At 35.1% G+C, this 144,179-nt stretch overlaps 3 protein-coding genes across 7 annotated transcripts in view; 1 reads left to right on the top strand and 2 right to left on the bottom strand.

Annotated features, from left to right (window-relative positions):
- Positions 1–37,391: 37,391 nt before the first annotated feature.
- On the bottom strand, positions 37,392–97,812 carry LOC113502873 (LIM/homeobox protein Lhx5). 3 transcript variants are annotated; one of them, XM_026884609.1, is made up of 7 exons: positions 95,976–97,812; positions 86,826–87,015; positions 76,663–76,874; positions 57,260–57,417; positions 56,618–56,836; positions 39,302–39,560; positions 37,392–38,500 (listed from the first exon to the last, which is right to left on the bottom strand). In XM_026884609.1, the coding sequence occupies exons 1-7, from the start codon at positions 96,343–96,345 to the stop codon at positions 38,346–38,348; spliced, it is 1,563 nt and encodes a 520-aa protein (XP_026740410.1). In that variant the 5' UTR covers positions 96,346–97,812; the 3' UTR covers positions 37,392–38,345. The 3 variants fall into 3 exon arrangements, with proteins under 3 accessions (XP_026740410.1, XP_026740409.1, XP_026740406.1); XM_026884608.1 differs by having other exon boundaries at positions 37,392–38,488; positions 56,618–56,857; XM_026884605.1 differs by having other exon boundaries at positions 56,618–56,857.
- Positions 97,813–102,094: 4,282 nt separating this feature from the next.
- LOC113502993 (trichoplein keratin filament-binding protein-like) lies at positions 102,095–107,903 on the bottom strand. Of its 3 annotated transcripts, none has more exons than XM_026884772.1 (9): positions 107,692–107,903; positions 106,736–106,965; positions 106,310–106,420; positions 105,968–106,150; positions 105,308–105,452; positions 104,681–104,968; positions 104,174–104,335; positions 103,587–103,778; positions 102,095–103,088 (listed from the first exon to the last, which is right to left on the bottom strand). In XM_026884772.1, the coding sequence occupies exons 2-9, from the start codon at positions 106,951–106,953 to the stop codon at positions 102,897–102,899; spliced, it is 1,491 nt and encodes a 496-aa protein (XP_026740573.1). In that variant the 5' UTR covers positions 106,954–106,965; positions 107,692–107,903; the 3' UTR covers positions 102,095–102,896. The 3 variants fall into 3 exon arrangements, with proteins under 3 accessions (XP_026740573.1, XP_026740572.1, XP_026740575.1); XM_026884771.1 differs by having other exon boundaries at positions 107,688–107,903; XM_026884774.1 differs by lacking the exon at positions 107,692–107,903 and adding an exon at positions 107,567–107,680.
- A 3,048-nt stretch (positions 107,904–110,951) lies between these two features.
- The window catches only part of LOC113502749 (tetratricopeptide repeat protein 28), a 110,469-nt gene continuing 77,241 nt past the window's right edge, over positions 110,952–144,179 (top strand). The window contains exons 1-2 of the mRNA XM_026884406.1: positions 110,952–111,426; positions 121,638–121,692. Coding sequence (XP_026740207.1) covers positions 121,669–121,692 — 24 coding nt within the window. The 5' untranslated portion in view covers positions 110,952–111,426; positions 121,638–121,668. The remainder of the gene's footprint in view (positions 111,427–121,637; positions 121,693–144,179) is intronic.

Raw genomic sequence — 144,179 nt, forward strand, 5'->3', positions numbered from 1 at the left:
AAAAGTGTCTTTACCAAAAATCTTGCCAATATATATGCCAATTCAGCCGAATACTGTAATTTAAAAAGAGCGTCTACCATTGGGCCCGCCACCACTCCTTAAAGTAATTTTGGTTTTGGTTAGTTTTTTATTGTAATTTTGGTTTTCTTTGGCCACTTTCTAGGCTTCTATTTATTCCGTTAATATTATTTAACAAAAAGCTAACAGTTCATAACTTGCGCCATCCTCAAGTCACATCCCAGGGCTGGTGCAGTGCTTCCGGAGGTCGCTACGCATTTGTTTTGCGGACGCAGCACGCCCCCGGTTGCTTGGCCACTCCGGATAATTGAGTTACATCTATTAAACGTAAGTTTGAGGCTTCTTGTTGTTTCTTTTGATGAAATCGGCTGACCTTATATCCTCCTAACTCATTTCTTACTTCTTAACAAACACTCAAATCATATGCACAAAGACTTCCAGACTCAGTTGTCGATCAAACAAACGTTTATCCTACGCGAGCATCGTACTCGCGACACGTCATTGAGTTCGCCAACATACCTACATTCAGTATGAAAATGTATCCCTCGTAAAAATATCTCAATGTAACAAACTCACAATATACAATACCTATAGTAATACACCAACCAAATTTGAAGTAAGCTTACCAAATAGGCTAAATAAATACTAACCACTAGGAGGTACTAGTATCGAATAAGTTCAAATCCATGTTGAAATAAAAATCGTCTTATACCCGTCGTATTTGCAATAAACTTTCAACAACAGATTACGAGCCGATAACTTTCCCAGACAACAAAAAAAGTGTCCGCAACATTTTTTTTAAATTCACACCAAGCAAAGCTGATTTCTAAACAAGATTAGAACATAATCATCATAAAGTACTCAAATACAGATCAATCTCAGCAACTGGGGACAGGGTGGCCGGGTATGATGCCACAGAGAATGTATGAACAGAAGGTTAAGTTGATATAATGATCCAATTTATAAAAGTTGAAAGTCAATGTGAAGGTTTCGTAGTTACATCATTTTTATGTAATGAGCTCTTTGTATTTACAGGTATACCTTTAAAATTAAATGTTTTGAGTTTGAATAAGGGTCAATCATCAAGGGCTTTAACAGTAGTAGAGGACTATTAGACTTATTTGTAAACCGATGATGTGGGCTAAGCCTTTGTCCTGTCTACTACCTACCTTCTTATAATTGAGCGTTTTACTTAACACTAATCATTGACAAAATTTCACTTTTTTTAGAGAAGCAGCGCGTCCAGAAAAATCTATTGAAAAATATTATGAATTACTAGTTTACCTTCTTCACATTTATTTATTGTGTCTCGAGCCACGCGTTGGTCACGTGACCAGCGCCGGCGCAGCTTTCGCGCGTCCGCAGCGAATCGATCAGTAATGCACATAGATTATGAGTAATTAAACATTATGAAGTTGAATGAGAAAAAACTGTATTTTACCTACCTAACTAGTTTACGGTCGAATGTTATTCATAAAACGTTTGATGAATTTAATAATTATGCATGTATGGGTTAAGAATAAATTAACTTGCCTATAAAAATGTTATGTTTTATACCACTCATTTGTAGCTTCTTGTTGGGTCATAAACAATTAGCTTTCGGTTTTATTAAGGCTATTGGTAATTATAGTTTAGATTCGGACTCCCCTCTCCAAAACAAAGGTGTCAACTACAGCTTGTCTATCTTTCTGTGAGATTTATTGGTTGGCAATTGTCATTAGCCAAAAGTGAAAAAATGTGTCACCAATTTTCGTGAGGTGGATGCATAATTTTTTAAGAACGATTTACTTTAGGACTTTCGCTTATTTATATGGATCGCCCAACTAGTTTTTACCAAATCGGAGTCCTTAATCATGAGCTAACGACAGTGGCAGTGGTATACGAAGGTGGTATAGGGCTATATAAAGATAAGATTGAGGACGTTTCCAATTTTTTGTTGATATTCTAATTATCATGTGAGACTGATTGGGCAAAAGTCAGATTATTTTTATCGCAATAGACTTGACTTGACTTAAAAAAATCGAACAAGTCAGTCAAGTACATTTCTAAAAATTCCTTTCATTAAATCATTACAACAAATTCAAAGATAAAACGCATTTTTTCGATATTTTTCAGGCTCGAAAGACTATACTTAATGTTTTTCCTCAAATGAAGTCGGTTAAATTGACGGAATTGGCAAATCTAATTAACCTGGCTATCAACGACTTCATCATAACTTTAATGCTTGCAGAAATACAAATTTAACCACCACTATGCGAAGTCCAAATAAAATCACAACTTAAACAACAAAATACCAGCTAAAACAAATTCTCTGCATTGCACATCCCTCTTTTTACTCCAATTTCACGTGTTACATTAGAGGCGGACAATCAAACCGTTGGCTCGAGTTAATGTCGGCAGTACTGCTCTGCTGCACGTGCTAGAGACTCCTATGGTTGATTCAGACTTAGGGTCTTGGTTCGAAGGGGAAATAGTCTTGACGTAACATTATTTGAAGAAAAATGAAGCTATGTTAAAAGAAATATTTTCTGTCAATTTCCAAGTTCGATGGAATCTTTGTTTAATTTTACGTTCTAAAGTTTTACATCAATTGCGGTGTAAAACTTTAGACAACAAGAGGTTTTTGTTTAGTTTAGCCTTTAGAGTATTCACGAAACCCACGTATGGATGTCTGTTCCTCTTTCACGCAAAAACCACTGAAACGAAAGAAAGTTTTTATGTTTTAACTTCATTAAGGCACTGGCCACTTGTAAATATAACTTATTTAACAAATATTGGTTTAGTTACGTAGCTTTTCTTCATGCATTTATACCTTACTAGCTTTTCGCCCGCGGCTTCACCCGCGTCGAGGTCGGTTATATCGCGTTTCCAAGAGAACTCTTCAAAAGTCCTGGATAAAAACTATCCTATGTTCTTTCTCAAGGTCAACTCTATCTCTGTACCAAATATCATTAAAATCAGATCAGTGGTTTAGACGTGAACGCGTAACAGACAGAGAGACAGCTATTTTCGCATTTATAATATTAGTAGGGATAACCTTTACACCAATTTATTAATTTTACTATAAAACCTGACTAGTCACAACACTACTAAGTAGCTTACAATTTTCTCATATCTTCGCGGAAGCTGTACACTGCAGGCCATATACATTGTAGCACATAAACCCGTAGTAATGGTACACTGGCGGCCACTCGCAGGTACCTCACGTAGGTTACTCCCGCAGTAATCTGTGAACACTATAATTTGCAATATTGGCCGCTCTGCGGTAGCTCCATTAAAAATTGGATAAAATTGGACATGGATAGCACAAAATGAATGCATTTTCTTGGTTGCTGTGGGAAGCGATGACTGGTATTTGGTGCTATATTATCTATAGTAGGTACCTATAGGTACACCTAACTGTTTCTGTTTTAGTATTTTCACTTCAAGTATTATGTATCTACTTAGCATGCATTTGTTGAATCTTTTTTGTTTTATAGTGAACGATGTACGATGTTGTACGATGAGTGTTTTTTCATCAAAATTGTTCAGTTATATGAGCAAATTGCCGTAGATAATGGTTATAGGCAAGTAGGTACATTGTAGGCTGTATAGATTATCGAAAAGGTCGTATGTTAACTGTTATCTTTACGTGTACATCTTTTTTGGTTTTAATTTTACAAGATAAAATAACTTTATAGTGAAGTATTAATTTATTCGTCAAATTAATTGGACATTATATTCACGCGTTATTAAAATGTAAGCTTTAAATTGCGACTTGTTAAAATATCTTTATATTATGGTAATTAATCCAAGCTATCTTTTTAAAATCGATGGAATCTTTTCGATGATAAGCCAGTTTAAACAAAAACAGAACTCATCAAGTAGGTGCATTTAATTAAAAAACAGTGTTTAGGATAAAAGTGTACCTCAATCAGGAATCGAACTTCGACCCGTTAAATACACCTATACGATTCACTATATGGATTGAATTAAGTAATTTTGAAGTGTCCTATTCGGTGCAAAGTTCTTTAAAAAAAAATATAGGTACATCGTGAAGTGCGGAATAAAGTGTCAAATAATTAGCTTCCTCTTTTGGTTACATGATATGCCAGAAATGCTTAATTATATGAAAAACATAAGATTTAGGAAAAACTCCATGGTCCATAATTCATGTTTATCACTGTATGTGAACCCATGTGTTAATAATACTTGGTCGTTTGTTAAATGTTTTGCGAATTAATGTATCGTTAAATTGGCCGGCAGTGTAACACACCACGTGCGCTGTTCAACGATTATGCACGCAAGTGTACCGTTGATGTTTTTGTCACGCACTCGAAAATACTCGAAATACATACGCCTATTAGTTTCAAGTGATTGTTTTAATTATCTTTGTTAAATGTTTCAAATTTCTTGAGTAATTTTAATGAAATCCAATATACACGGTGATTTTTTATTCATCTTACAAAAGTAGCCCAGTTCATGTATCCGACGTAAAATACCCCTAGGCGTGATTTTTTTTTTATCATCAACTAAGATAATAAGTACGAAGAAAAATTAAACAAGAGAAATCTTAAATATACTCTTAAAAATGATAAAAACGCCGCCACCCGCGCCCCTCACCATTGTTACAAGGCTCGGACCGCGCTCGCAACAGAGCTGTGTTTCTAAAAAACTACGAATTGCATCATAATATTGAATAAAAATTGCATCTTAAATTTATTCAAATCTCATAAATACCTATTTTTTTATCTATTTTTATAACTGGTTTTGTAAGACGACGTAACAAATCACGGTGTATAGTCCCTTATTACATTTTCATGAAGTATCTTTTTATTTGAAAATATATTTTCCTACGACAATCATCAATTATTTCAAGCTTAAACACCAATTAAAAACATACCTAAAGTACACCAAGTAAATAAAAAAAATATTACAACGAAATTAACGAAAGATGTTATCACATTGAAATCATGCAACTACTTATTAAGAACAACAATTACATAAAGGATCAATTATCAAAAAGTCAAGGGCTAACGTTATTCAGACAATTAAAAAAAGCAATTAATGTAATCTAGTATATCAAGTACATTACAATCACCTTTTAAAATAAGACGGTGTGAAAGAGATGCCGCTCTACACCGTGTATATCTCTGTCACGCTTACACGTCTACAACAATCTCATTTTATGAAGTGATATAAGGACTATTTGATGTTAATTATAATTTTGTTGATAATAATTCGATTATAAAGCGCTAAATGTAATTGTAATTATTTTGATATTTGGTTTCGACTATTTTTGGATAAGCGCTTTTTTTCGAAGGTATCTTTTTTTCTCTATTAATTTATTAAATGATAATTATTATGATTAATTTAATTTTTAAAGTTATCTTTGATGGTATATTACCATTTTCATGAGGAAATTATGAAAAAAAAATATTAACATGGTTATAACCCAGTGTCTTATTAGTTTAGTATGTTAATCTATGCAAAAATTTAAAAGGAAAAATGCTGGAAAATGTAGATTTTAAAATCTGACTGATTTTTAAAATCAATGATCAGTGGCTCTGTTTTTGAGATGATTTAAAGAATATGTGAGTGTCCTCCAGTAACATTAATCGACCAGAAATATTTTCAAAATAGCTTTAAACAACTATACTGATTAAATCTACTAAACCTATTTACCGAACACAACCACAACACACACGAAGCAAGAAGCTCACATTAGTTCACTTCCCTTCGAGTCCATAGGCTGCGCCTGCGCCGCCCACACCGCATCCTGCGAACAACTTCCGGTTGATACTAATCGCTTAAATTGCTCATATTATGTTATTACTGCCCGCGCATCATTGGGTTTTTGTCCGATTATTCCAATTTATAATAAAAAACTATCGGATAGATAATGTGTATTTATTACGATATAAAACAGTTGTGCTTGTAAAATTGCTTGGTTATTTTTTTTTAGAGTGTCCAGTAGAGTATTTTGTGTTTTATATTTATGTGTGGGAAGGGTCAAGTTTAAAGTGTTGCCTATACCTATTTATTTTAATAATAGATTAATATTGTAAGTTCGTTTTCTTTGAGACTGTTTGAAACAGCATGTTATGCCAGCAAATGGGTTTTCATAAGATTATCCGTGGCTGAAAAAGAGATGTGAATTATAATAATATGTGTGAAGGTAAAGACATTAATAAAATAATTCAGTCATTTAATCAGAGCGTTAACACCTCATCGTGAGTAAGGTACGTTCCGAAAAATAAAAAATTAAGACAAAAATACTTTTTATTAAACAAAACACAATCAAAGAACACACTCATTTTCGGTTCCGTAACGAAATTGTCAAGCACACAACCCATTTTAACTTTAAAATTTGTTGCAGTACAAGAGTGACATGTGTACTTATTGTAAAATCGTCGTGGGGGGTCGATTTAACCCTCAAAGACAACTGTACTCGACGCTAATAACTCCCCGTGGTTCGCGCAAGTGAAAAATGTACAGAAATCGAGTGCTTTCAATAAGGTTGGGGGCTACGAAAACACAAATTTAGGATACATTGCTATTTTCGCTGCAAATCAAGAGATGAATGTCGTCCTACATACTTTGTAATAGTAACTCCCACACTACGCTAGTCGATTCTTGTGTCGGATTTTGCAAAAAATCATGTCACATGCACAAAGACACCCAGACTCAGAACTGAATTACGCGGGGACGTGTGCGTCTTGACTTGACCTATCCTTGCTATCCGATTCATAAAATTATTGTACTTTCGAACATATTTTGAACATTTAAATTCAGTTAACCTGAGGCGGTGTCTGCGTTGCCATGCCAGTCTTACTTTATCATTCTTTTAAATTTAGATGTTCATCTGAAGCAATCAATTAAACGTAGCTATTGTAAAAATGGGAGCGGTTATGTCCTTGAAATGCGACCGCGTTTAGGCAGATGCAGCTTGTAGGTACTCCAATAAGATAGAATGACGATGTTTTAATGGTCGCTAGAAGTCGTTGAATGCGAACAGCCCAGGACTGATCGTCGTGGAGATTTTTGGAGGAAGCCTTTGTATTTCAGGCTGAGATGATGATGATGCTAATCAACTTTAATAAATCTTAGGAATTTTCGGCTGAGGTTAATTTCATCAGGAATAGCTTGATCAATACGAAGATTGATATTAAGAGGTGTTTTAAGAGCAACATTAAAAGATCGAAACCTTATTAATTCAAAGTAAATGTAACATTGTGGTAACAAAAACTATGAAACCGGATGTGACTAGTTACAGTGTCTATGTATCCGATCGATTTTATTGCTCTTTGATCATTTGATATTAAATTTTGAATTCAATAGGTTTTTTTTGGGGCCTGAAATTGAATTTTCTGTTGTGTGCACATTCTTAGTCTTTTTTTATGTAAGATCAAAATGATTTTAGTCATTTATGGCAAAAAAATCATTCTGCCGGTATGTAGTAAAAGATATAGGATATATATGAGAAATATTTGATCTATTAGTAATTAACGATTTATGGAAAATACCGTGTTTACTTAATTGCCCATGTCTGGACGGTTATTTCTATCTTATGTTTAATAAAGCTTCTAGCCTTTTTATTATGCTTGTATGCTATTTCCCCACTTCTTCTCCCGTGGGAATCCTCATAGACACCACCTTGCACCTCAACCACACCAACAAAAATAAGGAAGTGCCTAGTGTTTGAACATGTATCATATGAAATCCGGTTAGACTGGTAGCCGACCCCAACATAGTTGGAAAAGGCTAGGTCAATGATGATGAAATCGATATATAGCGAAACATGGGTTTACATGGATATATCACTTGTAGAGCCTATCTATGTAAGTATATTAAAAATACAATAAGGACCGATTACTGTCTTACAACAAATCCTAACAAAACTTTTTACTAAAATAGTGGTTCATATTCATATTCATATATTTATTTGCATTCCATAATGTTACAAAAGATGTTAAAGAGGCTTAAAGCTAGGTACAATGTTATGGACCCTGTTAGGTTAAGTGCAAGTTTGACATTGAGGTCTCTGTACAAAAAGAGACAAGCTAAAAAATAGCTAAATTGACCACCTATTTTAAATGATTCGTGCCTTATAAACGGATGAATACAATTTAATGTAAAATTAAAAAAAAAATGACTGCATGGATAGCCTAGTGGTGGAGGTCTTCAAGCCGAACCCACAGTGCGCGTCATGTCTCGGGTTTGATCAACACTTAGGACAAGCATTAGTGTTATTCACGAATGCTTGTTCCAAGTCTGGGTGTCTTTGTGCACGTGATTTGTATGTTTGTAAAAACTCCCGCGACACAAGGATCCTTACTGAAGGAGTCATTTTTGTATACATAAAGAAATGAAATATATAAATAAATACTTTCTACAAGTATACATCTGAGTGTAAAATTCTAGCCTCAAAGCACAAACTAAGTTTCCAGTACAAATTGTGGTCAGTGGTTATTTGTCTGGAGCTTGGGAACGAGGTGCCGATGTAATACATATAGCAGGCGAGGCCGCGGTCTCTCGTAAGCGATTACTGCTGACCGCATTACATTAAAAGTGTGGAAGTGATAAAATTGTGTTTAGCGACCATGTGATGTTGGGAAAGTAGAGTTTTGTATGAAGAGATTTGAAAACCAAAAGCACTTTTTTTGCATTTGAATAAGGTTTACGAATCTTTAACAGCGTTTTGAAACTGTTATCTTTTTCTGGTACAATTCTGTTGTATAATTAGAGAGATGTAAATTAATAACTACAGAAACTATAGGTATATTCATTCGTGCTATCTTTGGTAATCCGTCCGTTAGCCTTGGATCAATGTAGGTACCAAAGAATTTTGCTTCAATCGTGTAAATTTAAAGTAAAAATTTGCAAAACAAGTAAAAAAACTTTCACCAAGAAAGCCGTACAATGTAAACTTCTTTTCTCATACTCTCAAGGATATTATTTAGTTAACCCAATCAAACTTAATTTTGTAAAAACTTTGCATGAAAGCTTTGCTAGCATAATCACTGAACCGCAACTAGGGTTGACACGAGTTGTTATTGAGTGAGAGTACAATATTTATAAAGTGCGGTTGTAGCGGGGAGCGGGGAGCACAGCGGGGCGAGGAGCGGGGCGGGAGCGGGCGGTGCGCGCTCAACCCTGAAATGAGTTCGGAGAAAGGCGGGGCGGCAGTGCTAGCAATATTGGAGTTTTCATCTGGTACATTTATTTCAGATGGGTGGCGAAAAATGTAGTAACAAGATCAAAGACGAAAAGCTGCGATAGCTATTACCAACATCTCTTGAAGTAACTATACCTAGTACACTCATATGAGCTGAACATAAAAATGAATAAGTGTAATCATTTTACTATTTGGAATTTATCTTTCATTTGGTTAATTGTGCTATAAGCATTTTAGCACCTTAAATTACGATGAATGAAGTTCTTAAGCTTCCAACCGTTGATTTAGTATAGAAAGCCCATCGTGGACTATACAAATTATCTTCTAACATATCGACTGCTTACACAAAATCCTGCATCCGAAAACCAAACGACATACCCTACTAATTTTGTACTGTCTCCTCGCTGCCACTGCGACCCCACCCGATGGGTATTCGTGACCCAAGCCCCGGGGACGTAAACAGCCCTGTTTAAATTAGGATAGGCTTTGACGTGTCTTTGGAGAGGCCGTGCAATACCTCCAGACAGTTGATAACTAGGCGGTCGTCCCGGCGCGCGTACCAGTTTATGTAATCTATGTTATCAGCTAGGATTGTAGGACTAGCTGTGATTTGCGGTGCTACACGCAGATTTTAGCGTAATCCGAAGTGTGACCTACCTCGAAGCTTATTTTTATGAGGATTGGTCTACTATTGGTCACTTAATAAAAAAAATACTCCCGCAGTAAGAATTTAGTTCTAGTGTCGGTGGAGGTTCACAAAAATCACATGCACAAAGACACTCAGACTCAGGACAAGCATTTTTAGATTACACAAGTGTTTGTCCTACTCGCGGACTGAACCCGCGACAATCCTAAAAACTAAAAAAAAAAATCGAGTCATATGATTACAATAAACTTCAGAACAATAATCCTTGTATATTCTACAATTCCGTTATTCACGCCACTTGTGCTGATCTTCAGCGATTCAGTTCACTTTACATTTTTATTTTACTTGATAGTATGTTTTAAATACTTATATTGTGTTAATAGGTAAACAGTACAGTAACAAAATACCCACTAACATAATGTAACCAAGTTAAGAAGAGTTTCCTTTTGTTTATAAACTGATTACGTTTAAGGTTTAGGTGTGAGCAAATATGTAGTTAATTCTTAATTAGGTGTCCCGTCTCTAGGGAAAAGACGTAAAAGGGAGGGCAGGGACTAAGGAGTGTGCTATGCTTATATTTAAACTTCCGCGTTGTCTATTTAAAACATCGGGCTAATAAAGGTAAAATTCGCGTTATTATCCGTATTCTTTTATGTTGATACTAGCTGTTGCCCGCGACTTCGTCCCCGTGGGTAGAAGATATAATTTATGATTTAGGTATACCTGCCCGGTTTTTTTCATATTTTCCATCGTATCTTAGCTTCTATTAGTCGCTGCATGATGGTTTATAGCCTAAAGCCTTCCTCGATGAATGGTCTATTCAACACAAAAATAATTTTTCAATTTGGACCAGTAGTTCCTGAGATTAGCGCGTTCAAACAAACAAACAAACTCTTCAGCTTTATATATTAGTATAGATATAGATATAGATTAGTATAGATATAGATATAGATTAGTATAGATAAGGAGATTCACATAATATTTTATACCAGTATTAACGTCATTACTTAGTTGATATTTTTAGAAGTTTAGGCGATTCAAATAGCTAAAAGGTATGCTAGTAAAGAGATGGATAGAATCGACATCGTCAAATGTCGAATTTTAATCATTTAGTAGTCAGCTCTATCTAATGTAGTCTATTATATTAAGGTGTACCATTATTTATATACGTCTAAACGTCTGAATTTGTAAAATAGGGGTTGTTGGAGAACTGGATACTTCCTATCACTTTTCGTAAAACAAAATCTCTTATTCATATTTAAATACACAAATTTTCCTTACCCCGATTTTATTAAAGTGATAAATATCCATAGACAACATTACAGTAATACGAAGTTTTGCGGGGAGCAAATTAAAAGTAAGTCAGACGTTATTTACGTATTTTAGTGTTTATCGATATAAATATGCCAAAAAATCAAAATTTTAACCTTTTCCTACAAAGTCGTGTATCGTTTTTCGGCGCCAACGATGTTTTTGCATGTAACTACAAAACAGCAAAAATTATGAACTATTACTAAACATGAATATAACTATAATAGCTAGAAATAAAAATTAAATTCTAGGAGCTAGTCGTTGTAAGTTACTTAGACCACTCACACGCAGGCAGCAGCCAACAAAAAACTCGATACAGACAAAACATGGGATTATTTTATCGATTTTTATCGTTTATCGATTATTTTAATCGGTGCGGCCGGATCGGGTGTCCGTCTGTCCGTAATGGTCGTAATCGGCCGCTAATCGGCGCACAATTTACGAAATTGTCGATCCGTGTCGGCGACCGAGTCGATGATCGTTCGATAAGTCAGTGATGCACCGTATTGTTATCGATAATGTTTTTGTTATTATATTTTAATAGATTTATTAAATTTTATTCAATAAATATTTTTTTATCTGTATTCTATTTATAAAGTTATTTTTGTGAGCGGTGTTTTGAATTTTGTAGTCTGATAAGGTTATTAGTTACAAAAATAGCACAGTATAATGGACATTTTTTAAATGAAAATGTCAGATGTCAATAATAATATACATGATCGATTCATTATGTCATCGTAAACTAATAAATATTAAACTAATGTTCTAGATTACGTTGTTGATTTAATAAATCACGTTTAATTTGTAAATTAGTCGCGATCGTTTTTAACTGTCAACGAAATGTCAAATGAAATTATTCGAAAATACCCCAGTTCTAATGATCCCGTCAGATATTTGTCATGACTTATTGATATTTAATTAAAGCAAGTCTTATTAAAACCTGCAGCAAAGCATTTTCTTCCTGCTAAACAATAGGGATGATGAAATTTTTTTTGCAGTGTCCGTCTAGTAGTTTTTTGTATAATAATGGATACGTATTTTTTAATTTGTGCCGCAAACATAAATTGACCCAATTACAGTGAATGAATCTTACGCGTGACGCCACGGTTGAGTATAAATTATACCATATTGTTACGTCACAAGCCCCCTCTCCTAAACTTTAAAGCAGTTAATCTTTGTCAATTCTAGTTTTTCTGAAAAAGAAAAAAGTACGTGTCTCATACTTTTCAATTATCTAACTGAGGGACTAATGAGATTACTTCTTTTTATACCCAGTCATCATCCCTATTCGTAATTTCGCACTAGTTTTTTTGGAACCCACCAACTCCTACTTAAAGGTGTCATTCTTCCACTTTCGCAATATGTATATATTTCTTACTGTAAGCAGGTGCCTACAGATGATTCCCTGACTTATGCAGTTAATTAGCCTTAACACAGGATTTGGCTAACTTCAGAGGACTAATAAGCGCAATTGTGTAGAAAAGACACATTTCGAAATGGTGACCTACCGTCACAAGTACTAGTAAAGCGAAGGAAAAAAAAATCATCATGTTAAAACAATGAAAAATATTAAAACCTTTTTAAATATTTATCGATGGGACATCACAGCTGCATTGTTTGTTACAAAATTATATAAAAAAGATGTAAAATTGGCAGCGAACCGCCGTCTAACCCCTGTATTGATCACAATAATCGATCGTGTGCCGCGTAATTGCGCCGGATCGAACCCGCGACCCATTATGTCATTATAGTCGATCGACCGAAACAATAGAAAAAACCTAACAACAAAAATTCAACCTTACGCCAACCACGAGAAGATACATTTTTGCTAAGCAAAGGAACATCACATAGTACATTTTTATTTCTGCTGCCAAAAAATGGCACAGCTTATAAAATTATAAGTTTTAAATCCTAAAACAAAAACGGTAGAGTTAATTTCCGTGTGGCCAGTTTTTTGTTCGAGAATAGTAAACGTTCCAATTTCGAAATTGGCAGTGATCGTCTGTCGGGCGCCTGCGCACGCGCAGCTGTGATGTCAGATGACACCGACACCCGGGCTTAGATATGAAAATCGTTTAAACGGTCAGTTACTTGGAACCACAAGTTTTTATGTTCAATTAAGTATTATTTGGGTGAATCTTTATCAATTTTTGAAATACTTTTTATTTTTTGGTTAACATTGTTGTATGTTGAATCAGCTTTTGGTCTTAACGGATTGAGGTGAATACCATATCGAAAAAGGAGTGATAACTGAATTGACTTCCAAACTATATATTAATTGTTTAAAGACTCTCCAAGATAATCTGGGGATAATTATACTATCGATTAACCTGACCTGATATCTTGTTAGAAAAACCAAGCTTATACGTTTTCTTTAATCGAGGACTTTTCTTTAATTCGAACCTGAGACCTAGACCTCATGCATGTTAGTCACACTTTCAACTATCAGATCAACAAGGCAGTATATGCCAAGAACCCATTCATAATAAATTCCTGGGCTAAAAAGTTCCCCGTTGAGACTCAGGAGGAAGAGCAATCAAAATTTTTATTTTCACTTAAAAAGTAACTACTTCTTGAGATCTTAAGTCTGCGTCTAGGCAGAAATCAATTTGAACACCCCGTATTTGGGAGGCAAAATAAATAAATAAGGAAAACCAATCATAGTTTTTGAAAGTGTTAACTTGCTATGGAATTTGATTGTTTTTTTTTCATTTGTACTTTTTAATAATTATTTTCGAAAATCATTTTTTTTCTTTATTTAATTCGTCTGTGAGGATTAATGCTGAAGGAGAATCAACGTAAAATTAAATTAGTGTTGGGTATATAACATAACATAAATTCCTTAGTATGGAAGTCGTTTAAAACAAATGCTAAATATTGTGATTGGTTGTTTCTCTTCGCACCACACAATTTCACAGAGAGATCAAATCGCAATTCAGATAAAAAACCTTTCCAGCCAAAACTCCGAAACCCGAAAACCACAAAAACAAAAGAAAATCGAGGCACCTCATCTGCAAAGAAAACCTCATTTGCTTTCGAACCTTTTTACCAAAAAGAATAAATTCGAAATGTTGTACTATGGCGGTCGCCTCCAACTTTATGGGGTATGAATTTGTCAGAATGTCGGCCTCAGTGATGTGGTATACCGCAGGCTTTGAGCAGACCATCGTGAATATTACGGACAGACAACGTTGACAATAAAATGTAGACCGCAAGCTTACTTTATGATACGTCAAAGCCGAAGATATTTTTAAGGCTGGAGATTGCAGGGCACGTCGCGGTGTGGTGTTGGTTTTATGATTAAAAAAGCATTTTTGAAAAGAGTAGCTGTGATTTGTTGGTCTTGACTTAATTAGTTTGAAACCCCGACTTAAAAGAAGAAAAGAGAGAAAGAAGATTTTAGTTTGACTATGTGTTTCTCTGGTTCTCTGTGTCAATTTAGTTTGTTTCGTATTAAAGGTGAATTATGTGTGATTGTTCTTACACAGCTTTTTAAAAGTTGGTGGCGTGAAATTTTTTACTGGCGGGGTTTTTTAATGGCTTACGCATTTGAGCGATTTGCTAGCATTAGCTTGGGGAAATGTACCTTGTATACAGGCTTAGGTAGTTTTGCGCTGTATGAACGCTTTATATAGGTACATAGCTACACAATTAATTATTATTATATTCAGTAATATCGTCATCATTATATTAATGATGTATCCTGTAGGTTCTGTGTCCTAATTGCGTCTGTTAATGACAGGTTAATGAGACTTAGATGTCATGTACGTGACTTCCAATTAAACTGTGCTAAGTTGCGTAGTATAATTATATGTATACTCGTAGATGATCTTTTAATTAACGATAATTAAGCGGAATTCGGAAAAGAAAAAAATCATACCTAGCTATTTAAAATATGAAAATATAATTTTGAGATCCGTAAAAAAATAGACCGCCCCTAGATGTTCATAATTTTATTTACCTTATAGAATAAAATAAACGGTCAAGTTCACACTGGCAACATTGACGGTTCTCTATAAATTTTAATATCCTCAAGAAAAAAAATCTACACAGTTTTTTGGCACCCAACAAATTTATGATCGCACTAACCGTTGCTTAACCTCTACCTTTATTTTAAGTATTTCTTGTTATAGCGGTTCTTGTAACCGCATTACATCATCAAGAAAAAAATAAACTAGCTAGCTATCACAGTTAATGAAATACAGCCTGGTATGAGCCTTAAAAACTTTCAAATTTTATCACATTTCTCTTGTATATCGGCAGAGCAAAACCATCACTGAAAAATGACTCGCCGCTCTCCTTCAATACAATCAAAAACACATATCTCTCGTTTATTAAAAACAAGATTATCAATCGATATTCCGAATCCCCGAATTACACAACGAAAGCAACATTAATGAACAAATACAACTGTCACAAATCATACATGAGGCAAACACGAACTAATCTTAAATAAAAGATAAAATTAAAACAACGCTAGTCGATTAATCGAAACTAAAACTAATCATCCCTATCTGAAATGGAAATAAAACAACAGGTTAGTTTGAGGCGCTGGTAAAAAACCTGCCAAGTTACAGTCAAACTTAGTGCTTAAGCGTTCCGTATCATCCCTACTAATATTATAAATGCGAAAGTAACTCTGTCTGTTACGCTTTCACGTCTAAACCACTAACCTGATTTTAATGAAATTTGGTACAGAGATAGAGTTGACCTTGAGGGAGAACATAGGATAGTTTTTATCCCGGACTTTTGAAGAGTTCTCTTGGAAACGCGATGTAACCGACTTCGACGCGGGCGAAGCCGCGGGCGAAAAGCTAGTAGTGAATATTTAGTCATTAATTTATTAGTTGCTCTTCTCGTTTCCTAATGGTGTTATTGAAGTAATTTTGGTTATAGTGGTAGAAAGAAATTGGCTTAAATTAAATGAACTTGAAGTTTTCCATTACGAAGTAAGTTTAGAATTTTGTCAAGTTTGCAAGACGCTACCTTTTCATTGGTTTTATATGGTTGTATTAACGTCAACATATATTGTATACAGTTTTTAATAGTTCATGCTCTATGTGATACTTATTTACAGTCATAAGTCATGAAACCAGCTAGAAGTCATTTTATGAGACCCAACTGCAAAAGGAGAGATTTTAAGTTGATGGACCTTATTAGAACTCTTTTTCTGTTGAACCCTAAAAACAAATGAATGGAGGCGGCCCGGCTCGCTCCTCCACATAAATCATGTTCGGACGGGAAGCGATCCCGGCCAAGATTTTAATAAACATAAGAATATATCGAAATACCCATTCATGAAGTTTTTTTGTTGTTTTAATTACGTCCAGGTCGTGTGAAGAGGTTTCGGTCGGCTCCATCCCATCCCTAGGCTTCTGTTTTACTGGTTGTTTTTTAAAGAAAAGTTTTTTAAATTAGTGATGGGGTTCTTAAGTATATAAAGATTCGACTTATGTGTTATCTGATCAATTTTAACATATGAAAGAAGAAGAGAAGATCGTTAAGATACGTCGTGTTAATTGTTTCATGTACATGTTAATGTTTCTTTACGTAAGATCAAAAATATGGTTGGTTGTTTGTGAAAAAAGTAGTTTAGGGCAAGTACACTTCGACAATTTTTAACCAATATTTCCTATTTTATTGTTGCCTATTGTAAAACTGAATGATCAAGTTTTATTTTCAGTACTACGCCAAGTAAAAACAAAACTGCTTTGTGGCCAGTTGTCAAAAAAAAAACAAGCAATATTTATGTTACTAACCAATGTCCACACATTATAAAAAAAGATCCAACTAAATCTAAAATTAAACACAAGAACTGAACAATTTTTCCATACAGGATAATTACAATACAAAATACCTACACGTTTACGAAACGTGCGGTGTGTAATGTAGGAAAAAATTACAATGAGTACAAAAAGCGGCGCGCGCGCAGGGCGGCGCTGGCGTAGGAGCCTTAATTACTGGGTACCAGCGGCTTGCCTTGCCAAGGAAGCCGGATCAGAATGCTGAGCCATTATGTGGCGTGTTGTGAAGCTACTTTATCAATACCACATATGTATAAATACGTTTTTTTATGATATACGACCATTTACATAATACTGACCGGGCCTCGATTGTACTATATACAATGGCCGCTGAATGAATGGCAATCGGATTAAATTGGCACTTTTTGGGTTACATAAGCTATGACACTCAAGTATCTACGGCTTTCTATTAGTAAAAATACAATTCAAAATCAGTTTAATAGGTCCAGAGACATAAACATACGTCATGTGCGGTGCTATAATAAATATTGTAGTCTCAAAATATCATACAGGATCAAGCTTAGAAATTAATTTAATTTAATTGATTATAAAATACATTTTGGCTCGCAAATAGTAACATGCCTTTTTACACATAAAAAATATATTAAAAATAAGTAATTCTTTTTGTCTTAAAAATGTACTTCTTAAAAGAACATGGTTTTCCTTTACGATATTTTTAAGAGTGACAAAGTTCCAAGAGAGTTATTGCAAAGCACTGAGCACACATTATCCTCTGCACCAGACATCTTAGTACGCTAAACTATTTAATCTCTGTTATAAAATCTTATCTTAATCTAGAGAAATAAGCCGTGGCTAGTAATGTGGGTGTTTATAATAATTATACGGTGGATACAGCGTAAAAATATTCAATTTTAGTTGTTCATTCAAAATGCGGAGACGTGAGATGATTCGATATGATACATATGCTGTTATTAATGCGAAAACATTGACTTGTAGATCTTGTCGTTATTTTCAAGTCTAAATACATTTATTTCGTTTATTTTGCTGTAGAGAAGTTACTCATACATTTCTGTTAGCGCTAATATTGACGACTAGCTGTTGCCCGCGACTTCGTCCCCGTGGGTAGAAGATATAAGTTATGATTTAGGTATACCTGCCCTATGCCCTATATCTTAGCTCCTATTAGTCGCAGCGTGATGGTTCATAGCCTAAAGCCTTTCTCGATGAATGGTCTATTCAAAACAAAAAGAATTTTTCAATTTGGACCAGTAGTTCCTGAGATTAGCGCGTTCAAACAAACAAACAAACTCTTCAGCTTTATATATTAGTATAGAAGTATAGATTGGCTAAATAAAATGTATTGAACTGAAAAGTCACGATCACTTAAAATAAGATGTCATTAATAAGATATTCTCTAGGAGCTCGTGGCTAAGCTATAATCGCATAAGTGATTCGATCACAGGTTAAGCTATGCTTGACGCGGTTGGTCCGTAGATGGGTGACCATCTTTGTCATAGCGAGTTCCTCCGTGTTTCGGAAGGCACGTTAAATTGTGGGTCCCGGCTGTTATTCCTTCATCTTTGACAGTCGTTACAAGTAGTCAGAAGCTTGAAAGTCTGACAACCAGTTTAACCAAGGGGTGTCGTGTTGCCCAGTTAACTGGGTTTAGGACGTCAGATAGGCAGTCGCTCCTTCTAAAACACTGGTACTTAGCTGAAACCGGTTGGACTGGTAGCCGACCCCAACATAGTTGGGAATAGGCTAGGCCGATGATAATTAGACATCCTCTACTCAAATGCGATGTAATATTGTCTGGGCGTCAAATATTTAGCTTATAATTCACTTCATTTAATTTTAATCTGAAATATAATGGTAGTTGCTTGGGGACCACGCCATGAGCCTCAGACTAAGGCACTAGGCAGCATGATTTTATCTACTTTCAAGAGAATAGACAATATTTGGAATACCTTGAAATAAATCCTATTTTTTGCAAAAGTCTTATTAGTTTTCAACTATACGATGTCTATTACCTAGAATTTAAGTGCTTCTATTGTCTAGACTAAAAAGTTCGAAAAGCTTTAACCGCGAAGATTATTTTAGTTTTTGGACTGAAACGAATTCCTTAGATTACCTATTTCGCGGGATATTAACTTTATATTGCTTCGATTTTGAGGTTTCAGTATAAATAAGTTTCTAAGGCATATCGGTCACCGATGACCGAAGCACTTTCTTTTCTGCTGTCTCAGATTTAACTGTTTCATTCTTTGTATTCAGTTCTGTTCTTAAACATTTTAAACACAATTTTACAAACTGTCGTCAGGGTCACATCAATTCGGCTTATATGCAGAGATTAATACAGTCGCTGTGTTAAACTTTTCTTTCTCTATTTTTAGAAGGTATTTGCTTTAACAGAATTAAATGGTCCGAAAAAAATCCAACCGTCATGACCGAGAAGGACAATCGAATACTTACTTACTAACTTACTTAGTTACTAACTATACTTACTAAGCAATATATCGTTCCTTTGCATGTCTGTTACTTTCATAATCCACGTAAATATTAACACTCCATTCTATCTAAAACGTCTCGATCTTAGCAATAAACGAATTTAGAGACTATTCGCTACCGATCCATTTCCCAAAAAAACGCCAAATTAATGTTATCTACAATTAAAAAGCAGCCATATACAATATCGTCTATAAATCAAAACAGATCTTGTTCATTTCTTTCGGTACACATAGTCTCATAGCGGTCTCACGGCTTCGGAGGGCGGAGTGGTCGACTGCGGGCTGTAATTAGGAGAGGCGGGTCCAACCGGCCCACGAAGACTCTGCTGCCTCAGTTTCTCACACCATGATATATTAGGAAGTAGTAGCTATCTATTAAAACTTGGGGCTATGAGCTGTCGACTCCGATAGCCACGGTATATGGCCAATGTGAGGTGGTTAGATCACGAATGATTGTTCGATGTCTGAATGATTTGAAGGTTTTTTTGGACTACGACTCCTGCATGACGGGATTTGATCCTTACCGTGGAGGTTTTTCAAACATTCTAGATACTTTGTGGATGTAACTCGCCCAGTCTCAGTACAAGCATTTATGGATTGCACAAATGCTTGTATGTCCTTTGCGCAGTGATCGAACCTGTGACACGTCGCTCGGTTTGGCGGCTACCACTCGGCTATCCGTGCAGTATGTAAATCGTCTTGCGGGTTTCCTTATTCAAAAACACAAGAACTGCTAACTAAACTATTTGCTGATCACATCGATTGGCAGGCGACATAGAAAACTCCTTGGTGGTCTGGACACACTCTCTTAAACTTTATAGACGAGTTATGAAAGTCAATTCGTGTTGTGACCTCAACCGCCGTATTTGACAAACAATGCTGTGATCCTCAATTTTTTTTTAACTTATTAATTTAATTTGATTTTTTATTAAGTGATCAATACGTCACACACACACATCTTTGAGCAGTCATCCTTGACACATAACTCAAACTATTAAAAGCAAAGCATATTTTTTATTGGTCGGCACAACTGGGGATGGGTAATTGATCAAGCGATTGCAACTCTGAGACACCTAGATTGGAAAGTGTTTCAGGAAGTTTCTTACGAAATTCTTATTTGTGGTTATTTTAAATTGGCGGTTTGGCAAAGACTTAATACTTTACGAACTAAGATTGGAGGTGTCGAAATAAAGATCACTTGAAATCAATCTGTGCCTGAGCATAATTAGCTTTCGAAAACGCTACTTCTAAACCTAATATCACAAGTTTTTAGTTTAAATCAAAGTAAACATAAACAAGCGCCACTGAAATATATCAATCGTTTATTTATTTAAATGTCTTTGTATAAAGACACACCAAAATTATTTACCTTTTTATAGTGCCTAAACCAATTGGTTTTTTTTTTGAGAATTTAAAAGTTACAATAAAAAAACCTGCTACCTAATCCGATTAGGTATTGTTTTCAGAATTCAGTAGTTCGAAGTAAAATCTGTCTTACTTCAAACATATTAATCTCATAATGGTATAAACCTATAATAATACGTACACGTTTATCATTGCCCAGGTCGGAAGGTTCAGGGGCGTCAGCTGGTCTCCAGCCTGTTATTATGAGGGGCGGGGCTGATCAAGGATGCTGAGAGTTGAGGGCTCTGGCCAGGGAGATTAGTGCGTCTACGCGTGTGTGGAGTTTGTATGTATAGACAGTAGCTGTGGCTGTAGGCTGCAGAATGTTCAGGCAATCATTTTATGTTAAAATAAGAAGTTAGAATAATCGTGTGAGTTTAACGATAAAGAGCTTAGCAACAAGAGAATATTAAGTAATTTTTGTCCTACTGCTTAATAACGTCCATTTTTTCTAAATAAATGATTACCAGAAACTTTAATTTTATAATTTTGCTTTCCGAAATATTGCTATCTGTATTCAATTTATTTGAAATCTGTATTCCTCACTTAATTGCAGATTAAAATACAACGACCTTAAATTAGGGTTCGAACTTTAAAAAAAAGTTATGACGAAAAATAGGTTCCAATATCTACTGCAAGCAGTAGATGAAGCAAGCAATTCTATTTAACAAAACAATCAAACGCAATACTGGCTGTTTATAAAAACAAAAAAAAAACATCAAAAAAAGTAAATGAGGTTTTTTCGTCGTAGCACTGGCACACACAATCTCTTAACAGGTTTTACATACAGAAGTCTATACTGAACTATTACTAACATAAATAAACGCAGACCAATAAAAAAGTTTCTATTGAAACAGAAGATTAGTCTCTGATTAAATTTTATTTCACATCACATTTAAAAAGAAATGAAAGTGGGTGATGACCAGCGGTTTTGGCCGGCGATGGGAACGATACAAAAACTCCATGTAGGTTAGATGGTAGCTTATGTTCTTTGTATGTACTCGGATTGGGGTTCCATTCTTGTTAAATGGAAATTCGTAGTTATGGTCCAGAATCGGTATGGTAAAATTCTAGGGGAGGAAGTAATAAGAAAGGAAGGAAAAAATGTCTTTATGTGTGTGTGCGTGCGTGTGTAATACCTAAAAACATATTGAAGGGTCCATTTACAACAAATTGGGAGCAACGTTTAGTTAAATAAATAAAAACTGGAACCAATCCAAATATTAAAACGAAAATTCATTAAACCAGAAACTGGCAAACAGGAAAATTAAAACAAATTCAGCCTTTACGTTACATTTTCAATATTTAAACTTCACAATCACAGACCAATTTATAAATACAATTCTTTTAACGAAAACAGAAGTTGTGAGCAAAGGGTGGGGTTCCACTGCCCGCGGCGAGCGACAGCGCTGCGCTCGGAGTAGCGGGGCACGCCCCTATAGCTTACACCCGTAATTATATTTCAAAAAAGGAAAATTAAACATATCAGACGTCGTTTATTGCTCTGAATAAGATAGAGCAATTTCTTATGTTTTTCATCCGTTAAGAAACTCCTCCATTTCGACGTCCATTAAAAGCTGGTCTCAAATACTTACGTATACAAAGCATATTTGTAATTAAATATACCGTTAATTTAATCTCAACAAGATAGGCAGTTTGGCTGTAAATGCAAAAAAACAGCAGCACAACACATAACTCAAAGGTTCAAAATACCTAACATTATTCTGTCAAACCTTTAACAATTTGCATGAAGATTTCCTTCAAATTGCTGGTATTTTTCTGTGGTAGCTACCGAAGGTCGTTTGCTTAACGATGCAGCCTGGGGCTCACACATTATGTTGGAGATACAGCATTAAATGGAAGCCAGCCCGCCCCCGCTTCAGGCCTTACGCCTTCGCACCTGGCCTTATGCCTTTTTGAAGAAATCAATTCTTGCCTTCTTGTGTACTTTGCTTAAGGCAAACCTTCAATTGCGTAATGATTTTAACGATACCTCACGCTTAGCTTGCTTCTGAGTTGGTACACCTGTTTGTGTGTCACGTGTGCCTTACGAACGCAATGCAAGTCCCGTAATTACTTTTTGTAAATAATATTATCTAGGGATTGCTATGTTGTTAGGTTGCAGGTTGGAACCCACGTACGCAGGTTCCAAAATAAAGAAATGTGTTGGATAGTGCTTATTTTTTCTCTATATGGCAAAAAATCTGAGGATAACGACTAGTCTGATGTAGGTTGGTGTTATTCAAAATTATATTTCAGTCACTTCAGATTCAGCTTTAGTTATTTAAGTATATTTGAGGAAAAATATTTTCTCAGGAAAACTGATTTGTAATACGGGGAAAACTGTAACATACTATTATTGATTTTCGTCATGAGGAAAACAACTGAACTGCTGGGAGCCAACACCACCTCTACATGCTGCCATTTCATAAAGTACTCATTCAAAAAGGTTAACATACATACATTTTTGAAAATATTTGAAAGCAGAACATTCCAGGCTTTGGACGCCTCACCCAAATCCGATCACTGGTTCAGTCACAGAACAAGCATCTTAATTCCAATGACAGATTATTCAGTTTAATCATTCCCAACTGATAACTACTAGAACTCTCTCTCAGATTGACACACAGATACCGTTAATGTAGTCAGAACGTTTAAGCACTTGTTTCACAACGAAAGCCGACGATTTTGACAAAAAACCTCATGTAATAATCATTACGAGGCGTCGTGGTGCGACCATCTCATATCATTTGCATATCTTGTTTACGATACGTCTGTCCGTATATGTTAATGACATACGAACAAATATATTTCGCTACCTCGACACGTTACCAACCATTGTTTTTCCACCACCAACCAGGATTTCCAGAACTCTGTTAATTCTGCTGCATGTTTGCAAATAGTTTTGCTACAGAGGTCTGATAAGACTGGAGGCTATTATTTTGTCCCTTTTACATTATAAATCGTGAAGAGGTTTAGTTTTTATTTTGTTATAATTTCGCGAAGTCGCCGCAGGCGAAGCGGCAATATGAATATTAAGAGATTTTTTTATTTCACTGGCGTGAGCGTTTCCATTGATCTTAATCATCCGATAATTTGTTGATTTATTTTAATCTGACTACAATAAACCTATCAAAATTATATTTAATTTAAAGGTAATTTTCATTGTTCCCAAATCTTCTCGGTTCAATAAGTTGAAAGGTTGAGAAGGTAAGAAGTCATTGTAACGTCGCCCTAGCAAACCGGTGAAAAACAAAAACCCCATAATGAATTTGAGCAGTTTGTCAGCATAAACACTTGAATAATCGTTCTTGTCTACAGGCTTTAATCAATTACGACAAAAATTAGGACTCTTTCATTACTTTTAACCACTTATTGAATTTAAGTTCTCTACCGGTATCTCCATTAATTCAGAATGTTCCAAAAACTCATAAAATACATCCTAAACTACTGAACTCACTCCACATTCGTGTAATTATCGTATCGTTCCCAACAACGGCCACACTCACTAACGGTCCACGACGCTCATTTGACTGACAGACAAGTAAAATTTATGACCGCCAGTCGGTGGACCAATTAACTGTACCTATACTTGCCGTAATAACTATCCTACTATTAACTACAGATTAAACTTGACCAATAGTTAAAGATAAGGATCGGTTCCTAACTATATAATCTACATATTAATCTGGGAAACTGTATGGAGGAGGTACTAATTATTTAGTTTAGTACTGCCACTTAAGCCTGTCGAAAAATGAATTTGATGTCGGGTTTAAGGGGATGGTAAATGCGTTGCTTTATGATCATCATCAGTCCATTATCGTCCACTGCTGGACGTTGGGATCCCCAATCGCATCCCATCGAGATCTATCTTCGGCTGTTCGCATCTAGCTCCTGCCAGTAAGTAGCGCAGGCGTCGCCCATCCTGATAGTTGTTATTAGTCGACAGTGATTTTCACTATTTTTGTCTAGGTACTAAAGGGAAAACCAGATGTAGGTTTTTCTGAGGACGAAGAAAACTTGACTTTTTCCCATAGAAGAATATGCATGTGGAAAAAAGGGATTTAAAAAAATATATTTTCTGTTGTTCAATTGTTTCTTTCTTTGATAAAATGGGTTTAAGTTGCTAAAGTTGTGAAGCACAGACAAAATTAATAAAACCAGGGCAGGGAGACAATTGCATATAATCACATTTTTATAATTATTACACATGTATTCCATCTATAATTTTGTAGCTGAAAACTATTTGTAAATATAGTTTGCAAATAGTCGAGTCTTGGACGAGATACACATTTAACATAATTATTTGGACATAGTTACATATTTAATAGAGTCCTGTTACTCCGATTGACACGAAAACCGCTTCAGCAATCAAGGATCCTTTAAAAGGCAATGAAAGTACCGACAATTACTGAACAACTGAACAAGAAACTTTTAAAGAATTAAAAACAAAATAAGACCGCGATTCATTTTCGTTTTTTGCTGAGCATTTTAGACAATGACAGATTAAGCTAAATGCAAATTCAAAACTCAGGACCGTAGGCGTGGCTCTGCGGCTTGACGGCTCGAGAAAACGATATAATGTATCTCGTTCCTTTTTCAAACCGATTCCGAAATACGGATAAGTAAAAATATTTTCGGCCTTAGTTTTATCATTTGGTTTTTTTTTTCGTTTTTGTCGTGCTTGGGAATCTCGTTCTAGGGTTATTGTAATTAAGTAAGTATCCGAAACGTTAATGTTCGCGGATATATTTTCTCATTCATAATCTTTAAAGAAGCTGTACATGTAAACATGTGTGTGATTGTGGTTGTTACAAACACTTACGTGATTTTTTGGAGCAACAATTTCTTGAAACAATTTCTGTCTGACAGCTACTGTATTATTAACAAAAAAAACAAACTCACTAAAAATAGATATTAATAACAGAATCGAACATTAACACAGGAACCCTTTGTTCTCAAAAAAAATATTGAACCGTCTTCAAAAACTCAAGCCCAAAACAACGAGAATGCGAAGACCAAACTCATAATGTTTTTCCATAGAAATATATTAATCACGCGCCGCCACGCCCCCTAGCGGCTAAACACCAAATAATTTCTGCCATAAACATATTTCTGTGGGTAGACAAAAAAACAATAATTAATTTTATTCCTTGGCATTTTTCGAGTATAATTTTTGGACAGGTGAAACTAGGTGTGTACAGAATAAAATATTGCTTTTCGTATTAAAGTTTTGCTCCTTTTTGGGAGCAACTTAATTTCGCTTTTTATTGAAATTTCTTTTGTTTTGTAGACTGAGAGTCTGATAATGAAGCATTCATATATCATTAAGCTTATTCATTAATTTATTTGTCAAAGTATTCTCGCGGCTAATTTACAACTATATAGGTACATAGGTTGATCGATCACAAGTTCAGCTACGCTTGATGCGGTCTCTATAAATGTTTGAAATTACAAACGTTTTCGTGTTTCGGAGACACGTTAAAACTCCTTGTAAACCACTGGGACTTAACTGCATCCTGTTAGACTGTAAGCCGATTCCAACATAGTTGCGAAGAGACTAGGACGATGATTTAAACATGCGATGAAACCAACTAGAGTTAAATATTATCTAAGAGTTAGCTGAAATAAGCTTTCAGCTAAAGATATTAATGACTTAGCTTTTTACATGATGTGTCTTAAATATTAAGATATTATTACCTGAACATAATATGGTATAATAAAGAAAATTGTAGTATGAACAAGTATGACAACTCTACTCTACATTATCCGCATAAAATACAAGATAAGGCTTTAAAATATGATAGTCACGTCCCTACCCCACATACTCGCTATAAACACCCACTTAATTAACAAATACTTAATTAAACAGCACCAATAAAGCAAAACAGTGTGCTACACTATAACCATCAACACTTTACGATAGCCAAAACAAGCTAACACACTCAAAAACCAACTTAATTTCCTTACCTTACGGTTGAATTTGTGATGGCTGGCATGTTAATTATTTTAGCCCTTATTTCAATGTTGTAAGGGAAGCATTAATGCGGTATGTCTGGCATTTATAATTTGATAAAACTTACCCTAATCGCTAATGATGGGCTGACACGGAAATGTCAACTAGATACGTAAGGACACCTGTTCAGTCATGTTCGTTTGTAAAAAAGGTGTTAAAGAATATTCGTCTTAATTACTGCTGCGGTAGGTGATGATTTAGAATTAGGGAAAAGAGAGGTTCACCACGCCGAATCCAGTGAGTGCAACTTGTCGCGGATTCGATTGATTCCAACGTAGGACATGCGTTATGTGATCTATCAAAACAAGTGTAAAATACAGATTTATTATATCACCATCTCTATAGTTTACTACAGCTACTTTCAAAGTTACACTCAGCTAAGTGACGTATAAAGTGTCCATTTGTCCGTAGATTTCACTTGGAAAAAACCTAGACAGCATGACACTTAAAGGTGACATATTGCTCAGTGTAGATGTTGAATACAGGTATACCTTGGATTGTTACAATAGATGAAAGCTTGAGTATGAAGAATTTAAGGATTCCGTACGAAATGGAAAAGCAAGAAGGAACATAGAAACGGAACGCTATTAATAAGGCTCTGCGGCATGCCCCTCAGTCAGTCTGTCGATTTGTCCTTCTGCCCGTATTTCATAACCTGCTGCCAGGCTGCATCTCATTAAGAGTAATAGTTAGACAGTTGATATTTGCTCAAACAGTAGATATGTATTTCAAATTAACAAATAAAAAAATGGAGGGGAAGTAATGGTTAGTACGGTCAAAATGAAAGAAAATACATTTATTTTGCAATTTTCTCTATTCTAATTGTACGGAACCCTCAGTTTCGAGAGCTCGGCTCATACTTGACCAGTTTTTAACATAGATATAAATAGATAAGAAACATACAGAGCAGACCTCCAGGAATGTTATAATTATGAGCTGCTACATGCCTGTTGGCGATTACTTGTTGACAGCTGTTTGCCCGCCATTAGTAAGGTCGTTTCTATGAATTTTTATGATTCGCCGATATTCTTTGGACTGACAAAATAATCGAGCTAGACATGCCAACATTGTTGTTGTCAGCTGATAAGGTTTCATATAAATAGTATTTTTGGCCTGGCCAACTAGAATTTTTGATCGATTGCAAAAGATTTTCCTTTTTAACAAGTGACGTGTCTTTGCGGCGATAGTTCAAAATAAGTGAGCGACTGTTTCTTAATTAGTATTCCGAGTAATGTTAGAAGTCCACAGGCTTTAAAACTATACTTGCTGTTTTCTGAATAGTGAAATAACAAAAAGACAAATGTAGGCTGTTTCAATCATTCCTCTTTATCCTCCGCATCCGGCTTTCTAATAATATCTCAAATCGGGACGCTAAAAGTCGTTGTTACCAATTTAAAAATTAAATTTAGATCAAAGACACTGGTCGGTACGGTCAGATAATAGATAGGTGAACAATATTTCAGCAATTGTTGTATTTCTTGAATCTATTCATACATCCGTCGGAAGAAAACATTTTTTTCCAAAGCTGTTCCTGCCTAGAATGTTGGTACTAAATAAATACAACATTACAAAACAATATTTATAACCAACAAACCCTGGGAACCTTGAAAATCGACCACAAATTATCATTAGAAATGAATCAAATTAAAAAAAAAGATGTATATAGTGTACGGTGACATTTATAGAAAGCGCCGGCAGTCGGTGAGTCGGCGAGATCACAGGGTGAGCGATGGCGTGCGCACACGCAAATGTCAGTGCACGTGTGACGGTGAGATGTAGAGGGGAAACATATCTACTGTATAGTTTGTAGGATAGGAAGGAATTTTAGTTTTGAGTAAACTTTAAAAAAAATTTTTTTTTTTCTCTTTATCACAATAAAGCACAGAGCCACTTGTACGCAATGAAGAGATTTTAGTTTTATTCAAACAACAATTTCAGGAGGCAACGGTATTGCAAATCTCGTAGATTATCACACATTTCTGTTTCACTAAACTTTACATTCATACAAAATAATTTAAAAAATACAACATTATAAATGTACGGTTTATTTCTAAAGAAATATCTACCAGCAGATCCGCGTTAGGAAAAGTGGTTGTTCTTGGCAGTCAATCTTTAATAATCTTTAATCCTGAGATTAAAAGTTTTGGGTATAGTTAATGCTGAAAATAAATGCAGCTATATTAAGAATATATATTTATTTGTTCAGTTACCAAAAGTAACATTTATTGGTCAGGTAAGGGTTGTAAATAACAGCCTTTCAAAAATACTACTAACTTCCCATGCAACTGAACAATAATAATATAAACAACATAAAAATAAACACAACTTCCTAAAATACTATAACATTGAAATGACCTTAACGTACCTCAAAACGATTTATTCGAACTATCTGTAACAATCATCTTTATGACTACAAACAAACAACGAACGGTAGCGAAAACTAATCAAAAAACTTATACTGAGTTGCTTTATTAAGTTTATGGGCGAAATAAATAGTGAACAAGTATAAGAGCTTGTCAAATGTCGCCTTATCTGATAATATATAAAGTATAAGGGGTGTTAAATGCGATGATATTTTGAACAATTCTGTACACGCACTGTTTTGGTTAAGTATTATAAGCAGCTTATATTTGTAGTGACTACTTTCATAACTTAGCATTTTTTTATAAAAGTAATTTAAATCAGGTCAAATGTGAGTCAGAATTGCGATATTGAGGGATCCTGATCTAAAGAAAAATAAGTCTGTTGGGTGACAAGTGAGAGATGGCGGATATCCACGAATTTATTCGCCATGAAATTGTCGTCATAGAGGAAACTGAAATACATTAAATGTCTAGCTACCACGGTGTGGTAGTAGGGGGCTGATGACATACAGACGGACAGAGAGCGAGCCTATCTGAAAAGGTGCCATTTTCACCTTTCCGCTTTAAAGATTTTAATTGCCTATACAAATATTATGAGTTTCCTGTTTGGGTATGGATTAATCAAAATGTAGGAAATAAAAAAATATTTTTCTAGGTAAGTAATTGTAGTAAAAGTGTTCTACTTCACTGGGTTTTACTACTGTCTGTACTGCCGTCGGTATAACTATTAAGCAAGACTATTATATTCGTTAAACTAAGAACATGTTAAAATTATTTAGAAAGATGAAATTGACTTTGGCATCAATACCATTTTATATCAAGGAGGTTTCAAATTTAATACAAGTTGTTTTCCTCTGGTCGCTATTTAATAAAAAAAAATACCTAATTAATAATAATCACTAATATTATAAATGCGAAAGTGTATGTATGTTAAATCTTCAAGCTCAAATAGCAAGATCAATAAATAATTCGGCTTCCTATCTTGCCTCTACGAACAATCTATGTAGATACCTTGGAATACTATGCGTTAGATTTATTATCATCACTGATCAAAATATGGTACTCTACACGGATTTCCTTGTATTTTGGATAGCCTTATAATGTGTAAACTGGACAGTGGTCATTCGCAGACCAACCGCGACGAAAAAATGTAACTAGCTTACAACAAAAGCAATATACAATTGTTCTCTATTACATGAAAACCTATACCAGTCACATTTAGTTTTTTCACAACCAATAAAAAAAGTTTTTACAACGGCGACCTCGAATCAACTTTTTTTTACTACTAGAATTATTAACGCAGATATGTCAATGTGTGGTCTGTCTTGATATTCTGAGCGGTATCGCGTGCACTCTATACATAAAGTAAGGGTCATAGCTACCCCTTACAATTGTGCTAATTAATGGACAGTTACAAGGAGATGTTTGTTGGTTAGGGCGATTAATGGGTTAGGTTGTGGTCATTTATAAACAATGCTTCGTCATGTTGCTCACACGTTTGTGACGTCGACTCCGGAGTAGTGTATCTTGAATAGAACATCAAATTCGACGTATCAAACATCACGTCACAAGTCCGAAATCACTACAGAAGGACGTTTTTTGGTTTGGTTTGAATTCTCATGGACACCCACATCTGTGGGGGAGGAAGCAGCTAGTGTCAGACTCTTATTGACTAAAAATGAACCACCGCGCTTCCCGCAATTGATAAGTGAGTGACAATGCGTAGCAATTTATCATGCACCGTCCCCGGGGATCAGGCTCTACCTCTAAGTCTAGGAGTAAGACTGTTGGCGTTGTAGAATGTTGGCACCGCTCTATGTCAAGTGGTACTTCTTGACGCTGCTACAGTTTAGCTTAATGAGGCCTAAAGAACTTAATAACATATTATAAACAAGATGGTTTGTGAGTATGGATTGACGTTTAAATTGTTACTCTTTCCGAATCCGCTAAAGGGATTTATTTGGTCGAAAGCAGTTCGCAAATAGTTTATAACCTGCATTAGCAATTTTTTGTTGTAATTGCAATTGTTTTATTGACTTTTACTAGCTGTTGTGTTTAAGTTAATGTAAGTCATTGAAAAGTAAAATAAAACCTTTTACACCACAGATCTTCTCATGCCATAAGCAAAGAAATACATTGTAAATAAGAATACTGCCAAATTACTGTAATTTTTCGCATGTCTAACTCTCAATGTCTACTGAAAATACGAGAAATCTACGAGATTTTCAAAAGGATTTTAGATTTTAAATTCTATAGAGACGATTACCAACTAATAACATAGCAATGAACGATATATTTTGAAACTCATTAATCGCAAACGCGAAGAGAAATTCCAGGTTACAGCCACATAAAAACTAGATAAATGAAACTGACGTGTATTTAAACATACTTACTGTATAGGTAGGTGTTCGTGCACTGTTGTCTGTTTGTGTGTGTGAGCTTCACGTAGGCGATTGTCTCTGGCCTGTATTATAGTACTCTACAAATAAAAGTTTGTGATTACTTACTTGAAAACTGATATAATATATTAGCTCTGATAGACGTCAAAAAGGAGAGGTATATTTCTTTGAAACTGATATTCCACAAGCTTTTTCGTTACTTCTGTCTATAATCTTTCTTTTTTTTTCAGTATTATGAATAAATGAAATAGAATTGGCGCTACAGCTAGAAACAAGCTTTTAAGCTCGGGTTTAAAACGACGCAACCTCCTTCGAGTTTGGACTTCTTTCAATTGTAGTGATAAATCGGTAGATATGTACTACGATCAAAGAAAAAAGTTAATTTCGGTCAAGTACAAATCCGTACAAATATTTAGGCTTTTCAGAGTCCTTAAATTTTTGTCTCATTTCGTATACTGTTTTTAGCGTAACATGAAACATCCAAAGGCATTTAAATCGAATCACTCAAATTGTTTCAAAGAATAATTGACATTTAATATCATCGATCCATCGAGTCCAGTCCGTTCATCGGTCCAGCGTATCATAGTACCGGTCACTAGTATTTGTACACAGCGTGCATGTGTGCGTGTTTGTGTGCGGGGCTGGCGATGTCCAATCAATCAGCATTGGTCACAGTCGCCACCGATAGTAACGTGCTACACAACTGAGGGTCCACTGACAATTAACTACACCTCTTCTCACACGAAATACTTCGAACAAAATAAGGAGAAATGCACTTTTCATTTAAGTGTTATTTCTACTTACGAACATAAAATAAAATCGCTTATTTTAAACTGAAAAATGTTGACAACCCCTTTCCTACGATTTTACGATTTTCTCACGATATTCGGAAAGCGAGTTAGGGTTTTTATAAAATATAAAAATATTTTTGTTGTTTTTCGATGTTAATACTCACAAGTCGGCAAGATGGCAATTTTTTTATTGCGTTTTAATAAAATAATAGCTTTAATAGTTTTGCCCAATACGGATTTTATAATATCTTTAGCTACTTATAAATGTGACCATATTGTTGTTCTTTAAGATTTTTATGTTGACCATCTGTATGTACTTAATACTTAAAAATAATATGGAATGCAATAAAAATAGTATTGTTTATTGAAAGTAGCGTTCTATGTGCGTATTTCAATGTGCTATTGTAGGTTCGATCAAATCGCTACCTGTGACCTATGCTACCTTTCAAAAGAAAAAAATCTTAGTAAATCTGAAGGAATATACCGTAAAGAAATCTGGATGACAAATATAGGATTCTGTTATGCTAGGTATTAGGGATTATGTTATGTTAAGCTAGACAATCTTTAGAAGTATGAAAAATAGATAGTAGCCGATTCTCAGACCCTCTAAATCAGACCTATATCTATTAAATTAAATTTGAATGTATGAGTGTCTTTGTATGTTTTTTACTTCTTCTCGCCCTAACGGATGGAGCGATGTCGATGAAATCTGTAGGTGACAACTTTGAATAACTCAAGCTACTTATATCCTAATATTTCTCCAGATACAACTGATATTGGACGACCTCCGTGGTCGAGTGGCGTACGCACTGGTTTCAAGGTGTCGCTAGCTCTGAGGTCCCGGGTTCGATCCCCGGTCGGGTCAATGTAAAAATTCTTATTTCTACATTGTCTCGGGTCTGGGTGTTTGTGGTACCTTCGTTGTATCTGAATTCCATAACACAAGTACTTAAGCAACTTACTTTGGGTTCAGAACAATGTATGTGATGTTGTCCGCATTTATTTATTTTTATTTATATGTAGGTGGGCTAAGCTTTCAGAAACAGATAGTACCTATGCATTTCAATTTCATCAATTTCCTGAGTTGTTTTGAAAGAGTAACAAACATTGTGGCACGAGAATTTTACAGATAAAATATGCCTATGTAATTATATCTTAAAAATAGTAAATATACAAGATTTATTCTACCTTCAGACTTGATTTCAAATCGCATTGAGACATCTCGCATTAAAAACTATTTCACCATTAAAATCATAGCAATTCAAAGGTTTTGCTTTAAAAAGCAAATTAAAATTAAAACACGTTCATTAAATGTACATTAAAACCGATCTATTTTTTATGTTTGTACATCACTGATTGCAATATTTGCAGTTCAATCTCATTTATTTCTTGCTATCTTGTATTTATATTAACGGTTTGCAAATCTTATAAGAAGGTAATTTTCTTGGAGTCTTGCAGTGTGTAGAAATGTCTGTCATTAGTTCTTACTGCTAACAATGTATGTAAATAGTCTAAATAGTTAGCGTAGATGAGAAAACATTACTTTACATGGCGTTTTTATGTTGTAGTTAATTATTTTCTAGATCTAGATACATATTTGAAAAATTGTGTCTGAATTGCTTCATTTCCAAAAAACGTTGACATTTTCAAATGTACTAACTAGTATCCCTGGCTTAATCTAGACCTAGCCTGATCTAATGTGCCCCTGTCACAAAAATCGTGTGAATTTTTCGGCACTAGTAGATAATCACAAATTAGTTAAAGCCATGTATCATTCATTTCAAACCAAATCAATGCACATTCAACCTAATTACATTCTAGAAAATTACTTCCCCGTCGGAAACGCGAATAGCGAATATCAAATTCGAAATCCAGCTAAAATTACATCATGATACGTAAAACGCAATAATTAACATAACCAATCCGAACCCAATTCGGGAAACCTAAAAGCATGCACGTTCCTGTTCAATTCACTGAGATAATAGGCTCGGATGAGAGCAAACAGGGCCCATACCACTAGATCCCAAAGCTACATAATTGCCGTTGTACGAACGAGATGCTGCTCTACAAGATGTAGCGCGCTATCTCGCTTCCACAACTTCTGTAATATTACTTTGGGAGGTAGTAGTAGGTGGTGTTCGGGCCAATTACGAGTCGGTGGCGTCGGCTCTTGGTGGTCGCGGGTTAATTTCGCCGTGTGAACGGGCGCCTGCGTCCCCCGCGCAAATTCCAATTTTCCTTTATGTGGCATTGCGAAATGGGAAGCTGTGAGGGTGCTTACCTTGCCGCGGGTATATTGTAGTGCAGGAGAGCTGCGAAAATGGAATGTTTTCTGTAATGACGCAGATTAGGCTGTAGTGCTGTCTGAGCTTTAGAGGAGTTTTTCTTATAAAGCCAGTTTTGGGTTACCAAAGAACTAAATACATCCGAAAAGCATGAAGTAAGATAATTTGTAGAATAAAGTTTGTTCAACGAAAGAACTTTTGGTTTTTCTGTTTTTGCCCACAATTAATTGTGTATAATAAAGAAGTGCGTTTCCGCTTTCGACGACCTCCGTGGTCGAGTGGCGTACGCACCGGTTTCAAGGTGTCGCTAGCTCTGAGGTCCCGGGTTCGATCCCCGGTCGGGTCAATGTAAAAATTCACATTTCTACATTGTCTCGGGTCTGGGTGTTTGTGGTACCTTCGTGTATCTGAATTCCATAACACAAGTGCTTTATCAACTTACTTTGGGTTCAGAACAATGTATGTGATGTTGTCCGCATTTTTATTTATTTATTTAATTCTGGTCAACCGAAAGTCGGGTTTGCGTCACTGTCAAGGTGTCGTACAACATATGTAAGTATAGGCCAAGAGAAAAGAAATTAATAAAATGGTTCGTGAGAAACTACCTGGTGACTGATGGACGTTCAGATTGACAGACAGTGGAGCCTCAGTATTAGGATTCCATTTTACACTCTAGGAACAGAACCCTAAAACCCTCTAAACTCTTCTTTTTTCTTTGCAAACAACTCATATCTTTCTAATTAAATAAAATCGTTTTCACTTAGCAATGTCAATATGCCACATTAATCATTATAATTAAACTCAATTTGTCATTACAATCGTTATAACAAGACATGATTGATTACAACACCTGTCATTCTGCTTGTATCCTTGAGGAGTTCAATGATAAGCCTCTCATCAGTCAGAACTTATAAAAAGATGCTTATTTAGACTTAGGTATAGTAAAAATGTTGTTCATAAATAAATCTAGTGTTGTAGTTGCATGGGCCCAAATGATCAAATTAAATCTTCTACGTAATATATAAAATTCCCGTGTCACGATGTTAGTTACCGTACTCCTCCGAAACGGTTCGACCGATTTTTATGAAATTTTATATGCGTATTCAGTAGGTCTGAGAATCGACTAACATCTATTTTTCATACCCCTAAATGTTAAGGGTTGCAAAGTAAAAAAAAAATTGATTTTTTTGGACGAAATTGTATGTTTATATTTTTTTTTATAATGTGGCATTAAAAATACATACAACTAGAAATAATTTATTTGGCAAAACAACGTTTGCTGGGTCAGCTAGTTACTTTATAAAAGGTTTGTAAGGATCGCTCTTCGCAACCAGAGCATAGTGTAGCACCATTTAACTTATTATGTTTGACAAATCATCTGAACTAATGGTGTGCAATAAAGAATATAACATCCTATTCTAACATTTTATGAACCCCAAAAAAGCATGTCTTGGTTTTGGCGTGGTGAACTCTACTAACTCTACTCGAACATCCGTAGCAATTTTTATGTGTGTCTATACATTGGCCGGCTGCAGAGTGCATTCATGTGAAGAATTCACTGAATAATTCTGAGTTCATATTTATCCTGCACTGACCAAATTGCAATTACATCTGGATGACATTGACGATGTCAACTCTTGGACCCTGTTTAGTTAAGACTGAAATTTAGGTGTGTGCAATTAGTAATCAACCTATTATCGCTTAAAAAGGCTTCATTCAAATATATTATTATGTCTAGAATGAAGAAAAAACAATGAAAAAAAGATGTTTAAATTCCTTTGCTTTAATTTATCTCTATTTCCATAAAGATGTTTTAGTATGATCGTTGGTTGACCTTAATCTTAAAGGACCTAGAAATAAATAGGGCGGCAGGTAGGTACTTTAAGAAATAAAACGTAACATCTTATTATTTTCGAATAGATTTTATTCTTACAGACAATTCCATTATACTTTTGTTTATGTGCTAAGTACAGATAGACAACAGTATGTACCAAATATTAACACTTACAATACAGTACATACATACTTATAATAGTGATCCGGCCTAAAACAATGTTTCGAGTCACAAAAAACTATAAATTAAAAAAAAATCGCTGAAATTAAAAAGAATAACAGTTCAAATTGTTAGGTTGGTATCTTGTAGATACATTTAAATACGATAAGGTTTGTTTACATCATTTCTTCGACTAAGATTTAAATTTCGAATAACGACTATCTTTTTTGGGTAAAACTTTCATCACGAGCAAAAATGTTCATAATTTTTGAAATGTAAAGATGTCACTTTCGCTTGAAACTTTGTAAGTTTCATCCGCCATTTTAACTTAGTTAACTGAAAACTTTGTTCCTTTAAACCAAAGACGTGACTTCAGCTAATAGAATAAGGTATTCAATATATTTTTAAAACATTTTCTAAAAGATAAAATTATATTCGTGACTCGAAACGTACATTTTGTATTTTTACTAACAACTTCTTAAATGTATGGAAATTCTTTCGAAAAATACTTTGTGAGATTAATTTACAGTGTTACTAAAAGCTAGATCGTGTTAATTGAGGTTTTTAAATTGTGAAGTAACGGTTTTTAAAGAAAGAACTATTTCGGTACGGATGAAAAACATACAAACAAAATGATGTCTTTTATTTAAATATTACACCTTTGAAAAGAAAAATAAAAGATTCCAAATATCTTTTTATAAGAAAGAGTAAGTCACAGAACATTTTACATAATTCCTTTTCCCATTTTTTAATTATTTACAAACATAAAATGAATAAGCACGATTTAGTTGTTAGATGTAAAAAAACAAAACTATAATGGTCGGCTAACGTACAATGATACTTATTCTAATAATAATTAAGTACATATTACCTTAAACGATACATTTATATACACCGATTATTTACAATTATGTCCATCTATCGTTACACTAACAGATTGTACTTAATTAACGAATAAGATATTAATTAATAATAAATATACAAAAAAAATGCTCAAACTGTATCTATCTTAGTATAGGAACCAAAATTACTCTTATATAAGTTATGTTATGTAACCCATTGTAAATAAATTATTCCTTCTATTTAACTTAATAAATTATCTATTACAATAGCTATCTGTACATGTACTTCTAAGTATTCACAATGCCTGGCTTATTCACAATGTAAAACAAAACGATCGATTAAGTAATTTAATGGTTTCAAAAAGTAAACGATGCGAAATCGATTCGAGCTACTTTAAATTGTAAACACTCGTGCATCTGTTAACCGGGATTTGATTTATGTAAAAAGGTTAATGAGTGAGGCCCATCCATTAGAACGAATGTCTATTATCAAGGTCATATCTTAGATCTTTTTTATTTCAACCAAAGAGTTTTAATACCATGGAACACACATTTAAAAAAAGATCGCTCACCACAGATACTCGCAAAACAAACGACGAACAGAAAGCATGGTTCGAAACTTAAAAAATAAAATTGATAGCACCAAATCTACAACAGAAAACCATTGCCAACATAATGACAACAAACCTGAGAAGCTGAAAGCGGGAACTAACCTAACGGAACTAAAATCACATAAACACTGCGTCTTTTGTCGTTCATTGTAATATTCAGTTAATAGCACTGTTAAAGTCCACTTTGTAGCCTGTCGAGCCGCATCAGTCGTGGAAGTCCCGCGGCTCCGGCTTGAGCTACCAGACCAGCCCCTCGGGGTGCAGGGGCGGCGGGCCGTCGCCGAAGGTGAACTCGGGCGAGGAGGGCCGCGGCAGCACCAGGTGGTCAGGTGGAGGGAACTGCTCGGGAAACTCCCCGCCGGGAAGCGTCTCCATACCGCCTGCGAAACGACCTGCTCTCGTTAGATACTGGGATGGCAAAAACTAGACTGTGGTCGGTTAGGTCATATGGGCCTTTTGATGCCTAATTAAATTATGGTAAGACAGACGCTATTATAAAAACTATTGCCAGACGTTATGTTATGGATTTTCGATTCAAAATTCAATTCAACAATATTTCTTAGAAGTAGGCAAGTAGCTTGATAAAGTAGGAATGTTTGTTAAAGTCACAAACTAAACGTTAGGTATTGATACCAGTCACAATCATCATAATTCTTATCGTTCCCACACTATATAATATTATGTGAGGCTATAAAACTTTTATAATAACAGTCGCGCAAGACATGAAAATCTTAATTACTGATATTCACGCTTTCGACCGTCTCATGGCTGGAGCGTGTCGTTCGTACAAACCATTACGATTACGACTGAACTTGGCCCTGATTTGCAAATTGCGGACAGAGATACGTGCACAGTCATTACAAATAGGTAACGAACATTTGAAATCGAGCTTGACATTGAAACGGTAGAATCGACAGTCTATATTTAAATAAAGTTATAAACCTCTTTAGAACAATTAGAACATCCATTACATTTGAATCGTGAATTTGGAATTTGGAGAACAGGAACAGAATCTTATTTAAAAAATGATATAGACAGTTCAACTCATCTGTGCGCGTGACGCTGTGTGTGCGTTTTAACACCAACTTAAACCTTTTATAACACAGAATGTCACTGTATATTTATTTATAAGGGTTAACACACATGGCGCCGTGCGTAAAGATGAGATAGGCTGTACCAAAAAGTCTACCAACCTGGCTGGTTGAAGGGCATGGTCGGAGGCGGATGGAAGAACGGCGCATCATGGTGGAACGGCGGGCCATAGCCAAACTCGAACTTGCCATCTGCTGTCGCGAAGTAAGGAAACCCCGGCGGGCCCTCCTCTAGCCCTCCTGGGGAGAGGTTCATCGGGAAGCCGCGCATCTTGCGAGACGAGCCGAAAAACGGGCCCCGGCCCATTGACGTCAGCTGCTTCAGACGACGCTCCTTCGATCGCTTGTTTTGGAACCACACCTGTCGAAGAAAGCGAGAGGTTAGTTTTTGGACAAAATTAACTCTCCATCACACCCATCTGATCCATTCAAGATTAACTTTAATTGATGGTAATAAATTCCTCCAAGGTACAAGTCTAAAAATATTTCAGCGTCATTATTTCGAAAGTCGTTAAGCACTAATTTTCATTGAGTCCTAGTTACAACTAGGTTATGCACGAACCGTAGCTGGCACGTCCTTCATCAGTATTAGTTATAGTGACCACGACATAAAGTAGAATAGCAATAAAGGTATGTATATTAAAGAGAAAACGTCATGTGAACAGAAATGCTAAATAAAAATAACCGCACTGTGGTCGCATGTTTGTTATTGCCACTTCCATTTATTTTTTACGACAACATTTACTTTATTTTTAATTCCAGAACAAATTTCAAATCGTTACGAAATAGCTAGAGTAAAAGTAAAAAACGCTAAATATATTGGTAATCACGTAATTACGCGCTTGTTTAGCCAAGATGAAGCAATTATCATGTCTAATTTGCTAGCAATTAATTTATTTCTTTTTTGAGATAGCTGGAGCTGTGTTGTCGCGTTCACGGCGCGTTACCGCGTCGCGTGCTGGCCGCGTCACTAATCTGTAAGTTGTGTAACGCCGGATCGCGCGTGGTCGCGGCGATTATGTGCCGTGTGTTACCGCCATTATATTCGCTCCGCGTTCATGTGTAGCGCCTGAATATCGCGTGCCATTGACACGGATTTTTTTTTGAAGGCTAGGTGTCTATTATGGTCTATGATTGAGAAGTAGCGAAGACATGTTGTTTACCTAAGTTTATTTTTTTTATATTACTGATAATTATTTCTTAATAACTTACTGCCCTGCGGATGGAGTTCGTATTGTGTTATGAAAAACGATCTTTTACACAATGAATAAAACGAATGCAAGAACTAGGTTCAAGTCCTGGCCGAGGTTTAAATCATTTCATCTTAAAAACTTCGCAAAAAATACCACAAGTATGAAAATTTACTTCAAAGAAAGTGAATTTTTATGTATTTATATTATAAAAAAACAAGGCACGATCAAGTATAATAAAGCATTCTGAACCAAACTTCCTACAAAAAATATAGGTAGATACATAATTGAATTACCTACGTTACGTTATGTTCAGTCTAACACCTGCCCTTAGAATGATGGATTTCATTATACAAGGACAAGACTATTAACTGTGCATGTAAAATAAACTTACAGGAAAACATTGACATACGAAATTTAACCCTATTGTAAAGATTTAAGGGTCATTGTCTAAAGTAGTTGTCGTGCGATACTTCTGAATAATGTATTAGACGTTTGCACTAGGACACCAAGTGTTAAATTTTACAATAAATTGGTTTGAATTTCATTATTAACGTTTATATCCTTAGTAAAATAGGTTTCTTTTTGTAAAATTTCCTGGTAGTAGATAGTTTATGACAAAAAACAATATATTTTTTATTTTAACAGCTTTTAAAATAGCGCTGTTTTATAGCACTTTATATAGCGTTTCGGATACATTATTTACGCAAAATTACCGTATAATGATCGTACAAAAGTCGTAAATATATAAACCAACGGTAAATTATTTCATTTGTGTGTATTTGCGTAATATTTTTTACAAAATATAAAGAAAAGGAGAAGTTTATAGTGAGGTCGCGCGCTGTGCCCGCTGCGCACGCGCACGCTTTGATCTCGCCGCGGCCTGGCCCACGCACGCCATTTGCACAGAAAACACATTCACAACCTGATCTAATTCTCTTACATAAACTTTGATTAATGGTTCTAGTAAAACGAAATGATTTTTGGATATCTGTGATTATAGACAAGGTCAATTTTGTATTTTCGGAAAAAAAAATATTTGACAATGTTCAGTGCAATTTATTAAGAACATAAAACCAGATACCTACATAATAATATGACCATAAAAGTAATAATTTACTTTTTGCTTTAAAATTATCAACTTCTCATACAATTTTCATTTCATCTTGACTTACCATAAGAAAAAACGAGAACTACCTCCGCTTCCTAAAGACAAGTGAAGATGTGTGAACGCGACAGCGTACATTACGTATAGTGGCATCTCTCTTCCACAACTACGGCTGTCTATAAACGGTGGTGAGGGACTCGACTAATACCATACCGAAGGAAGTCCGTGAAAAGTTAAAACGGTAAGTATTATTAAGGAAATATCCTTCGTCTTTTACGAGTATCCGCTAATACCGCTCTATAATTTACACGGAAAGAAAACTTAAAAATAATACGCATATCATGATTCTAAATACCTATTTAATATTATACTAGCTGACCCAGCAAACGTTGTAATAAATTATTTCTAGTTGTATGTATTTTTAATGCCTACAAACAATATCGTCCAAAAAATAAAATATATTTTTAGTGTGAGCAACCCTTAACACTTAGAGGTATGAAAAATAGATGATATTCTATTTTCAGACCTACTGAATAGGCATATAAAATTTGGTAAAAATCGGTTAAGCCGTTTTGGAATGATGCGGAATTTTATATATTAGATGAATACCTGATATTGATAATGATTCTCGTGCGTACATGTAAGAGGGACGGACAGACGTACATCTTACATAACTTAGTTCATAGGTTTTCCTTTTTACCATTTGCATACGGAACTCTCTATTTAAACATAATTTGATCAATAGTTTAGACATACAAACAAACAGTTTTATTACTAAAGACGGTATAGATATTAAAACTAGTCATGAGCTATAAATCTAAGATTTACGTAAAAGGTTACGTTACAAGACAGCAAATCTAGACTTCGATCTAAACCTATCAATACCACTTTATAAAAGCAATAAAATTAACATAAACCTATACATATAGTATATTTATGCGCTACGTAGGTGCGTTTGCATCTAATCACAAGCTGTTTTCATCTCCTAAACGGTTGTATCGTTTACGATAGTAAATTATATTTCGCCACTCATCGGTAGCCAGCTCTACGACCTTCGGACAATCAGTAGGTTTGTAGAGTAGAAGCAGATTAGTTGTTACTTACTATTGCATAAATATTTTGTGGGACAATGACATCAAAACAGTATGACAAACAAGTGACGATCTCCGTGTTTTGTGAATTTTGAATTCGCAGGCATAGAGACAAATATATTTTCCAAAAAAAGAAAAACGCGGGGCCACTAACTTTTTTTTTTTGTAGACTGATAAACAGTGAATTACGTAAATCATATGGACTTCTATTGAAAAAATCAATTTTTGTAATAATTTACACGTCACTAAATAATCATTGAAGTTTAAGAAGTAGCAGTAAAGTTATTTTGCTCACCATACCCGATAAAATGAACCTGTTCCGTTGCTTAACATTAAAGCTTATAGTTATTACTTTTATTACTTAATCGTACCAATAGATCAAGCCGACAAAAACTCCAGCCATTAAAAATAAGAAAACTTACATATTTCGTAGATAACCACGTTATTAGAGCAGTTAGCCTATGTTCCTTTAAAATTATACTTGATCGTTTAATGTGGAATATATTCGGAACAGGTAACTGTTACTATTATACTGACCTGATCCAAAATAGTTTAAAGTCCTGTATCAGTATTTTGTACTAATACTAGATGACCCGGAAAAAAACTCTGGTCATAGTTTTCATATTAATTATTTGTAGGGAAATTTTGGTGTAGAAGAATTATTACATACGATTAAAAATGGTATGGATTATGAAAATATATAACAGCCGATTCTCAGTTTTAAATTTTCCTAAATCGATTTTTAATAATCCATCTTAAGACAGTAAAAAATTAACTATCTTCCATTAGGTATACCTTAATATTAATTTAAAAGGAACAAACAATACTTACATAAATATTGACTTTATTATTATTAATTTAAATAATGTATACAAATAAATTAACCATCCAAGATTACTTTGACAGACTTCATATTAAAAACGTAATGAACCGACACTAAACTGCGTCATTTGCCATTCTGCTATATTCTTTTAAAATATTTACATGTTATATTGCTACAACACTATACTTAAAACATAGTATGTCTGTTCAAAATGAATACAGTGACGAAACATGAATCACTGTCCCAGCACTCGTTGAGCAGAAATGAGTATCATTTGTTTCGAACCGGTAGCGTTTTAGCACCAGTAGTTATTATTTATTAACGAACACCCAACAGCAAACATAGGAAATGCCTAAGGATTCCTAACTGTGTATGACGTGGATACCTATAATATTTACAGATAACCAGTGTATCAAAGGTAGTCCCACTACAAATAAAATAACATGACCATAACCAGCTAAGTATCGGTTTGGTCTTTATTATATTATTAGCCCGCAAGCTCAAGTATAAATATTCAACAAGAAACTCTCCAGATCAAAATACTACAAGTCTAAACACGGAATATTTTAAGCTATGTCTTGCAAATGATACCTTTTCAAAATGTACGAATACACAAACGGTCTATAAACCCAAGTGTTATGATTACAATAAATATACATCAGCACAACAATACGCAGAGTCTATAAAGGCTAGATTTTATAGCGTTTTCGAGAAAGAAAGTCCGAAGTTTGAGTATAAAGGAGCGCTGGGTAGGGTGACGATGTGTTCGGCGCGGACTGTCCCGCGCCGCGCCGCGGGGCGCTCGCCGTACAAGCCGCGTGGTGTTAAACACTATATTTCATACGTGCACCGCTGTGAGGGGCCATTCTCTTAACCTAACCCCACTAAAACCTCAGTATTAACTACCGAGGCATAAACTTGGACGGATTAACTGTACAGCCAGTACGCCTCCGTACCTACGTGATGTTTTCGCGTCGCGAAGCCCCGAAGCCTTTTATATATCGACTAGTAATACCTCAATGTGTGTAGTCTTGTTTGTAGCGGGACCGTGGAATGTCGACATAATGTGAGTATACCTCACCATGTCATAATGTTCCCAACGGGCATGCAACATCAAACATGTTTATGCGAAATCTATTCGTTTGCGTCTAGCTCTCGACTTGAAAATTTATGCGAAGTAAAAGTTGTAGGTAAGTTCTTAATTCGTTTCTTATTAACTTCCTCATAGTTATTAAATAGCTTCCAAAAAACTTTGCCTAATTGTCAAATCTGCCGCTTAGTAGTCCGAACTTTTCACGTTTTTTATATTACTAGAATTAACCATTACGGTTGAGAAGAATAAATAGTGTAATCCATTATCTGTAGCACGAAAGCTCGTAACATATTGCTTTTTTGTTTATCTATTGTTATTCGGCATCACAAGAGGCAGAATCACCCAGCCGGCTCGAATAAAGAGATGATTAATAAGTGATCGGCCTGAACATTGTTCTGTTCGCCCTCAATATAAATAACACCGGAGCGTCGGCCTACCTGCGGCAGAGGCGCCCCCCAGCGCTAATGAGTCCTCAGTACCGAATCTCGAAATAACACGAACACTGCGCCAGACATTTGCTAACACTAGAGCAGCTATCATTAGTCCTCCAGCTTTTCAATTCCAAACCAATGCTATTTAGCTGAAGCAAAACATTCCAAACAACACAGGTGGATGGAATTAATCTCCCAGATAAGAACATTCAGTGCCGCAACTGGCAGATATATGAAAGCAAACCCAATTTAGGCTTAAGCTTACGACTAGTTACGACACGGTGCAGTGCCTAGAGTCGGATGTGTAATCTTGCAACTGAGGTGAACTAGTAATTTGGGCTTAGAGCGTTGAGAGGCGCGCGGCGGGCGGTCGGCCCCCCGCCGGCCGCGACACAATCTACCCGCCAGTATCCGAACAGTTGTGCTGACCGTATTTTTGTTTTCGTTTTTCGTTCCGCCATAAACTTTACCGTGTCATGCGCCATGTGGGACAGGGACGCGAATTTTGGGCACCCTCGCGGGTACTCGCCGAATATTGATGAGGACGGCCGCAATTTGTTCGATAATTCATTATCATGTATTTTTGTTGGAGTCCTTAGTGTATTACAAGAGGAGTTGATGTATTGGTAATTCGATATCAATTTTTGAGTCACGTTCGACAATAAAAATGTCGGAAGCGTGCCACAGGGTAAAAACAAACGCAGACGTTGAAATTTAAAAAGGGGCAACAAGAGCGTGAGTTTTGTGAAGACGCGACCACAGGGCGAGCGCAGCTCATGCGCCATCTGCATCCAATTGGCGTAGCGCTCGCCGCCGCGCGCCGAGGTAAAAGTAAATTGTTTCCACGCGAAATTGAACAGCACGAGAAACCAGACTTTTTGTATTCACTACAGATGTAAATTGGACGGGATGTTGTTGGGTACTCGGATTATATGAAGTTGTGTAAAAATACTGGTACTAATTAGTTAACAGCGTATAAGTTTCATAATCAGTCTGTCTGTACAAATAAAAAACAAATAGCGCACCTACATTACTTTTTTCAAACTACTAAATCTATATAAAAAAATGATAACTCAAAGCTCAATCTTAGAGATTTCCAATCAATTACATAATGTCTTTAAATAAAAAACATGTTCCAAATTTATTATTAAACTCAGAAATTCCTAACATAAAATAATTACACTTTAAAAATAAATTATTAAAAATAATACATCAATCATTCTCGCCAACCCGTTTCCCTCGACAGATTTATTTAATTTAAAAAACTCAAAACAGTATGTTCTCGATGTGGAACTAAATTTACCGTGTCAGCAATCTTTTTTAACCGACCAATTTGTGACTCGTCTTATTTTAGTTAATTAGATTCTCAAAATGACTGCATTAACTACTTGTTGTGTTATTTTCGTGTCGCCACTGACGTGTCTATTTTTGTACTTGCAACACTTATTTGAAGCTGTCACGTGCTTTTGATTTAGAGTTTAATTATGGGGAGTAACGCGCAATAGACATCGAGTGAAGATTTTTATTTTTATAGAATTAAAAACTAATTTATGTTCGTAGAAGCCCAATGAATCTCTTCAATACGTATTAAATCTGAATGAACTTTAATCAGAATCAGAAATTTATTTGTATAGAATGTAGGTATTACAAAAAGCTGGTAACATAAGGTGGTTAATGTTTGGTGGTTTTATATCAGGAAAACTCAAGGAGAGACAGTCGGGAAGGTAAGTCAAACTATTAAATTTCCGAAGGACACGAAAAGCACATAAAGTGAAATGGGTTAATGTGCATCAGAATGCCATAAAGCACGACCCATTTCTCTTACTAACAAGATTCCATTTTTAATTTCTGATAAACAACGCAGGCGTGTGTAACCGTTCCACCAATCACCATTGAGAATGTATAAATCAAACTGTTATCAGTTACTGTTCTGATAACGCTCGCTCACGCTATTGGTCACGCTTCTCAAGATGGCGGTCTTATCTCACTTCATTTTAGTGCCGTAGGTTTTATATTAACGGCCGTAGATAAGCTATCGTTTTGTGCTGTTACACAATAAAAATACGATGTAAGGTATGTGGGCTGTTTATACCTAAAGTGAAATTATTTTGTTTGAACACTTAATGAAGTTTAAACAAACATTTTTAATTGAGAGAAATAGGAAGGTGGTTTTTGAAATCACTCTGGATACGATAAACATATTTTTTTAAATTATTTTATGGAATGTAATAGAATAGCATTCGACCACAACGTATCGCTACAGTTTTGCGGTTTAGTGGTTAAACGCAATACTTTCGTGAACAATTTACAATAAATAAATATAGCTCTGAGCAATCCCGCTCACTTTTATCAAATTCTAACAGCAGAAACAATTGGCGATCGTGAGTAATACAGTTGAAATGTGACTGCTTCCTGTAAGTAGCAAAGCCGATAGGTTTTTGTAATAAATAAAGCCAAATATATTGCGTATACATTCAGTATAACTTTTTGCGCATTGAAGAGGTTACGTGGTCTCAAATTAATTAAGGTTCAAATCATATAAATCAAATTAATAAAACATAGAAAGTGACTCATTTAGTTTGAATATTCTTCCAAATAACTTTTTATATTTATTTTAGATTAATTAAGACTTAGACCCTAGAGGGAGCTTGAGCACCCAATATTGTAACTTGTCAATGTGATCAGAGATTTTGAGAAAGTGCAACGATGTTGACAGCTTAGTCGTTTCGACATGAACAATTTATTGTCAGCATAAACACTAACGTTATAAAGAAGGGACAATCTATTTCCTATAGAAAGAAATACTGAACTTGACAACGCTATTCTAAATAACCAAGACATTATCAAACCAGTAGTAACTCCTAAAGTACATCAGTCACCTTCGACATTTACAAAAGAGACTGTAGACGAAGTGTTGTCTAGGAAGTAAAGGCCAAGCAAGAGGATTCGGGCGTCATGATGCGGAATCAACAGATGACCTCGAAGCCCAGCCAAGCGCGACTCTAGAGGGAAATGATGATGAAGTGACGTAAGAATGCCGTGACGAATCATAGAAAGCATTTGATATAGCGATACTTGAAGCAAGCAGTGGTAGCGATGAGGCAGGCTGTTAGATAGATAACTGATGCAATTCTAGAAACTTGTCTTATAAAGAGTATCTATTTTAGTGCCCAGTGATCATTAGGTACCCAATGAAATGGGTTTTGAAAGATAAGATACTGAGTTTAAGAAAACACTATGTCTAGCCAGGATAGGAGCAGAGTTAGAATAGGAATAAACGTAATAGAAATTAAGATGACATGAGTAGACGAGGTAAATAACAGAAAAAGGACGTAGGTAAGAGATAAATAAATATAAGAAATAGCAAAAAGGGAGGAACTGCTAGCAGTGGGATATTGAAGGCTGACAATGATAATGATGAAGAAATCAAACAAATGAAGATTTAACATGAAACCTGCATAGTCTTAGTAACTAAACTTAAGGTAAGTATATGAACAAATGGATATTTGAGATAAATAACTTTCAAACTTACTGCCAAAAAAATCTTCATATATTTCCCATCAACGCAGGAATTTGCCACCATTTTTTTTTCTGATTTGTTTGCAAAGTGTCTGTTGACAGCTGGGTGCCTACTGACCCGTATCGATGTCAATTTTGTCACGTCTCTAGACGCGTAGACCGTAAAGTCAACGATGATGATGAGAAAAGTATTTTAAACAAACAATTAAGGTCAACGGACTTTGTCATGAAAAAGTTGTCGTAAAAATTTTATGAAACGCACCCAAAAAATTGCGTTAAGCCAGATTTGGATTTCCTAGCAATCCAAGAACTAAAACGCTAGTGCACTTACCAATTACAACTGCTTTAGCGCATCTTAAACCGAGCAAGCTCTTAAACAAAGCTTCAGTCCAATAGTGGACTGGTACGGAAAATAAAATATGGTGGAGAGATACAGCTACCTGACGAGAAACACCAAATTGAACATACAAATCTTTATCAAATTAATTAATTATTTACATCTTGTCCAAAACAGTTCAGCAGCATTCAAAACGTTACCATACACCCAAATGTATGTATTCCTACTTTTGCCAAGCAACTAAAAGATGTAAATCCGTCTGCTGCCATCAAAAACAGTCTAAGAAATGTTTGATATTATTTGCAATAGTTCGCAGTAGAAGAGCTTACAATTAATTAGCTATAAGTCGGCTACTATGGGAACATGGCGGCGACTGACAATAAATCAATCTGGTCGTGCCTCGTCGTGATGGATCGCTGCGTACGCGCCGCTCGTGTTTACATATAAATAGGGCTGCTGCTTTTTGGAAAATTATTAGTTAAATATGTTGTTAGTTCACTAAATCATTATTCAATGAAAAAGAATTACACATTTTTTAAGCATAATATTTCAGGATTCACTTCTTCAAGGCCAAGTGTGCAGTTTAAGGCAATATAGATTTTTGCAGTGATTTTCCTACAGCCTAAGTTAAGTGCAAATCGACTTGTCTTTTATGTCATTCAATTTAGAGACAGCCCTAGGACTGATAGTAGTAATAATAAGCGAATTAAGATGTACCGGACCTTATTTCGGGGCGGTTCTGAAAGCAATGAATCATTTTTTCAATTACCGATCATCGATTAAGATATTAAAAGATGCTAAACATAAATAAATATAGCACCGAGTTGATGGCCAAAAATAATATCGATAAATTGCTTCGTCTATCAACGAAAAAGAAAATTTAATCTCTTTTTTTCTTAATTTTATATTTCGCAAAACTGGTTTGTTTATTTCATCCATAAACGCATCATACGATTTAATCGACCTAGTGTAAAAACATCGAATAAAATGATTTACAATGCGAAATAACCTCAAAACTTTACAACCGGATACTATAAACATTAAAAATAAAAAGAACGGCAAAACTCAAACGTTAGATTTATAAAACGATTCTCGATTGTAAAATATTGTTTAATTTATAATTAAGATAATTACGCCTGATTCTTGACGTGAGCGGTCGAATACTGGAAAAATACGGATCTGTTTAGGTAATATTTTTATGGACAACGTTCGTATTGAGTGATGACCGGCCTAGGGCGATCGGAACATTAAGGCCTACGCAATATTAATGTGCCACATTCTCACTCGGGGCAATAAAATAAATGATGTCATTTTTTGTCCTGACGGGGTGCCCCTTTGTCCCAGTGTGAGCGCCGCGTCGGCAACTTTACCTCGCTTTGTCCACCACCGCACAGTGTGCCCGCAGGACGTCTCCTAGACAAAGGGATTTTTTGGCGCCGCTCTTGAATTTTTTGTCAATATTTCGCAAACTTGTAAGTCTTAGTATTACGAGGGATTTTTTCATAATTAATAATTTATTGGTTCGGGAATAGCCCTTTGTCGAGCCGCACCTGCCTCAGCAGACAATGTAAGGTGCTTCTGTCTTCACGATAATAAATCATAACATCGGTACTTTTATTGCCTTTTTACTATTGTTGCATGACTTTCTATACAAAAGGTGTTATAACGTTGATTATTCATAAACTTAAACGAAAGTCTTAACGAGCTACTGTTCGTTTTATCGTTAAGTAGTAAAACATTGAAACTACGGTAAAGTACTGCCTACAGCCTGTGTAAAAATACCTCTACAATAGGTGTAGGTGCTGCCATTAAACAAACCAAAATAATATGAGCAGTAAACATAATAATAAATAAAGTCACCGCAGCGAAGTTTAATTCCGTAAAAACGATTTCTGGTTGTTGCGTGCGGCAATCGGGCATAACGCCGCGGCCGCAAGATGGAGCCACCAGCTCCACGCCGTTTATGCGCAATAAGTACACTAAACGTCATGTTTTGATGCAAATCCCGCTACGCGCCGTACCACCGACATTTTTACGAGAGCCGACACGATATAACGCTGTAAAATAGACATTTTATTGTTACCTCACGCTTATACCACGCCGTTGTTTTAATAATAACGATTAAAATTACGAATTTATTGCATTTGTGTCCCCGTTTTTAGATAAAGTGAGGATTCAAGGGGCGGCCTGTCGCGCGCGGCAAACGTTATCGTCCGCCGAATGCATTTACGTGGAAACATTCGCGGCTTGTACACTACTCCTTTTAAAACCTTACGCGTTTTTTAATCCTAATTTACGTTCACTTAGCCAAGAAAATTGTGGATTTGCGAATCCTGTATATTAAAGGGAGTTAAGTAAAGATTAAAGGTTGTTAAGTTAAGATTTCATTGATTTTCGGAAAACGAAACGGTTATACTTTTAACAAAAGACGATTATTTTATTCTACCAAGGCCTGATTTTTCAATCGTCAGATAACTTGTACCTGACTAAAAAACATGGCCATTTGACATATTTTTTATACGTCAAACATATTCGTCGAATAAAAAAAAAGACTTTATTTTTCTTATCATCGGAAGTTATCTAGCGATTGAAAAACCGCCCCTAAGAAGTACAAAGAAGGGGACTCACATGTTTTATACTAATAGCGATTCTAGCTAAGACTTAAGATAAATAATTATGGGAAAACAGATTTGCGAGACAAAAGTTTACACGAAAATGCCGCCAAGCATTACGTTACTGGCCTAAGTGCCAAGCCAAATAAATTTATTGATAGATAAATTAAAGAACAACCAATCAATTAAAAGGACTGAACAATCTGTCGTAAAACTTCGTCTGGAATCGGGTGAGCTCGGCTCGGCTGTAAAGCCGCGGTCACACCGACGTTTACCCGTTCGCCTCGTAACTTGTGCAAGTTATAGTACCTATTTGGGGCAGTTCAAAGTGGCCGACGGATATTAAAACATGAGATATGGCCGTGCGACCGCCGATGTACGGCTCATTCAACTTTGATTTCGACACTGACGTTTACTTGGATTTCTTCTTCATAATTGTCCGAAGCCATTTAAGAACGTCGAGGTATTGACGCAGTCTTTTTGAATATTGAACGTCTTTTTTTAACCGTCATACTCATAATATTCCGATTTGAATAATATTCAATTCTAATGAAAGGTTTGAGGCACGCTTACTTTGGCTTACTTCTTAACGAGGATTTACGTTAAGTTGCGTCGAGCATTACGAATTAATAAGATGGTTTACTTTAAGAGATTAGTTGTTTCATTGGTCAATAAGACGTCGGATATTTTACTCTTAGAAAAGGCCAAAGATCGGAGACGTGAGAAGATTATTCTTCATAGAAACTGTACGTAAAAGGTCTACTGTGTGTCCTAAGTTTTTGCCTGAGTTGTCGTCCTGACCGCGGACAACTCGAGCTATAAATGAGGTTCGGCAGCTTCGCATTAAGGCCGCCACACACGACACGACACATTAATCAGGACGCGTCACGTCAGTAGCCGGTGGTGACATAATAACGTGTTCGCGACTCGCTGACAAACTGTTTTTATCGCGCCCGCTATCAATCAACGGCTGACGCGAGCTTCCGTGTGGGAATTACTTTCTATGCCCGTCAAATAATAATAAAATACTCGTGATTAACTAGAAACGACGTACAGGTACTGAAAAATGAATATTCATAGACCGGTCTTGTAAAAATGTGAATCCTTGTTACATAATTTGTCACGTAATTATAGTCGATATCAATGACTCCATCAACTTTATGTTACTCCATCACAATTAATAGTGCTGGAATTGTCTCAATGAATACTAACTTAATAATGATTAATGATCTTGTACGAAAATTATGAATGCTAATTCGGACGCGCGGTGAATATTTCTAGGGTAATTAGGTAATAATTTGTAAAGTGTAACTACACGCCGATGACATTTACAAAGTAGTTAAATAATGCTTGGATTAATCTATTCATAAGTCATAGTTTTTATGTGATGTCGGGCTGCGTGTGGCCAGCCGTATGACGCGAGTTTTGTCGCGTAAATATTAGCGAGAAACAAGAGTTTTTGACGAATTATGTTTATTTCAACGAGTTATATATTCTTTGTTATTTTTTGCCTAGAATAAAACATTTCATTAATTGTTGTTTTTTAATCATACTAACATTATCTAAAGCTGAATTCGTAAGGCGTTTCACGGTATGAGAGCTAATTGTAAAAAAAAAATTAAGATCTGGCCAACTGATATTTATAATGTAAACCTATAAAAAATAAGCCTCAAATACTCATATAAGGCATCTAATATTAAATATTACGTTATGAACTCTCATATTTCTTTGAGTCAATTTAAGAGTGTCAAATAGAAACATGTCTATGTTATTTTTATGTAGGGTTGTTGACAAGTTAAATAATGACTTAACTAATTATAAATATAAAAATGTTTTTTTAAGCAATTCTCTTATCTATTGTATTGTGAAATCATTAAAATCATAAAAAAAATCAAAAAAATTATAAACATGCAAATAGTTGATACCCTAGACACTAAGTCGTGTATTTTACAACAATATTCAAAAAAAGATTGATTATGACATTTTTAATAAATGGAGCTTCTTCTACGCAATTAATTACAAATAAACAGCAGAAAAAACAAACTTCACTAATTTTCTATCAATCTTCATCATTGCTACGTCCTAGCAATAAAATGTTAAATGCGCAAACTTTTTAATTAATGAAGATCCCTTTGACAACCCTAGTTAGACACTACACGAGCTGTCAAAATAAAATATGAGCCAATAAGGGCGCGACAACGACGACAGGGCTGTCACGGAAAAGAAATTACAATAAATGAACTTATTAAAATATCTTTTTTTTCTCATTTCGCGGTTGGTTGACAGACGTTGAGGCAGAGTGGCAACAATATTGGTGTAGTGTTATTTTGATTGTGTTCCCTTCCTGCATTCCTGTCATATCTTCGTGATGTTTGGAAAATATGTGTAATAAACTGAGATTACATTGCGGTTTAACTGAGATCAAAGGAGAGGCAGTTTACGAGTGATCAATGGATGATGTAGGCTTTAAAATGGTCGGTGGATAAGTACTTAGGGATCCGCTACGTCTAAGATGAATTCAAAATAAGGAAATACCACGTAGACATAGACTCTTCATTTGATCATAAAGTACCGTAGCTGTAAAGTTTGATGAAATCTCGTCCATAAATTTAATATTTATAGTGTATACCGCATTACAATTTTCTAAGCTTGAGAAAGCGTTTAAATATCCAATCAACTCTTTAAGCAAAAAACGTGGAACGAACATGTACATTTTCCTTTAAATTACCTAATTTCATCGTATTTAGTGTGTATTTAAATATTGATGAAATATAAATTACTAATAAATAAGGTGGGAAATTGATTTGACTAGAAAAAGCTGTCGCGGTGTCTTCAAACGGCAAATTTCACACGCACCGGTGCAGCGGCGTTAACACTGTTAACTAGTTAAATCCAGTTAACAAAAAGTCATTTTACAGTTATGCGCGGGCGCACATGTGGCGGTGGCACAAACATTTGACACGCGCGATCTGGCGTGATCGACGGGCGGACACAAAAACCTTGTTTATGATCCCACTTAACATACACGACATTGTTTTTGTTCCGTAAACATATCGTCACCCGAGCAGACTGGATGTACGCATACAAATTAATTATTGTGAACTTAAGTTCTCTTTTTCACACATAAATAATTAGTACCTTTTGTATGTGCATCGTCTTATATATACTTACATGTAATCGCATTTCTAAAACAAACAATAACGGGTAATGAACTTTCTTTTCATTATTGCAATTAACTTTGCAGTTACAATGACCTTTCGAGAAAGGGTGAAGTATCTACAAATTATAACCACATCATCCATTGTTTTATTTCACAAAGAGAAACGTAATTTGTGAAACTGCTCAAAGAAGCAAAAGATGACAATTTCTTAATTACTCGAAAATCAAGACGCAACGTTGACGACACGCCGTTTGAGCTACGTTTGCAAACACCAAGATTTCGATAAAAAGCAAAGGTTTTTTCTTATAAATGAAACCGACCGACAAAAAAAGATGAAACAAGGAAGGAGCGCAAAAAGCGTGACGGACAGACGGACGGATCTCAGACATCTGTTGGTGTGGAGAATCGCGGGATCCATGTGTTAGATTAGGTTAGGGCTTTTGGGTATCGTTACACTGTGTTAGACCCCCAGGTATAGTTCCAATGCCGACGGCGACGGCAAAATTGATTGCGGATTCTGCGAATCAAAATCAAAATCAAAATCAAAAGTCATTTATTCAAATTAGGCTACTAAGTAGCACTTTTTGAAGGTCAAATTACATTGACAGCACCCAGTTTTGCCCACCCGTCACCGCTTCCTAAGTGCTGAATGTTGATAAAACTCCAAATAGATAAAAAATTGCTCGTTTTCCTTGATTGTGACTCAAGAATTCAAGACCGTAATGGTCGTTGGTTGATTCTAATAGGGGACAATCAGTTTTAAGATCTAAGTGCCTTCATTTTTGGTTGTAGAACTAGTGTTTTTTTTTTAAAGTTACTTAAGCATTCTTCTTTTAATGAATTATGTCAATAAAATTACAAAAGAAAGAAGAGAATTGTCGCCAAACAAATTATAAAACACATCATTTCAAAATGCAGTTTGGCACCGCCCAGGAATAAATAACCTTTTCATCGCTCGCAAGGATCATTGACGAAAATATTTATAACTTCATATCCAATATTTATGTTCGGAATTCAAAATCTCTGTCAGTGTCACAATATTACAAGTGAGCGTTCGTTAATTAGGATATTTGTCACGTCGGCGCGGCGTTCCCGTCCCCGTACCATGAGCTTTTATACCAGGACTGTTGAAAACATGGAAGCGAGACGACGCTATACGCAGTTATTGCCATCTTGCTTCCACTTCCGCGACAGTTCTGTTTTAAGAATTCATAGTAAGAGTATTGTACGGATGTGAGCGCAATATTCAATTTGCGAATGTTCGAAACGCCCGCCATGATGGAGTGTCGGCCATTTGTAACGGTTACCGTGCGAAGGTTGTGTGGACCTGTGCGTGATGAATAGAAGTTTGTACAAATCAATTTTATGCGGAGCTTTTGAGCGATGTCGTTAATACGCATAATATTTTTATCAGCCACCATTATTTGTACCGAAACTTTGGACTATAGACCCATCTACCGAATATTTTTAAAAGATGTTTCATAAATACCTAACATGTTGAGTGCGTAGCCGAAAGAGGCATAAAAGTATTTTGGGAAATGGTCACGGTTAAAAATAGATTGGTGGAATCGATTTGGTTTGGCAATAACAAAAACGCTAGACCACCGACGCAGACTATGAAAAATAGATCAAAACACTACATGAACTAATCGAATCATTTATAAACGAATTGTATTCGGCTATAGCGTTAACAAAGCCACCGTGAAATACCTACGCTATTTGTTTACCAGAAAAAATGGTCACACAATTGTAATATTATGTGATATTATAGTTATGACCTTAATTTTCTACTTCGAAATAACTTTTCGCACGGTTATTGAAACCAGATGAAAGAAAGCAAAATAAGAATGCTGACTTATTTCATGCGTTAAACAACATATTTTTCAATAGACTGCAAAAACTGCCAAGTCTGATGGAAAAATCTTCAATTGTTTCAATCCTTTTTTTAATCCTGTTCGAAATCTCCGCCAGAACAAAATCCTGACGTACATTGTAAGTATATCTCAGTTACTTTCTCTTTATCTCTTCTCCTATTACTATAAATTCCCACTAACCTGTATCACCCTCATGGGTAGTCCGGTCTCCTTCGCCAACTGCTCTCGTATATGCCTCGTCGGCTTCGGCGTCTGCGAGAAAGCCGACTTCAGAATCTCCAACTGCTTCGCCTTGATCGTCGTCCTCGGTCCCCTACGCTTGGAGCCCCCGTTGCCGTCGTCCGGGGACTTGTTCTCCGCCTGCGAGTCCCTAGTCTCCGGGTCCCCGTCCAACGAACCCTGGGAATGGAAGAGGAATAACTGAATGCGACTATGTGGTCGCGCCCCTTTGTTGTATAGGCGGAATGGTCGAGTTTTTGGTTACTAGGAAGTTAGTGGTAATGATAGATAATTTGTATATTATGAAGAATTTAAATCATGAATGTAATAGCAATGTACTAATGATGCACTGTAATATTTTCAATTAGTGCTCTGAAGAAGTCTATTAGACTTAAAGAACGAAACTAAACTAAAGAACTTTATGTCGTTCAAGTTTGGAATTGTAAGGCCCAATGGGATTTTAAAAGCATATGTCATAATGTCATGTCATCACTTCTTGTTGTGTTTAAAATATTTATTTAATTAGAACAATTTTCATGAGGCTTTCCTCCAATAACTTACTATATTATAATGTACATAAATAAACGTTATTAATAAACCAACCTGGTCTTCAGAATCGTCATGCGGCTTAGCATCGCCGTTGTGTGAGAGGTCGGAGTGTAGCGCGGGATGCGGCGCGTGCGCAGGACTGCTCGAGTTGTTGGCTGCGCGCGACTCGTCCTCCTCCTCCTCGTCAGACCCTGAGCCTAGCAGCGAGTCCGCTGTCGACAAATGTGGATTGTTAGTTTGATAGTATATTGAACTTTAAATGTTTAAGGATTTTTGAGTTGTTCAAGTTTTTTTTTCATTCACCTCAAAGTCGAATTAATATCAGACGTATGGCATCAGTCCAATCGTAAGGATATGCAATACGCAATTTGAAAAAAGAACGAGGAAAAGTTGTATGCTTTTCATGTCTTGAAAGTTTATGTTAATAATTATTCGAGATAAACGTAAAAACGTAATGGTCGTATGTCCTATACAACGAACGTCTGAACAAAAGAGATAGCTGCATAACGTAACACAAATATCAAAAAAAAAATGTATGTTGGTAAATGATACGACAAAGCTCGCACAAAGAAAACACACTCAAAAGAAAAAATGTTAAAAGGCAAGCAAACAAAACCAATTTCCCAATAATTGCAGGTACTCGGCTCCATAGGTAAAGATGAACTATTAAAAACCCCTTTACAGTAAAATTGACTTATCAAAAAGCAATCGCGTCACCCCGAGCAGGTCTAACCAAATAAAAATGTAATTTCGAGAGGAGCTTCCCCCAAAGAAATGGGAACAGAAAGAATTAGCCGCAAAAACAATTACTTATGGCAAGGGAGAGGTACCCTACCACGAGCACTCGAAAATAACTCGATATCGTGTGAGTAGAGATCGAGTTTTCATTTTAAAGATCGTTGTTTTTCCTTTTTTCCTTTACGTATTATTAGCGAAATAAATAAGAAATCATAGGTTTTGGAATTAGACGATGTTATTCAAGGTACGTCTGTAAGTTATCACCGGAAAACACGCTTCACTTATTTTATGTCTGAATGTAAAACTGAATTCTTTATTGCCTTATTCAAATGACGTCAATTCAAATGCATATACTAAGAAAGCATTATCCTAAACTTATAGATATGTTAAATACTCAAGTAGCTGTACTTGTTAAAAGAATAAAATTTACGTATGTATACATATTGAGTCAAACAATATCAAAAGTTTTTTTTTATAAGTGAGAAGCTTTTCTTCATAAATACATATTGATATCAAATAGTATTCTGGAAGTGATTAATAGTCACTATAATAGCAAATGTTTTTTGTTATTTCAAAAATAAGTTATGTCTAAATTACTTATTTAAAAAAAATATACGTAAGTATAGTCTATTAATTCTTGGACAAAAAATAATAATGCATAGTGAAAGTAAAATTGATCAAATAAATCATCGTTGTAAAAACCGTACGTGATAATTCGACGTAAACTCGAATTGAAACACGTGTTTGAAGTGACTTGGGAAACCATTAGTAGGGGTTGAAAAACCGTTTATTCTGGGCAAACATGGAGGGTGGCTGTGGATCGTAGACTGTTTGCAACGGGAGACCAAGTGGCCGGTACTTACACCGACAATGCTTGTCTTCTATGAGATATGTTCCTATAGTGAAGTTTTTGTATTTTGAACAGTTGTGGCATACTTATTATTATTTTATTTATTTGTAATTGTTAAATACAGGAAATATAAAACTTATGTTTTGGTACATTGGTCGTATGTATGAAGCAACGAAGTAATATAGTCTTAGGCTAAAACTATATTACACATTGGTTTTATATGTCGAGTTTTGATAATATTTGGATATCTAATCGAAGCTTGTTTTGGAATATTTTTAATTTCAATATTTTAATCAGAATGCATATAATGATATAATGGTTTGCGATGTGCAAACTCACATCGCAAACCATTATATCTTTGAGAATGGCTCTAAGAATGGTTGACTCTATGTTTAAAAAAAAACCCCTACCAAATAGAAATATTCATCACCCTCACAACAACATAAACGTAAATATTTTAGCTAACACGACAAACATATCCATAGAGTATGAAATTCATTTTCTTTTTTTACATCGGGCGTAGGCAACGGTGCCGTCTGTTCCGCCTCAGGCTGTGTTAGGGCGGCGCTCATTGGAACATCTGTCAGGCCACGAGATGAGCTTGTCTCACAGAATATATGGCGACTGGATATAGTTTATACTTTATAATAACTTTATCTTTATAGTGATTATAATGAAAGAATGGAAATCTAAAGTTTGGAATTCAATCAATTGATAAATTTATGAAGATTGCACTTTATTTAGCTAGTTGCTATAAAGTATTTCGTAAAACATAAAATTAAATCATTTATGAGTCCAGTTTTCGTTTTAAAATATTATAAATTTTAATTTCCTTTAAAAATATTTAAATTCGAGCAAAATATTGCTGAATCTATCATCTCACAACACTATTCTAAGTTCAAACACGGAATTGAACTTTCTTTTTTATTTTATTCATTACTGGCCAAGTCACCACATTCGACCAAGTATATTTAACAGAACCTCTTTGCACCTTTCCGATCCAATATTCTGTTGCCTAGCAACAAGGGCCCAACTTAATTAAGGCGATATAGGTGGATGAGCCAGCGTTTACCGCAGCTTGACTTATATTAATCTTGTTGCGTTTCCCGCCACTGACTTGCGCTTCCCTTGACTTGCAAGTCACTGGGTACAACTTAGTTACTAAGGAAAAGAAATGTGTCATGGCCGCTTTTGTTTATCTATTTTCGGTATAGGTAATATTGGTCTGTAATTTTAATGTTTAACGTAAAAGTTTTGAGATGTAGAGTTAATTTTTCGTTATTTTGTCTCTATTCAAAATAGAGACAGTAAACTGTTCACCTTTTTAGCAATAAGTAACATTAAAATTGTCTTAATTATTTAAGGTCTTTTTTAGTTTTAAATAATACGTACACAGGATTTTATTAGCCTTAAAAATATGTAGAGACAAAATTTGTCATCATAAAAATTACATATTCCAAAACAGTTACTTACGATTTCAAAAGTCCTCAAACATTGTTTAGTGATCAGCCTATTAACCAAACCAAACAATACTTCAATATTTTTATCACCCATCACCCTTGTGATCGATCGAGTGTGTTTGCGGACCCTCCTGAGGTAAAGCGTCCGCACGAAGGGCCCTAGCCCTTGGCCCTTCAGCTAACACAAACACTAGAGTCTGTGATCTTTTGTACGTGTTGAGTCTCTACATTATATCAAGATTAAGTTTAAACAAACTTCCGTAGAGTTGTTTGGACTTGTTTTAGTAGAGTTTGTTGTGTGTAAAATGCTTTAAATAAAACCGATGCGAGTCGATCTTGGCATATTTTTTCAAGATTCCGTTTTAGTGTTAGTATAGGTACAAAAAAAATGATAATATGACATTAATAAGCTATTGTTTTAAACAATTCGATTGTGTAATGTGTCCATAATCACTTCCATTAAATGAATGTGTTTGTTTTTCTGAATGCTATCTAATCTAAAAAATATCTAAAAACGTAACTCTACGCTGGATAAAATGCCAGCAAATTTGTATCTATAAAAAATCCTGAAATTCTCGAACACATTTCATTTACCTAACGGGCATGCAATTAATACAAAATCATGTGCAGACCACTATTAACTTTAACAAACAAAATAATTGGACGTCGTTCAATAACAGCAACGGTAGGCATCCGATAGATAAATAAAACGAAAAATAAATTGATAAAAAAATCCCGTGTATAGAGTTCGACGTTACAGGCCTGTTATAGCAGCTCTCCACGCAGGTTCCACGCCCCACTTCCAAAATCAATTTTAAAACCGCCCTCCGAATAAACGACTTCCTTTGTCCCGTACTACCTCGCTAATCGAATTTTGGCGGGAAAACGGTCTTTTATTGTCGCTCAATTTCGAATATAGAACAAGCTCTCTTTGATGTACGAAATACGAATTTAAAATTTTGTGGCTTCTTTATTTGTAATTCGATGTTTTAATTATTCGATTGAACTTTACGTGAGCTTTGATTGGTTGGTTTTGAAGTATTGGGTCAATTAATTATTGCAGCAATTTTACATCAAAATGTCAGAACTAATAGCAGTTTGTATTTGATAAATTTAAGATAAAAATGTTTCGCGTTTTTTTCATGTTGTTTTACATAAACTCGCATTCAAAAACACAATCATCGCGATAATCAACAAATTTAGGGCCATTAACAATTCAATCAAGGCAACTCATGAATATTTTTTACCCAAAAACACTAGTTCGCGTATCTTTAAATCTATAACAACCTATTAACGCTGCGAACGCAGTAAAAATCACAGATTATTTTGTATTACGGGCGCATTAAAGTTTGTTATAGCGTGTTTATGGGGCTGACCGTTAATTCCCGACCACCATCTCAAATGTAAAATAAGAAACCGCGAGATAAGGATCTAAGAACATAAAAGATATGGGAACCTTTGTGGTGCCGGTAGCCGGCATATACTTATTTACGCCCATATACACGACGGCCGTATAAACGTAACGTAGCACTCACACAGGCGCGGTGATGCGGCACACATTAAAGGGTGCCGTACGCACACGTGGACCGGAGCGTCGTGATTGGTGGATGCGGCGGTGACGGCCACGCCCTCTTTTATCGACGTTGCGCACGGAGCGTGCGTGCGAAACACAAGTATATGTAAAATGTATAGGTAGGCTGTAGAGCGGTTTTTAAAATGTCATTTCCATTGGGCGTCCTGTCTGATAGCGGGGAATCTCCGCTCGGGGCAGCGCCGGCTGTAGCTACGAGTATGATGTATGTGGCTAGACGGCGATAGAGAAAATTGCGATGCGTGAACATTTTGCACGGCTTGTGTTAGTTGACATGAAAAGTGAAAAATTAATGACTTTGACAGATATGTCTACAAGAAGTTAAAATGACTCTACTATTCTGTCTAGTCTTTCTTAAAATATTCAGTAACACTATGTGAAAACTAAATAGAGCTATACCTAGATAAGCCAACGGTCGTGATTCAATTGCAATAAGAGAATAGCTAAATGTTATACATCGAATATAATCAAAGTTCTAGCTGACTCTACAATTTTGTTTCACCAGGTGTAAGTATTTGATATTAGAACTTAAAAGAGCTTAGTATTTAGCCGCTCTTCACTTAACAATAACAAAGTTAATTTATAGATAAGGTAGACTCTACAACCTAACCAAGACTCAACCAATTAACAGACCCAACTCACTCTAAATGATACACATATTCTATCCAAAACTGTATAGGTGTTTAGGAAATCATTTTGTAGGCAAGCCAGCTCCCGACAAAGGTAGTCGTGACTTACCCAAGTAGCGGAGGGAGGGTAGTAGAACAATCAGTCCACGATACCATGAGTCGGATGTTTGGCGCGATGTGATTCGCGGCTCAACTAATGACTTTCAACTTTTTTGTTTTCTTGAAAAAGTAGAGTCACTTTTTTCTTACTTTTTATTTTCATATAGGTGGGTATTGTATGGTCGATGTTGTGCGTTGAGGTTAATTTTAACGTGATTTAATAATGTTTTGGTACTGTTTTAACAGGATACTATTTAGATATATGACTTAGATAGTTATGCGTATAATGTAGTCATTGCATTTTAATGACAATTTGATTATGGGTAAAGATTTTCTAGGGACTACAGTAATTATACATCATAACCAATTAGTAAGCAATCGATATAAAATAACTAGTATCTATCTCTATAGTAGATATAGCTATATCGGACATCGTCCACAACAATTCTTTAAATAAATCATTGTTATACAATTACAAAAATCGAAGAACAATACCCAATATAAACCTCAGCTCGAATAAATCGTTAAACACTCGGATTCATTCAATAAACTTAGAAGATGTACTGCTTAAGGTCAGGAGAAGTGACCTGGCAAACATAAACCAGCTTAATTTCGTACGTTCACAGTGATATAAAGATAAATAACAGTTACAGCACACGTAGAGACGATATGTCAGAGTCTACGGCCGCCATGTTTAATCTAACACAATGGGCTGCGCCTGCGCCCGTCGGGGCGCTGCGCCGACAAATTAGTCGCCCAGCCGACGGATAGCTGTGAAAAATTGCTGTTAAATTATTTTTTTATACACCGAAGTGAATTCTTTGACCCCGTAACGAGCTCGATTTGTGTATTTGACGAATAATATTTCAATTTCTCAGTTTGTTTACGGTTGTTCTCGTTGTAACGACCTCCCACAGTTTCGTTTCGTGTAAAATTTATCTATTATGGAACATCATGATTTTTTCACCCGTTCCTAAAGTACTTTATTATAAAGGTGCTTTAAAAAAGTCTGAAATACTTTCACGAATTTTCTCATATTCAAACTCTATATTTTTTGGAATTTGACTCTGCTTACACTTGACAGACCTAGGTTTCTTTTATTTTCTCATCAATAAACGAATGACGTATTCAACTTGAATCTACGTACATCAAGTAAACTATGACTTGTGCACACATTATGTTCTAATACTGGCATGAAATGTTCTGCAAAACAATAGCGCATCAAAATAATGGATCAATAAAGTAAAAACCGTACACGTACGCCATAGTATTCATACCAATGTTAGAAAGAGCTAAACTAGTCGGCTTATTCATTTGATTGTAGTAAATAGGTTCTAACTGTTGAACCAATTTTAAAGACTGACAGAATTGAATTTTTTTATAGTTATAAAATGAAGGATATCAGCGGATGAGTACTTACTTTGCGCTTGTCAACAATCTTTTTAAAACACAGTTAAAATTAACGAAAGAGTAGAGCTAACCAAAGCCATAAGTAAATATGTAATCCAAACCGCCCAAATACTTTAATTTCTAACTATCCGTCTGCCTACGTGTATATATACTTCATACTACGTTTATTTTTATACAGGCAAAGCCGGCTACATCGTCTACTTGTAACACATCAAAATGTCACAAAAATAACCAAAGAGTAACGAGTATGCATTACCATTATGCTGGAGGGCAATCAATCATGGTCTGTGGCCACACTGCCCATACAGTGACCGATGCTTAGCTCATGATCCTTTAGGACTCATTAGGCTAGTCTAGACAAACCAGGGTTTAATGGCCAAACCTGCTGCCAAGAAAATACTAAATATATTTTACAGAATCTTTTTTTTATTTGTTTTTAGATTCTTGGAATCATACTATATATTAGTTACTTCGCTTAGTACTGCTATTATAATTATTGTTTCATAGTGTTTATTTCATTCAATATTTTTATTTGTCGTACGTAGTTACGTTAAGTACTAACCCATAATTCAATCTTACAATGAATTCCTATAACACGTTTTAATATGTACCTACAAATTAAATTAAATACTTCGGACTACAAGATAAAAATAATAAACCTCATCGGTACACTCCCAAATACATCGTACCTGCCTATTATGCTGACGGTAGGTGGTTTCAGTTCTATATTAGAAAGCGTATTTTTTTGCCCATCGTTATAAGACTGGCATTTGAAAATTACATAGCAGTAGTGGTAGCAACATAGCTTTATATGTATTATAGTGGGAGTGGGAGTTACGTGACCGCAGATCGTGACCCCAGGAGATTGCGCTGCGCAAGCGCCGCGTGTGCGGTGGCTTTATTTATTTCTATATCTGGCTGCGCGCGAGTGTAGGTACGGCAGACCGACAACTACCACACAACAATTCAAAAACAACCTTACTTTCTCAACAATAAGGTTTGTTTCAAGTTTTTACAATCAAAGGCAGTCCACTCGCGAGAGACCGAGCATTGATTGTTGTAGGTTTAAGTTGTATTACCTTTTCAAAAGTTAATATTTTGCACGCTCTCTTTGGAAAATATTAAAGGTACAAGATGCAATCTTATTCGGACAATATTGAGGTATTTAGAGATATATATCTAAGCTTTGAGAATGTAATGTGGATAAGGAAGCCAACCAACACCACTGCCTCTAAAAGTTAGACGATTGCAGTTGTGGAATAGAGATGCCGCTCTACACAGTATATCTCTGTCCCTCTTCCACAATAATCCTGGCTTTCGGTAAAACGATTTAACCTTGACTTTAATCGAATTGCAAGACACCTGACAGCTGTCGATACAAATAATATGGTCTAGTACTTATGTAGACCGGATGAAGCGCATTGGAAAATCGATACTCTACGATTATGTTTAAAAAGTTTTGGTACTTTAAAAATAACATGAAAAATAGAGTTTTTGTTTAAAATTCGAGGTAATATATAGGCAGTAATGGCAAACTTAAAAAAAGAACTTGTTCTAAGAAAAAACTTGGGTAAAACAGCTTTAAACCTATCGTTTGCTATTAGGCATAATTGTAAATTCTTACGAAAAATTGCCTTAAACCCATATCATAATGACTATGTAAAACTTCAAGTCGTTTGAGTTACATTACCTCGCATCAACGTCAAGAATGTGACATAACGACGTAGTTGCCGGTAATGTATGGCGGGCATACGAAATCGCACAATGAGACGACGCAAGAAGCGACGCGCGTCAAATGCACCGTGACCGATGCGCGCGCGCCGATGCGATTACCGCCCTTGGAAAAGCTGGTGTTGCAATTTTTAAATATGCATGCGATTTTCTGCGAAAAATGTGTGGAAGCGGATCTATTTTATTATATTTAGTTTTTTTTCTAGTTGTTTCGATGAAATTGCAAAATATTATTCTGAACTTTGCGAAATAGAGCTAAGTTATTTCTTATACCTATGTGGTGTTGGTAAAATAAACTGGTACTGTGACATTTACCAAGAAAAAGAATTCATGAGCATTTAAGTCAAAAACAAAAACAGTTGATGGTCACAAAAAGGTTCCCACAATAGGTGTACATAAGTAGTTACCTACGTATACATAAACATCTACCGAACAGTAGACCTACACAAAGCCATTCAACTGAATGCGGTGTAATTAAAAGGGCTGAGCCAAACACGATCAATCTCGGCTCCATCTCCCCACATAAAGTCAAAATAATAGATGGCCACTCTAATGTCACTTTTTTCTCTACGCCCGGCGTACACGACGGAATTGACAGGTCATCAGCGCAGGCGCACGGTGACGACGCTCTTTCTTTCGACAAATCACAGAAGGCATTAAGACAAAACGACTCCATACCAAAAGAAGCTCTATTCAGTAGCAGTAAGAGACGATAATCCTACGACATCAATAAGACATAAGACCCTCGTCGTTACGAGAAGCCTCCCGTTCGGTTCTTTTTTCGAAAGATAATCTTCAGCGGCCGAGGCGTGAAGGCCGACTGCCACACAACATGGCGTCGACAGGTTTCTTCCCGCTTTTTTACTTCTTTGTTCCTTTCCATTATTGTATGGATGTTTCGTTCCCGGCGTTCGATTTTTAATGTTGTACTTTTTTGTTTCTATTCCGCATTATTAATATCGATGCGGCTTTTTTATTTACATACGACTAAAAACTTTCAACAAGGAGGTTGTCTGTCTATGGGAAAGGCAGTGATGAAGCGATTTTATATCTTTCTCAGAATGATGATTTAAATATAAATGGAGTTCATCAAAGGATAGCGAAGGCGTTCGCTGTGGAATAACACGAGGTTTGCGGGTTCGCAGAAAATAATGATTTAGTGCGGCAGTAAAATTTTGAAAACAATAAAATGGAGGAGGTCCGAATCGGTAGCCTGAGAACGTTTGACGGACACGGAGCGACCTCCCTTGAGGTTATTCCAGCCCGGCAAACTGCTGAGCCTGTCAATTTTATACCAATTTGAGGATTTATTGGGAAGTAAGTTAACTGGGCACGTCGAGCTGAATTTTATTTTTGCGGCAATAATTTATTTGTTGACCCAGTTGTTGAGAAAAGGTTAAGACGAATTTTGTTTTGTATAAAACTAGCTGTTGCTTGAGGATTGTGGATCTCATTTTTATTTAATTGCTTGACATTGTTCTCATGTAATAACAATCAAACAACAATGGCGGACTGCGTACCGTTGTATCTAACTATTTTTGTTCCGATACATACGATCAGGCAAATTCTCCAAGAAATCCAATAATCTCTTAGTATCAAGTAAATAAACATTAAACGTTTTATCTCAGGAACCGCTTTCTATGCGGAAACCACGGTCCATTGGCAACCGTCATCACAACACTTAAAAAACGCCTAAGCATAGACAAGCAAAGTTCAAGAAGCGTTAAAACCTTTTTTTAGTTGAAACCTGTTTCTAATTCAGTGTTAAACTGCGATCTTGACACTTGTCATGTACTACAAGGTCTTTTCTTGAAAATTTAAAGAATTTAAGGAATTTTTCACTCATCCGCATGTGTCAATCGAAGGAAAAAAATGTCAAATGACGATTGCCAAGCAAGAAGCCAGACTTTGCTACCTCTAAGAGGCCAGTGCAAAGCCTTATGAACAAGCATTTTATGACTAATCTTTGTATATGGTTTGGTCTTATACAGCCTTCTAGCTTTCACCGTGACTAACCATTTGAGTCGAAATTTTAACTCCATCGCAAAGAGTTGGGCATCAGATACGTGTCATTTTGCCAAACCTTTCAGAGTTTCTGAATGATCAAACTTGGTTAAGTATTCATGAATAGCCGGACATTCAAAAGCTCTATGGACCCTTCAAACCTCAAATCCAGACCTCATTCCGCGTTCCACAAGCCTGAGACTGTTTCGCTCATTAATTTTAATTGCTAAGTAAACTGGATAGCTGAAAATTTTGCATACTTCACCTGCATTGAATTATTGACTCTATTCCGATTAGCATTGAATTGAAAATCAATTGATTATTTGAGTTACATAAGATGTTTACATTACTCGGCTGTCAATTAAGGGACTTTAGTACGGGTTTAAGAAATTTCAACTTTAGAATGAAGTTTTAAGGTTGAGTTTTGGGTGTGGTTGTGTAGTGAGGAAGCGAAGTGAAATGAGGCGTCGCGGCTTCGATTCCCGATTCAGGCTATTAAAGTGTTAAGGTTAAGTTGAATAATGGCACGGACGGTTTGTTAGCATATGTTTTGTGTATGAATGGCGCGTTCTGGGCCGAACAAGCGTTGGATTGAGTGTCGGGTGTCATTCACGATTGTGTTCCATTCCCAGAATATTTAGTTTATTGACGGTAGCCGGACGTTGACTTGTGTTTTAATGGCCATTCGGTTTTGAACGATCTCTTTAGAGTCAAGCTAGATACTAACGTTTTGACGACTTCTGTCCTTTGACAGTCATCAGTTGCAAGTATTGCAGGTATCATAGGTACCAAGTGAGGTCACTCTTAACATACTTAGAACGTTAAAGGCGAACATTAACATACCAATACGAATTACGAAGGGCATGAACCCCGCATAATCTCCTCATAACTTTTAACGACCTCTAATCAAACAGAAAGGCAAAGACAAATCCCATACAGCCTATTTACATAAAAAAGGAAAAATAACTAAAAAGAGGTGAACAACAGAACATACCTAACACACGAGTGATAATGACTGTCCGGCCAATAAATAACCGAACATTGGTACTTTAACGCGGGGGACTTAGGGGGTCCAATTAAACAGTGCCCCCCGGTGGGACCAGCCTTTGGCCTCACCGGCAAGGCCTGGGACGAGCCGGGCCCATATTAATCAGGCCCAGGATTAATGATTTTTTTTATTAGAACATTTTATAGTTTTCAGTCGTAAATTTTGTGGGTCAGTAAGTGCTTTTTGGGTTTTGAGAAATGGTTATTTTGACGTCATCGTTTCACGGTCGGGCTTTGTTCTCTGAGGGCTGGGCAGAAGACAAAACAAAAATACTGCACTATGAAGACCAAAAAAGACCAGGTGGTCGTGAATTTGGCAAGCTTTGGAGCGAGTTATCAATAAAATTGAAGGTTTTCTTAAATTTAAGAACTAAATTCCAGAACTAAGTTTTCGCAAAGCAAAGTTTTAATCGTGACGAAAACTCTTACTTTATATAAAAATCCACAATCAAACCTAAATTGTACGAGTCTACCTATCAAATAATATTACAAGCAATCTTAAAACTGCAAAAAATCCAACAAACACTTGACTGTCTTGGTTCATGTGACTTGCGACCGCCCCGCGCCCCGGTCACAGGGAGCGTGGGGGCAACTTGCAGGGGTAGATAAGGAAATAATATTTCTTCAGGGGCCCCCCTACCACGAGACGACGAGACATCGACGAGATCTATGTATTTTATGGTAGGTAGGTTTCTTGGAGAGGTTAAGAAGTTTTTTATATTTTTTATCGAAACTATCTAGCTGTATTCATGCTTCGCAAGAGCCTGAAAAAAGCATAAACACTTTGCATTTTGTCAATCAGTGTCTCATTTAAGGTTGGTATAAGGAGCTGCTATTTATAAAAGCTACGCTCATCGATTCTAAAGTCATCACTTGTCGAAGACTTACGTAGTACGTAAGGGTCTAAGCAGGCCGAAGTAGAAAGAAGTTTGTAGTTACATAAAATAAATACTAGCAATAAATTTACAAATAAAATATATTATGGTGTTGCTTGATGACTTTTATTTAATTTCCTTTTTAGATTTAATAGTTAATCTTAAAAGTCGCATAAAAATATATTTACGTCGATTTTTATTGTTTACGTCCACAAATGACAATGTTTACTAAATATTTACCGCTGGAGGTATGAAGGAGCTTTCTACTGTATTTTGTTGTGGCTGATCATTACGTACCTCTAAGCAATCTTTTCACATAAGAAGAAATCATAAATAATCGTAAAATGTTAATAAATCTACAAAAACATTAACTTTTCCTCTCACGCTCTCACGTTTTTTTTTAATTTTGTTTATGTTGGTGTTAGTGTTGCCAATGATAATTAAAATAAAGTTGTAATATTACAACGAACTGTTTATAAAAAAAAACACTAATGAAAAACAAACATCAATTACTCTGTACAAAATTCGAATGTTGAATAGGTACCTGACAATAAATCGAACAGTTTTCGAAATTTGAATTTTAACGTAGCCCGGACAATGGATGTCTATTGCTGGCACACAAAGCGTCACATTATTTCAATCGTATCGTAACGAAATCAAGAATGGCTAAAAAGATGACAAAGAGGTCAGATATAAGTTAGTTTCGTAATCATATTGCAAAATAAAACTTCTCTCATCACACAATTTATTAATGTAAATGTTATACTGAAGATTTGTTTGAGAATACAAGCATTATGATGAACACTAACAAGATTAAGTACGATTAGGCTGCGGTGTATAACCTCCGAGGTCCATATTTAAATGGCCGCGCTTCACGCTGCACACACGGGGCACCCGTCAATTTCACGCCATTTACCCGCGCACAATACTCGCATGAAAGAAAAATAATTTGAATAAAGAATGCGCGCTCCTACGCCACGACACGAACTGAAACCGGGAAATGCTAACGAAAACAATCACAAATAATTACTTCGGAGCTTTTATGTACCTTGATTACACGTAGTTATAATTATACGAAGTGAACCACTTTTCATAGAAAATTGAGGCAGTATTATCTTATTGTAACCTCATTCGTTCAACGATGAAGCGCCGACAGGAAACATTATTTTCAATGGTCGTCATAAATGCAATAATTAACCCACAACAACCTCCGCGGTTTGACAACTAATAATTACTAATAAGCCCCTCGAAAGCCAACCCGACCAAATTACGCTAAACGCCGAACTTAACCCTCGAAACGTCGCCGACAATTACAGTTAATAAATAATAATTTCAATAATAAGCGTATACAAAAAGTTGTCGAGATCACTAGTTTAGAAGGGACCCGCGTAGGTCTCATTTACCTCAACGTGAGGGATCATAAAAAATGGTTAAGTATTAAAACACCGCGCACGTCCCGTAATGGCGACCGGCAACAATCGCGCGGCACTAGCGATTATGACGATTACTGTCGATAACTTGTATCGACACCGGCTATTTGGTTAGTCGCTCGATTATCGATAATTTGCCCTCGGGGTACGCTCCTGACGCTGTAAATCGTTGACCGATTAGTTTTTTTGTCGATTTATTTGTGCGTACCTACGTGATGGGCGAGCTCATGTTCCGTTCACCTCCAAATTCAGGCTCCTCTGCCGCACACAATGGCTCACGCCAACTGTGCCATAAATCAGTTAACAGTTACTCTTACATTAAAAACATTAATGTCATTTTCGCAACGCAATAGCCGAGCGAGACGATTAAAAATGTGAGCCGTGGTTATCACACACCTCGACATGTTTTACTGCCTATAATTCTATTCCACGAGTCCATATAAAATAGAAACTCGGGACTTGCGAGCTTTCAAAAACGCTACATTAAAACATCATAAAACTCAAACATAAACGTTTACTGCGGCCAGTTTACGAGCACGCTACCTATCGATCGTTTTAACGATAAATAAAAATTAATGGGCAGACATACGACGGAATCGAAGTGGCCACGTTAGGCGGGAAGCAATAACTAGACAGTGAAACCAGCGAGCTGCGAGCAGGCGCGGAGCACGGGCTAACTGTAGGCCGGCCATTATACCACGCTAGAGCAAAGAGTAATAACGATTAAAAATATTCGTTCCATTGACCACTCAAGAAATTACGCCGCCGACCATGCTTAATGAATTCCACCTGGACGTACTTGATGATCTCCGATGTGCCTTTACCGTGCCGCTGCTCTGCGAGGAATACGCCAACACTGAACACGCTGTCCACGCGGCCCATACAAGGAAGATATATAGCTGCACCGATCGGAGACGGACACCATTAAACAACATAAGAAAATGAGAAATTCACGTTCATTTTCTCTCTTTAATTAACAGTAATCTATTGTTCAACTGAAAACGTAAGATATGATGTAATTTCAAAGAAAAATACGAATGAATATTCAAAAGATTTTGAAATAATACACCGCTGTCAGTCTTATTAACTCGATCGAGCCGTCGGATGCAGAATCAGGAGTAATGGCTGCCTCACCCCCCGGCTACCGGCCGGAGGTAGGGGGGGAGGGTCGTGGGGGAGAGGGAGGCGACGGGGAGACGAAATGGGATTCTATCGGTCTCCTCCATTCCACGCCATTCGGAGACTCTACGTGACTGCACATAGCTGTAACCACAACTTTCTCTCTACCAATCACTTCGATCTTAACGCCTTGTAATAAGGTTTAAAATACACAGACCGAAGACTCGAGATTTGTTCAGAGGTTTTGTTTACGTTTGAAATTTCGCGTTTTACTTTTTTACAGCGCTCGCTTGACATTCGTGTTATTTGGAGTTCGTGAATACTTTTACTGAAATCGTATTCTTGTTGTGAATGCATAAAAAAAATTAAGACTATGATTCAGTCTACGTACCTAGTAGAGTACATTATATGTTCATGTTTTTACATACTTAAACTGGAATGACGTAGGTAAGAATCTATGCAACATAAAAGTACATCTTCAGTGAGTTTGTTGCCGTCGTTTTTCATTGAGCCAAGTTTTATATGGCTCTAAAGATAAAACATAAATCTTGTAAAGATATAAAACGTATACTTTATATGCAAAATAAGTTTCATTATATTCTGCACATGCATTAGATATACAAAGAAAGAAATTAGCTATCGGTTTTAATTTTAAAAAAGAACAGGACTTATTTCTGCGCATTTTTTTTCTATGTTTAAATATGGAACAAGTGTATGAGTGATGTAATGACGCGCGCTAGAGCGTGCCCACAACAAACAGCTCTCGTATCGGTTGCAACGCAAACAGCCTGCAGCGTTTATACTGAGGGTGCAACCCTATTGAGGACCGAGGGATCACTCGCTAACGTAAGCAGTTATGGTATTATCTTTGCGTTATTTTTTTAAGAAATAGAAAAGGGTTTTAATCTGTGGCTGTTGATATTCCATACATAAAAATCAGTTTGAATAAAAAGCTTTTGATTCTCATGTAAATTTTATACAGGTTTTTGTGATAGTGTGGCTGTTGATTATTCTACAATAAATTGTAATAAGTAAAGAATGTCTGAAAAGGATTACACGTTTGCCTGAGCCTGTAGTCTGTAGATGACTTATCTTTAGATCCAACCCCAAAGGTGCATATTGAATTGCCAAAGTCAAATTCACGTCACGTTTCGAAAATAAATATTGTTCTACGTTAGAAATTATATAAAGAGGTTGCTTTTGAAACAATAACTCGAAAGACCTAGCCCATAACCAAAATCCTACACGTTTTCCGGTACTTAATATAACATTTTTCTCTGACCATGATATCGCAAATTGAATGAACGAAAAACTACGGGTGTCACTGGCAGGCGATACGATATCGTCACCTCACCCGACTGGGCTTGGGCCCAGCGCGTGCGTTTGATTGATACGCGTTATCGGCGCGCGCCGGGCACAAGCCTGCGACGGCCAGATACCCAGCTTTCATATCACAGGAAATAGAAACGGGGGAAAGAGAGGGTATGGTTTGGCACTGGTAAAGATGTGGGGTAAGATCGAAGAAGTTTTGAATTGAATTGATTAAGAGTTACTAATTTTTGAATAGTATTTTTACGATTTTGCCTTTTAAGCTAAATCATGTCAAATTTAAGACTAGGTACAATTTCTAATTAAATTAATTCCTTATTAGGCTTTGTAACGAAATTCTAATTTTTAATGGTTAAAAATACCTATAAATAATAAAACCATCTGAAGTATTTACGGTATTAAAAGTTTCGCAATTTCGCATTAACCGTATCAATAACCACGTAAGCTTCTTAACCCTGCATGCGAGGCGGGGTCTAATCTACTGCTCTGTGGGGCTCAGCTCAGCTAGTGGAAACAATTCCTTGTTTGGCTTATCGTATCATTGCACGATCACGTGGGGGAATAAAGGTTTTATTATTTTTAAGAAAGAAATAAATCTGCACGTAGGTACCTACATACTTTTTTAATAAAAAAAAACATGTAGTGCTCAGTATATCCGCTTACCTACAAGCAAGATGTTAAAATTCATAAACATTCCAAATTCAAATATAAGTTCCACAAAAAATAAGAACGCTATGGACTTGGAACTCTTTTTAAAAATAAATCCATTCAAGACGTGCTTCCAATAAACATGAATATTTTAAAAAAAGAACAAGAGACCAATCAATAAAATTACAATGGCTAACTAAGTGTGATGAGTAACTCGGGTCTTAGATCGGCAACGCGTGATCATACATAATGTGGACATTCTTGACCTCATATCATCTCGCTGGATCACTTTTGTATGGCGGTTGTATGGCTGGCAAATTAAGTAGATTGTTCTTGTACGAGGCTATGTAAAATTAACAAAATAAATTCTATGGAGGTCAATCAGAAGCCAATTATTGTGGATTTAAGTAATTCTTTTGTATTTTTATAGGCAACTTTTTCTAGGAAGTCCTGCCTATGTGAAGATTTTTTATTAGCCTGCCCATAAAATTTAAGTTCCTCTTGTACCAAGCCTTATCAAAATCATTTGAGTGGTTTAGCCGTAAAAGTATCATATTCAGATAGACAGGTTTACTATCACATTATTAATGTTAGTCAATAGTCTGCGCGCGTATTAAAATATTTGTAATCTTAATCCCTAATATTTTAAGACTTCAACGAAAGCTATGACTAAGCATCATACTATGTTATACCTGCAATATATTCCCACATTATTCACATAAAAAAACAGTAATCGCACATACTTGGATATGACGTAACAGACACACCTATTCTTAACACGAGGTGACACGAATTCGCACGACACACGACCACTCTTGTCTTCATAGTCTAAGTTTCTATAGAAATATTGTAGTGTACATTTTCCCGCGCGATTGGTCCCGTCGCGAGTTATTTCGAGTTTATTTGCGCGCATTATTCCGTTCTAACAATGTATAAACACAATTACGCTGAACAAACACGGGCGGCGCCGCCGGCGAGCACATGTTGTGGTGCACGAGCTAACACAAACTACACACGAAATTTTATTATGCCAATAGGTTATTTCAATACGCCATTAGAACTTTTATAATAACTTTTTAATTTTAGAAACGTATAGGTATGTCCTTAATGTCTCAATCGATTTCGTTAAATTGAAAATGGAATCGATTAAAATGTGTACATTACGATTACTGTCTCGAGTTCATTAAAATAAGATCTCATTTAATTTCAAACACAAAGGCTTGATTAAAACATTTGATATCGTAAACTTACGTCGGCCTAATAAAGTCATACCTCATCTATATTTCCATTATGTTAAAAACAGTTTCAGTAACAAAAGTGATAAAAGTAACATTTTAATTGTATTTAGTGTTAATCTTCGTTTACTACTCGATACAGTAGCAGACGGAATACATTAAATTAGCATTCGATATGTAATGATTGAATCGAGAAAACCAGTCGTACCGGATATCAATACAAAGTGATGTGAGGCAATACGCGGCCCCATTTTGAACGGCACACAGGACCAACGGGAGAATGAAACTCGGCTACCGTTTCAGACCTCTTTCAACAAGGGTGCCAATCAAAATATTTGTACTATCGCCATATTATATTTGAATGGTCCGCACCTCACGATCACATCGTGCCTACAACCCATCAGTTTTTTCATCCTCACGTCAAGGTGTTGCCTTCGACAATGCGGTAAATAAAAAAGCTAAAAAAAGATGTCTACAGCACTACCGCGTGGAGACGTGGCTAATGTGTAATGCGGTTGGCTTTTTGTCCGACGCCTTGGACTTTTTGTTTCTTTTTTTCACTTGGATTCTGTTACGGTTCGTATTGATCGAAAAATCCGATTTCAAAATGGGTGCTCCGAGTTTTATTGTTGCCGTGATACGTTCTTAAACAATAAAAAACGCATTTTAAATCGAGAATGCAATTCTCACATGTCACGTTCGTAAATTGAAGGAGACGTGGTCGTGTTTTAGAAAAGTAATTATTCTGCATCGATTGGGTCTGAGACCGAGTGAGGACAATAAAAGACCTCATTTATTTTTTCATATAGCAACATTGGGAGTGATTGTTAACGTGACAAGCGTATGTCGATGTTTGATTGGACTTACGTAAATATTGTTAAGTATAGTCAACTGACAAGAATAGTGCAATATTCAAAGTAATCTAGTTGTTTATTTCACATTATTTGTACGACATTGACCCGAGCTGTCGCCATACGTCTAGTTCGATACTGATTTCCTTTCACATCCCGCTATCAATGTAAGCTTCACCTTGTCTAATTTAAAATTGGAACAAGTGCTACCAACTTTCACATTTTAATTGCACGATCGTTCATCAATGGATACGTACAGATAATATCAGGCATCGGCGGCGGCATCACAGCGCATAAATAAAATATTACTTATCTGGTGATATCCAATAAAAATCTTTGAATGTGTTTGACGATATAAAGAGAGGTTGTAAAGAGGTTACAAGTCGTAAATTAGGTGTGGAGAAAACTTACAATGCTGTGTCGGCGCCTTCCCGGCGAGATAATCCTCTTTGCATATGAACTTGTTGTCGTCCAAGACGTAGAGTTCTTCGCCGGTGGAGAGTTGCTTCCGGCAGACGAGGCACGTGAAGCAGTTGAGGTGGAACACCTTCTCGCGAGCTTTGCGGACCAGGTCCGAGGGCGAGATGCCGTGCCCGCAGCCACTGCACTTGGTGCCGTACCGCCTGACAACAAAATAAGTCATTTTAGTAAATGTTTAAGGTGTAAATTGTTTTGACAGGTACGATGATTTGACAGCACACGTGTTTTAAGTTATATAGAATTGTAGTCTTGTTGTTTTGTCGTATATGTATTTCAAAGCGATGCCTGCATTGCTTATTCCTAATGATGACAAGATTAACTTCAAATTCAAACATGGAGTGATAGAACATACCTATTATATTCAGTTTTACACTTTTGTTGCGCTTACACAATTATTGGCATGATTTCTTTTAAAAACAGTCTAGAATAAGTACACGCCTCAGAAATATTCAACTGGCAATTTTTTGAACCACGTATAGACATTTTAAATCTTTATCTAGCCTTAAAAACATGATTCAGTAGGTACTGCCTAAGTACAAATATTTCTAAAATATAAATGAGGTATTATCTTAGACATTTAAAACTATTTCGTTCATTAGGGCTTTGAGCCCGAATATAACCTTTTCGGCTTATACGACGACATGTGAGTGTTATGCAAATTACTATGATTAATGTTCTACCCACAAACCGGTCAGCTGCGATCGATGGTAACATTGTTGGCCAGTATTAGTTATCTACTCAACTCTATGTAGTTTGCTTAAAGGAGGTTCGAATAGAAGTTTTAACAAGCGCCTATTTTGTTTCTTTTTTGAAATGAAAGGACAAAACACCGTTATAACGTAGTGTTAGAGAATTGATCTAGTTTTAGATTTTTTGAAATACGATTGAACTATTAAGATTAATATTAACACAATGCAGTATTTAAAATTAATAATTGAAACTTACGTAGGCATCATTTTATTTAACTCAAGTTTAAAAACAAAATGATTTTACGATTTTCCAATAACTGTAACGAAATAAAAACTTAATCTTGAGGAACCCTAAAGCTTAAAGTTACAACGGTGAGCGATTAAATACAAAAAAACAACTTGGTCGTCTAGTAGCGGTCTAATAAATGTTATCCGTTTTTATAAGATTTAAGTTCTTTCAAAAGCATTAATTCATATTTTATGTGTTTTTAGTCTGGCAATTAGGAGGTACCTACGCTAGTCAGAATCCATCGATAATGATTTAAAGGATGACTAACAACGCCATCTTTTAGCGTTCCAATTTTAAAAATATTTTTTATAAGAAATCTTAAGTAGAGAATTATGTTTTCTTTATTTTAAATAAATACTCTTTTTATAATTTGTGCAACTATAAACCATAGAATGTTTTTTTAATTTATTTTAATTTTTAAAATATTCAGCTTGTTTTTGTAAATAGAACAAGTAGGTAATAATTAATGGACTGATTCGAAAACCGCGGGAAAAATGTATAAAGGTTCGGCTGTGTACGTGTGTTTGTCAAAGGTAAAAAAAACGTGATTGACAAACATGTTTGTAAGTACAGAGCACTGAGCACTTAAGAACTTGTTGTTTTATGCCAATCACGTACATAGGATTATTATTTGTAAAACTTGATTAAGACAAGTGAGACATATTATAAGTTGTGATACATTGCGCGGCAACGCTAATACAGTATCGTAAGCGACTGAATTTAGACGACAATGTATTGTAATAAGAACGATTTTATCGGATGAGTGATCATAGAAGTTGTGTTACATTGCGGGGTTCTTCGGCTAGGGTGTCTTAAGCAATCGAACATCAACAGCAATATATTGCAAACAGCACGATAATTCACATAAACTAGTACTGTACTATCTACCTATTTATGACGTCATAAATTAATATTTTTTTTACGTTTTATCGGCTAGTGACACTTTTGAAGTGCCTTTGAGTTATTAATCCTACGATCGATTGATTTATAGATCTGTGCTTATTATGGTGATATCGTAAACGTGCATAAGGAAAACTATCAATCAGGTTTTGGCACAGTTTTTTATCAGATAGAACTGTTTATTATTTTGTAAGTTAAAAATATAGATACACTAGTTACAATATTAAGGTGTGTGACTTTAAAAGTCTAAACCTAGATACAAACACAATAATTACCATAATATAACTAATCTCAGGAAATAACGCAGTATTAGCTATCACTTTTCTTGAGAAAGGCTATAGAGTAATACACCATAACGGTATGACAGTAGAATCAGAGTCGTAACAGAATATTATACAAAAACGGAGAGAAAATGCGTGCACTCTAAATCTATTATTCCAATTTCAAAAAACTCCTAACTTTCATTACCACTCTGATGAAGTCGCGAGCAACACCTACTTACTCATAAAGTAGTCTCCAAAAAGTCCACACTACAAACATAGAAGAGTTCAAACTACCATCCATAATTCACAATTAACATTTTCGTTGATATTTGTTAATGGCCAGCCGTTATTTATGATGATTATTGATCGCATCGCTGACATTGTGAAATAATCCGTTCTCTAGGGTCACATTGAGATACGAGGATATAATTTATAATCAATAGTGATTAGGCTGTGCAATCTAGTCCATAGTTTGAAACAGATGTAGAATTCTTTATCTATACTAATCTATACTAATTTATAAAGCTGAAGAGTTGGTTTGTTTGTTTGAACGCGCTAATCTCAGGAACTACTGGTCCAAATTGAAAAAATCTTTTTGTGTTAAAAAGACCATTCAACGAGGAAGGCTTTAGGCTATAAACCATCACGCTGCGACTAATAGGAGTGACGATACAATGGAAAATGTGAAAAAAAAAACAGGGCAGGTATATGTAAATCATAACTTATCTCTTCTACCCACGGGGACGAAGTCGCGGGCAACAGCTAGTGTTAAAAATAAAATTGTATCACGTTTCGTATAATTGGTTAGTTGCACCTGTCATTTTCGTGCATTTGCATTGGATCGTTTTCTGTCAATACTGATTGTCTAAATTGAACAAGTGATCGGTCAGTTCATTGCCATTGTGAAAGGAAGCCGAAGCTCTATACCGTGTTGTGCTCTGACAGGTTTTCAGAAGTGCCATAGTCAAACTTTAGGCAGAGAGAAGAGGCGCTCTAAAAGAGCTGTTTTTTTTCTGTTCTTTGGATCGATGTTACCTATATACTGACCTTAGTAAGACTAACATTAATGACACGAAATACACTGCTATGTATTAACAAATTAATGAGATCAACACATATTTTCACCTAGATTCGGATACAAGTCAAATATATTTAGTTCGAATTAGAAAAACAGAAACAATCTACTAGCTTACTACAGGTTACTGTTTTATAATAAAAAACTAATACTTTTTCTAGTCATTCATGTATGTCAATGGTTTTATTGTTTTTACTACATTATGACGTCACTACACCACTAATGAGGTCTACATTCGTCAATCCTGATCCGGTTCAAAATTTCATCTGTAATTGAATAATTTATTGTAATCGCCCATAATCGGGCCGACAGATCGTAAAGTATCGGTCAAATCAAACCAGAAATATGTAAAACTTGTAGAAATCAGCAAACTCTATAGAAAAAACACGTGTAGCGTTTTATGATTTTGACTCATCATTGTGTAGAGCTTATTCTCTTTATATTACTTAAAAGAAAGATAGTTTATGAAAATCTCGTAAAGAATTTCGAATCAAATTAAAAAGTTCAAACTTTTAAAAAGTTATTGGTTTAACTAAAACCCTTAAGTTCTAAAACACATTGCGAACAAGAAATTTAGCCGCAATGTTGTTTTTTTATTATTTTATCATCACATTGAATTATTACCAGGTCCATTTGCATAAACGATGGAGGCCGCATGAATAAAACATAAACTTGGCTTGGCCGTATGAAGCTGGCAACGCGCCATGTCATATCTCAGCTGTTGCCGCCAATTTACAAAAAAAAAAAAAGTTTTAAATTTCAAACAAGGTGAAAGGTGCGGTTCACGAACTTTTATAGCATTAGATTTATGGGGAAAGTCACCGTCATGAAATGTATCAAAATAAATGTAAATTATAAAAAGAAAAAACAGACGTATTCGTTGCAAAAATACGAACTTTGATGGAATGCAAATTAAATTTAATTATAACATTCATCAATTTACGTGAAGCAAAAATCCGTTTCAGTTTTTTAATTGTATTCACGTCATGTTGAATGTTTTATGCCAAGTGCCTTAGTTGAGTTTGCAATGGCCGGAGGGCAGACCCTTTTGGTCTTTCAAATTATTTTTAAGACAATTCCAGCTAAAGATGATTTATGTCGTCGACTGATGACATTAAAATTGAAGTATGACAGGTGTTTTGAAGTTATAATCAAGATGGTTCTCATGCTCAACTAATATCATTTTACGACAACAATTGTCACTACTAATTTATTTTAAGAATATATTACTTACCTATCATAGGTATAGTTAGCTATGACTAAGACTAAGATGATTAATTAATATTTCATATAGCTAAGACTTGCTTGCCGAGGAAGCACCTTGTACCTACAGAATTTTCATTTTTTTTAAATCGATGGGAAGTGCAATGCCTATTATAAGTATGTGTGGCCACGTCTATTATTAATTCAATAAATATTGAATTCAAGAAACAACACACTACTAACTAAAAAAACGCTTGAAAATGAAGCTTTAAATACACAAAGCGTCGATTCAAAAACTAATGCAATAATGGCGGGCTGTCAAAGAGCGGAAATGGAGTCACTTACATTTCGGAAGTCGAAATGTCACCACAGAGTATAATATCAAATAAAAAACGTCATCAAATCAAATACCGTCAACGTTTCCGTGTATTTTTCTTTTTTTATGAATGTTTGTTTTTTTAAGAATGAAATAAAATTTATCAATTTTTATTAATAACATTTTACCACCATATTGCACTATGTATATCTTGCAATGTCGTAAATTATTTAGAATAATATTCTTATAATTTAATAATAATAGATATTATAGATAGGTAGGTGCCTATATTTAATAAAACTTCAATACTTGATAGCGACATAGAATAACATAGCATTCATTTGTCATTTAATAACATTCTGATAGTCGTGTAAATATGACTTTAATTGTGCTATTAAATCCCTTGAATCGTCACTAGTTTAAAATTACTTTTAAATATACCTGACGACTGCCAATGTTTATTAAAATACAGTTTAATAATTGAAAATAGGATTCATTTTTGAAGTTGGTGGCAGACATCTTTGTTGTATAATAAATACACTTGCTTATTTCTCAAGATATTAGTACATTTTAATGTAGGTACCTACTGCTAATTTAAAAACGCTATTTCGTTAAGCTTTTTGCTGGTATGCCTTATCTATACCAATTTTAAAATAACAAAACAGAAAAATGTTCAGCTTAGTTCTTTCCTTTGACGTTGCCCAATATCTGACATTTTCCCTAACGCTATTTAAGTCCTTGCTTTCATCAGAATATTTAAAATAATAAAAAATATTTTTTTAGGGTGCTCCCCATTACACAAGTCCTTCGTTACTCAAAACTCATTCAACCTGAAGGTACTATATGTTAGAGGTCCGTAAGACCCAACATTTAGTGATGCTACACTGCCAATAAAAAGTTTTATTATTGACTTATTTATATCATAAGTTCCCATGGAACCCTAAGACAGTTGGCCTTTGAATTAAATCATCAAGTCAACGGAAGTCGTAAGTGAACCGTTTTCCGCCTTTACCTGACCTGCGACAAAATTTGTTTTTTTTTTCTGTTACTTTTTTAAACTTTTGGCGCCCTGTAATTTAGACATTTATGTATAATATCTATTTTGGCCAATTACGGGTTAAAACATAAAGTTTTTTGTGTTCTTTTTTTAGAATCTTTAAACATTAGCTTTATTTGATTTGTAACAACTGTTCAGAAAGGACTAATTCCTTTATCATTTTTTTTTTAAGAAATATGACAGAAAATTAAAAACGAAAAAAAGAACGCTCGCAAAACACTGACATCATCAGTCAAAACAAGTCATTGATAAATACATTAACAGGTCAAATTATGCATCATAACGAAATGATTTTAATTGATTACGATCGATGATCGATAAAAATAGAAACTGCGGAATATGATACTTAAAACAGGTTTGAACACAGGCATAATATTTACATGTACGAATATATTTAATTAATATCATAATATAATATAGTTTTCATACGAGGTCATTTGCAAATACTCATTTTTAAAAAGGTAAAAATTTGTATGTGTTTTTGTTACGCCGTCACAATCAAACCACTGCAATAATTTCTGTAAAATTTTATACGGAGATAGCTAAAACGCTAATGAACAGATAGATTTATTTATATACTATGAAACATAGAGATCCAAATACCTATTTTTATGATAAACCGCGGGCACTATGCGAGACGTAACAAGTGAACATATCACTTATATTCATAGCTTACATATGCTAGCTGACATATGCACACAAAGCGACACATTTATAACGACAATAGTTTTAACAACGGGAATGTCATTTGTTTTGAAAAGGTTAAAGCTATTTCGTCTCGCACATTGCAATGTCATTCCAATTAGATTTCTTGTACTATCTGCAGATAAAATATAGAAAAACAGCTTTTGATGTTGATAGATTAATTATTATTTTGGCTAAAGTTTCTGGCATGTCTTTAAACTAAGGCAGTAGATATTCTCTTTTAAGAATTTCTTTGTAAAAAGGCAGCCCGAGAAAAGGCTGATTAACGTGGGTATTCTGTAGCAGTAGTGAGCAAAAATGAACTTAAAGTTCTCTCAATATTTTTCGAAAATGTCTTAATATTTTGTAGCTGTCACAACTGTCACTGACAAGACAACATTGAAACCAAACCGTCGCATATAACTTTGCTATGACGTCACAAAGTTGAACGAAGGATTAAACCGTATTGAGTCAATACAGATTAAAATCAAGATGGCGGCTTATACCTCAACAAAGTTTCAATCAAAGGTAACTTAAGTTTTTGTATCCATCATGTGCACAAATAATTGCAACTATTATGTCACGTGACAAAGGTGATGACATAATTTAATGTCTGGTATGTGCATAGTAATTGCAGAATAGATTAATAATAGTTACACCTAGGAACGAGACATGCATGTCGTTACGTGACAAATCTGTCACGTCTAGATCTTTTAATCAACTTGTCATTAAGACGTGAAATAGACTTGAAACTGTCAAGATAGTACAAGACTTGTTGACTGTTAATTATTATAAAGGACTAAACAAAAAATAAATAAAAAAATTGCGTTTTTCATTAATTGGTTTTTGTGCCAACCGTACATTGAGATTAACCTTCTAGTACCTACCTATAAGTACGATAATATATTGTTTTTATTTTATGTTATGTTGTAATTTTAATTACCAGAACATATAATATTTTATAAATTTACTTAATACACTTTAAAAAACTACAATATTGGTCATATTTTCTGAAAAATCGTTTTCTATATTCGCGACATCTAAATACATAATATAATAAAATAATAATTTATTCCTTGAATGTATGTTAAGCACAATAAAACAACTACTTACTGTAATAAGCAAGATGGCTTCGTTTTCAGGGTTACCAACATTAAATATATAATAATCTTCGCAGATATTTAAGCTTTTGTTGCTGTTGCAATCATTTGTTTTTATACTAATTATTATATAGTTGTACACAGTCCTATGTGATATAAAAAATGGTATTACATCATTTACCTATAGACTAATAGCTAGCCATATTCACTCCAGATTACCTATAGTTAAGCTCTTCATGCTTAACAGTGAGGTGTGCAGGCAAACATAATTGGCAAAGAAGATTCTTAGCTATAGATCATCATCTCAGCCTATAGCAGTCCACTGCTGGACATAGGCCTCTCCATAATTTCTAAAGCGCGACCGGTTCATTGCCACCTAACTATAACTAACAAATTTTATTGTTTATTTTTATCAAAATAGTCGGAAATTTTAAAACATTCATTACCTACATACATTCACGAAAACCTGCAAGTTATTTTCTCAGATAACTTAGAATTCGTTTTGAAAAAGATCACTGTGTCAATCATCTTAGCCACTAAGAACATTTACCACGGCTAAAGAGCTATTCTACCTTCTCGAATAACCTATCAAATAAAGCAAATATATACTCCTTATTCATTTCCTTACAAGTTTTAATCCTAGCAACACATAAGCACAGGTTAAACACACAAGGTTCTTCATTCCGTACATCATTACTGCGACTGTTTATTTGTTTATCAAACGGCAAATGATTCTTTAATGACGTGTAAATCTATTTTTTATATTCAACACAAAAACTAAGAAATACTGGACTCCGGAATGTTTTTAATGAACGGCAGGAAGACTAATTATACCTATTTTATATTTTTTAATGATGGTTGTTTTCCCGACTTGGCTACAGTTAAGGACATGCTTTGACACTGATAGCCTTTACTTGACGCGTATTAGTATTAAAAAAAAGTTTTATGTCATGAACGCCGTAAAAAGGTTTTAAACTTAATGAAACTCCGTCCTGTATCTAAGAACTTCAGGGAATTTTATTTTTTCTTGCTAAGCCACTTCGTCCGTGTCCATTTCATTAGCTGGTATTTTTTCGGATTAGCATATGTACATTATAATGGCTACGTACACACACATATACACAAAAATATTGTTACTTTCTACGAGAAAAAATAGTAATAAAAAATCGGTTTAGTTGTTCCTAAGATCACGCCAAAAACGACACGAACTTTACCTTTTTGTAACAATAAGTATCTACCAGTAGATTATTTTCGTATTGTTGCTACTAAATTCTACTCTTCCTCTATTCTAGTCTAGCAAGTTACTAACTAAGTAAACTACCAAATTCATGACACCAAGAGTAATGGAAGCAAAATTTCAAGTGTCAAGAATAGTATACAACAAAACTTGAGCTTAATGTTTTCCAACAAGCGACACGGACCGACACAGAGAATTTACACTTGCTTGGAAAGTTGCAAGTTCGCGACACAGTGTCTTGCGTGTTAAGTGTTTGAAATTTTATATTAAGCTTTTGATTTTGTACTTGGCTTCTTGTAGTCTTTAAACTTTTAGTTTTTGTTTGCGGTATTTAAACTTATTTTGGTTAGCTTTAATGTGGGTAGTTTAATTTTTGACTATCTGCATATTTATTAGTATCTTCGCCAAACCTACAGTGCACTATGTCTCACAGATTCAATCCCCGCAGAGGACAGGCATTTGTGTCATCCACTCTTGTTCTGAGGTGTCTTGTGCATTAGACTTCAGTGCTTGTGAAACTTCCCGCGACACAAGGATTGAACTCCTTACTGCGCAAAAACATCTTTCGCAATCTCCAAGGAACCGAAAACATCTTTAAAATCTTTGCAACATTTGTCATCAACCACAAAGTTCATCCGTCTCTACATTTTCCCTCTTTACATTTAGCATACACACCTATTCCATCTAAATTATACTTTCAAGTTTCAAACCGTTCCATCAGCAGATAATTACGGAGTGTTACTCAATCCATGTGTTGCGTTCGAATCAATCAGAAGTGCATCGTGTGCCCTCAATCGACGTTCCGTGCGCAAAGTTGGCGCCAAAGCTATTCGTGCTATGTTCCGAAATACGAGAACTTCGCAAATTATAATCGTAAGTTTGCTACGTACTGTTGTGGAGCTTCAGTATTTAGGAGTCGTCTTGAAACGAATTGGTTTTGTTTTAAAACTGAACCTTTTGACGCATTCTAATAACTCTGTTTGTTATTTACAAAATAATAACCGATTATAATATTAAAGACTTTCCTTCGTTAGATAAGCTAAAGCGTTGCAGAATCTTTATTTAGTACTTAAGTAGTAAAACATAGCTGCTCATAGATATTGTACTCTTAACTTAACGTATACTTTTACCATATACTTATATTTTGATACTTAGACCCCTGAAAAGCGCTTATGAAATGTTTAAATAGGTTTCGCTTGACTGAGAATACATGACCAAAACTTTTTGCAACAGAAAAATTACGTGATTAAATGCCGAAGATGATTATAAAAACAGTCTTACCTAAAGAAATCATTTCTACAGAAGAGCTTGTTGTCTCTCGAGTAGCACTTGTCGGCGAGCGGCGCGCGGCAGTCGGCGCAGCGCACGCAAGCGGCGTGCCACGCGCGCTCCAGCACGTGCAGAAGGAACTTGTCCAGGATCGGCTTCTCGCAGCCGGCGCACGCCATCGCGCCGCCTGCCTCGCCACGTCCTGCCACACAAGACCCATTAGGATACATGGAGATAGTTGATACAGCTTCAGAACTAAAGGTCTACGTCCACTTATAGAGAAAGATTGGTGCAGTTTTGGAAGAGTTACGCTGCTCTACGAAGTGTGATACAACGTCTTGCGTTCACAACTGTAGGGAGGTTACTGTAAAAGTGGTGGTTGACTTTCAGTATAGAAGCTGTGGCAAGAGAACCATTTGAGACCAAAGCCAACCTTGAAAATTTTATGTAACTGGCTCTTTTCATGCCAAGGTCACAAATGAAAAGCTATAGAGTATGTTGGGTGAAACAGCTCACCTCAACAATGTTAGCGCTGAACATATAGCTCAAATGTATTGTATGTAATGTAGTGATAAGTCCAACTTAAGTGCAATTGCTATGTTATTTTCATATATTTGAGGGAATCGATCAAGGCTTGTAAAAATGTCTAGAGAAGAGGTCTTTGGAAAATTGAATATAAATGATTGTTTATCGGGCTTCGCAAAAATTTGGGACCATCACCATGTGTTTGTAATGGATTGCATCCAGATTTTTTTCAGGTCATTTGTATATGAAAGCATATAAATCACAAATTACATTAGATTGAATATCAACCATTCTATATTTACTACAAATGTATCAAAAAGGTAAAAAAGAAAACCATCACATCGCTAAAGCAAAAACATCGTGAGACTTGAAATCTAAAATCGTCAACCCGTAAGCAAAATGATCAATAGCTGTTCTTTCTATGCATAGAAACGGCTTCTGTATCCAACGTAAAACATTGACATCCTTTAGAACAACTATCTTCAGTATTATTAATTGCATAGAAACACATTGAAAAGCATTCACATGAATATTTCAACGGATAATAAATGAAATGGTAAACGAATAAAGTGCACGTCAATGAGAGGCCGCCCCTAGTTCGCGATCCCGTCCAATTCAATACGAGTTTAAACCCGCCATTTTCTTTCATACATAAGGATTAAATACTTACGAGTAACATAATAAATCCTTTATGTACACGATTTTACGTCCGAAGTACTTCGAAAGCGTTATATACGTGGGTATATAGGTCCATAAAGTGGGTAGCTCTGTGCGAACATAATGGGATTGGCTTTACGACCGATAAAGCTTAGCTTGAATAAAGTTTTATTAACATATGTTATTACTGGGTGTAACACCTAGTACAACCGCTTATTTCGTACCGGTAGTAGATCAGGGCCTGCACTATGAGCTCAACGGACAGGACTTTTGATAACGTGGAAGAGAGATGGGGCTCTACATTGTGCATAGCTCCGTCTCTTTTCGACACAAAAAGCCCACCTTTAAAGTTTCATGATAAAAGGTGCTGTTTCAATTACATTTGAGTTTTAGTATTATGAAACGATCGGTTAAAAACTGCTCTCTATATCAATCATCGTAAATACGAAACTAAATGAAAACTACAAGTTCCTATAAGTTTAATTACGCCAAGCTGAAGAAAGAACTGACGCCATTACTATCGACTGAGCTAATTTCAATTCTCTTGGTGCCTATTCCAGAACGATTTAAGACTGTTTTATCGTGCCATCGTGACGAGTATTATAATTTATAGCATTTGTACACAATTATGTAGAGTTACAAATCTAATACAATAATCGTAAAGGTCCCAACATGTACTCACTAACTATTAAAAAGATAGTGTGTCTATCTTCGTACATATAGGATTATTGTCTAATTTGCGACAAAATGCTTTAGTTTATTTTTTAAGTTGTATAGTGGTAATAGTGCCTTCAGCCAATGCAAATTTGTGCCGAGATTAATTAGGAAAAAATGAAATCCCAACTTATCCCGGTAGTCATGATATCCTGTTATCAATAGATATTTTAAACAAGGATAATAATTATTATTGTTCGTTTATGACGGGAATTTGGCTTACCAAATTAGCATGTAGTTGTTACATGTTTGATTTGTTCAATTATAGTAATAAACATGCAAAATAAGTTTCTCACAAATTCCTACACGTTACGATCCGAAAAATTACAAATAAAAAATCTGTTTATCATTTTTTTCGTACACATCTTTGGCACATCACATTGTTATTATGCCTTATAAATAATGACAACTACAAGTGCAGCGAGCGCCCTTTAAAAAAAAACATTTCGAAATTTGACATTTATTGGCTAAATTTATGAAGGTCGCCGCGGTTTTACATTCCATATTCAAATCTGAACGTCCGATTGGTCGCGCGCCATTTCAGTCGCGTTCACAATTCTGTGACGGCTATAATGGCCGTTATGGATATTCGGCGGTGCGTGTGATTCCTCGGTTAAATTTTACCGCTGTCACGCTGTTTAGCCTGTGGATTTTGGTATTAATAATAATCTGACAGTGTTATCTCTGTTACTCGAACTGGTTTAAGATAAATGAGATTATTGCTGATCGTGCTTGAGATAAATTCCGAGTAGATTAATTAATTGGTCAACTTCATTTTATTAAGGTGTTATTTTCTCTACTAGTAGCTGATTTGTAAAAAAAATTAGCTAATCCAAAAAAAAATATTACACGTTTTTAACCATTTTAAAGGAATGATGCGATCAGAAATGCTTTTATTATTTTAAATTAATTGTATTAAAATTCCCGTAAAATTGTCCTGTTTTCCTCTAGCTAGGTACCTACTAACGTCCGATAAACTATCTAATTTATAATTCACATCATTATAACAATATAACGCTGTTTATTATCGGGTAGATAACCGCTTATCATATTTGTAAAATAAACCCAATTTCAGGAAAATTATAATTTTATATTTATTTCCCTAAAATTTCCGGTTTAAGTAATTCCATTTAATTGCAAATGAACGCATTGTATGGAAACCAAACGCTTGGTAGAGATCAAGTTCATTGCTACTTGTTAAACCTGCCTACAATCCTTTACTTAACAATATAATAAATGTTTTAAAAATCACAACGCATCCAACTTCCCAAGAAAAGGATTAAAAATTTATAAAAAGCGTAAAAAATATCAACATCACTATTAAGTACCTGCTAATTTCATTTTGTATTCATGTAGCACGCATCCCTAAACCGCAATATTGAGGTCAAAGAAAAAACGTGTAAACTTAATAAAAACAACATTTTAACGCGCAAAGTGTCTGTTTGTCTTCCAATTACTCAGAAACCGCTGAACCGATTTACATGCAAGGGATCCGGGCTTACTAATGAGTAAGCCTTATCTCGCCACAACGCGGGGCGCAGACAAAGTACCATACTTTAGTACCTAACTACCTAGTGTGCCTTCATACAAAGTGCCTACTTTTGAAGTCTAAGCCTCCATGGGAACCGACTAAAATGAGCCTGAAAACACATAAAAAATACAAATTATTGGTTTTTAAACATAAAGCTATGCTAGCTATCACATCTACTTTCATGTGACCCGGTGAGGCGACGGGGAAAACTCAGACTTGGTAATAACTGTGTGTCTGCTTGCATTAACATGAATAATTGTAATGAATGTTACTAGTTATATATTAAACTTAATATAGTGCCTTAAAACTGGCACATATATTTGCTTTCAGCATACCGCCGTGAGAAGGTTGCGGTCTCTTTGATTCGTGATGATGACTTATTGTGAAAGACGTTCGTTTAGGTAACTCTGGCATAACTCTTTAGAACAAATGAATTGAGTGGTGTGGACAAGCTTTTGTAGTAGATATTTTGGACAGATTTATAAAGGACTATGATTTGATGTATTGTTTATCGAATATTCAGTAGTAGTAGTTCCTAAGTATGTTATAACCTAACTATTGGTGATTTTAGACCAAAAAGTAAAACAAAAGGATTATATTTTTAGTCCTGGATTTTTACGGGAGTTTTTACTTAAATCTGTTAAATGTTTGTTTAATAATTTATGAAGAAAAAAAATAAAAATAAATACAAGTAGAACAAGAACTTATGAATGACTACCTACTTAGGATTTAGTAAATGTCCAAATTGCTAAACATTGCCATTCAAGGCAGAGACGTTGCATTGCGTTTCAGTGTTTGTAAGAGACTGACACTATGCGACACCCCCGAGGTGGTGGCTGGTGGGCATACATGAGGATAACTCGCCAAAAAACGTCTCCTAGTCTATAGTAGATACTACAGTAGTAGAAAGGCTATTTAAAACAGAATTTTATAAAATCAGAAAGGACTTTGCTGTAGAAATAACATTTTTTACGGAAAAAGAAGTTGATGATTCGCCGACAAGGTTATACCGTGGCAAAAATTATGAGCACTTAACTGCGCTACGATTTTCTCGGTATAATTAAATTAATAGAAAGAAAACTATAACTATTTTTTCGTGTAGCTTTGTGAAGCTGTAAATTTATTTATAGACTGTCGAAGAACTAAATTAGGTTAGCGAGAAGATTAATTAAGAAAAAGTAATATTTGGCCCTAGTTTGTGTTTCTAAACCTTATTAGAAGGCGCAGAACATTATTCTGACTACGCCAATGTGGTTTTAGAGTCAAAAGATTACTCTATACACCAGCTAAATATTACAAGAGTACCATTCAGTAGTTCTAGTAGGATTAACGAAAATATATTACAATACATACTATCTATTCTCAATTTAGTTTTTTTTTGTATATGTTGCTATATAGCCCATAGAACTAAATCATGTATAAAGTTTATTTTTTTGTCTGGCTAAGTATCACAGGGCATATATGTCTGGTGACAAACGGATAGACAGCGGAGGCTAAGAAATATAGTCCCGTTTTACCCGAAAACATCATAATAACTAATGAACAAGAATATACAGGTTAAAGTTATACGAAACTCAAAAGATTAACCAGTTAAGTTAATCACTAGTTAAATATTCCGTAGTGGGTTAAGTTTCATCCGTATTACGAACAAAAAACTAACTAAACCAGAGAAAGCTGAATATCAATAAGTTAAGCCGATTCATGAATATCTAAAAAACAACACGTTTCTAGTCACTTTATTCGTTAAAATATAACCGGTCAAATGCGAGTCGAACTCACTACACCGACGGTTCTGTATAGGACAAAAGAAGATTTTTTTTTTAAATATGGTCTTATTATCAAATTCTTGAAGTACAAACCTCATTTCAACCTCTATTCTAATTTTGAATTTTATTTGTTGTTATAGTGGCAACAGAAATACATAATCTGTGATCATTTCAAGCGTCTAGCTATTAAGGTTCTTGAGATGCCGTCTGATGACAGACGGACGGACATACGGACAAACATAAAACTAACTGAACTTAGAAATAATGTTACGTTATCACGTTTTAAGCACGGAACCCTTCAAGTATAAAATACTAAGAGATTTATGACCGCTTATAAATATGTCTCACCATATTTGTAACACTTACTTTTTTACAAGCAGATTTGTGTGTCACGTCACTCTACCATAAATATTAGAAAAGCCTATACCAATTAAGCAAGCAAATACATATATTAGCATCTTTAAAGTAACGTTATAAAAATACTAATAAAAAAACCTGTAGCAATGATTAGTAGTATTTAAAAACCTAAGGTTTCTATACGAATTTTTACTTGACCAATATATTAAATTCGACAACTAGTTAAAAAAAAGTAAATAAAAATGTTCTGGAATTGAATAATACAAGCTGTTAACCTTATCCAGACACCCCTTAAGTGTCATTGTGAATTAATTATGCCCCTATAAGGTGCTACATGGATGTAATAGGTGGTGTCACAACTCTATTAAGTCGAAGGATATCATCCACCATGTAACTAATTTATAAGGGATTATAAGCTATTTATAAGGCTTTTGTTTCTAGCCGGTGCTTGACTATATTATTATTTTAAAAGCATATTTAGAGTAACACCTTACACATTTAGTTAATTGTGTTTTTAATGAACCTCTAATCTTATAATCTAATATATAAAATGCCCGTGTCACGATGTTAGTTACCGAACTCCTCCGAAACGGCTTAACCGATTTTCGAGAATCGACTAACATCTATTTTTCAGAAGTGTGTGTTAAGGGTTGCTCACACTAAAAAAAAATATTTAATTTTTTGAACGAATTCGTTTGTTTTTTTTTATAATGTGGAATTAAAAAATACATACAACTAAAAATAATTCATTAGACAAAACAACGTTTGCTGGGTCAGCTAGTAATATCTTGAACGGTTTTCGTCCACGGCGGCTAGTATTGCAAGATACCAATCAGCTACGCGGGAGATATTATAGTGCACAAGCGTGGACACTAGCACTGGTGTACTCTCTCCTCTCTTACTCTCTTAGCCCGATGGGACGGCAATTTGAAATGACTGGAGAGAGATCAGACGCAGGACTCACGTCTTTACATGCCTTTAAAATCATGAAAGATGTGATATTTATTTCTAAAACGTACACAATATACGAAAAAAAAGTCAGTGAGTGCCTTGGGATTGAAATCGAGACTTGAGTTGGCAGTCCTACGGTCTTACCACTAGGCTACCACATATTTCTCTCTCGTATCAAGGTAGAGAGAGGCATTTGAATCTGATAAATTTGTTATTAAAGATTTTCAAGTAGACAGTAACAGTTTTTTTTTTTAGAAAAATTACACTTTTGATAGAATTTTTCAATCAATCAACTCTACATAATGCGGTTTACTATTTATAGGTCATAGAAATGAATGTAATAAGTTCCATCTCAAAAATAACAAAATTAATTTCTAGATAATTCGTCTTTCGCAAAACTGAAACTTATATTTTTAGTATTAAACAATGCTAACTTAACTTCAACGTTAGTTACTTAGCAATGGAGTACACTTTCAAGTGCCCACATAAATTATTAGTTATTGTTTGCGCAACATTATTTAAAACTATCTTTAGTTAATTTAATACACCTGTCGGGTGACAGTTGACTTTGCATTATACCTGATAACACATTGCATATACATTTAGTTTTTAGCGATTGCGAAGCATTTAAGCCATTCAGTAGGTATTTCGAGTTGTACCCGTTCAAGTAAAACACCGTTTTCCGTCCGTCTATCACCAGGCTGTATCCCATGACCCGTGATAGCTAGTTAGTTGAAAGGATTATGTATTCCTGTATTTGCTAAAGCAATGAATATATGAAATAATGATTGATGTTAAGGAACGGTTGTGTCGGTCAGAAGTATGATGGGTGACGAATTTGATTTGCAATTGACCGATTCGTTTATTGATTAACACAAGTATCCTTAAAGGGATTCCTTGTACAAATATACAGATGACATGATATATCTAGATACTTAGTTAGATATACACCTATTAAGCGTCTAACTGTAAAAAAGACATGCAAAAAACTCAATGCTATAAAAAGTTACGTTAGGAACAGAGATTACGATAACCTTCTTTAAAAAGTTAAGCATACCATAGAGTTTGTTCCAAAAAGGTTTTATACAAGCAAGAAACCTTAACGGATTATGTTTTTTAATTTTTGCATTGTTCTTTCTCTGTTAACAAAGCTTGTGTTATAAGAAGTTAATCTGTCAAAGTTTTAACTGTTTTCAAGTGTTATTGAAAAGGACTTGTTTTTATAATCTCTTTGGCTCGTGTCAAAATTGATTGGGATTAAAGTGAAGATACACATAATACACTTATTGTTTTCCTGTTTTCAAAATGGGTAGAATTTTAAATTGTTTACTTTATTCAATGTTGTTTTAAATCATTAAGTCTTTGCGAAGAGACAAGTCTAAAGCGAAATATATTATATGAAGTATGTTTAATTGTAAATTTTGTTGATAAATGAAAATGTATTTAAGATCGGTAACTACATTTGTTATTAATGTAAGTTCACACAATTTACTATAAGCAATTATATCTGAAAGAGTAACTAATGAATATGAAAACAAAACAAAAGTTAATCGATTTATATTGTATGCAAAATTACGAAATTAATCTCTTTTTTTTGTATTTCACATAACTTTTATGTCGCAATTTTCCTTTGAATTATTTGTTTAATTTTTTAGAACGTTCTTTTATATACCTACCTACTGATTCTCATAATTCTAAAGATAATTTGGTGTGATAACATTAAATTATTTGTAGTATTTCATAAACCATAAATGGGAGGAAAATTTACTCTTTTTTAGTTTGTATTACAGTTAACTAGCTAATTTTGGGATAGATAGGAAAAATTCTACAGTGTACTATATATGCATCTACTTAAATATAATAACTATTATCTATATTTTATTTCAGAAGTCATTTGGAATACGAAGTGATTTTCTTTGCTTTGCAGTAATTATTGCTACGAACGGTTACAAGGAATTTGAAAAGAAAAAGTGTAACAAAAGCTGCCGAAATAACTATAATATAGTTTATGACTTAAATATAAGATAGTGATGTATTTAATATAAGTACGAATTCTATAATAGTACCTAAGCTTCGCGATAATAACTCGCTGGTCTCGCTTGGTTTCGCTAAATCCCGAGCGAGAGACGTAGGCCTATCTCGTTGGACCTAGGCTCAAGTTTATTGCCGTGTCTGAAACTATTGAACATTCTCACATGTACATACAACATTGTTGAACCCCCTGTATACAGTTAACATGTCGTTTGACACTCGTAGAACGAGTTTGACAGGAAAGTTGCCGCGAAAATGTGAAATGTAGAGCAGATTTTTTTCGTAGTTGTTACGTGTTGCCTGGGTTTAGATGTTAATGTTTTCGTATAAGTAGGTTGAATTTAAGATTTTTTTAAGTATAAAATTTGGTTCAGGTTGTCAATCATGGAAACCCATACCAACCCATACTCTACATTTTTCATTTTTTAAGGAACAGCTTGTAAATTTCGTTAAATGTTGAACGCCATGCATCAATATCACCATAGAGACCATATTTACCCCATACTTGATACATATATACGTAAACATAATAAAGAAAAATAACAACTTGATGAAAACAACCTCCATACGTCGGCATAGTCCCACACACGTTCGTTTCGCAACAGTCTAACAAAGACACAGGACACTAACTTTTACCAATGTGGTGCTGATGAAAGGGGGCATGGGCCCCCCGTCCTGCGGCAAGGAAACCCGCCACTTCGGCACCCTGTACACGGCACTGCACAACACACCGCGACGATCGCGCGGCGTTACAACACACCAAACACGCGCGACGCACAAACGCGTACTGAACCCAAAGCTGGCGTTTTCCGCCGGCCGCGCACCGCAGACAAAGACGGGGAGACCTACGTGACGTACGATCGAAAGAGAAAGCGATAGTAGCGCTTAGAAACAGGCGTGGTTGAAGTAAGCAGCCACTAACGTCAAGGGGGTGGCGCCTGCGGTATATTTTTCTACTATTTTTTTTCGTGCGTGTTTCTCTGCGGTAGTGGGATTTCATTTTGTAGGACACGTGCGCTGTTCGCAGTAAATTTAAATTGGCTCGCCCGCGCCCGCGCCGGTAGAGTCGGTGGTAGCTACATAATTATACAGCTTGGATTTTTCGGTTGCCTCACTACTCTAGGCTGGACTCCGGTCTGTCTTATTTTATATTTTTATGCGTTTCAATGTTTTGACTGGGGGCGTGATCGTTATGTTTATGTGGTCCGCCCGCCTTCTAGGCGCGCTGCTTTTATTTTTGTACTGTGCCCGGATTGCGCTACAGATAGGCGTCGCTGTAGCCTGCAGACTCATGTTACATTAGGTGTTTTGAATTAATACAATCTCTATATTCATTTTGGTATAAACTATTTTTCGGTGAATGTTTCCTTGAGCAATACAATTCTTTGCCAGTTTCAATGATTAAAGAAGTCTATAGTCGATGCATGCAAATACGACTGTAACATCAATTCATCATACACACTTAATTAATATTTTTTATCAAAACTAAATATTTGTCATTTTTCCCACATGAGCCTAATGAAGGCTAGATTTGAATTTATCACGATCACGACGCTAGCTCACTTCGGGTTGGCAAGTCAGATTCCAAGATTTAGAATCCAGTTTTCTGATTCACGATGTTTTTCTTAGGACGTTTTTCAGTGCTATATAATTATTAGGATGGTACATATAGCTTCAAAAGCTCACATTGGTGCTTACCTCCGTTCGGATCAAACCTGTACCTCATGAATGTAACTTTTAACAGCTCGGCCAACACGACGCGGCGACACAAAAGAGACTCAAATACAAGATTTCAAACTCAACCTACTAGGTACATACGCCCCAAGAAAAGTGTGGAAGCTAGGAAGCTTCCACTCTTTCAAACTAGGAAGTTTGAAACGTAAAATGTCTACAGGATTCCCATTACCTAATACGGCGATGCTCAATTCTGAAAAACAAAGATATATTTTTAACTAGGTACTCTGTTTTGACATCTTTTTATGAAAACGAAACAAAGCTATTATTTTATTTAAAATTGCTGGAAAAGCCTTTAAAAATAATTCAAGTATATTCACGCAATGGTGACTCTCATCTTTACAGTTCGATTTTATAATTGATATTCATTCATACTCTTTATTTCAAATCCACAATGTAAGATTAGATGGTAATACAATTAGGATGGAAGCAATCGTGGACCCTTGCTTTCATTATGCAAAAAAAAGATTTTATAAAAAAAAAAACAGACGAATACAGAACATCCTCTTTTTTACATAGAATCGAATACATTTTGCATAGATCGATTGAGTCACTGACTAAGTTTCACGCGAACAAATACTTTTGCTCTTTGCTAGGTATACTTCACTACTTAGGTAAGTACCTAGGTTTTGGTTATTTATTATAACTAACAAGTAATAAACAAGGTTTGGGAGATAAAATATACAAATATTATGCCATTGCCAATGTCTTGCACGCGACAGTTAGAGGCACAAACACGCACTGCTGGGTCAAAATATCGAATATCCCATTCAGTTGCGTTAAAAAATAATGTCTTTCGCAATAAGGAATACAATATTTGTGTCACTGGGGTTCCACAAACATTCAAATAACATGCACAAAGACACCCAGACTCTGGACAGACGTTTGTGGATACAAGCGCATGCAAAAGAAATACTTCTACTTGAGTCAAATACAATCGTCCTTGAGTGAACTAATTTGGTTCAACCTATTATCAATATTGTAACCAGTAACATCGGTAGTTATTTACTATGTATATGCATAAAATGGCATCACCTGTAGCCAAAAGATATTTCTCAATCTTTCATGTAAACAGCAAACGCTCAAATGTATAAACATGACAGCTTGAGATTGATCGAAACGAAAAGCCATTAATACTTACATACTTCAACCATTTTTTGGTGATTACAAATTTTGGTAACCAATTAATTAATTGTTTCGGGCAGAACTGCAATGGACCGATTATGATGAACCAGTTTTTATGTCCAACCTAAGACCCTGATAACCAGGTACCTACTACGAGTATGACCAATTTAATTTTAAATTATAAAGAGTTTATCCGAGAGAATCCCGTTAGACTGGAAGCCGAACCCAATATAGTTGGGAAAAGGCTAGGCGGATGATGAAAGAGTTTACAACTCTATGTATCCAACGTGCTCTACCCTACAATGGATCCCTAAGAAACACACGCAGATTTTCATTGTAGTCATCATAATCAAGACAAACTGGTTTTACTTGGGCTCCGGTCATCAGATATAATTACTTCTACTTCACTTTAAAAAACGATGTTCATCTTAGTAAAACAAGAAGATTTGAAATAATAAAAAAATGGATCCACTCAAAACAATAGGAATAGTTTTTTTATAGAAGGTACTTTAGCTGAACCTAACTTTAACTGTGTTGTTGCCAGTATTTATCTATAATTTTATAGAGTAAGTAACTTACTTTGACACGTACCCAACGAGGTGTAATAAACATCAATCCAATTTGTTGGTGACCGACAGATTACGTGAATAATTTTCAAACTAAGTCACCTACTTACATTTATAGTAAATCATTATGGTTGTTGTCTAACCAATCCATTCGTAACCCATATTGTGCTACTGCAAGGCAAAATGACGCTATTTTTATTTTCGTAGAAAGTACTTAGTGTTTTATGCTTTAACAACTCTTTAGCTAAAAAAAAATTCTATAAACGTAGGTAAACGTTTTTTATAGAAAACGTTCAAATTTCAAATGTATGAAGATGTCAGTTCTAAGTCACGTGTTTATTGAAACGGAATGTCTTATGTCTTTTCCATACATTTTTGCATTTATATTGACGTTAACGATTCTAGAAGAGGGGCCTGTGGCTAAGCTATAACTGCATAAGTGAATCGATCATAAGTTCACACAGTTGGTCCATAGATGGGTGACCATCTTTGTAACAACGAGTTCCTCCGTGTTTCGGAAGGCACGTTAAATTGTGGGTCCCGGCTGTTATTGACACATCTTTGACAGTTGTAACAGTTAGATAGTCAGAAGTTTGAAAGTCTGACAACCAGTCTACCTAAGGGGTATAGTGTTAATTAGTGTTGCCCACGTTACTAGGTTGAGGAGGTCAGATAGGCAGTCGCTCCTTGTAAAACACTAGTAATTAGCTGAATCCTGTTAGACTGGAAGCCGATCCCAACATAGTTGGGAAAAGGCGAGGCCGAAGATGTTAACGATTCTAGAAATGATAGTAGGCTGGGAAGCAGAACCTGGGCCGGATCTAGTGGGGGCCCCTTGGTTATTTTCATTCAGTGAAACATTTATCGACCTTTTTTTTAGATGACTACTTTGGTGGTGGGCCCCTGGTCATAGTGAGCCCCTAGGCACTGCCTTATGGATAATACGGCACTGTGCAGAACTGCTTGCCATTGTAAAATTGAAAATAACGCTCAAATGTGGAATGTAATTAACATTTCGTGCCATTTCGTCACGTGATTTTGACCTGTTATCTTCATACATTCTATAATTTTCCATTGACGTTAACATTTAACGCCAGAGTACTTACTTACTGTTCAAAAGTTTTTATTTCTCAGTACATTTGACACGCGGTCGACATGACTGGCCAAATCCAATTTAAGTTTCAATTTACTAATATACGTTTAGTATATCTATAAAAAAATATAACTTATGTATAGTACGTAGCGTTGTTAAACTTCAAGAGCGTTGCGGTTTAATGCCACACTTTCATTTAACACAATCTCTTCCAGGAATTGTGTGTCGGCGTCCGAAACGATTGCATAAAGACGGGCTGGTGTTATTGTCACGTATGACATACGTAGCATGTACTAGATAGCAGTTTTATTGTGATTTTACATACTAAATGTGTTACATAAGAGTGAGAAATACGTTGATATTGTAGCTGATTAGGCAAATGTACCCAAATTGTATTTAGAAGGTTCTTATTTTAGAGAGTCAAATAGTAGGTAACATAGAATAGGTGTGTAGGTATTCAGTGATATTTTTTTCTCTAATAAGATCCTAATTGGATCTAGAGTAGTCAAGATAAGTATGGTTGGGTGTATTGACAAGCAGCAGAGTATGATGATTCTTCAAATATTTTCAGAAAAAAATACATGTTTAGTTTATTCTCCAGCCTCGAAAACTAGAAGTTTCTTTGTTTATTCCATTCTCCTCTGTCTCTTGCTTTTCGCATCCACCCTACTCTTGCTATCTTTGTATATCGTATGCCCATCTCAATCTCGGCCTGCCAGGATTATTTCGCCAACAAAGTTTTGGCCACCATTCGGTTATAAATTTACTAGTTTCTTACATCATCTTTATAAATTCGATGTATTTTTTTTAAGAAGCCCTTCGATGTAAAATAAATATGATGCCTGTAGAGTTATTAAGTGTCCACCACATAGTTTTGATGGTATGGTACGTGGTATGGGTGGTAAGGGGATGATACTCTGTATCTTAAAAAAAACGTACTTAGGAAGCCTTTAGTACCGACTGAAAACATTCCTAAACCTTTATCCTTTCAGTAATGTAAAATATGTTTTTTTTTTGTATGTATATAAATTTGTGGTTACAATTTATAAAAAGCCTATTCAAACTCAGATCCAAACGAACAAATAAGTGTCCAAATCTTGTAGTACAGAGCCATCTAGTGACCATGTTATAAAATGGAATAAAGCGCCATCTAGTGTAATAAATTTGATATGAGGGCGTACACTCTCGCACCCTCCTACATTGGCAGTAACATAGTGCATCAGAAATTCGAAAGATGGCAGTGAGAGCAACCTCAATAGACAAACTGCATCTTTTGTATTTTGTCGTATTTAATGCATTTGCATATGTGAAAAGAAATAGCTAGAACATTTTAGTATAACAAGATATTAGGATATGGTTAAATATTAAAAAATAATACAATATGAATTAAAACATTTTTTTTATTTTTACTCACATCACAAACACACACACCGTAATATAAAAATATGACTTGGTCTTTATGGATAAATTCATTTAAAATACTCGATAAAGCCGAAAATTTCCAAAAGATAAATATGTTTTTCTCTAAATAATGCACATTATATGATTAAAGCTGCTTATGTTTTCATTTTGAAAATCATAACGATAAATTTATTGAAAGATCTCAACATAAAATTTATTTCGAGAAAACGTAAAAATTGAGGATTTTTTTTGTCCAGTTCTGCCTAAAGTTCGCTGGTGGAAAAACCACTATTGGGTTAAGCTCGTCGTTTGTACTTACCTTCTATTTAAATAATGAACATGCTTATTAGTAGTTTAGTTTACTTATCTGACGTAAAAAACAAATTAAAATTCTTATACCTACAATTTAATTATCCCGAAAAGCTGGCTTCTGAAACTGTTTTGTTCTGATTTTGATATTGATTTGCTTTAGATATGACATCGAACAAGATCCAGTTGCGATTTACTACTAGTGCCGCCGTACACATCGGCGCTAGTGACCGAGAGTACCAACTAAATGACATTTGATTGAAACAGAACTTGTCGGGAGCAAGCTGACGTAAGATTGTATGAAAGCTTTAAAACTATTCGTTTTTTTGAATAGATATCAAGAAACCATTGCCCATATAAAGTAAATACAATTTTTAGGTACTAATTAAACACACACACATTTAGTATTTCATCAAACATTAAGATATTTCCCGAATCGTAAGCATACAACAAGAAATTTTAGAAAATACTTTTGGGCAAATATACATTTTAGTTAATTTTGATACTTAGTTTTTTTAATAACTTATGTTAAATCTTTTCAGTCTTTTAGTAATATTTAAGGCATACATATTTTATGTTTTAATAAAAAAAAGTGAGCAAGGAACACACACCACATTATACTATTCATCGCAACATCACTCATATACGCAGATACACTTATAGTATCTGAGTCTACATTTAAATAATACATATTTAGCCTTACATTGCATAATATGTCCTAAATGCATTGAAAATTAAAATTAATTAAATAACTTAATTAAAACAAGGGATAATAACTTAAGACATAATCAAAGCCACACTAGAGAGTACTTGGCAAATAGATACATTGCAATGTAGTGAGAGCATATTTTATCTCCTAAAATTAAAAGGACCTCCCGCTATACTAGCGACATCTAAGCAAAACTGTAGTGTTTCGACAGCTAAGCCTTACCCTGCCCCTTTTCCTGCAAGATACCATTATATAAAACTGAAAATACAACTTTGGACTTAGTGGTTTGCTTCTAATGCTACCTAAGGCACAGGTCTTGCAAATAACCTACTTACAGTATCTTTAACTATAAAGGAAATAAGAATGACTTTCTAATACCACTTTCAAAAAAAACTTACTAACATACATTTTAATTAGACGCCATCCAAATCCTGTCCAAACTAAAACGAACTTTACATAAATGTTATAAGGTTCAATAATACATAAACATTACTTAAAAATGAACCCTCAAAGCATTAAATTACGGTACATTATCATTTGACGTCATCAAAATCCATCTAACAGTCAAACCAAAAACGAACCTTGATCATAACGTAATAGGGTTCCTTTTCCATCTATGTCCAGGCCTGAGTGCTGCCCTCTCTGTGAACTCTAGCTATCTCCGATCGCAGTTTTCTCTCATTGGTGGCCTCTTCTCTAAGCTCAGCCTCTCTCGCGCAGGTCGCGTCTAGCTGCTGCTGTTGTAGTCTTAGACTGTTCAGTTGGGACTGGAGGGCCGTGACTGTGGAGTACGCTGAGTTCTTCAACTGAAAACAGAATTGATTGGTCAGTAGTTTAGTTAAAGGTTACACGCTCAGTCTAGCGACAGTGTGCTTAGAATGATATAGGAATTATCGTGTAACCATTTGGCTAACGGACTAATAGTCGAAAACGACAAAAAAAACAATATTTTTGATCATTCTGATGTGAATGATCGCATAACCGTTCGATTACAGTAACTTTGCGACGGTACTTGATGAATTCATGATTATGTAGCCATTTTATTTTGTTTTCAACATTTTGTTTCACATTTTGATCGTACTTTGTGAGAGCAAATGTAACTCCCACTAAACTATGGAACACTAGATTATATGCTTACAGTAACCGTAGATAATATTGAAGTCACTCTTAATATAGCCATCGCTGGCTTCAGCAGAATATTTGGAGTAACTTGCACTTGCTTAATCTTTCTTTTCCTTTCAAACACCAACTATACGATGACACTAGATGAATACATCAAATTCGTTATCATTCTCTCTTCTTACCTGAGTCTCCCTCTCCCTGGCCCTGACCTCGTCGTGGAAGCCCTCCATCTGCTGCAGGATCTGCTCCCGTTCTAGCACGTTGGCCTTCTGCTGCTGTCTGTTGGCTTCTATCTTCTCCTTTACTTGTCTTTTTAAGGTCGAGATCACATCGTGCATCAGAATCGCACGAGCTTCACGTTCTTTAGCCCATAGCTGTAAAATGAACGAAAAAGTTCAGTGATTATAAGATGTTCTGACAGCTTTCGGGAGGAACTATCGTCACCAGTAAGGCTGTAATAGCTATGGCGGTTAAAAACAAATCTACTACGTATATTTCAGGGTGTCATTTATACAGTTGCAAGTCTTCCTTCACGTTCAGCAGTGGACGGCGATAGGCTGAAATGATGATGATGATGATGAAGTCTTCCTTATGAGAAGGCGGTGTCTTCTAGACAAAGATGTCAATTAAGCAACTTAAGTGACAACAGAGGACACTAATGAAAAAGAAAATGTGATTTGGTTCTAAAATAAGGAAGGCTACACTAGCTTTTATTCAATTATTGTTCTTATGTGGACGCAATAAGGTTGAATATCTTATAAAAAGTTACCTTATCCTGTTTCTCATTAATCTGCCTGGCTTCCCCGTCGTACATAACTTCGATAGTCTTCTGTCTCTGTCGCTCCCGTTCTCTATGCTCTATTAGTTCTGCGAGAGCAGTGTCTAGTACTCGCTTGTGGTTGGCGCACGTGTCTTGTTGGGATTCTTGCTCCTAGAAATTTAGATAAAAAAAAACATTTAGCCGAGAATATCTTTGAGAACGTTTTAGATATAATATTCGGACGCATAATTGTTTTCGTTTTAATTTGACTGATTTTCAGAAATCTAGTTCATGGCGACGGATAGAATGCTATCTGTCGACCGTTTAATCCATTATTTTCGTTTTGTTTCATTGTCATTTCAAAAATTATTTCCAACCGTTTTTTATCGTAAAATAAAAAAAGTTACCGACCGTTGATCGACTTTTTTACATACAGCCTTCTCGCATTATCTATATGTAAGTTTCATGCTAATTTTAAATTACTCGGTTAAAAAGGTTTCTTCATAACATACAAACCTTCAGAACAGTCCTGCGCAATTTCTCCAACATCTGCAAATCTAATTCAATCTCCTTCAAAACTGACACAACCCGCCTCTTCAGCCGATACTGATGTAGGCCCATGTTCACGATATGTGCGTCTCTTTCTGCCACCAGCCGCGCGTGCTCCCTCTCTCTCTCGCACGATATGAACAGTAGCTCGTCAAGTGTCAGTTTTTCCTTTTCTTCCAGTTTCCGTAATCGTTTAACGACTGTTTCTTTCTCGCTCAATTCTGCGATTTGTCCTTCTAGGCTTTCGCGGAGCTCCTGCAAAATTGTCCAATTAAATTATGGTACTTAAGACATTGGAAACTAATTGAAATCAGTACATAACTTTTCTGTACCACATGCATTTTTTAAGCACAGTTTTTGAAATGTATCCCTATTAAAAGGAATTACTATTGTAAAACTAAATTAAATAAAAAATTTAAGATGGGTTAATCTTTGTAAAGGCTAGCACGATTATAATCAGAGGGGGTTGTGGGTTGGTATAAGAGCTACCTTCAATAATTGATCATGCAGACGTAACAGCGGGTTCAGATAAAATTACAATGTTGTCATTCACTCCATGTACAAGAGTATCTATACAAGGGAAGACTATCTTACTCTAACTTGTTGCTCCTTGTTCCGCAGCCTCTCCTCTTCAACCTCAATCTGTTTGCGCAACATCTCATCCCTCTCCTTCAGGGTCTTGCGCGTCTCTTCTTCTTCTTTCTTTTTTTGTACTTCTTTTTCTACTATTTGCTCCATCCTAGAAGGTAAATAGTAAACCTTATAAATACTAATTGTTGATTTATACAGTATGGATTTGTTCACATATTAATTTCGCCAGTTCTCTGGAAAATAACTTGAAAATGTCACTGTTTTATTGCAATAACTCTTAGTTGGTCATCGATATAGGCTGTAAGCATACTTATTGAGAATTATCTTTGTAAATAGTACTCATACGCCAAAAAAAAGTCTACCTAGTCCGACAGGTAGGTTAAAAAAACGATACGTATATTTTTAAATTACATCAGTAATAAATTATGAGGATAAAACGCATCAAAGATGTTTGTGTAGAAGAGTGTGTATCTACTGATAAATTAAATCTCGCGAAATCTTTACTTATTTTATCATTTTAATTTTCTGTTTACGAGATAAAAGCAAAAATAAGTTACAGATATTTTTGGAAAAGCTATCTATCATATTTCACTCATATTTATTTAGTAGAATTCATCCACATAAAGTCTATTTTGCTAATTAATAAGCATTCTTGTTACTTACCACGCAGACTTAAGTTTCCCATTCGCGACGTAGGCGGTGGCGGCCCTGAGCTCCGGCTGGCGCAGTCTCCACGCGTGGTGCAGGCGCAGCTCGGCCTCGTGACGACGCAACTGTTCCTCCTTCTCCATGATACCCTGGTTGATCTCCTGCAGCGTTGATGTTGGGACCTTGTTGAGGTATGAACTGGAAGGAGATTGTATTGTTTAGCAAATCGAGAAAAAATAATAATTGTAATTTCAATGTAGCTCTGACAAAAATTACAAAACTTCTGTAAGGCAATGTTGGTTTTTAAGATAGTACTGCTTTATTTTCAATTTATTTATTAATGGTTATGACTATTACCCATTCTTGTACAATTTTGGCTGCGCCGCTAAGTTTTTCATTTCCTGTTGAAATTGCATGTTCTCTTGAAACAACATCAGCTCAAGTTTCTTTCGGCGCTCTTCTAATTGTCTGGAATATAAAAAATACATATGGTAAGGTACTATTTAAAAAATCTAACTTCAAGTATTACATAATTATTAAAAACTTAGAACAACAGCACAATTAAAACCTAACAATAAGATCCCTGTTATTGAGTATAAGTAAGATTTAATGTTGCCAAAACTGGTAACCAACTTCCAAGTAGAAGAAGATGAATCCACAGGTTCTTTTTTATCTAGCCCACTGCGTCCCACAGCAGGGCAAAGGCCTCCTCAAATCTTTCCACTGTCTTAGAAGTGATAAATAAGTTCATTTCAAAATTATACAATATTTCAATACACTCACGCATTCCTAATCTTCTTCTGACTCAGGAGCTCTGCCTCCTTATTGGCCTTCTCGTAATATCCCTCCGTAGTCCACTGCTCATGATGCCTGGACTTATTTGTGCTGTTCTCAAAGTATGCGGCAACTTTCTGTAATTCCTCAGCCTTCTTCAACTCATTATCTCTGCGTTGGGCTGCTAGCGCTTGTAACTGCCATTGTGGACGGATTCGTGACATCATGTATAGTTTTTTCTATAATTAAATAATATTTATGTTTATAAGATATGATTTTTTTGGGTTACTCCAAAGGAAGAGACTCACAGTGTGGCTATGATTTTGTTGAAAAATATCACTGCAACTGTGATTTAAAAAAAAAATTTACGGACTCTTTAGTTTTTTGAAAGGCTAAAACACAAATTAGCTGACATGCTAAAATATACTTCATTATGAATTCAGTCATCCCTCTTACAGAAAATTCTTCAAAATCAGATGCACAAAATGTATGTCTAGAACAAGGACTAATCTTCACAGCTCAAGTCTAATTGAATTCAGGATTATGCACCTACACCTAAACTGGTTAAATAAGCTTAATTGATAGAATTAGAGGTGAAGACATGATAAATAATAATCGAAATAAATAAAATTAGCAGTATGTGTAGGTAGTTTAATTTTTTATCAAAAATTAAGACAAATTAGTTTATTTTTGTTTAAATTTATTTTAATATTGTAATTTTCACATGCATCTAAAATAAACATTATAAATATTACAAAATTACCTACTTTAATTTTAAATAAATAATCTACAGCGTACAGAACAGTTTCTCATGAAAGCAAAACAGTGTAAGGAACTTACCAAGCAACCTGTTACGAAGATTATTTACTTCACGATGCTAACACAACCACAAGGTAACTTCCGAATATGAATAATTTCCGAAACAAAAGTAAATGAGTCACTTTGCGAGATCAATACATACCAACCTCTTTGCTTGACTGAACACGATTTGGTCCTCCTTGGTAATGATCCAAGCCAATTACATGACTGTTACATTCGCTCGCGTGGGTGCTAAAACGAACCGTAATTGGAACATGTGAGGTCAGACAGATTACGCTCACTTCAATTTACTTCCTTATAAAATTAATTTTCATTGCCCACATTCACGCAATTTCAAATACATAAAACGTTACTTTGACACTCGCCACAGATTACATAAATAAACAAGATAATGTCTGGATGACAGTTGCCTAGCAACGAGTTACGTTCCGATTGACGCTTGTTGTTTCAAACTTGGAAAGTTTTTGTGAATGCTTCTCATGTTCTTATTGACAAACAGAGTTTAGTTCTAAAAGTGAAGTAAACTTTATAAATTCGATAAGATCTTAAAAATCTGAGCCTAGTTCTAAAATTATTTTTTAGAACTATCAAACTGATGCGTATAAAGTTTTTTAATTGATTTGCGCAAGTACAAATTAATAAAATTATGTAAACTCATAGTTTGAGAGACGAGACATTAAATTAATTTCAATACTAATTAATGAAATGTGACTAAAAATAAGAAACTTAATTTATTCCCTTGTGTCTAGAAGTAAACGTCTAGCGTGTAATTTGTTGCTCGTCATCAACCTATGATCACTATTACTTTTATAATATTATTAGTTACACCTGACTATTGTTAGTATTTTAGTTCATTTATTATTTATTCAACATAGTAAATCAACTACAAGTCTCGCAATGTATAACAGTATAACCAGGTAATAAAATTTCTAACTATACGCTAAACTACCGCTTGCTATGAATTATTTCGCAGGGGATATATTTTTTCTTTTTCCAGCCAGTCCACTACTACCTTTAAAGAATTTTAAGTAAACTTTTAATGCAAATGCACAACTGTTCATTACATTAGATACTGTTAATCAATTACTTAAACAACGATTCTTTTTAAATGAGACATACCATTTTATATTCAAACTAGCTGTTGCCGTTATATCTTTGCTCCTATTAGTCGAAGCGTGATGGTCTATAGCCTTCCTTTATTAATAATCTATTCAACACAAAAAGATTTTTTCCGTTCGAACCAACAGTTCTTGAGATTTGCGCGTTGAAACAAACAAATTCTTCAGCTTTATAATATTAGTATAGATTAAAAAAAAAACCTCCTGCATAGGCATTGCTCTTCTTCTATCTATATTACAAGTATATACAATGTATGTAGAGTACATTAAAGGCAGCAGCGCTTGCGCAGCTTTCCGCTACACTTTGCGGTCGGCAAAAGTTACGGAGAGCCTTTTTATAATTTCCGTGCTCGCGTCTATTGTGTATTTAATTGCGGATGTGGTTTTATTATTGTAAATTACGTATTAGTTTTAAGATTTCCTAAATCGATCTCATTTTCTTGAAGTTGTTAGGATTTATGTATTGAGATTGTTGGAGTTATTATTTATTACATGATTTTACTGCAGGTATTAAAAATTCGACCTAGATTCCTTTATAGTCGCTGTATGATTAGCAGTTGTAAGAATGTGAACAACCACTCAGATCGAAAAGCGACTGCGATTACGAAGCCTAACCTGTGCCTAAGATATTAATTTGAAATTACGATCTTCTTATGGCACGGCTGAAATAATATTTTTTTTGAAACTTATCGGATACCGATAGTTTCAATTTCCATTTGACGTAAGTCGTGTAATAAACAAGGTTTTTTTGACACACATCAGCATCTAGAAATTCAAGACAGAGCGTTTTCGTTTCTCAATGTCAAACTCTCTTTTTTGTCTTATTGTCAACTTCGGTTGTCAGTTTATAAAAAGACAAAAACCTACGACGTATTTTAATGATAGAATCTATTGATTTCATCGTGATCGTCACTCCACCACAACCGAGGGTTATGGTCTAAGCACGCAAGATATGCAAGTGTTATGCAAATAAGTACTTATACCTATGTTATAAGTGTAAACGCAACACATAATATTTCATGAATGTAAAACACACCCACGATATAGGAGAAATTCCTAGCATTGCAATTGTTTTTACTGACATCAATTCTATTATACCTAAGTTATAGTCTACTTCCCGTTTCACATCGCTAGCTAAATCTAGTTTTATTTGTAATACTTGGAATACCGCAAATATCAATCGTAAGAATAATTTCAGTTTTCGGAGGAACGGAACGATGGAGTCGATGGAGCAGTTACGCTCGGGTTTGTTTACTAGGTTTGAAGTTGAATTTCCCCAATAGTTACTGTTTTTTTATGTTTCAAGTTGTTTAGTTATGGTTTCCGCACACAAAATGATGTAATAACCGACCTACTTTCTGCCTGTTTCTTCTTTCGATCCGAGGAAAATTCATAACTTTGTAAAGTGTGCTGAAGTTGTTCAACGAAGTTCTAAATGTAAAGTTGATTTTGATTTTTTTTTTATAAATCTTGGATACATAAATATAGTGCCATATCAAGTATAGACGTGTAGAACAAAACACCGGAAAAATAACATATTAAAGAAAAACCTATTACATTTTCAATAAAAAGTAGCTGTATCTTAAAAGCAATTATCATAGTTTTGCACGAGGCTTAGCCGGAGAGCCAACTGTAATCCATCTAATAACAGTTTGCTATATGCCTATATGCGTTAAGACAACTTGCGTTTATGTGAGCGAGCAACCAACTGCCTAGGGAATCCGGCATGACCAGAAACTGAATATATACGAGACTACACATTATACCGTAGCCCCAACATTCAAAAAGAAAAAAACAACAACTGCCAAATTTAAACACGAAATTCTATTTCTTTTTTAATTTATGTAATAGTTTTTCTTTTAAAGTATTTGTGCAGAAGTTAAAAGCTCTTTTCATTGAGTCGTCCAGTGCTTTCGGCCTTCAAGGTGATAGCGGGTCACATTCCGACATGCAGAGTGAGAGAGAGATATCGCGTGTCTCGCTTTAGATACAATGGAGGCTGTTGTCGTGTTGCCAGGATGAGAAAAATAATCGGTTATGGTTGTTTTTTATGTTAAAATAAAATAACTGATTTTGTTTTAAGAATACTATTACACGTAGTTAAATAATGTTGTTTTGTCAATTAATATTAACAAGATGGTTTATTATAATATGACTGGGGCAAATCGTATCTCCTAAATCACTCGACATTATCAAAAGCCAGGATTCATTTAAAAAAAATTGTTTTCATTTTATTGATGAATTAAGTAATCTACTGAAAGTAAATTCCTAACACAAATTTAACTTACCAAGTGTAAGTTTATTACACTCATAATTATTGTTCAATTCAATATATATATTTTGTTACAAACTCCTACAGTCAAAAGCTTTAAAAGCAAAAAGCTACACAAAGCTTCACGAAGGCCCTACACTGTACACACGTATAGCAGAAAACACAATACAAACTTGGCAGCACTAACAACCGGCAGTCAGTCGTTCGTAGGCTGCGCGAGCGCATGCCATCGCCAAACGTAAGCACCGACTTACCAAACTACACTCATCCCGAATTCATGACCAAACAAGTTGAGATCTACTTAAGTTAGAACATCTAAGTACTTAACTTACATTTCAGTGAAAAACAATCAGTGATGTGAAACATTCGGACCTGTGTATCTAAAGTGGTTTACGATTGATATTTTTTGTTTGTCCGCCTGTGTGTACGTAATAACCGTGTTCTGAACCAAGAAATGGGTTTATAATTGGTCTAAATCAATGGCCACGATGGTGAGTTATACCTATTCACGGTTAAACCTAAAAATATGGTGTTAGTGTGCGTGTGGCTGTACGTGTGTTACTGTTGCTATATACAAAACGCTTTCGTCTTTACATTATGTTGCGTAAACTTGTATCATGTACAAGTATGTTCATATTATCTGTGTGTAAGATGTTTAAGACACATTAGTTTAGAAATTGTAGTCAAACACCTGCCGCCTCTATGTAGAGTCGACAAACTAGAAAGCTGTTTTGATGGGTTATGTCTGTACTTTCAAGTACTTCATCTTAAGCTGTTTCATCATTTAACTCTGTCTAGAGTGTAAGGAGTCTTATCTTAAGTTTGCTTGATGGTTATACCGAGAATAGAGAAATCCGAGTCTGCGCCCGCGCAACTATACGTTTGTAGAGTAAAAGACATCAACGCGCATTCCTCAGCCAGTTGTTGTGGAATTTCTGATCTGACTTGAGTTATCGTTTTAATTGCTTGCCTCAATATTCATGAAGATATATAAGCTTCGATCTATGTAGTACACAACAATCTTTAAACAGATAAAGAGAATAACAACAGGTTTATCATTATTCAAACTTGTAATGACACAAATATTATTTTATATTTACATACGCAGTCAAAAATCGCCATTGTGAGATTGTGACACAATTAATAAGAAGAATCTTTGAATAACAACATATTATTTATATTCAAAGTACATGATTAATCTGCTACCAGCCATTGTTATTCTCGGCACAAAAAAGTATATATTATAAATGACGAAACGTTTCCTAAATACCGACACCGGTTGAAACCGAAGCCAGTAAATAAAAAAAATAAAAAAGTCACCGCACATTGTTCCGAGGAGGAATTCAACCGTGTAATTGACTTTTGGAGGAAACAACTCACAATTTAATCCTTCATATACTAAACTAAACATTGATACGACCGATGTGGGTCCAAGAGACCTTTAAAAAACATTTGAGGAATCTTTTGCGGGAGATTACCAGCTTTCTGATAATCATTAAGGCATCAAGAGTGTATTACCCGTCACCCTGCAATTTTTATCTCATTAACTTCTCATATTCCTTAAAATTATTCATCATTAAGAAACTCGATGAAGTCTTACTTTATCCGAGAGATTTTTGAACAGTTAGCGTAATTGTTTTTCGGTGTACATGTCGAAGAAAAAACATCATTATATGGATATCAACGAACGTAATAAAGACCACCTCTTACATAAAATTTAACCTTCAGTAATATTTCACATTTTGATTGCAGTTATGTGTCAATAAGGTTCAAATTCCAATAACTTATCATAAAAATATAGTTATCCACAAGTTAAGAAACAAACAAAATTCTATATCCCATAATCAAATAGACTTAAATAAACAATGAGTTCTTAGCAAGGGCTTCGATAAACAGCGACATTCGAGAAGTTATTTACGTACAAACAGACTCTACCACATCCGTCTTAAGGTTTCAATATAACGAATAATTATACCTGCCTGCCGACTGCCGACTGCCGAATACTACAGTGGCATATGTCAGAAATGTATATTTCTGTTGACAGACCATTTCATGGTCTGTAGACATGTCGAGTTGATAACGAGGTATTTGTTTCAGTTTTTTTTTAAAGTTGAATTATAAATGTATCTAAAATTCTATTTATTCTAGTATATAAAATTCTCTCGTCACGGTGTACGAAATTGAACTCTTCCGAATAGGCTCGACCGATTGTCGTGAAATTTTGTGTGCATATTGGGTAGGTCTAGATCTATTTTTCATGGAACTCATTTGTACGGCAAAACAATGATACATACAAATGAATGTTTATCTATGTGCTAATTTTGAACTTCCTAAAAGTATATGTATCAAATTTTGCGTTCAATGGAAATAATATATAAAAAGTATCTTGTTTCATTAAAAAATATTACCACTAATGATTAAACAATTTAAATACAAGTAAGGTGGCTTTCTTGTAAACTTAGTTTCTATACGTTTGATTCTATTTACGTGAAATTCTTACTATTATTTAAAATTGAGACATTGTAGGGTATTATCGACAGGACTGTTTATTATAGCATGTAATCTCCACATCTTCATCCTACATGCTAAAAGACCCACTACTCACAAAATACAAAATTATACCTTACAATGTCTGATATAGAGTTTGCGCTACAAAAACTATATAATACGACACTTATTACCTCCAATTCAAATAACCACAGGTCAAATCAAGGCAAGCCGGCAAAAAAAGGATTCAAAAGCATATTTTAGAACAAAAAGCTGATGATCTAGGTACTATTATATTTTATGTTGGAAAAAAACCAGTGCATTGTAACGAAACGAGTATAGGATACATTTTGGTATACCTAATTATTAAAAGTTAAATTAAAACGTAACTGAATAAGAGATGGGTGTCCAGGAGGTTTCCCCTGCTACATAAAAAAGGATGCATAGTTTCAAGGAATTTGATGAAATAGCATAGGATGTTTTAAACACTATGAAAACTGATGGACGTGATAAAAAAACCACAACATTCCATTGTATCACAGAACCTTGAAAATAATACTCATTAAGACTAGTAGATCAAATAACTTGGTTCTAGATGTAATGAGACTCTACTAGAACACTTAGGTACATTTATCAATGACAAAAAATACGACGAAATACGAATTCAAAACACAAATTATTATAACTCGACTTATACACCAACTACAAAATAAAATATAATGTACAGCACGACAAAAAATATGAAATAATACACGACTATTACATTCAATTATATTTGTATTCTATACGTGAGATCGTCATTTTTTGCATGTCATAAATGATTAGGCGGTTATTTCAAGATGGCCGTGTTAAGAATATTTTAAGATCTCTTTTGTTTTGTTTAAGCTGGGTTAGAGGTGTAACCTTTGCTACACAAGGTCCTCGCTTACCTAAATTATAAATTCAATTACGGACGCTATGTTTAAAAAGCTTTCTTTCGTTTTTTGTTGAATGTCAGAGGAATGTGAAATCAATTTTGACAGTTGACAGCTACTATGATATGTTATATTTATGATGACGTCTTGTTTTCGCAGTTCGATATACCCAAATTTTTAAAACCATCGATATCACTGTTAAAGCAACATAATTCAAATATTCCTACTGACTTACCTAACTGTAACCATATTTTTTAATCGTTCATACAAAAAAAAATCTATGAGACTGATGAGACACAAAACACAATACATGCAAACCAGATTACATCATACTAACACTACAGTCTTATCCTTAAGATAAACGAATCGAAAATCAAAATGTAATATTCCGAGCTAAGTAAAGGACAATTTACGCGGTAGCACATCAAAATTGACTAGCATTACGAGTTTATGATAATCCCGCCATAAAAATACGTCGTCATCGGGCATCGTGTGCTAAAGGCATTACGTTAAGTGCTGCCTACGTTACAAATAACAGGTAGCTGTATTTTTGTATTATTTGTGTTTTCTTGAAGGATTGTATTGGGCCGTCAATGCGCGCGCGCCTGCGGCAAGACGCTGCGCACGCGACCGCCATCTACTCACATTTGATAGGGGTACTCAGACGTGTAACTGTAAATGCTTTTGTTGATCGCTTTTCATATTTCTCTGGAATTATTGTAGTTTTATTATGCTTTAGGTTTTGGTAATTAACTTTTCGAAATGAATAAGAATGTAAATAGAGGTATATTAGTTTATATGACTGTAGTTCTACTCGCGACCCTGCCCCGGGTCAGCTCATGGTTAAGGATACCGGTTGGGTCCGAAATTAGTCCGCAAACTCGATAAATACGCATGAGTTCATTTATTTAACCGTCGTTAAATTAATGATTAGTGACGTAATATCGAAATCTCATTTGTCTGTAAATCATGTTTGTATAAATGTTTGTGTAGTGAAATTCTAGAATACATCATGTAATGACATCCATAATGAGGAAATAAAGGTCAATCTGCAATAACAGCTAAAAATGTAACCAAAATTTCAGCTTCAGTGCCTATTTGTCCCAAACATGTGCTACCCAAAACTCTACCTTATACCCGAACGAATAAACACTAAACTTGATAACCATTGTGCTCTTAATACACAAATTACGTTTGATTGCTCTGCTCACGCCACTTCACGTGCCCCTAATGGTACTACTGCACTGGTAAGTTAGGATTTGAATTTTTTGCCACCTGGCTTCTGTTTAACAGCATAGCTTCGGGGCATAAGCTCGTGTTCATTATTCAGCTACTTTATATAACAATTTGAAGAAATTTGTGGTTATTTTACAAAGTTTTCGAGGCTTTGATACACCTGTTTTGATACATTTTAAATGTGCCCACGGGTTGTAGGTCTGTCTTCAATTATTTTAGGTTCTTTCTCTCATTAGGTGCAGGTGGATTTGTAATGTTATATTTTGATTCGAAAACCTTAATTTGGTGTTTGGAATGTAAATTATTTATAGCAAACGAAGGGTCAGTTATTTTGGTTCACTATTTTTTTTATAAAAGACCTCCGCATTTAATATTTTAATTTTTGTGTCTCGGGGCGTTTCACAAACATACAAATCACGTGCACAAATACACACAGACTCGGAACATTCATTCTTGGAAAAGTATTCATATAACCTCTGATAACTGTCTCTATATTGTTGTGTATGTATTTATGTCATTTCTGTTAAAAAAATATGTACGTACGTAACAATAGTGCACCAATCATCTACCTAAATAATTATATTTCCTATCAATCCAAAAATTGACTGGAAGATATCGTTATTAGCGATAAGACCGCCATTGTACACTTACATTGATGTTCTAAGAATCACTGCTGTAGCCGCTGTAGATAATTCTAAGGTGCACAATCTATACTAATATATAAAGCTGAAGAGTTGGTTTGTTCGCTAATCTCAGGAACTACTGGTCCAAATTGAAAAAATATTTTTGTGTTGAATAGACCATTCATCGAGGAAGGCTTTAGGCTATAAACCATCACGCTGCGACTAATATGAGCGAAGATAGGTACAATGGAAAATGTGAAAACACAGGGCAAGTATAAATCATAACATATATCTTCTACCCACGGGAACGAAGTCGCGGGCAACAGCTAGTAAAGAATATTTCATTCTATTCTGATAATGAACAACTCTATTTTTAAGGTTCTATTTTTTTTTACCCAATTACAAAATAGCAGCCAAATGTCTTAAAAATTCGTTTTTTTTTTAATTATTTAAATTTACTTCCATTACATCTCTACCATATAACAACTACGTTTGTTTAAAGAACTTGCGTACAGTTTGTAGTGGATTTGCATTTCATAGCGGCTATTTAGTTAAGTGGCTGTATACTCAGAGGCATAAAAATCGCAACTACCCAAATAATAGGTGGTTAGGTTACGTTTGCGAGCGCTCTTTACCGACCAGTTACCGATCGCTTGAACACCAATTAATTTCATGTATCCGTCCGTACTATTACCTGGGCCCCGATTCTGCTATTTTACAATGGTCGATGAATAAATTAAAATTGGCTTAAAACGATTTGTTTTGTAGTTTTTCCTGCAAAATAATTGGAAATTCAGTACGGGACGGTACACCCAAGGTCAATACAATTAACTTCCAATTATTGTATTGGGAAAATGCTTAAGAGAATAGGAATAATTTCAAATTTAATCCAATTGCCATTCATTCATCGGCCGTTGTAAATAGCAGGATTGGGGCCCAGTTACCAATCGCTTGAACACCAATTAATTTCATGTTCCTTCCGTACCTGTTATAGGCTATATAAAATAACCATTCTCCCTGAAGACGTTTAATCGATCCGTTTGTCGCAAATTGTTACTATAAACTTCCTCTTTTGTTTCCATATACACTCAAAATAGTATGTGGAGAAATTCTTATTTTAATTTCATCTATTTTACAACATTGTACACGATTTATTATATTTTTTTCTGCGAAACAATAATAATAGAAAAGTCAAATTGGTACTTTGCCTGCACACAAATCCACGCATTAAAACGCAATGCTACCACGACACGGCATTATTATTAATGCTAGCCAAACACTTATTTTGAGATCTTAATGAGTGGAACCCTACAGGTCCAGACCCTACAATAACAATTAAATTTAAACATCTTTTTACGACTTACTTTTATTGTACTTGTCAATAATACCACATGACATTCAACAACTACAACAGTCTACAGTGTTGCCATAAGAACGAACTGGCAACTTTATATTGTTGCGTAAACAATACTTCTTTGTACACTTGGCGAAAATAACAGACTATCTAGACACATGGACGTCCTGAGTTTGAAATGATTATCTGTTGTAAAATCTGCAGCAGTCGTGCTCATGCGCAAATAGTTATTATATGCCTTCGCTTATTAACGTCTAGCGATTCTCTCTGGGTACGTTTTACGACGGAGGTTTTAACAGAAATCAATATTGAAATGAGTTAAATAGTTATGTTTTAGAATACCATTCTCTTCAGAATAATAAATTTTAATACTTTTAGCGTATTTAGTTTTTATTTCACTATAAAGTTGCAAGTTTAATGCGCATTTGCGGTTTGTGTTGGTTAACTATAGTTTGTGGAATTGTTAACCACGTAGGTTGAATTACGTTAATGCAAGGACTGGACTTATAAAGCAAGCATGCTATAAATAGAAAATGATCCCGCGGGAAAAAAAATCGGGATAAAAACTATCTTATGTGTTAATCCTGGCTGTGAACTATATGTACCAATTAATGTGAAAAAGTAACAGACATTCATACAAACAAACTTTCGCACTTATAATATTATTTACTTGGTTTGATTTAATATTCTTGCTCTCTAAGTCTCCTCAAATAACACCATATTAGATAACAGGTGATATGATTTCTAGCATTATTTATTTATAGATTTCTTCCAAGAAATGTCTGAATAATAAGCCTTTTAATAGCCCATTGTTTACATTAAGCTATAAGCCAAAAAATAAGGTCTTTTGAGCGACTTTCGTTTTCTTAGGCATCTCAAAACCTGTTTGTTTTTTAGGGTTTTTATAATGACAGGTTTAAATAAGACTCACTTCGTTGATTACTTGAGACAGTGCTTTATAATTTATTTATAGCCTTCGCAAGTATTTTAACTTTGATTTACTTCTTAGAGTTGCACAGCTTGATGGTGGACAATCCCTTAGAGATTCGCTGTTTCTAATCTAATTTTATAAAATTCTCGTATAACGGTGTGCGTATTTAAACTCCTTCGAAACGGCTCGACACATTCTTACGTAAATTTCATGTGTACATATTCGGTAGGTCTGAGTATCGGACAAAATTTACCCCTGAAAGCTTTTTCTTTTTCATTCGTATATTTTTTTTCTGCTCTATAGCTAGACAAAGTTTGCTGGGGTAGCTAGTTTTCTCTCTGTTTGTCTGTGTCAGACACTCTATTCCGAAACTAATAAGACTCTATTTTTCAATACGTATTGTTATAGCTAAGTTGGTACTAACTGTTGCAAAAGTTGCATCGAACACCATAGCAGATACTTGATAAAGTCGATCACCATGAACTCATTAGTTTAAAAGCATACTTGTTCATCAAAACTTATTAGCACAAAAATCCCAAAGCGACAATTACGCATAAAAAAAAATAAGCCGTCACTCAAAAAATCGATAAAACTGTTTCATATCGACATTATTGTATGAAACAACATTATTACCATTCAAAGTGACATTAAAGCTACCTGTCTTCACTTAACGTCTCTATGGCAACCGACAACCGGTACCGGAAACGTTCATCGAACGTATTATTGCCTTACCATGACTGCATATCAAACTTTATGCAAATTAGAACTTTAACACTACGGCTTACGGTACAATGTTCAATGTTATGCGTTTCCGTCATATAGTGACTTTCAAAGGCGCACATCAATGTCCGCTAAGCTATCATTTGCCGCTTACTGCAAAGAAATCGCAGATTTGATTCCAGGTTTTCGCTTATTGCTCACTTCTAATTAAGTAATTAAAGCTATTAGATTCCCTTAGTAATTATTATTTCTATAAGCGTCGGTTTAATTATACGAAGTCGGGGAGCAAAGAAAATAAATAACCGAGAAAACGCATTACAAAATAACTATCGAACGGTACCTGGATTCTTTAGAACAGTTTTTTAAGTACAGTCGGAATGAAAAATCATTTAAAAACTTTCAGAAATACTAGTAATTTAAGGGACCTATCGAATATTGGTGGTTACCTAGCAACAGCTCTTGCTATTTACAAATTTGTGTTAAGACTTTTGTTTCTGACCGTACTAAGAATCACTTTCATGATGCCACCTGCCTCTCTGAAGATTTTTGGTACAGACATGTACGTGTATTAACTTCCAAAGTTTGGCAGTAAATATTTTGAATTAAAAAAATGTTGTTCTTACTTTAAAAACACAGTTTAAGTTCGGCTTAGGAATCTTTCATTATCCGTTGCTCTTTTTCTAGTATCTTTTAATTTCGAAAAATTATCGCCATTTCATAGCCTAGGTAGATCTGTTGGCCATAAAATTAATAAATGTAATTAATTTTAAAGCTTATCTTTTAATTATAAAGTCGTCTGCAAAAACAAATTGAAAAGTAGTTATTACAAGTTACACACTTGTTTTACTTATTTATTTTATGTACTAGCTTGTGAATGCAGTTCCTGCATTCTTTCTATTGCTATGTGTCTATCTGTGACACTGTAGCTCTTAAATGGGTGATCCGATTTGGACGCGTTTTTGGGATTTTATTATTTTAAGTTTATTTAGTTACTTCTTAGGCATATAAAGTCCTGCCAGTCATATCTCATCAGAACTGTAAATAAAGAAGGTAATTCAATAATTATAATTATATCTCGTACCTCGGCAGAGCAGGCAAAGTGCGGTCAAGCTTACTGAATAAATCTGATTAAAAAGAAAACGCTTCAATAAAGCTTATTGACATAACATGCAGACCTCAATCTTATTTATATGAAAGTATTGATATGTAAACCGTCGCGTACACAACTTGTAACTTGTTAAGAGAAATTGGGTCTCTGATATACGAAGGAGGCTTTATTTATTGTTATTAACCTTACCGCCTCATTGATGTACATTGGTTTAATGTTCGAGAACCTTCGAAGATTTGAAGTCGTTATAAAAGGTATCCACATAAGTTTGTGTGTCCACGCCTTGTCTTCAGATATCCAGAAATACTTGCCTCCTTGGTTTGATTTGAAATTTTCTCTATTAATTTTTTTATTGCTATAGGTATTTTCCCGTTGAGGTTATTGTCCCATAACAACTTAAAAATATAGGAGAATATTTAATACGACTTTTGAATTGGCTGCACGGATAAACTAGTATATAAGAAGGTCCAATGTGCGCGATGTGTCGAGGGCACGGGTTCTATCCTCGCGTATTAAATAAAAGCATTTGATTGATCCACGAACGCTTGTTCTGAGTATTAAAAGTTCTCTGATAATTTAATATGAAATCGGTTACAAAACATTTTTTTCACATACGGGCTTTTCTGTCTGCTTTATATTCACGATTTATTGTACTCTTAAAACTTATTAAGTTTATTATACATATTTTTTACTGTATTTTTCAATATCAATTAATGCGAGTCTTTTACGACAACATTAATAATTACGTAAACCTAATTACATGCAATTATCTATTATTAAATTTACCTTTAAGTACTAATATTATGAAGACATAAACTTTTGAGTTTTATAAGGTAGAAGGTTATTAGGTTCTGTCGCAAGTCTTAAAGTAAAATTACCTATTGTGTGAGCGAGACAGCGCATTCCACAAGCTTCTCTTTCCCACAACTGCAGTTACATGACTTTAAAAGGCAAGTGTTAGTACCTAGACATTAAATTGTGATTAGTTTTGACAACTTCCCTTCTTCACTTGTACTAAGATTTTTATAACACTGCGTCAATATAAAAATCTTTTACCTGCCTATAAAAGTGCCACTACTGAACAAAGTCTTACACAGTAAAAGTTTTATACGTCAGGCAGTGATTGGTCTCCGTTATGTGATAATAATTTTATTACAAAGAATATAATTACATTGCGTTTACCACCACCTCTCAAACACTATAGAGGTGTTAAAGAGAGATAGCGTTATACGCCTTGTAGTTCGCCATCTTGCTTCCACGACAGTAGTACCCTCAGTAGACCTCCTGAACATTTTACTGTTTGTGTTCACCGTTGTTTTCTATTTGCAGGTTCAATTGAGCGGGACTTAGAAGATACAAAATGTCGCAGAGAGATTTCTCAGAGGTCAGTTTTGTTTTGTTATTTTTTTAAAGTGAACTTTTACGATTTCTAAATATACACCTACGTAATGTTATGAAGCTGAAGGGCTTTTTTAAGCTCCTAGTATTAGCTCTGGTCGTAGACGAAAAAATCGACCTGTGCCAGATAGCACATTATAACTATCACGCTATATCACAATAGGAGCAGAGTATCAGTAAAAATGCTATTCAAGATTGACTCTACATCCTTTTTCATAACAGTTAAAATATGGTTATGGTGTTTAAATATGATACCTACTAAAATATCACCAGCAGGAATGGAATTCTTAATTATCACTTTAATTTTATTTATCTGACAGAATACGAAACCAAATTATGAATTTCAGAACCAATTATTTTGGTCATTCCGTCATGGCATTAATTTCTATCGGAAATGCAACTACGGATATTCAAAGCTCGTCGATTCAAATCTTACACAATTTGTATTTCGCAATAGAAATAACATCCTTCATTAAAAAGGCGAGGCCGACAGATGGCTATCGGCGTTCAGTTGTTTACTGCGCATGTGTCTAGGAAACCTAGGAAACTAGGTCCTAAGCAAGCGACAAATTGACTTATCTCAGATTACGTCTTCAGATAATGTTAGGTTTACCCGCCCCATTCTGTAAGGTCGTATGTAAGTTTAATGTTTGTAAACACAGATGCTTGTCAAGGAAAACGACTGTTGCCCTTTGTATAATAATAATTGTAAGTTTATAATACGTGTATATAAAACCACGGCCGAAAATAGAAAAATTTCAGGACACTTTTTTTTTCAGCCGTTTGTGTCCCACTGCAGGGCAAACTTTCATGACACTATTAATAAATAGATCGGGTAGTAGATGGATTCACTATTTCTCTCATATTATTTAAGATAATGGTGTTAAAACGGAGATCCCTTAAGGGACCCTGTCAAAACCAACTTTCCTTTACTGATCTGTGGTAGAGCATAAACTTTTCAAACTCCAGCATCTAAATACTGTTACGAAAGTAGGAAATGAAAATGAATAGCCTAAAAGTTACATTTCACATACAGATTTCAGAGATTTTACTTGTAGTCTGCTTTAATCTATATTGCCTATATACTAATATATAAAGCTGAAGAGTTGGTTGTTTGAACGCGCTAATCTCAGGAACTACTGGTTCAAATTGAAAAATTCTTTTTGCGTTAAATATACCATTCATCGAGGAAGGTTTTAGGCTAAACCATCACACTGCGACTAATAGGAGCGAAGATACAATGTGGAAAAGACAGGGCAGATATAAATCATAACTTATATCTTCTAACCACGCGGACGAAGTCGCGGGCAACAGCTAGTTTTTTTTATATTATTAACACTGGCGAAGCTTTGACTACGGCAATAAAACAAAACATTTTCTATCACTTATCTCCATGGCCTTTAGAAGCATTCCAACTTGTAATACCTCTAGTAAAAATCAAAATACCCTTAAAATCTTTCAACACTAGCTGTAATCAGCAACATTATATTAAGGTATATTTTTTTCCTGTTGTTTCTTGGAAGTCCGACGCTTAACTTTAAAGTTTCCATACAGGGTCCGAGAGTAATCCCATTTCGTCATCGCGGTTCGATTGTGCGTTCCCAATCACCGTTGTTTGGGCGTACGGCGACGTGTGAACGTATATACTTGTGCGTGACTTGCTAGTATCTCGTGTACGGTGTATTTCATAAGCGGTAGTGGTTGGTTTTATGCGTTGTGTTTTGTTTATTTTATTTGTTTCGTTTTAGTGTTCAATACTGTTCTTGTAAGTAGACGCTTATGTTTAAAAAAGTTTTTTGAAGAAATGAACGCATAATCAATATACCTATTAAGAATGTTATCAATACGAAAATACCTTCGTAACAGCAGAAAAATCAACTCTACATCTAACAGAATTTTACTTTGAAAGAAACCTTTTCACAATTGTTCGTCTTGGTTGTTTGCCTTTCGATGAATGTAATAAAAAAATATATTTATAAAAAGTAATACAAACATAATGTATTTGCAAACAGGGTCCTGTAATGACAAAATCTTATAACTTATGGCACACCAATGACGCGGTAAGTTACACATAAGGCCCGGTACAAATTAATGTAATTCAAATGCTGTTAAGGTGCAGATGTGACGGATAACGTGGGCGTGCGCTTGCGCAGCGGTGCAGCACAGCCCTAATATCGTTTTTATTATTTACAAATTAGTTGCCGCATAGTGCATTCTATGTATGGGAAACAATTATGGTTCTCTTACTTTATGTGGGATACAAATTACTATAGATATTTTGTTTTTTAGTGTTTCCAGTATTGACTCTTTTCCAATTTGTGTATTAGTCAGCGAATGTGATTTGTCACTTGTTTTAAGTTGATAATGTACACTTTGGGTATCGTAAAGGGATGTTCAAGGTATTAGCCTACTTGTAGCAAGTCCGAATTGGTTGGGTGAAAAATAAATTTGAGGGTTGCCCACAAACGTATGTGTCGCCTGACAAATTTATGACCGTAACCACCACACAACCATAAAACATGGATCTGTGACAAGTTCAACTATGTAGCCGTCACTGTTCAGAGATTCAGCCTTGTGATGGAAGGACGGACAGACAGCGGAACCTTAGTATTATCGTATGCCGTTTTTATCCTTATAAATGAATAAAACAATTAAAGTTTAATTCCCACTAAAACTTTAACAATTTCAATTTCAACAAGTACCTATCGTAATCATTCTTGAACAAGAATTCGAACCCGCGCTATCCGAGCAGAGTGAATATATCTTACATCGCTTATCACTCGTACCAGCTGTGCTTATAGTGAAACAAACTAGGATGCCCGTGTAACTAGATAAACTTGTATTTATGTGCTCCGACCTTCGTTGAAGTTATTTTATTAGCAAGGAATACACTGATGCGCTTTTTTCACTTACAATTACTGGAGATTTTTAGTAGAGGGTTCTGATACAAGTGTTATGTGTGCAGAGGTCAAATGTGTGTGTGTTTGTGTATTTTGTTAGACCAATGTAACTCCTAAATGTCTGAACAGATTTTGATGGGAGTTTTGTGTAAGTCCATTTATCAATTATTTGCTATGCACGTTTATTTAATACATTTTAACTGCGCTTTCGTTTAATGAAGGTTTTGAGAAAAAGGAAAAATAGTTTTGACTTTTTCATCATAGTTTTGAAATGTATTTTGTGGTTGTAATTTTGCACACAGATAAAAATATAAAGATTTAAGAAGTGCATTTATTTTTCATTTAGCATTTGAGTTCGGTAAAAAAAGAAGCTACTCCAACCATACAATATTCTTCTACAATTCATACTATAACCTATCTGATATAAAGAAATATAACCATTGGGATTTGTGATCAATGTTAGTTACTCCGATAGTAAGACATAACAGTTCTACTAATGACATTATAAACCGATCAGATAAATACTGTATCTCTACCACGAGATATCAAAACATAATTATCGCAAACGTTGAAGCGAGACAGCTAGACACGGCGCATAGCGACCTCTCGCTCTCATAACTCAAACGGTGTTTTATTAAAGTCTCATAATAAGGGAGTCGGGAAAAAATACGCGACCATTCCATCGCTTATCTTCGTAAATGAGTAAATCAATGGAAGGAAATAAGAAACTAGATAACATCGGAATCAACTTATGGAAATGGTAATGGTGTAATAACAGAAAAAAATAAAAAAATATTGCCGATCTGACGACTGGTTATGGACATTTAAATTAGAGCTAACGTAAGCACTTTGAGATAAGTTAATCCTAAACTTATGTCGTTGATTTAATTTCAGGTTAGTTTGCTGAACATTTATGCTCTTGTTATGATTATGTATTAATGATATAGTATCTCGCATACTAAAGTATACGTAATTAACTATTCATTTTTTCGGAAAACGAAAATTAACAAAGATAAACTGCTTTAAAGTTTACGAGAAGGGGCTAGAGACGTAACCATATCGGGAAATTTATACACAATCGTAACGACACGCGTATGTTTAATTCACTGTAATTTGACGAATTTATGTTTGCGGGACGAATAAGAAAAACACCAAACTACAAGACGGAGACTGAAAAACAAATTTTTGTCATCCCCATTGTAGCTTATTGAGCAGTTATTTCTTAGCCACGAGTTACTCTGATAATTTATTTATACAAGAGGCCACTGAACACAGTGTTAAAAAAAAAACATAATTGTCTTTTATTTTCCATCTTAATAAAACCAGTGAAACAATTATAAGAATGCTTTTCTTAATTACTTCGGTAAAATCTCAACGGAAACAAACACTTATAATAGAAATATTTATATATAAAACATTTTATTTCTATGAGATTTCTCCAACACCTGTGTACACATATTTCGCTAAGCCTCTGTACCATGAAATCTTGAAGCTCAACTGTTGCCGTTAGTAAAGGGAGAGCGCAATACACTGCGCGTATTGCCGTCACACTTCCTTAACGATAGCAGATTCGCTTCAAATGTCATGGTACAGGGACAGGCTGTATTAGTACTGGTATTTCCTGTACTTCTAATCTTAATTACGTCCGCTAAGTGTACTTCCTTTTCTCAATTAACATTATTCTTTAGTTCATTCAGTGTTCACACTCTGATCATTTTACATAGGTAATCACAGGAGATTTCATCGGTGTAGCATCAAAGAGCATGAAATAATTAGTTTTAACAAATTTAATCACCAATGCTATTTCAGTAACCGTGACGTAATCACATAAAGGACTTATTTATCGAAAGCAACATGCTTTGATAAACCCCTAATAGATACAGCAAACTAAATCCCATCTGGGAATTTAAAGTTCACCAATTTTTGAAGAAGGCATGTGCAGTGCAGGGAGCGATAACTGTAATTTAAAAGAGTTCGTTCTTAGTGTCTTATTAAATTTGTCAAATGACTTCAAGTTTGGCGAACATAAATTTCTTCTGTGGAATCTGCAAGGAAGTTAAATCTATGCTATGCATACATCATGTTCGACTGATGCGTCTAGGATGAAAAAATAAAATACACTATGATACTTAATGACAGATAAGAACTCTTTTGTTAAGGTAAAAGTTACCCAATTTTAAACATCCGTAGGCATTAACAATTTGTTAACGCTTAGGCTCAAACCGATTTTACGTCAGCAACAATAAAAAAAGCGAATCAGCAAACTATAACAACATAAGTGGTGCTAATTAACGAACCTCTGTGGATTAATTGACTTGTAATTGAATAATCGTTGGCCGAAACGTTTGAATACGTCAGCTTTAGAAGAAAAAAACATTTGATTTGAGAATAGGAACGTTTGATTTGGCTTTGACCTTCACGAAGGGAAGCTTGGTTCTATATTTAAATATAAATAAATATTAGTCGTGTTCTCTTGGTGCCAGTGTTACTTTATTGCTAAAGTTTGAAAGTCGATGTGGAAAACACTAAATCCATCTATTTCGATGTTGCTTTTTGCGGTATTTGTTTTTAGTGTATTTTCAATTCTTATATATTTCAATTCAAATCGTAATTAGATCATGTCGTCAGAGTCTTACTAAGGCTTTGCTTTTGCCTATTTTCAAAGTCTTCTGTTCTATGTTTGTCTACGTAAGACTACTTATACATACATTCAAGTGGAAAAAAGGAGATGTTAATCATACTTTATTTGCAGCTCAAACATTCCCAAAGATCGAAGTGACAAAAAATTATACACGGTGATTTTTTAGTCGTCTTACAAAAGCAGCCCAGTTCATGTATCCGACGTAAAATACCCCTAGCTGTGATTATTATTTTTTTATCATTAACTAGGATAATAAGTACGAAGAATAATTAAACAAGAGAAATCTGAAATATACTCTTTAAAATGATAAAAACGCCGCCGTCCGCGCCCCTCACCATTGTTACAAGGCTCGGACCGCGCTCGCAACAGAAAAAAATGCATTTTAAATTTATTCAAATCTCATAAATACCTATTTTTTTATCATGAACGTGTTCTAGTCATTAGATACATGAACTGGGCTGCTTTTGTAAGACGACTAAAAAAATCACGGTGTATAAAATCCTGGCATTTTCCATACAGAAAAAAAAACAAATCATAAAAGCTCAACGCAACCTGCATTACATACTCAGTCCTCCAACACACCGTATTATTACATGACTATTTAAAATCAAATTACATAAACAGTACTCAAACATGGAAATCCTATTTAGCTAAGATCCGCATAGTAATTGCTGTCACCACGTAACCGATATCTTATCAACGCAAGAAAATGTTGCAGGAGGTATGTGATAACTTTGTATGCCAACACCGGGCCCTTATTTAAATGTAGCCCTTGTAAAACTGATTACAGCAATGAAAAAACTATATTAACGCTGTGCAATTAGCAGCGAATTATATACGACTAGCTGTTGCCCGCGACTTCGTCCGCGTTCGTCCCAGTTTTTTCCACATTTTCCATTGTATCTTCGCTCCTATTCGCAGCGTAATGGTATATAGCTTAAAACCTTCCTCGATAAATGGTCTATTCAACACAAAAATATTTTTGAACCTAAGTTGAACCTAAAATTTAAAATTTCCTGAGATTAGCGCGTTCAAACAAACAAACAAACTCTTCAGCTTTATATATTAAGGATAGATTAATAAACCAATTTGAGTTGTTTGTTTTACTGAGATCGTGTGTTTACAATGTTGTGTTTTACATTCCATTTATTGATATCTTCATTGTAAATGATCTATAAAACTTTACTTGGTTATCGCAATTGCAAGCTTACTCTGAGCATTTAAATTATGAGATGTTGATTCGTAGTTAAAAGTGCGTTAATTAAGTAAGTGCTGTTGATGGCCTCGCTATCTTACTTTACGAGTTCATAGTACCAGCAATGGTTACTTTAAATCGTTTATCTATGAATCGTATATAAATTTGAGTGTATGTTTGTAATATTGAGATATCCATTTTTACTACATGCATATGAATATCGGTTCATACATCAAACTAAGTTTTCAATTTTTGTCTATCTTGTCTAGTCTGTTTCATCGAATCTCTGAAATGCCTGGACTGCTTTTGACGAGACTTTTTAAACAGTTAGCTGATGTAATAAGGAGCAACTTGGGCTTACTTTTATTTTAGAACTCTTATTTATCTTTTCATCACTGCGCACAATTTTATTTTATCTTATCTGATATAATATATGAAATAGCATTTGTCAAAATACACGCGGGCGAAGTCGCCGAAGCAGAATCTTGTTTTCATGTAACTTTCGTAAGAGACAAAAGTCGACTTCGGAAACTAGCATTGCCTCGTGTTTCTGGCTTGATAACTTACAGTTCCTATGGTGCTCAGGTATTTAGACATTAATTACATAAAATATAAAACGATATAAACACTTCTCGATACATATCTAAAACGTTCAGAGATTCAAAGATAAGACTGGTATTTAGCTTTATGAATAACTCTAGAAAAACCTTCCAAGTTTTTAGTTAGATTCCTTATTATAACCTGCTAATTACATCCATATGTGTGTTCCATATATGCGAGGCAACGCATTATATGTTAACGTCGTCTTTTTTGTATGATGGGGAAGTATGGGAGGAGTAAACCTATGATATTTACAACTTACAATACTGGTATAAACTTAATTATGATGACGTATATCTATTTGGTAAAATTATTTTCATTATCATCATTATCCAATCATATTGATTGTTCAATCGTCAAAAAAGAATTTACAGAGGAAAGTTATTATAGATGGCAGATTTTCTGCAGACCAAAATCTTGGACCTACTATACTGGTAAATACGGGTCTTTCAGTAGCCTTTCAAATGCCACAACTCAAAGTTTCACTAGGAGAAGTGGGATTGTCAAAAAGGATTACCACAGCCTCAGTACACAAAGGTCAAAAGAATAACCACTGGTGGGATTTAGTTAGTTAGTGACACTCCCTTCCAGCCAACCTAAGGCGGGCACATTTGATGATATCCCAACCGGGAAAAAGTACCACTAGGAACTTATCGGTCTAGCATACTCATACTTATGGAAGTAGACCGAACAGACCAGCATTAACATTAAAAAAGCCGCATAGCATCCGATGCACCGTACACAACGTAATATATGTGGGAAAAACTTACAACTAATTGTAACTCATTATTAAAACTGCACGCACAATTACTTGTAGGAATAATAAATTTAATTGGTTTTAGCGACATGGTCCGCGACTATCTCAACTTTTATTATCAAGTTTATTATAGACAAATGACAGTGCGGGTAATGAATGCGGTCTGGCGAGGCAGCCCAGCAGCCAACAAATCCGACTCCTGGCTCCCGCGCCTCTCCGTAATTACGTATAGTTAACAATTGAGGGGATATAACTGAATTTACGCGATTTTTTATCTTTTTTTGCGGCAGGTTGTGTTTTTTTTCTCGAGGTTTAACAGGTAATTTTGTTGCTCGTACTTCGTATGCGTAGTTACCTATTAAGTTCACTTTAAGTATGCTGTAATTTATAAAGGCAGCAGTGTGTATACTTGAATGTTTGCCTAGAAGTGTTTCATGGCTTATATTTTTCGGCACTATATATGTTGATTTGAAGACTACGTCATCAAATCACGTCATCCAACATTTGGCAATCAGGACGCAGAATTTTCTAGAAAGACTTGAGGAAATAGTCACATAGGCTTTTCCAAGAACACAACAGACGTTCTGTGAAACTCCTACGTTACATATTTCGGCGCCGTTTGAAGTGGTTTATTGCTAAACCTATTATGTTTTAAGGTCGAATAAAGCATAATTAGCGAGGTGCGCTCAGTCTGCGCTACGACTCATAAAATGTATGAAATGTTCGTGTGTTCCATTCCTCTCGGCCGGCCGATATTTATGGAGCTATCGGCTCCGGTTTTTACACTAATAATGAGAATATTGTCTAAAATAGTAGTTTTTAACTCACTGTGTACTAAAAATGTACTGTTGGTAATTGATAATTTAATTGCTAGCTAGGAGCCTTGTAACTCTCAGGCGTAAATCTAACCTACAAAAACATCTAACTCCTTAAAATATTTTCTAAAAACATATGTCTAACAGATTTTGGAAAGAATGTTTTACAATACGATACTTAATCGCTACCTCTACATAAAACAGAAAATAAAATTATTAAAGTCTACATACCCGCGTAATTTACATTTCCCTTCTCCTATTACGTCTAATCTGACGCCTAATTATCTTATCACTGGGGATTATAGGGGGCGCCACGTCCGCGCACGATAGAATTACGCACACGTTGCGTATCGCGCGACTGTATAATACGGTACGGCGACGTGATGCGCCGTAATAACAAGGTGCACGCGATCCGGTAAGCGTTGTGGGAGCGGGCATGTTGCGAGCGGTAGCGGGACTGCATGAGAGCAAGCGGGAGCGATTTGGCATGGGAGGAATGTTGAGCGGTTTGAGACAGTCTGTTGCTCTACCTTGTACCTACTCTTAAAAGTAGATGGCGGTGAGTGAGAGAGCGCTCTACACTGCAAAGTCTTTTTCGTAACTACAAGAGTTTTACTTTGAGATTCAGTAGTCTTGTATTATGTCAATAAGGATTTCTTACGTTACACTGTACTATCACGCTGCAGCAAATAGTGTTTTCCGTTTATCTATAGCTGTTTATACAATTTCTCCTTTCGCAGATGTACCTGCAGAGATTTCTTTCAGAAACCACCTACTTGTAAATTTTGTGTTACATTGACTTCTTTTGTGCACATAAATTGATAAATAACAAATGAGACTAGATCAAAATAGAAATATGGTTTCACAGTCCAATGCACATTGCTCAGAGTGAAGACTTGCGCTTTTTATCCGACTTATCTGGAGTTTATAATCAAACGTAGACATACTCGTACTAAGATTAGTCTCAGAGTATTCACACAGTACTGCTGAGGTTTTACCCTCGATGTAAGCTCGGTGAGACCGAGGTAAACTTTTTATAGCGCATTGTATTTGATCGTTATCTGTAGTTACAGATTCATTGTCGATTGTGTGAAATAATTGATTTAATACTGCACGGATAGCCAAAGTTGAGGTCAAACGCCGAACTAGTTGTGAGCGACGTGTTGTGGATTCGATCATCGCCTAGGCCCTAGGGCAACAAGTGTTGCGGGTTCAAATCTCGCGTAGGACAAACATTTGTGAGATCTAATAATCCTTGTACTAAGTCTGCTTCTAAGATTTCTCTGTGCATGTGAGTTGAATATTTTTGAAACGCACCACGACAAAAGAATAAAGCACCTTATTGCGTACCTTGGTTTAAAAAAGAAAACGAGATGAATTCTCCAAATCTTCCTTAATTATAATATTTAGACAAGATAGGATATTCTAAGCCACTAGTAGGGACTATTGTGAAATCTCCCCCAAAATGATAAGATTAAACTAACTTCATGTGACTTTAAATACCTAAATATTATTTAGTTTCAATTAAATAGCCAATGTTTCCCATACTATCAAAACAGTTCACTAGTTTTCTATATCGCGTATCCTTTACGATATTACCTATCAAATTTCTAATATAGGATTATAGAGGAGGCAGTTCTTATCTCGTTCGAGGGATAAACGTTATTGCAACGCCCGTGGCGCAAGCTACTTACCTGTCACTATTTACTCCAGCATTTATGTATTTTTGCAGAATTTATTACTTGACATTCTGCTTGTCTTGTGTCGAGTGAGGCGTGAAGGGTACTGTTATGTCATGATATAGTGGTAAACTGGATTATGGGATTAGTTTTAATTCGATGAGCTTATATGGATCTTCGTTTACATGTGTATCTCGGAGAGAAATGTGATTTCTTTCTGGCAATTTCTTCCTGCTGTACGTCTGGAAAAGTCTTACTCTACTTTTACTGGATCGATCATTGGGAAGTGTTTAAAATGTACAACCGACTTCAACTAAAAACTACGGAGCCAAACTTATAATATTTTATAGGATCAAATGCCTTTCGGATAGTACTGATTTTGTTGTTACTTTTTTCAAAGGTCTGAAGTAAAAAACAAAAACCATAAAACAAAATACAGAAACATTGAGAACCTCCTCCTCTTGAAGTTGGTTAAATATGTATCACGATGCCTCTGGTTAGTCAAGACAGAACCTCACCAAGAGCAATTACTTACATAAAAAGCAGAAGTTACTTGACCTCTGGCAGCCTTAACGGCGAGCCCTTGAAACTGACTCAACATTTCATTGTAAAGCTACAGTTTCTATTTTTTCTCTCAGTACAGTCAGAGGTTTAGTGTCAATTGTTATGGCATGCAGTTCATGCACCCACGAGACAATGTGTCGTTTATCATCACCTGACAAGCTCCCTACCACGACATATTAAGCTTAGACCGTTGGAGTTGAGTGAGCGGAATGCTGCGATACATGATGTATAGCGCTATCCCGCTTCCACTTCAACTGTTTTAATTCTCGAGGTGGTGGTAGGTTCCCAAGTGGCTGCTGTACTCCATCTTGTGAGAGGATGATAATGTGTGCGGGGGCTGGAACTAAATACTGACGGAGTATTGTCAAGAGTGATGCCTCCTTGATCTTTAAAGTGATGAGGAAATAACTCATTTTGTCAGTTGCAGTTCGTAGATATATAAAACTATGTAGTGGTACAGAAATTATCCGTGCGGATTTTTTTTGCTCTGGTTCACCTTCCACGACCAAAACACGATACAAAGTTTAAGAAAATTGCATTATTTCATGTTGTCAATTGTCGACTATAACATTCTAGCCTGTAGCGATTTTATTCTAACCCGAGCAGTTACGACAAAAAACATTTTTAAGTTGTAAACACCAGTGATATTTACCTAAGTTGTAAAAAACTGTATGGATAGAAGAGTAGTTGAAACTACCATCCCGTAGTATTTGTGTGATCCACGAATGCTTGTCCTGAGTCTGGGTGTCTTTGTGCATGTGGCTTGAATGTTTGTGAAACCTCCGCGATGCAAGACCTCTGTCCTTTGCGCGGGGGTCGTTTACTAAAAAACAAATTACAACCATGTCAATGTAAGTATCTACTTAGAAAATATTAGTTTGTCAGCACTGATCATAAGTCGTGGTACTCCATCACAAGCTGAGCGCCGGTATCCGCATTCTAAGGCAAACGTGACGCGAGACGAGCTTTAGTTAACTTTCCATCCGTTGCCTAATTAACACGGTAATTAAAAATATTACAGTTGTATGTTAAGTAGAAATTTATAAATGATTGACATACATCCGTAATAACTACTTTAAATGATTAATTACAAAACAAAAATCTGTTTGAGAAAACATTTGTTTCGTTGCTGATAAACATATAAACATTAAAATTTGTATATCATTAAACCAATATTATTACTCAAATATGCATACCAACTACATTTCTCTTTATTTTTTCATAACATATTACTAATCTGCCTTCTTCTTGTATGGCTTAAATTCGAACAAAGATAAATATTACGACTGCACTATTCTCTTGAAATTGGAAATAAGAAGACAAATGACAAGCATTTCGACAGCTAGATCCCGTTACACGTTTCCGAAAAGTTCTAAACACACACAAAACCTCCTTCCTCTAATTCGATCATCAAACACCAAAAACAACCGCTAAATAATCACAAACTCACGTCTCATTAGGTATATTTATCAAACAGTAGGTCAATACTGCAACACGGTTATTTAAATACTCCATGGGAACTTAGTCCGATATACGCTTGACCGGTTTCTCAAATTAATTAGAAGATGCAAACATTACTGTTCGGTCACGTCTTTCCGGATTAAACGATACTTAGAACGGCTCTCCCATTATCTAGCATTACCTTCATATATTATGTACATACGTATTTTAAATGAAGTGCTTTCTAATTTATCTGTTGCCGTAATCATCCTCTTTTTTAAAACCAGAAACAATATGTAAGGAGATGAAGCTATGAAGTTTTAAATACCGAACGCAGAAATTCGTTTCAATTCAGAATAGGTCAATCTATCATCATTCAATTGTCTTTAATAGTGTTCTAAACTTGAATTAAAAACAAGTGTCGCTTAAAAAGTATTTCGTACTTCCATTGCTTTTTTTTCAACGTTTTTTCATGTTATTTTTTTATTTATTAGTTAACTGTCTTTTGAGAAATGAGTGCACCCACCAGAAATATATGATTCGCGTGTTATCAGCTCGTTCACGGAATACCGGTGGATCCCAGATCCCGATACTTTATCTTTAAACAGATACGGCACACTTTATGACCGTGAAACAAGCCTCACCTGGACTCGAACCCTGTTTTGATTACCATAATATTAAAATACAGAATGCTAAAATATTTTATTATTTCCTTAAATTAATTTTCGTATCATTAAAGCTGTTTGAGCCGTTATTTGGCTATTAAAATAAATCTAGACGATTGCAAAAGTCGGATTTTGTGATTTGAGTTTTTGCTCAATTAATATTACATTCTACTTACAGGTTAATTAAATGTTCAGTGGTTTTTTACAGTTATATTTTATGTTTGCATCATGAAGAAGCAATTTGTTTTGCTGTATCGTTGTAATGGCTATAATAAAAAAACTATAGTTGAATAAAATAACACAAACATAAAATATTTGTTGTCTCATGCTGTGTTTGCCACAGAACGTGTAAAGTTAAGAAAGATACGTTTATGTCTTGAAGTAGGTTGTGTTTTGGTATTTGTTGGTTAAAATGCTATCACATATCAAATCGCAATTTTCTTTAAGGTCATTTTCACTACTAAAACACATTTTAAAAAAAAATGCGGCTGTGTATAAGATATGCCGCACCACACTTGAGCTGTCACGCTATCACAACCATAAAATTGTTACTCCAAGACGTATTTGTAGAACCTAGCACTCAAAGTTCGTCATTACCTATAGTTACCCTTATATTATTAAACTTATCTATACTAATATATAAAGCTAAAGAGCTTGTTTGTTTGTTTGAACGCGCTAATCTCAGGAACTACTGGTTCAAATTGAAAAAATATTTTTGTATTGAATAGAACATTCATCGAGGAAGCTTTTAGGCTATATACCATCACGCTGCGACTAATAGGAGCGAAGATACAATGGAAAATGTGGAAAAAAACAGAGCAGATATAAATCATAACTTATATCTTCTAACCACGCGGATGAAATCGCGGGCAACAGCTAGTTACTTATAATTCCTCTCATTTTTTTAACTTAATTTTACAAAGTACCTAAGTTGACTTACATAAATACAAGTAGTATACTTGCAGTAAAAGAAAACACTCTGGAAATGTATCTGGTTTTGATGCTTGAGTTACGTTGTTTGTAAAAGTGCTAACAGAGCACCTCAAAATAAACAAACATCAGAATTAAGACGTCCTTTGATTTAGAACCTCTGTGGTCGTCTCCAAAAACAGTACCATTGTCGGCACACGGCATCTCAATAGAAACCGCATAAAAATCTTAAAATTCGTTCCAATTTTTCGTTTCTACCTGCCTACATTGTCGGTCGGGAATCGAAGGCGGGCCTTTGTGGTACCGCGACCACACTCGCAGTAATATCGCAGACCACAGAACGACTCGCTGTTGTGATATTAAACCGTTGCTGAGTTTCAATAATGAAGATTGCTTGCTTTTATTTCTTTTTATCTTTGGTTGTTTGTTTTTCTTTTAAAGTAGATATTTTAAAGCTTTTGATAATTTTTATATCTCTCTTGATAATTTTACAATTAAGAATATTTTCCCACAATTGTAACGATGTAAAATTGAACGAACAAAACATATTTTTAGCAAAATATAATAGTTGTCTTGTTAAATAAATAAGGCTTTGACGTAAACAACTGCTCTCCTTCACATCTCAACTTTAAAACTAATAATAGCGGCACAATTAACAATAACAACTTAAACATCTAGGAATTTACTTTTCAAACCAAATTGATAATAAACACGACACCACAAGTTCTTTATTTTGAGTTATCTCTACCTAATTTTAACAACCATTGACACCAACAAAATTTTTAACTATTTCTCTAACAATCTTAAACCCATTAGTTGAACAGAACACATACCTATCTATACTAATATATAAAGCTGAAGAGTTTGTTTGTTTGTTTGTTTGTTTGTTTGAACGCGCTAATCTCAGAAAGTACTGCTTCGAATTGAAAAATTCTTTTTGTGTTGAATAGACCATTTATCGAGGAAGGCTTTAGGCTATATATCATCACGCTGCGACTAACAGGAGCGAAGATACAATGGAAAATGTGGAAAAACGGGGAAAATTATTCATCTTTCCACTCCATTCAGGCTTCCGTTGTTTGCGCTGCGAAAACGGTTCAAAATACCAATAAAAAGGGTAGGAAAGAATTATTCGTCTTGAATTATCTAAAAAAATGTCCGCAACTGTAGGTATATGTTTATCACTAACTCACTAGAATAGTTTTATGGTAATTATATTTGGTTGAAATAATGCATTATTACAAATTATTTGTTGGAGTTGTATCATCATAATAAAAATATTAATCTTGAACGAGATTTGAGAATAGACAATATGACAATACTTATAACAGTTCTGATAATTCAACTAAATAAATCCAATTATTTTGTTAAATGATGCGTGTAATAATTATTATTACTATAATATTTTTATAATTCACATAATATATATTTTAAGTCCGTATCGATTCATTCCTTTTTATTGATGTTTTTAAGCTGGTCAACTCACTATGAAATAAAACTGATAGACGTCAAATGTTAACCGTTAAAATAACTAGAACATAGGTTTCTAATTATTAAACATTACCTACGTTATTTCTTCGGAACTATAATGCCTAGAAAAAGAAGTCAGCTTTCTCGGCAGACTGCTACTGCAAAGCGGATGCGAGTTTTGCGCAGCAATGAAACAGAGGATGAAAATATGCATAGGTTGGCTACTCAACGAGCAATCAGTGAACAAAACCGTGCTAATGAATCTATCGTTGAACGTTCGCAGCGTCTAGCCTCACAAAATTTGAGAACTTTGGCGAACCGACAACGGGAATCAAGCGCTGAACGTTCGCAGCGACTAGCTTCACAAAATTTCAGAACTTTGGCGAACCGACAACGGGAATCAAGCGCTGATCGTTCTCAACGTTTAGCCTCACAAAATTCCCGAACATTGGTGAACAGACTACGGGAATCAAGCGCTGATCGGTCTCAACGTTTGGCCTCACAGAATTCTCGAACATTGGTGAACAGACTACGGGAATCAAGAGCTGATCGTTCTCAACGTTTAGCCGCACAGAATTCTCGAACATTGGTGAACAGACTACGGGAATCAAGCACTGAGAGATCCCATCGATTATCACAGCAGAATGTACGATCAGCAAGAAATAGAACTCGCAGGCAAGTTAATTTATTAAATGCTGCGTTTGCTTATGATTGTACCCTTGACTATACTAAGCTAAATGGTATTGATATTGGCAGAATGGATAAAATATGCAACTTATGCCAAGCAAAAAAATGGGTGACTGAAGCTTCTGGACTGTGTTGCAGTGGTGGCAAAGTTAATATACCTATAATTCCGGAACCAGCTACAGTTTTAAAAGAACTGATATCGGGCTCACATCCATCATCAAAGCATTTCTTAAATCACTCAAGACAATATAATACACTATTTCAGATGACTTCATTTGGTGCCAAAGAGATTCGTGAGGGAAACTTTATGCCCACTTTTAAAGTCCAAGGGCAAGTTTATCACTTGATCGGTAACTTACTTCCAGCTGAAGGGGCACAACCCGAATTTTTGCAAATATATTTTGTTTCCCATGCAGATCAGGTATCATTGCGCACAAATTTGAATCCAAGTTTGCAAATCGATCTCATCAACGTTCTCCAAACATACCTTCACGATCATAATACGTATATTCAAAGTTTTAAATACAATCTGGAAAATAGACCTCCGAATGACTTAAAACTTATTATTCATGCTGATGTGAAACCTCCTAACGAGCATCGAGGTCGGTATAATGCGCCAATAGTAGATGAAGTAGCTGTTCTTTTGATAGACGAAGACAAAGGTCCCCGAGATATTGTGTTGACTGCGAGAGATGGTGGACTTCAAAGAGTTTCTGAAATTCATAGATCTTATGATCCACTTCAGTATCCATTACTGTTTCCCTGTGGTATTGACGGATACTGTATAAATATTCCACAGCAGAATACTGCTGCTAGATCTAAAACTGTATCATGTATGCAGTTCTATGCATTTAGACTCATGGTGAGAAGTAATGACTTTAATAGCATACATTATTTCAAAGGATTATTCAACCAATATTGTGTTGATATGGCGGCAAAAATGATTACCGAGAGGCTTGACTTCATCAAAAGAAATCAAAAAACGTTGAGAGCAGAAGAGTACATTCATTTAAGAGATGCCGTGGTTAGTGATGGCAATATAAACGCTTCTAATATTGGCCAGCATGTTATATTGCCGTCGTCATTTACAGGGTCCCCCAGATATATGAACGAAAAAAGTCAAGATGCCATGACATATGTCAGGAAATTTGGAAGACCAGATCTCTTCGTTACATTTACATGTAACTCCGAATGGCCGGAAATAAAAATCGAGCTATTACCCAATCAACACTCTTACGATAGACATGATCTGGTTTCTAGAGTATTTCATTTAAAACTCAAAAAAATTATAGACCTACTAACCAAAAAAAATATTTTTGGAAAATCGAAAGCCTTTGTTTATAGCGTAGAATGGCAAAAAAGAGGTTTACCTCACGCCCATATTTTATTGTGGCTGGTTAACAAAGTACAACCAAGTTTTATAGATTCCATAATATCGGCTGAAATCCCTGACAAACAACAAGATCCAATTCTTCATAATATTGTCATAAAAAATATGATACATGGTCCTTGCGGATTTCATAATCCTGCGTCACCATGTATGAAAGAAAACATGTGTTCTAAAAAGTACCCCAGGCATTTTATTTCTGAAACACAAACCGGGGATGACGGTTACCCAGTCTACAGGCGCAGGTCCCCAGATAATGGTGGAAACTCAGCATTAATTTGTGTTAAAGGTACGGAAATTCGCGTGGATAATAGGTGGGTTGTTCCCTATAATCCAGTGCTATCACGAATTTTCAATGCACACATTAACGTAGAGTTTTGCCACTCGGTCAAAGCTATTAAGTACATCTGTAAGTACATTCATAAAGGTTCTGATCAAGCCACATTTTCGTTACAAAATAATAACGATGAAGTAGAAAAATATCTAAATGGGCGCTATATAAGTTCCTCGGAAGCGCTCTGGAGAATTTTCCAATTTCCTATTCATGAACGTTTTCCGGCAGTAGTTCATTTAGCAGTTCATTTGGAAAATGGACAAAGAGTTTATTTTTATAATAATGCAAACCTTCAAGATCGCGTTAATAATCCTTCACCAACGACACTTACAGCGTTCTTTGATCTTTGCAAACGTGACGATTTTGCAAAAACCCTTTTATATCACGAAGTACCCCAGTATTACGTATGGGAACAAAAAACATTTTCTAGAAGAAGACGAGGGCAAGACGTTGAAGGATATCCGGGCGTTAAAAAAGACTCAACTTTAGGACGTATCTACAACATTCATCCAACTCAAACTGAATGTTTTTATTTAAGAATGTTACTGCAACATGTTCGCGGTCCACTGTCATTTGAACATCTAAGGACCGTAAATGGTGTTATTTGCCAAACTTATCAAGGCGCTTGCAAGGAGTTAGGTTTACTGGAAGGAGATGAACATTGGCACAATACAATGTCAGATGCTGTCATGTCCGAGCCAGCCACAAAATTAAGAGAACTATTTACCATCATCCTGATATTTTGCCAACCATCTGACCCCTTAGAGTTATGGAATAAATTTCGTAATGCTTTATGTGACGATGTATTGAACAGAATGCGTAATGAGAATCAGGATATGACATTAGAATATAATGATGACATATACAATGATGGACTAATCTTAATTGAGGATAAAATTCATGAGATGAGCGATAAATCACTAACCGATTTTGGGCTACCTGTATCAAAAAGGATAAATTCTCTTAATCATCTGGATCAATTAGAAGTAGCGTTGCGAAAACCATATCATACTATAAATGAATTAAATGAGTACATTACCCAAAATGAACCAAAATTAGTTAATGACCAGGTGACCGCGTATAATTGCGTTATGCACAGTGTATGTTTTAGTGAAGGAAAAATATTTTTTTTGGATGCTCCCGGTGGAACCGGCAAAACCTTCATTACCAATCTTATACTAGCAAAAGTAAGGTCTCAGGGAAAGCTAGCTTTGGCAGTAGCGTCATCAGGCATCGCTGCAACTTTATTAGCAGGTGGACGTACCGCTCATTCGACTTTTAAACTCCCCTTAACTGTTTCTCTACAGAACGATAGCGTGTGCTCCATACGTAAAAATGGCCCTTTAGGAAAAGTTTTGCAAGATGTCAATTTAATAATCTGGGATGAATGCACCATGATCCACAGAGCTCATGTAGAGGCATTAGATAGGACTCTCAGAGATATTAGAAGTTGTGAAAAATCATGGGTGGGATTACCGTTATGTTTGCTGGGGACTTTCGACAAACTTTACCAGTAACAGTAAGGGGAACTAGAGCAGACATTGTAAAGTCTTGCCTTAAAAGTTCCCCATTATGGAAGTTTGTTAACACACTAAAATTAAATACAAATATGAGAGCACATTTGGGGGAGGTAGTATTACCTTTCCTTCAAAGTTACTTTTAGTAGGAGACGGCAAAGTACCCCATTTCGAAAATAAAATTGAAATTGATCGCGAATTAGGAAAAAGAGTAAGTAACATTGAGGATTTGATTTCAAAAGTTTACCCTGATATCAGCCAAATAGCAAATAAAGATCATCAATGGATGTGTCGAAGGGCAATTTTGGCGGCGAAAAATAGTAGCGTGGACGAAATTAACGACCTAATTTTAAGTAAACTTCCAGGAGACATAGTTACCTACACATCTATAGATAATGTAATGGAAGAAGAAGATACGGTCCATTACCCACAGGAGTTTCTCATTCTTTGAACCCAAGTGGTCTTCCCCGTATTCCCTCAATTTAAAAATAGGTGCTCCAATAATATTACTCCGAAATCTTAAACCACCAAATTTATGCAACGGGACCCGACTTCAAATCAAATTTCTACGCAATAATGTCATCGTTGCAATAGTTTTGACTGGTCCAGCAGTTGGTCAAACAGTTCTTATACCTCGCATACCGATGATCCCGAATGATTTACCATTTCAATTTAAAAGAATTCAATATCCCGTAAAGCTATCTTTCGCCGTTACTATTAATAAATCACAGGGGCAAACATTTACAAACGTAGGAATCGATTTACGACAAGACTGTTTTTCACACGGCCAACTATATGTTGCGCTGTCGAGATGTGGTTGCGGAGAAAATCAATATGTTCTAATGCCACAAGAAAATAAAACTAAAAATATAGTTTACGCAGAAGTACTTTAAAATAATAATGTTCTTTTAAAAACTTAATTGTCTAAAGACGGACTAAGCAAAAATATTGTACACCTCTAATACCGCTAATATTTCATTTTTCAACTGCCATACTGGTAGAACGGTATGAATTTTGATGTTCAGATAGCTATCAAGAATTGTAATCTATACTAATATTATAAAGCTGAAAAGTTTGTTTGTTTGAACGCGCTAATCTCAGAAAGTATTGGTTCGAATTGGAAAATCCTTTTATGTCGAATAGACAATTTCTTTAAATATATTCATTACTTTCATAAAGATTAATGCATTAACTTAAAAACAACATACTTTTACTACTACTTTCATTTAAGTATAATAAATCCTAGGACTGATTTAATGAATCAGTGAATTTATTTTTTTATTGTTTTTTATGTTTGATTTGTATATGTGTAAATTTCAGTAATGTGTATAGCTATTAACAATAAAAATGAAACAATATGGGTTATGATTACCTGAAATAAGTGTCTTTCATTTTATTTATTTTATGTAGTAGATGATTATTTGTATTGAACTCATAATTAGAAACAACATACACGGCAAAACAACGTTTGCCGGGTCAGCTAGTCTACCTATATAAGTATGACTACTCCGGCCCATCCTCTTCCTTCACAGCACTTAATACCGAGTATATTACATACAATTGCTACAGGCTCTATCTAAAAACACCCTACATCCACCTTTTATACCAAGACTGTTGAAGTGGAAGCGAGACAACGCTATACACAATACATTGCCATCTCTTTTCCACATTAACAACAGTTTTAGTTTAACCTACTGGTAGGTAGGTAGCCTGTATATTACATAGGACGGCGGTGGAAGCTAATTTGGTCGCCGGCTAATTTCTGGATAACATCGTAGCCGCTCCGTGCCACATTCTTGCGCGTCTAAGAACTAATTAAGTCTACCCTGCGCCGCACACCCTATGAGCGAGGAGGCAGGGACGGACTCGGCCTTGTAACTTGTTGGAGGAAATTGCTTTTGTAATGTAAGCAATAAGTCGGGATTTTGTTAAAGGAACTTTGTTAATTATAGGTTACATGTTATTTTTCTGAGTATATATATGCCGTTTAATCACAAATACTCAACATTTTTTAAGAAGTTTTGTATGAAATATAAAAAAAAAAATCTTAAAAAACTTACCAACACAATATAAATGTAAAAGCGATTAATTTCGTAGTCTACATTTATTTCTTAATTTCTATCTTAACAATTTAATGTCTGTTATTTATAAGAGCTATAAGCATTACTCAGATACACAAATGTAAACGAACAACTTCGAAAATTTCATAATCAAACGATTTAAACAACTTAAATCTAATATATCTCCAGCTAAGTGCATTCCATAATCTATATTGCCTTTTAGGTTCTATTTATTAGCTATAAAGGTGACCATTAATTGACTTGCATATTGGTAATTATTTAAAAGTTATAATTATAATCAACATATCGTTGGTGGTCTTTAAACAAGAGAGAATGATACCGACAATGCTTTCGAGAGCGTTGTAATAAAAATAAAAATTTCCATAATGTTTATGGCTAAATATAAAATGACAAGCGATAAGGTTATGGAGTCACGGATACATTACTTATTATGAACGTTTATGTTATTACTAGCTGACCCGGCAAACGTTGTTTTGCCGTGTATGTTGTTCTAATTATGAGTTCAATACAAATAATCATCTACTACATAAAATAAATAAAATGAAAGACACTTATTTCAGGTAATCATAACCCATATTGTTTCATTTTTATTGTTAATAGCTATACACATTACTGAAATTTACACATATACAAATCAAACATAAAAAACAATAAAAAATAAATTCACTGATTCATTAAATCAGTCCAGGATTTATTATACTTAAATGAAAGTAGTAGTAAAAGTATGTTGTTTTTAAGTTAATGCATTAATCTTTATGAAAGTAATGAATATATTTAAAGAAATTGTCTATTCGACATAAAAGGATTTTCC

This window comes from Trichoplusia ni, chromosome 18, assembly GCF_003590095.1.
Source record: "Trichoplusia ni isolate ovarian cell line Hi5 chromosome 18, tn1, whole genome shotgun sequence".
Taxonomy (NCBI): Eukaryota; Metazoa; Arthropoda; class Insecta; order Lepidoptera; family Noctuidae; genus Trichoplusia; species Trichoplusia ni.

Coding starts and splice junctions, on each gene's coding strand:
- LOC113502873 (XM_026884605.1), bottom strand. CDS start 96,345: ATGAAATCCCACTACCGCAGAGAAACACGCACGAAAAAAAATAGTAGA. Junction 87,016..95,975: donor TCAGCACCACATTGGTAAAA/GTTAGTGTCCTG, acceptor CTTGTGTGGCAG/GACGTGGCGAGGCAGGCGGC. Junction 57,418..76,662: donor GAAGGCGCCGACACAGCATT/GTAAGTTTTCTC, acceptor ATTTGTCGACAG/CGGACTCGCTGCTAGGCTCA.
- LOC113502993 (XM_026884772.1), bottom strand. CDS start 106,953: ATGATGTCACGAATCCGTCCACAATGGCAGTTACAAGCGCTAGCAGCC. Junction 106,421..106,735: donor CAGAAGAAGATTAGGAATGC/GTGAGTGTATTG, acceptor TTTATATTCCAG/ACAATTAGAAGAGCGCCGAA. Junction 103,089..103,586: donor CCAGGGAGAGGGAGACTCAG/GTAAGAAGAGAG, acceptor TTCTGTTTTCAG/TTGAAGAACTCAGCGTACTC.